General features: G+C 46.1%; 1 protein-coding gene across 2 annotated transcripts; it reads right to left on the bottom strand.

The window, feature by feature from the left end:
- Positions 1–20,405: 20,405 nt before the first annotated feature.
- Positions 20,406–101,109, bottom strand: LOC126522309 (uncharacterized). Of its 2 annotated transcripts, none has more exons than XM_050171037.3 (11): positions 100,636–101,109; positions 83,275–83,445; positions 78,443–78,644; positions 68,189–68,292; positions 49,551–49,753; positions 46,335–46,503; positions 35,843–35,980; positions 32,303–32,431; positions 28,677–28,821; positions 26,732–26,983; positions 20,406–20,828 (listed from the first exon to the last, which is right to left on the bottom strand). In XM_050171037.3, exons 1-11 carry the CDS (start codon positions 100,636–100,638, stop codon positions 20,695–20,697), a joined length of 1,650 nt encoding a protein of 549 aa, XP_050026994.1. In that variant the 5' UTR covers positions 100,639–101,109; the 3' UTR covers positions 20,406–20,694. The 2 variants fall into 2 exon arrangements, with proteins under 2 accessions (XP_050026994.1, XP_054922315.1); XM_055066340.2 differs by having other exon boundaries at positions 20,682–20,828; positions 26,732–26,903.
- Between the last annotated feature and the right edge of the window lie 28,315 nt (positions 101,110–129,424).

Raw genomic sequence — 129,424 nt, 5'->3', positions numbered from 1 at the left:
TATCGTGCTTTTGGCAAGTAAAATACCAGAATTTAATTAATTAAAATATTTTAATGTGAGGCGAGTCACACAAATAAGTGGTAAAATTGAATTTTTAAGGCAAAAGCCTTCAATGGCTCGTTGAAATGGCTCATACCCGGAAAAAGCGGCGTCTGGTCCAGTGAGACAACAAAAATAGACGAGTGGCACAAACAATATCATCATCAGCAATGGCTCACAGCCGAAGATAACATAAACTGGAACCATTAATACCCCATAAACAAGCAAAGATGCAATGGCTCAATATGGAAGAAAAAAAAAACGAAAGAAAGGAGAAAGGAAGGAAGAATGAAAGAAAGACAGAAAGAAAGAGAGAACGAAAGAAAAAATGAAAGGACCCTTGGATGGTGCATTATGCTTTCGCATGCGTCGTTGATGAGATCCCCCTACAATGCAATATGTTTACTTCACACTGCAGCTCGTTATATCTTGCAGGAAATGTGACCTCTCCGATCTAATAACTTAATGAAGTAACACGTGTGCAGCAGGCTGTCCCTTCACGCATTACAGGACTGTAACATGCTGCAAATTTGTCGCTGCTATTCTGTTCCGATAGCGGGAAAATGTGCAACCGTCACGAGTAGAAGCCAGGCTGATTCTTTATGTATTGCGAGAAACCAAAAGTGTTCTCAAGCACGGCCGTAATACTTGTTGCTATAACACATGGGCAGAAGCTCCGCCCCTGTAGCTTTCTCTTTAGTGGCACAGAAAGTTGTCCGTGAGTATAGCAAACCACAAAATCGCTGCCAGCAATTGAGGTTCATGCGAACGCTGCCCCATATGTCCCTTGGGCGTGGCCTCGGATAGCAGAAGGCCAAACAATCCGTCTCGAGTGTCTAATTCCGGCTGCTATGACAGATGCTCGTAAGCTACGGCAGTATGCATGCCACAAGACTGCAATTGAGATGGCAGCTGAAACTGTGGTCTATAACAACCTAGTAATACGCCCCCTTTGTGATACGCAAGTTTTTAGATGCTTTGGTGCGCATCTCCTTCGCGATTTCTCCTTCTTGTACCTTGTAGCAAATGCTTATAGTAAGAACAAAGACAGACGTAAAGTAATCAAGTTGTTCTTTTTATTTAGGTCGTCAATTTTGTCATAAAAATTGGCCAAAATAAAAAATTTTCAGAAAACGACGCTATCAAGTTTACAATTCTGTAACTCAACAATAAAAAAAGATACCATAATTCTGTGAATTGCATCTTATAGTACATCTAAAGCGGACAAAATTGATGTTACGCCTCAAATTGAAAAAAAATTTGTGATATGAAGATACCGCTATTGCAGAACCTCTGTACACAACGTAACAAATTTACATAAAATATAAGATTACATGTTGGGTTTGTCCGCTTTCAACGATCTAATGGGTGCCGTTTACTGAATCGCGATATCTGTTCTTCATGCAGAGCTATTAAATTGTAAACTTCATGCTTTCAATATTTTATCTTTCAGATTTAAAAAATATTAGCTTAGGAAAATTGAGCCAATAAATTGAAATTACGGCTTCCAGCCGTCACTAGAATCTAACTTTGTCTCTCAAATGCAACCAATTTCATTAATGTCGGTGCAGGGGTTACCTCAGAAAAACGTTTTTTGCGTCTTACCTGTATTTGAATAGGCCGCGTCGGAGTTGGGCCCGAGCTAAAAACTATCATCACGTTTGGCTCCGGTGTCGTCATCTTGCAGAGCTCCCGCAGTCGTCGTCGTCGTCATTAAATAATGAATTGAGAAACACAATGATGTAACCAATTTTACAGCTGCACTTTTAATGGCTAGTACCCCGAAGATCCTGTTCCTGTGTAGACACAAATCTTCCCATACGTTTGCCGATCCCGAATAGTTCAATGCCGGGCCAATTCACGGCGGAGGTGAAGCAGGCTTTAAGCACTATACTTATACGTGGGCCGATACCGAAGGTTGTGCAATACCGGGCCGACGCGCGGCGGAGGTGAAGCAGGCGTTAAGCACACCCCACACGTGGGCCGAACCCGAAGACAGTTCAATGCGGGCCAATTCACGGCGGAGGTGAAGCAGGCTTTAAGCACTGCTTATACGTGGGCCGACACCGAAGGTTGTGCAATACCGGGCCGACGCGCGGCGGAGGTGAAGCAGGCGTTAAGCACACCCCACACGTGGGCCGATCCCAGGGACAGTACAATGCCGGGCCGACGCACGGCGGAGCTCCAGTTCGCGATTAGAGGCCCACATACACAGCCTCGCTGGTCATCCTTTTACACAAAGTGGAAGGGTACTGATACCTCTGAAAAAAAAAAATTATCCGAGGTTTTTCATAATCACCATTATCATCATCAGCCTATTTATGTCCACTGCCGGAAAAAGGCCTCTCCCAGCGATCTCCAATTACCCGTGCCCAGTGCCAGCTGGCCCTATCTTATGCCTGCAAATTTCCTCTGAGGTGTATGGAACTTTAATGTACGGCATTGCGGGAGGGGGGGGGGGGGGAGGTGCTTTTGCTACTGCCAAGGATTTCGATGTTTTTGTGTGGCGCTCGTGAGTTCCAAGTACATTTACATTGCCTCTCCAGCGCTATGAACTAATGGATACGAAGAAAACAGTGTGCCTTTTACCGAAACATCTACGCACGCACGCACGCACGCACGGCCGCAACCACATGGATTGCACTGAAGTATCATTATCTTGACCATAATGAATGTTTAACAAATTGAAGAGAAGGCGAAGATCACTGCATATAAAATGGATGTATAGTGGCAAAAGGTAGCACAATTATTTTCTTAAGGACTAAACTTCCACAGGGATCATCAATAAAATATTTTACTTGATGTCAGCGGTGCCACGAAAGACTTACTATGAAACAAGGTAGGCACCGTCCAGCTTACTTCAAGAATGAAATAGCATCTTGCCAAGCAAACCTTCCTTGTGAAAATATTACACGCCATGAACTGCAGTCACACCATCCAATACTGGTAAAGAACTGTGGTTCCTTTCTCGAGAACTCGAGAGTGGTTGGTTGCCGACGATGCTCAGAGGTGCCGACTTTAATGGCGACAAATCGGCCTTCCGTTCTGTTGTCCGGTATTTCCGCAGCCACCCGACCAGCCACACCACATACGTTACAGAAAAAATCTATAATTGATCATTGTTACATTTCCTTCATTGCTGCTTAATGGTACCAACTAAGGTAACTGCGAGACTTACTGATACGTTAAAATGACCACAATAATGAAAAACAGCATGCGGAGAGAAAGGAAGATCATACTTGTGAAGGACATTTTTATATAAGAGCAACGTGGAAAACGTCTAAGCGCAGTTCACAGACGTCCCCTTATACAAATATTCAGGCTCTGGCAAGTGCCAAATATCCTAGATGAAGAGACGACTTGATTGTCTCCGTGTGGAATGTTTGCCATGAGAGAGGCAGTAGGTCGAGTGAGAAACTGCGACAACCTTCCTCAGGTATATATATTTTTTCGTGACTACTTACGGAGGCGAAAACGAAAATGAACAAATTATGATCCAGTGAAGTGTCCATTCGCCATTAACGTATGTTTCACCATGCTTAAGAGATATAAAATCAATTCCGCGAATTATGTAAACAGCGCATTTAATTCCCAACGTAATCACTGATTTGACAAACACCGCATATGTAAAACAAATAATTTCAGCAAACGCTTGCTTAGATTCACAACTTGATTTCCAGCAGGAGGGCTTCGCAAACAATGAATATGTTCACATGATCTGGTTTGTTCACAGTGCATGCTACCACGGAGAGCGCGAAATGGCACAGAAAAAATTCTGCAGATCCCACGCATTGTGGGAATCGACGTAAGCGAAGCTTTGCATGCTGTTTGCTTGGATTTATGATAATTATAGGGGTGATGTTGGCGGCGAATCCCTGATTTCTTGAGCATTTAGTCCAATACGAAGTGGCGAGTTGATGTTAAACGTTAACTTTCGTGCACCACTGTTTGCCTGCGTTGTCCTCAGAACACAGAGGGCGACGTGTTTGCTTGAAGGGTTGTTGTGCGTCTTGGTTCATAATCTCTGAGGGTGTTGAGCATCATCATTGCATCACATGACTCATTGCATCGTAGTAGAAGCGTTAAAGTTTATTTGAATAATGAGGCTGTACGTAATTTAGTTAACTATTCTAAGTGTATGTATGTATGCACTGCACACATACATTCGTGGTCTCCACCACGTTTCCCTGCGTAGCGAAGGCATTCCTGTTCCGTGCGACGCTTATTTCGGGCCTGGGTGCCCTCGACGCGGAGTGAACGCTTTGGAGCAATCTTGCTGGTGCATGCTTACGTGCTCGTTTGCATAAGTGGCCAGCATGCTCTTGAGACGCCAGATCTAAGCACTGTCTTCAGGCTGTGGATGATTGTAGTGTTTCCACTATCACAGCCAAGCCTGCGACCTCCACAGCCTACCACCAGCCTAGCACAAAGCACAGCACGCGCCGTACGTCCAAAACTAGAAAACGCTGTCGCTGCGGCACCGGCTGGGGTGGATGGATTGATGCTGCGAGCGTCCCCTTTGGAACGCGGTGAGGGGTTGCGCCACCAAGCTCATAAGGATGGATGAATGTATGGATGTTATGAGCGTCCCTTTTAGAACGGGGCGGTGGATTGCGCCTCCGAGCTCTTGCTGTTATACTGCGTAATGTCCTACCTAGGTAAAAAATAATAAAGAAAAAGAAAAAAAAAAAAAAAACAAGCACGATGAATTCCCACAACCAAATTTTCTGACCCCCTATTGTGAACTTTGTTGTTGTACGTCTCCGTTTTTTGTCGTTTCCCTACTTCCAGCAATCTTCCAATCACCTCTTACTAATCTCTATTGCGGACATGTTTACTTTTCTCCTGCCCTCGCTGAACGCAAGGGCTTCAAGGAGTCTAGTGGGGACTAAATCGACCGCTTGGCAGATTCTTCACATTCTAATAAAACATACTGTGAATTGCTTGATCCGCAAGATACACAAAGTCACTCTTGATGTTCCAATTAGACCATCCACACAGAGGGTGATGACAACAGCCACACCAAATACACTTCAAGAATTACCCAAAGCACATCTATCATCGCAATACCACAGACTCACCACCACTGAAGCTGGGCGTGAGATCCTGAGACAACTTCATCATGATCCACCATTCAACGATAGCAAGCGACATCAACTTCAACCGAACATACACGTCCTATACAGGGGCGTAGCCAGGGGGGGGGGGGCTTATGGGGCTTCAGCCCCCCCCCCCCCCGAAATTTTTTCGTGCTGTCATGCGCCGCCGACCAAAACAACTCCCGGCGCCAGAAATCATGCTCAATTTTGTCTAGAATGTCCTTAATTCACGCTCGAAAAGACATTTTAGCGTGAACATTGCTAAATCGGGCTGGATTTCGCGGGAACGCCCATGCATCGGGAGTCACATATCGTAACGCAAGGAGCCCCACCGAGCACAAAATTTCAAGGGCGTTTTGAAGGCGAGCGGGCTCGTCTCGGCATCTCGCGGAGGCCGCGGAATCTACGGAGCGCTTGGATTTCAGTTTTGAAACGTTGTGGGTATAAAGTTCTCATAACATTTTGATGCGAAAGGTCTATTGACATTTTCAAAGTCGTGCTTTAGATTTTCAATTCCGGAACTTTTTGGGTTTAATGCTGTTGTAAACATTTGACGCCAAAGGTGCATCGACTTTTCTAAAGTCGTACATCGGCCATACAACAAGACAAACCGAATCAACATACTATCAGACAAGTTGACAAAGCACGCAGCGAGGTGCGATGAGACAAAGCGTTGTGGTGGTTCATTTGTGCCGTCAGGTCACAGAAAAGAATATAAACATTTTTTTTTTCACCTGCGCCACAGCATCCATGTCAAGACACTAAAGCCACCATTGTAACTAAGTTCTTATTTATTTTTCTACCTAGACTTTTATTCGCGAGGATATATTGAGCCTCTTTGTCATTTCCTTTCTTTTTTTTTTTTGTTCTCGCAACCCGCGGGCTGCCGATCCAGCCAGAGCGCATGCGTTTTTCTCGTGCTGCATCGATAACCACGTGGCGCACTTGGATGCGCGTTTGTTTTTCTCTGGCCGACTGCATTTTCGCCTGGCAGAGTTCTGGACGCTTTCTGGCTAGCAGACGAGAAAAAGAAACAATGCATAGTCGCTCGCCGCCAGCACTGCGGGGATTCGATGGATTGCAGCGCGTTCGCTTGAGCGCAACCTCTCCGGAAAATTTTGTCTCGCCGGTGTAGGATGCCGAACAGTATGCGTATGGTTTCCTGTGGACCAAGCGTCACACGTTTTCTTCGATATTCCTTCGGTAGCCACACTAGGTGCTGTTACGTTTCGCCTACAACGCGCGGTAATGCCGGCGCGGATGCAACGGACGCAGGGGCTTTGTTCAAAGCGGCGGACATTTTGGCCCGTTCGACGCCGCCGCAACGCCTACCCGCCAAGCGTGTCCAGGCGTGTTTCAGTGCCACGTGTCTTCGTGTGTGCGTGTGTGTGTGTGTGCCCACGCTTGTCCAAGCGCGGCAGCCGGGGAGCGGAGTTCCCCGAATGAGGAGCCTGGAGGTCTCTCGGCTCAACCGTTCGCGCCGTCGTGTGGGCGGCTTGGCGATGCGTCACTACACTCGGTTCAGCAGGTCTCTCGGCTCGACCGTGCGCGCCGTCGTGGGCTCATGCTCCGCCGTCCCGTGACCTTCATCCCGTGACCTTCATCCCGTGACCTTCATCCCGTGACCTTCCCTTTTGGACCGCGACGCCGAGAGTATAAGAGCAGCTGCCCCCGGACGCCAGGAGAGAGGCTCCGATTTGTACTGTTGAGTTACGTGCTCTCCCGTCTCTCCACTTCGGTCGAACTGACCGGCCGCTCTTTTGCTATGTTAGAATAAACAAGTTGTTCTGTTACCAGTCTTCTCATGCTTTGCCGGGACCTTCGGATGCTTCCAGTGCCCCAGGCCGCCAGGCCAACGCTACCCTTGGGGCTTGCGACCCATTGGCAATAACGGGCGTCAGCACCGAGACCCCAACCACTCGTGCCAGCGGTGCGATTCCAACATTTGGTTGCCAGCGGTGAGATCGCGACAACGGAGGCCAGCAGCGAAGAGATGCGGTTGACTGTATGCTGAGCAGCACAACGACCATCCGGGAGCAGTGCAACGAGCCCTGTGTGATGACTGGTTGCCTGCAGCGGAACGACTGCGCTGAAGTCTTGGCTGCAAGGTTTGGTGAGTGCGGGACTTTCTTCTTCTGAGTTTTGCCAGGCTTTTGTTAGTGTTAGAAACAGAGCTGGTAATTGGGGTTGTCGTTGCTGCCGGGTTAGTTTGCGGCAAGACAATAGTAGGCAGTAGAGAAAGCAGCATTCAGAGCAGCCATGGATTTGAAGTCGTTGCGCAAACCGATATTGCTGGAGCTTGCAAGAGAGTTGGGTCTGGATGTCTCAGACAAACTCAGAAAACCAGAACTGCTAAGGGCTATTCTTGAGTTAGAAGCTGAGGATGACGAGCTGTCGGATTGCCTTGAGACCATTGAGGAGCGGGCAAAAAGACAGGAGCGCGAACTTAAAGAACAAAAAGAGAAAGAAAAAGAAGAGCGCGACCGTCAACACGCTTTGGAAATGAAGCGTCTCGAGTTAGAGATGGAACGCGCTCGTAATGGAAGTCAGGCACACGGTGCAGGAGAACGAGTATTGTTCAAAATGACTGACCTGATGCGGCCGTTTAAGCTTGGAGAGGACATTGGTTTGTTCCTGGTTAACTTTGAGCGAACGTGCGAGAAGCAGGGGTTCTCTCGGGAAACGTGGCCACAGCGCTTGCTCACTTTGCTACCCGGCGAGGCGGCCGACGTAGTCGCTCGCTTGGAGAGAGAGGAGGCAGAGGATTTCGACAAAGTGAAATCGAGTCTGCTAAAAAAGTACCGGCTGTCAGCGGAGGCGTTCCGTCGGAAGTTTCGGGAAAATGAGAAAGGCAAAAGTGAGTCATATACAGAGTTTGCCTACAGGCTTATGTCAAACATGCAGGAGTGGCTCAAAGAAGAGAAAGCGTTTGGTGACCACGAGAAAGTTCTGCAGTGTTTCGGGCTAGAACAGTTTTATAGTCGGTTACCTGAGAACGTGCGGTACTGGGTCTTGGATAGGCCAGACGTTAGTACGGTGGCTAGAGCCGCTGAGTTAGCCGAGGAGTTTGTGACGCGTCGGGCTCGCGGAGCTAAGGACGGTCAAAAGGGTGAATTTGGCTCCAAGTTTGAGAGGCCGAAGTTCACACCCATGAGAGCAAAGGGGGATACACGTAGTGCGGATGCGAGTGAAAGCAGTCCGACCGAACGTAAGGAGACGGCGGCAACCGAAGCCGAACGCAGAAAGCGGTTCGAGACGAGGCAAGCGCGCGTTTGTTATACGTGCCAGAAGCCGGGTCACTTTTCGGCGCAGTGTCCAGAAACAAAAACACAAGTCGTGTTTTTGTCTATATGCAGCACTGACGAGAACATGAAGCTTCTCGAGCCTTACATGCGAGACCTCCTCGTGAACGGGAAAGAGTGCCGAGTGCTTCGCGATTCCGCAGCTACAATGGATGTAGTTCACCCCTCTTACGTAGAACCCGATATGTTCACGGGCGAGTGCGCATGGATCAAGCAAGCAGTGGAAGCTCATAGCGTGTGTCTGCCGGTAGCAAAAGTGCTTATTGAAGGACCTTTCGGAGCACTTGAGACGGAGGCCGCAGTGTCATCTATGCTGCCCCCCCAGTACCCGTACCTATTTTCGAACAGGTCCGATCACCTCCTGCGCGAGAAGGGGCTTTTGTTTGGTGAAGCTAGCGTTCAGGCCTTAACCAGATCGAAGGTTCGGGAGCTCGCTGCAAAGGCGGTAGATGCGGGACCGACGTTGTTGAACGATGAAAAAGGGTCAGAGGCGCAGCAAGCTGGTATTCGGAGCACGCCCGAACGGGATAAAATTGAGCCTATAGCGTTAAAGGCACCAGATACTGGAGAGGAAATTCCCGATGCGGGAAAGTTAGAAGAGCTTCCGGTCGAGCTTCCGGGACTAGGCTCAGTGACGAACAGGAAAGACACCGATCAAGTCATTAGTGACTTAATAAGTAAAGCATCGCTGTCGCCTGAGCAGAAAACCGAACTACACCAGCTCTTGCAAGAGTTTCAAGGTCTGTTCTCTGAGAGGCCTGGTAGGACTTCTGTCCTTACTCATGACATAGAACTTACCTCCCCAGAGCCAGTACGATCCAAGGCGTACCGGGTGTCACCCCGCCAGAGCGATATTATGGAGGCTGAGGTAAAGAAAATGCTACAGCTCGGTGTTATTGAAGCGGGTGAGAGTGATTATACCTCCCCTTTGATTTTAGTTGAGGTACCGGGCAAGGAACCTCGTCCTTGCGTCGACTACCGCAGGCTTAATTCCATCACTAAGGATCAAATTTATCCGATCCCTAACATCGAGGAGCGCCTTGAGAGAGTGAGTAGCGCTCAGTTTATTTCCACCCTAGATCTTGTCAGGGGTTATTGGCAGGTTCCACTTACAGAAGAGGCTAGTAGGTATGCGGCGTTCATTTCACCAATGGGGACATTCCGTCCTAAAGTTTTGAGTTTTGGTTTGAAGAACGCGCCATACTGCTTTTCAAGCCTCATGGATAAAGTGTTGCGGGGACAGCAAGAATTCGCTTTACCGTATCTAGACGACGTAGCGATATTCTCCGCATCCTGGCCTGAGCATATGGCGCACTTGCGGGCTGTGCTAACCCGCCTGCGCGATGCGGGCTTGACAGTCAAGGCTCCCAAGTGCCAGTTAGCACAGGCCGAGGTTGTCTACCTCGGACACGTGATTGGTCGGGGTCGACGCCGCCCCTCTGAAATAAAGGTGGCCGCTGTGCGAGACTTCCCGCAACCGCGCACGAAGACCGATATTCGGTCGTTCTTAGGTGTCGCCGGCTACTATCAGAGGTACATCCCCAGGTGCTCTGATATCGCGGCTCCCTTGACGGATGCTCTAAGAAAGACAGAGCCGCAAACAGTCGTCTGGGATGAGACAAAGGAAAGAGCTTTTAGCGCCCTAAAGAGCGCCCTAACAAGCCAGCCTGTGCTACGATCGCCCGACTACACAAAAGGGTTCGTTGTTCAGTGTGATGCTAGTGAGCGAGGCATGGGCGTTGTACTGTGCCAACGGGAAAATGGAGAAGTAGAACACCCCGTCCTGTATGCTAGTCGTAAGCTGACGAGTCGTGAGCAGGCGTATAGCGCCACCGAGAAAGAGTGTGCGTGTATCGTGTGGGCCGTTCAGAAATTGTCATGTTACCTAGCCGGCTCGAGGTTTATCATTGAAACGGATCACTGCCCTCTCCAATGGCTGCAGACCATCTCTCCCAAAAATGGCCGCCTCCTGCGCTGGAGCCTCGCTTTGCAACAATATTCCTTTGAGGTGCGTTACAAAAAGGGGAGTCTCAACGGTAACGCCGATGGCTTAAGTCGAAGCCCCTAACGTGGGAATCAGCCTCAAAATTGCTTGTTACTGACGTTTTTCTTCCTGAGGCAGGATTTTTAACCTATTGCTTTTGTGTGGTGTTTCAAAGTGATGATGTGCTTTTTAGTGCAAATTTTCCGATTGGTGGACGCGTTCTGAGTGCTGCCAAACTACTGTAAGGAACTAGGCAGCAGCATAAAAGGGGAAAGAGCCTGGCAGGGCTTAGTGAGGGTTGTGCCGTGCTTGCTGACTGAGCGGTTGACTTTCGGCGTAGTTCTAACGCTTGCCGGAAACGAGAACAAAAATGTCAACTCTCCCGAAGTCACTTTGCAGTGTCCTGTGTGCACCTGAACGTGAGAACGAGGCCTTCTCTGTGCGCTGCGCTCAAGAAACGCCCAAGGACTCCCAACTTCGGTTATGAGCATCATCGAGCGACATCCCTCCGGACAGCGGATGCAGTCCCCTGACCATCGGGATCTCCTTCCCCCGGCGGGGCGGTCTGTTACGTTTCGCCTACAACGCGCGGTAATGCCGGCGCGGATGCAACGGACGCAGGGGCTTTGTTCAAAGCGGCGGACATTTTGGCCCGTTCGACGCCGCCGCAACGCCTACCCGCCAAGCGTGTCCAGGCGTGTTTCAGTGCCACGTGTCTTCGTGTGTGCGTGTGTGTGTGTGTGCCCACGCTTGTCAAAGCGCGGCAGCCGGGGAGCGGAGTTCCCCGAATGAGGAGCCTGGAGGTCTCTCGGCTCAACCGTTCGCGCCGTCGTGTGGGCGGCTTGGCGATGCGTCACTACACTCGGTTCAGCAGGTCTCTCGGCTCGACCGTGCGCGCCGTCGTGGGCTCATGCTCCGCCGTCCCGTGACCTTCATCCCGTGACCTTCATCCCGTGACCTTCATCCCGTGACCTTCCCTTTTGGACCGCGACGCCGAGAGTATAAGAGCAGCTGCCCCCGGACGCCAGGAGAGAGGCTCCGATTTGTACTGTTGAGTTACGTGCTCTCCCGTCTCTCCACTTCGGTCGAACTGACCGGCCGCTCTTTTGCTATGTTAGAATAAACAAGTTGTTCTGTTACCAGTCTTCTCATGCTTTGCCGGGACCTTCGGATGCTTCCAGTGCCCCAGGCCGCCAGGCCAACGCTACCCTTGGGGCTTGCGACCCATTGGCAATAACGGGCGTCAGCACCGAGACCCCAACCACTCGTGCCAGCGGTGCGATTCCAACAGTGCCCAAAGTAGGCATTCGATTGTAGCCCAACATGCTGTCCTTTGCGCTATTCTATTTCGCCGCCCCCCGCCCCACAAAAGAAAAAAAGAAGACATTGTTGCGGCGCAGCGAATTTTCGAATGGTGAAAGTTCGATTTTGTTACTTCTTTCGCGGAAAGTAATGGGCCACGGAACGCTTCAGTTGCCGGATACTATTGTATTATTGCGATAGCAGCTATATGAAGACTAGAGGCGTATTCCTGCCGTTGCCCTCATGTTCCGTATAAGTAAAGGCCAAGGGTGATAACATCGTGACCGCGCGCCGCATGCTCTATGTGCGAGTGAAAGGATCGGGGGGAAGGGGTGAGCCGACGGTGGTGGCTGAGTCTTGTGTGCGCAAGGGAGAAAAGCGGGGAGGAAGCGCGCCGCCTTCCGTCGCACGCAATACATTTTGGGAGTGGAGGGAGGGGGGCGGGGTGCTGTGATCTATGAATCTGTGGTTTCGCAACCTGTTTATTTGCCTTGTTTGACGCATAATATATAGTGACTTTTTCTTAGGCACGTAGATTTATTGGTGACTTATGCGTATATTTAAATATCTTGTTGCGAGGTTTTGTGGATATGCGCAGTGAACATTGTTTCCAGTGACAATTTTTTGCCCTGTATCAAGCTGTACCTTCACATTTGTATATTCCTTTGTATCTTCGCATTTCTAATGTACGAAGGCGAGTCAAGTGAGAGGGAGAAAACCCGCCCCGCGCAATAATGGTTGTGTTCATTATTTTCGAGGCATGTCCGTAGCACATACGCATCTCATTTACAATGGACATGCAGAGGTGAGGTTAAATGTTCTTAAATGCTCTCATACACTGGGTTGAACATGGGTGTGTGACATAATGGACACTCCGAAAGTTGAACAGCTTGGTGTCGTGAGGTTTTTGGCAAATGAAGGTGTTTCCCAAAAAGAAATTATTTGCCGTATGGCTGCCGTATGCGTTGAACATTGCGTTTCATTGGCCACTGTGAAGCGTTGTAGCAAACTGTTCAAAGAAGCACATGAAAGTTACAAAGACGATCCATGGCCGGGCCAAAGCCACCGTGCAATCACCCCGAACACAATTGAAAAGGCCGTCGTTCCTCAGTGGCTATGGTATGGGCTGCTGAGCACGAGGTCGCGGGATCGAATCCCGGTCACGGCGGCTGCATTTCGATGGAGGCGAAATGCGAAAACACCCGTGTACTTAGATTTAAGTGCACGTCAAAGAATCCCAGATGAGGGTGACGACATTTTGTCTGCAATTGTGACCGGGGATGACTCATGGTGCCGCTACTACTAGCCTAAAACACTACGGCAAAGCTTACAGTTGAAACATTTGAATTCACCACTCCCAAGGAAAACAAAGGCCGTCATTTATGCCGGAAAAGTGATGACTTCTTTTTAGATCGTTAGGGGCCACTATTGATCGAATTTTCTAAAGCTAGAGAGACTCTAAATCGTTTCAGATATTGTGAATGGTCGGATCGGCTGCGTGTCGCAATTAAGAACAAACGACGTGGAAAATTGAGCATTGGGAACATCTTGCTTCACGACATTACCCGTTCCCACGTCGCTGATGTGGTTAATACAAAACTGGCAAAGTTCAAGTGGGAAACGCTGCAAAATTCCTCATGCAGCCCAGACCTGTTGCCTTGCGTCTTCCACATTTGGTAAAATTTGAAGAAACTGCTCAAGGGAACCAGATTCGTGTCGGAAGATGACGTGCAGTCATTTACGGATTTTTGAGGCAGCAACCCAAGGAGTTTTATGAGACGGGAATTACACGACTCGTTAGTAGGACAAGTGTCTAAATACTCATGGTGACTACTTTTAAATAAAGTACCCCGTTTGTCATATATTCGCATTGGCTCACTTTCATTTGACTCGCCCTCGTATATGTTGCAGAACTCCTGCTTTTTATATGTGCTCTCTGTTGCGACTATAATTTCGGAGCAAATACTCGCAATACACAACCGCTGACAGCTGCTCCTGCGCAATAGATTCTAACAAAGGAAAGCGTCATTGAGATTTTCCCCTGGTCGTTGCATATGTACGAAAATGTAAACAAGGTTGTTGAACGACAGACACACACACACACACACACACACACACACACACACACACACACACACACACACACATATATATATATATATATATATATATATATATATATATATATATATATATATATATATATATATATATATATATATATATATATATATATATATATGTCTTAATCCCTCGGCTAATTCTGTAAGGAGGAGGCCGAGCTGCAAAGTGAGCCTCCCCCGAATGAAATTTCTGGCTACGCCACTGGTCCTATACCACATCCAGCTCCTACCCAGAAACATGCACCCCGAATTTAACGTCAAACGCCGCAAAACTTCGAGACAAGGCGCTACAACGCAGCTATGGACAGGCTGAAGGAGTCTACTATGTGGACGCTGCAGCCAACACCGCTAGACATCGTTACGCTCTAGCAGTCGTACACAACCAGGGCAACACTGTTCGTTCAGCATCAATCAAGACCACCTTGGCGGGCGACGCGGAAGAGGCCGCCATTGCACTCGCATCGGGCTACCCGATTGCGACGTCATCATTAGTGACTTTGAGACGGCTACCCGGAACTTCAGTAACGGCTACATTACCAACCTCGTGCACTCTCTACTTGTCGCTCACCCACCAGAAAAAAATGACATCGCTCTCGTCTGGATTCCAGCACATCAAGGAATCCAAGGAAACGAAATGGCTCATGCCGCTGCTCGAGGATTCACGCACCGAGTAGTCGCAAATTTGAACCTAACTCTGGAGCGCAATGAGTCCCAACAACACGCCAAGACACACACGTCCCATTCCATGAAATTTGCACACATTACAGACACCAACGCCTAATGTATCACTGTCAAAGCCCATTTACTTTTTTCCATATTCCTCAGTCGTTCTTCATAATCAATTTCATTATGAGCTTCTCTCACATCAAAACTTGTCCAGCCCATATCACGCTGCACACCTTCATTTGTAGTCTTCCCTTGAGCGCCCAGTGCAAGGCGTCCCATTGACCTTTGGCAGCCATCGAGTCCTGATTGTACCCATGATGTCAAACAAACAATTGCATTTCCAAACGTAAATCCTGTAACCATTAAATCTTTCCACATACCCCGGAGCTCCTCGTACCTATTGTATGCCCAGAGCGCTCTGTTCTTCATTATGGCTGCATTTCGCTTCTCCTTTACTCTTATTGTTTTTTCCTGTATTTCTAAATATCTATTGCCTTGGTCATCCATATAAGAAGATATTTATATTATTTTACCCGAGACATTTCCCGGTGCTGTATTTCCACTGTCTTTTCACTATTTTCATTGAATACCATAACACCTGATTTCCTAATGCTAAATTTCTAACCTAAATTGTCGCCTTCCTGTCCACAGATATTAGTCAGACGTTGCAAATCACTTTGCTTGTTAGCTAGCAGCAATATGTCGTCCGCATAAAATAAACCTGGAAGCTGCTGCTCTACTACTGCACCCGCCTGTTTGTATGAGAGATTAAACCCGATATTACTTCCTTCCAGCGCCTTCTCCATCCTCACCATATATGTGCATCATAAACAGCAGTGGGGATAAAAGGCACCCCTTCCTCAGTCCCTTGTTGATATCAACTTTCTCCTCACTCCTCATTCCTTCCCATTCAACGCAAACGGTATATTCTAATTAAGTATCTCTCAAAAGCTGTAGGCAATCATCGCCTAAGCCTTCGCCTTCCAGAATATCCCACAAAAAGTTGCGGTCTACGTTGTCATACGCTCCTGTAATGTCTAAAAGCCCACATATAACGGCCTGCTTTCTACTCTTGATATTTCAATAGACTGAGTAAGAAGAAATATGTTATCGCCCAAACGCCTACCTATTCGAAAGCCATTCAGAAGTTCTCCCAAAATGACTTTATTCTCCCCATGCTTGCAGCTTTAATTTGATTGCCTGCATTGCTAGCCTGTATATTACCGATGTAATGGTCAACGGTGTATACGAGTGAATTCTATCTTTCTCCGCCTTATCTTTATCAATAAATTCGTTCTACTTTGTCGCCAACTGTCTGGTATGTATCTATTTTTTGAAGTTTCTTCCACTGTTTTCAGCATAGCTTCCTTACTTTTAGGTCCTAGTTCATTAATCAGCCTAACGGGAACCTCTTCTAGCCCTGTGGCTGTGCACTTAGGAATTTTCTCTTCAGCTTTCTTCCAGTTGAAATTTATCAGCACCAGCTCCTTTTCCATCTGGTTCTCTTTCATGCTCTTTATTTTTTAATTACAACCTCGTCATTGACTTGGAAAGGTTCGGCTGGTATTTTTCTGATGTAATTTAATGCCAGTTCCCCTTCCAGTTCGTTTCCATCTTCGTCTAGGATATGTTGTTGTATCGCTGTTGACTTCCTGCCTAATAATTTGATGGGGTTCCAAAATATTCTAGCTGCGGCCTTCTCTTTCTCACGTATTTCTGACAACCAACGTTGACTGTCACCTTTTATCTTTGCTTACACCAGTATTTGAACCATCGACTTTTTCTCCCGGTGTATTTCCCATTTACTGACCACCTTATCCTGCGGCAACTGTGCCTTTATTACCTGCCAGTAGGAGTCTTCACATGACTCCACGCCACTCCGTTATGAAACGTATTCGCGGATCATCTCGCACACCGGGCGCTCGGCTCCGTCGGCAGTTGAAGAACTTCAAGAACGAAAATTCGATATTATACCGGTACGTGTTTCATCCCAAAGGACACCGTTGGGCTCCTGTCGTTCCCCAATCACTTCAGGCCCAGATATTGGAGGCCTTTCACGACGATCCCACTGCCGGTCACTTTAGTTTCCATAAAACCTATGAGCGAATTAGCAGCCACTTCTCTTGGCCTGGACTTGCAATCAGCGTAGCGAAATATGCCGCTTCCTGTTCGCTGTGCCAACACCGCAAACGACTGACCTCACCTCCGGCTGGACTGCTCCAACCTGTCCCGTGTCCTGAAGCTCCTTTCGTAGTCCTTGGTATCGACCTCTATGGACCGTTACCCTTAACCACTGGCGGTAAACGATGGATCGTCACAGCTGTAGACCACTTGACACGGCACGCTGAGACATCCGCACTATCTTCGGGATCCGCAAAGGAGGTTGCAGCCTTTTCCTTGGAAGCCATCTTTTTACGGCACGGAGCCCCACGTTATCTGTTGAGTGACCGCGGCAGGACCTTTCTCTCTAAACTTCTCGACGATGTTCTCCGTGCGTCCAATACCATTCATAAAACGACTTCCAGCTACCACCCTCAAACTAATGGTCCCACAGAGTGCTTTCATCGCACGCTGTCCGACATGCTACCTATGTACATCAACCCTGACCACACCAATTGGGATGTCATTCTACCGTTCGTCCCTTTCGCATACAACACGGCCGTCCAATGCACTACGGTGTACTCGCCTTTTTTCCTTGTGTATGGTCACCAACCGTTTACTTTATTTGACGCTTCTTTCTTCGGTGTCCAAGTACCTTCGTCCACATCAGTGTGTGAGCAGTGCGTTTCGCGCATTGCCCGGTGTCGCCTACGTGCCCGCCTCAACACCGACGCTAGTTAACAAGACCGCTAAATTCGCTACGATGCATCTCTCCGTGTCGTTTACTTCCACCGTGGAGACGAAGTGTTAGGATCCCAGTTCGCGCTCCTGGATTGTGCGAGACACTTCAGTCCCGTTTTATCGGGCCCTACATAGTTCAGGAACAGACTTCGCCAGTAAACTATTGTGTCACTACATTTGTTCCGCCTTTGGATGGCCGCTGCTGAGCCACAGAGATTGCGCATGTTTCGCGTTTAAAGCCTTGCATATGGCGTTTCCCGCCATAATCAGCGGCCAGGTTGGCCGCTTACACGAGCGGGGGAAATTGTGTGACCATTACATTATCCTTTCATCTTCTTCATCTGTATATATTCATCATCATGGCCAGCGTCATCGTCTTCACCGCACGTCCTGCGAAATAAACCGTTGAGGCTTAACAGCTGTCTCGCAGTATTTAGTTAAGATGGTCTCCCGCTGTTCTGACACCTAACACTATGTGCTTAAATCTTAATATGTGATAAAGAAAGTGAGTAAATTAAGTTGTTGTAATATTGTTTATTTGAGCACAGTCGTGATGTTGGTGATCTTTCAATCCATTGCCAATGTAGGTTCACAGCACTGTCGTCGACGTGAATGTAAGAGCGACATGAATTACTTTGACGTATTGCAAACCTCCTCAAATGTTCATCGTAAGTATTTATACATTTCCTACAGAAAGGAAACTTTTTGGTTATCACTTACATATGAGCTAACCAAGAGAAAGAATTACGTAAATATACCGAAGATGCAAACGCTCGCCCTCTCCAACGAATATAGCTCTTCGGTGTAAAGCACAATGCCGTCATGGTTGCACACGCTTTACCGTCAATGTGGCTTAGGGCAGTTTGATTCCCCACGCATGCGACGCCTACGGATGAGAAAACTTGAAGTGCGGTGATACAACCGACCACCAGAATTCTTCACGTATTACGAGATATTCCATGCTGACCGCTCGGTGGAGGACGTCCATGTTTTATACTTCGCCGAGTAGTCCCTCAGCATGGGACGCAAATATCTTTTTCAACATTCGAGGTCCAATACTCGGCAGCTGTGTGCAGGGTCAGGAATCTTTGTTGAAAGCTAGAGTTCAGAAACACTTGCAGCTGTTTGTCATATGAGACAGTGCCTGCAAGTAAATAACTATGACGTTTCGCGCACTATTATTGTGGATGGTCTTTATCAAGGCAGTTACACGTTCGGAGAGAAATGCGAGCGAGCTATTTCGCTCTCTAGCCCGACGAACGTCTCATTAGCAGAGGTGAAAACAAAATATAAACGAACTGTAGGCCAAGTAGAGGCTGGTAGAAGATCTTGAAAGAATGACGAGATAAAACCAAACTGATCGAACACCTCTGTGAATATTCAATTTTAAGGTTGATTACTTGTACGATTTCAGAACGCGATGCCTAAGAAAACCACCAGATATGTTTAACCAAAACAAATTAAGCGACGTAGAGGCAGCGGAACGCCTGTTAGATATGTATTTCTTCAATTTTCATCGATAATATGGTGATAGTGTTATGTTTTGAACCGAAATCAATAATTTATTTTCGCAATCACCCACGACAGCTCGTTGTGTGTTGAAGCTGCCGTTTAATATAAGCCATGACGCTGGATATGTACGTATTGAGAGCGGGAATGAGCGCCTGCAAGGCGCAGCGATGCATTTCAGCCGACGCTCACGTGTGCCCGCTGCACTTTGTGGCTGGGTGGCTCGGGCAGAGCAGAGACACCGTGGTGACCGTACACTGACATTTACGCCAAAGATCTGCAACTATCTGGCCGATATGTTTATACAGCTGGGGGTAGATTATCTGTGCACTGAGTTCATTGTTGATTGTAAGACGTAGAGCATTAGTTGCCTTATTGCGCTGCCATCACGTTTAGAGAGCTAAATCTTCCCCGTGATAACAAAATGTCCGTTGGCAACAGATGTCGAGAGATCTCACGTTTCCACAGTCTCTTCGGTTGGGACACCACAAGCTAGTGAGAACAAGCTCTCCATACTCCAAACATTAAAGTACCACTAGTATTACTATAGGTCAATCATTACATAACGGAGAAGACTCTCCGGGCTCTATTGCATCGACTCACCATGCCTTCATTCAGAGTGTTGTCACATCCACCATTGAAATGCTGCAGTAGAGTTTGGAAACAGTAGTTCCCCCTACATCAGTCTGGAGGAAAGCGCCACGTGGGGTAAACTCAATTATATGCGCGTTTTTTTTTCATACGTCTAACACGATTGCGCACAGATTAGCATTACCGGGTTTTCTTCGTTTCGAAGTACAAAAGGAGATCAATAGCAGCACGTCATAGAAAAAGAACACAAACTGCATTGCAAGAAGAGTATTCTAGCTTGAGTGAAATGAATTGTCCACTACGTAACACTATGGTTGTTCTGGGATCAGCATGTTGATTGATACGCGGGGTTTAATATCCTAAAGCTACTCTGCGGATACGACAGATGCCGTAATTGAGAGCTCCAGCATAATTTTCACCACGCCGGCTCCATTAACGTTCCCCCAATACATGGTACACGAGCCTTGCAAGCAGGTTGCTGTATGAGCTTACTCGTCCGAACAGGCTCTGTAGCGATAATTCTTCGCGAGATGTGAATTTTAGGCGAAATTGCCATGAAGCGTGGTTAGCTAACAGAAGAGGGTCACTTAATAATACATAGAATCAGTGCTTCTGCAACCTTTCCATGAGTACTCAATATTTGGAGAGTTTACTTTCTATGTGCGCGTGTGTCCAAATGAAGAATAATTTCTCAAAAAACCTCATTCCTTCGAAGTGTTAACAGCCCACAGCCGAATCATTTACGATAACATTGTGCCTCCAAAATTGTCCAAAGTCATGGGCTCGCAAATGTGGCGCAATGTGAAAAGTCATTTTCAGTCGACACTGACTAGCCAGACATCTGAAATTAAGCTTGCATATGAGCGCTATGCGCTTGGCCGCTGAGTGCTTTCCACACCAAAGAAAGTATCTTACGCATTCTTTCACACAAAAAATAAACCACACGGAATACCCAGGCACATTCTTTTATTGTACGTAATAGTGTAGCGATGCAACTGCCTCCTCTGCTTAGCGCTCATAATGTAAACGTGTTTATCAGCGGATACAGTGCTATAGCCACTTCGAACAAATTCCGTGGGCTCCGTGCTACAATGAAATGTTGGAAGCTGTGAGTTTACCACACGTTTTTTTATATTAAGTGTATTTGCTCGCTGCGTGTGTATTCCTTACTGTCGGTATAGGTAATTGGGTGTTATATACACGTAACGAATGTGCAACCAAAGACTACCTACGAAAGCCTACGTGGCTTTTCCAAGCGTCGCCAGATATTGCGATCGCAGCTGTCGTCGCATGTACTTTCCGGTGTCCGTCTTGGGAATGCTGTCAACGAAGACGACTCCTCCGTGCAAATGCTTGTGGAAGGCGGCTTGTTCTGCGCAGAAAAATAGAAGCCCATCTGAAGCCAATCTTCTCGCTTGTGCGGTGCACGTGAAAACAAATAAATACGTGTATTCATTGCTCCGAACGTGCAACGTGAAAATCGAGTTGCGTGTTCCTGTTACTACAGTGAAGCACGTTTATAGCTGGTGATCGAAACTGAGCGACCCGCTGCCATGGCCTGCGTTCGTCCGTCCAGTGCTGCGCTTCTGAACACCGAAGAACTTTTCCGAAAGGAGGCGCTCGGGCGGGTCAATTGCTTGCGTGTGCCTTGCAAGGCTACATATGCCAACTGTCTAGAACATCCTGCTCCTCAGTGGCGTAGGCGCTCCAATGCAGAAAACGCAACCACGGGATGAATTGCCTAGTACGGCAGCTGGATATCTGACGCAGCGATATTTAGGAATGCTCGTGTACCTAAATTTGGGCGCACATAAAAAAAAGCACAGTGCCGAAACTATTCCGCAGACTTCCACTACGGCGCCTTTCGTATTCATGTAGTTGCTTGGCGGGACATTAAATTTCACGAGTATATCAATCTGTCGATGCGCAGAAACCACAAATAAACAATTGAAATGTCCATGTGACTAGCTTTCCTGCGAGGGAAAAATAAAAGGACGACATATATAGTCCGCGAATTTGAGGCACCCTAAAGACAATTTATTTAATGGTAGGTGTGCCCTTATACTTGCGCCCCTATTACACGAGCGATTTACGCGTCGATCTACAACCGACTGCAGCAAAGAAAGCTCAAGTGTTTACGGTCTATCAAAAAAAGTGACCAGCTCTGTCTAGAACGATCATTTATGACTGAGTTCGACTCGTTATCGTGTACCGAAGCCCCATCATTCTAAATGTCCAACTTAAATAACGGATTAATAATAGTGAGAAGAATAAGCATGAGGGTTAAAAATTTTACTTCACATGAACTGCAACACAACGTTAAAAAAATACCATGCAGGTTACCCAGAAAGCTTCACAATAGGAAAAAACTCGTGCTGGTCTCGGGATCCAACCCACGGCCAACTCCTTTACAGGCTCGACGCTCTACCATCTGGACCAACTATGACGCTAGCACGCAGTAACACGGCTAGCGCGAGGTAACGCGATCAAGCGGGCGCCAGGTCTGGCTGAAGCGGAGGGCGAGCGTCCCTTCTAGTCCGGCCGGCTGTGGCTGGGCATGGATGTCAGCCCGGCAGAGCGCTTACGTCCGCCGCTGGCCCTATCTTGCAGGTAACTTGTGGCTGGTGCAAAGCCAACATGGCAATACGCAGTCTCGTGTGCGCAGTCTTGCTGGAGGTCACGTGATTGCCAATTTGGAAAACGCGTTCCTGTGAGAGGCAGGCAGATCGTACGCTCCCCTCTGACAGCGCCCTTCACGACTGCGTCGTCCCACTGCGGACGTCACTGTCAGCTAGCTCGCACCCAAACCCTTCTGAGTCACTGTCAACCGCTGCGGTTGACTGGACGTGAAAGTTTCACAGGCTTCACCTTGTACCGCCGGTGTGAAGATATCGTCGACACGGCATGAAACCATGGTCATCTTTGGTTGCCAACTCTCGAATGGAACTAAACAACTTTTTTGGCCATTGAAATTAGTTACGATTCCCCGATAATTCCGCCAATTCTACGTAACCTTCTGTGTGGAAAAGAAAATACGTCTGCGACTGTACTTATCGCATAAAAATCGAATTTCAATGAAACGAAGCAATGTGCTCATTTAAGGACATTGTTTTATTGATGTCTAGATGTGTGTGGTACTAAATATGGCCCAATTTTTGGTTAATACACCAAAATGAATAGACGACTGTGACACAAGGGGTGTGGAAGCTCACATATATTTAATATATGCGTCATAATTCTCTGTGCATAGACTCATCATCAACATCGTTGCATTCACAAACGTCATACATTGTCTCCGTCTTCGTAAAAAACACAGCTAACAGCTACAGGCAAGGAAACTTTGCTTGTGACAATTGCAACTGCGGCTGCGTTGTTAGTCTGCACAAGCATTGTGTCATCTATTTTCTAACATTGCTGTGGATGGGCATGTACTTTTTTGGCGCCGTTTATGTATATTGTTCTCCATGGTAGAACCAAGTAGCCCGAGTGGGTATCAAAGAAAGCATAACTTCATGCGCTGTTAATGGGCATGGAAATGTTCACAACGAAAGAATAATTCTAATATAAAGGTTAAAAAAGGCGGTAGACAGGGATATGTTTCAGACTTCTAAAATGTTAGCTATGAAATTGAACGGTATCAGGACCATCATCGGCGTTCACTACTATGTCTTTCTAGGAAAATCAGTCGCGGGTGCAATGAGCCTGCGATCAGTCTCTCTTGAGATTTGCGCCACAGAGTTTCGTAGTTTGTTGGAGGAGGAGCTCAAAGGACACTGTGGAAAGAAATGTCCATCGACTCGCGAACGGCATGCCAGGCTGGTTGAGGAATCCACGTTGTAATGCGAGTGTTGTCCGTAAAATAAAGTTCCCAATAAGTTTTCACAATGAAAAACATGTGTACTGACACTGAGTAATACATTTTTGTAATGCTCAGATATTCCCCTATATTTGGACGTAATCGTAGTTGAAATAAATGCGTTTTTGAATGCCGTGCACGATCTTCTTTCTGCCTGAATCATACAACTCTCCCGCCGCGCCGTGAAGGGAGTTTAAAACCTCTTCTTTCCGCTCCTCTCTGGTTTTGAAATGCGTTCCACCCAGGTGTTTGTTCAATTCGGGGATGAGATGGAAGTCACGTGGGGCTATCTCGGGGTTGCAGGGCAGGTGTGGGACAGTATCTCATCCAAATTTGTTGATGAGATCGTTTGTTACACGGGCGATTTGCGGACGAGCGTTGTCCTGATGGAAACGCACTCCCTTCGTGAGCATGCGTCTCCTCTTGTTTTCATTCGCGCGCCCAAGATTCTGCAAAGCCTCACAGCAGCGGTCCGCATTGATTGTTGTACCGGCAGGCATGAATTCTCACAACAATAACCCCTTCATGTCCAAAACGACCCTCGCCATTACTTTGCCGGCAAACAGGTGTCTGAACTTCCGTGGCTTCGGCAACTTTGGATGTTTCCACCGACGGGATTGTTCTTTCATCTCCGTTGTCCTGCAGTGGACCCAATTCTCGTCTCCTATGACAACAGAGGCCAAGAATTCCTCGTTATAGGTTTTGTAGGCCTAAAGAAATTTGCGGGCCGCATCAACACGGTACCAGTTGTAGTCCTCCGTAAGCATTCTCGGGACCCACCTTGCTCAAAGATTGACCTACCCTAGATGGCCTATCAAAATTTTGTCGATGCAGGTCTTGCTGATATCAGGGATCATCTCACAGAGCTCCTGAACCGTCACCCTTCGATCTTGCAGCGTCGTTTCTTCTACTTTCGCAATCGTTTTGTCCGAAACCGATGGCAGCCCAGAACGCTGTACGTCCGTCTTTGAATTCTCTGCACCGTTTGCGACCGAGTTGTACGCTCATACACTTTTCTCCGTAGGCTTCACACAGTTGGAAATGAGTGCCCACGGGCGCAATGTTTTTTGCACACAAAAACGAATCACAGAGTAATTTGCACATGGCGGGAGAAGCGAGTGGGAGCTCCATCTGTAACGGAAACCAAGCCAAGACTGAGCGTCGCAGGCAGCTCGCCGGGGCGGTGACTGGGATAGGGGAAACCAAGCTACGCGCCAGTGTAGCTTGGTTCTGGCTGAATTTGTATCGAATTCTTTGTGTCGAAGGCTGAATTTCGTAACGACGCACTCTCTGTTTCATACTTTGTTCCTTCATCATCAAGTCAGATGCTCTCTCAACACCGTTGTCGCCTTTGCTGGAGGCTAGACATAACGGATGCTCGTAAAACGAAGCTGCTATGCAAATGCGTTGCGTCACCCCTGATTCATTTCCATACGCCAGTGAGTCACGTCAGCTCGTGGCGACGTGATGCAACATGGAGCCACTTCGCGAATGGTGTGAAGCCTCATTTACTGAATCTCGTTGAAGGTAGGGCCAACACCAGGTACTCTGTCTAAATTTTTATGTTCTTTCATCATCGCTTGTTTTCTTGTTTGGCTGGCTGCTCAATTTCTCGGCGATAAAGAGCACGATAACAGCGAGCAGACAGTGAGTGGTTGCTGTATTAGCTGATCAACAGTTGGCATGCATCAGGTTAGGCGCTTATTCCTCTTCGCCTGGCGTCTTACTGCACATATTAACCTTTCATTTTGTTCAATTTATGGTTGCACTCTTCATTTTCTTCCGCCATAATTTACTAGTAGGTGCACCTACATATAGTTTAATAATTTGAAAACTTAGTTGGCTGTGACTTTAGCATTCCTGCAATTTGAATATTCTTTAATCTAGCCGTTTGAGCCACACTAACCTCCTAGCATAAGAGCTCTCGCAAACATTACGAAGGGTGCTGCACGTAACGGCACTCCCATGGAAACTGTTGAAGCTAAATAAAGTCCACTCTCATTTAACTGCATCATAATTTACGGTAGGCATGGTTAACTATAGAGGTACCACACGGATGTAGCCTCTGAACTGAATACCATCGCTATTCATATTAGCTACTCGTAATTCAGGTGAGTGAAAAACTGGTGCTGCTAAGCAACGAGGCAACATGAGGCAACAATAATACAGACATGTAGGCTTTTGGCGCTTCGAATGAGAATTAATTGCGATGAAGCCAAAGCACAAACACGCTACATAGGAGAGGGAATTAACTTTTACACCTGGTTAATATTCAGAAAGTGTCATAAATTCATGTCAGCGAGCACACTGGCTCGCCTTGCGACAAAATAACTTCTGAGCGCAACAGGTCACCTCTTCAGCACGCGCTCAATTTTCAACATGGACCGGAACCAACTTTCTAAGGTCTGCTCCTAAAGACACAATGGAAACCGTGGCGCCGGCACAATAGTTGAAGGAAACGCTTCTGTGTGTCTGCCTTGCTGCGCTAACGCGTTTTCTTAATTTTGTTCAGTCAAGCCATGACCGCAGCCGTCGCGTACTCCGTGGCTCTATGGATGATCTGTTAGGACTGATCTTTAGAAGTTATTTGTTTGGTTAGCACAATATTAAGTTAATATGAATCAGCGGGCTGGTTGGTTAACATTCATCACGATAACTTTATAGCGAAACGGAAGGACGAAATACCGCTGGATAAAGCCTTTACTTGCAACCGAAAAAAATAATATTCAAGTAGCTTTTTTTATTTATTTCCTTCTTTATTTTTTAATTATTTAATGCCTACTGCCTACACGCGGTGCACGCAGGAAGGGCAAAAATAAACAAAGAATGTAACGAACAAGAGGTGCGAGCCCGAAAAGTAGTAAAATGCGAATACAATTGTCACAAAGCAGCCTGCACAATCACTTGTACGTGTGTGTAAGTGAAGCTTCTTTAATTAAATTTTCAGGTGCAAGTTATTTCTCTTGTGTCTCCTGCGCCTTTTCGCTGTGCTAAAAGAGTTACCATAATGAACAACACTGAATTGGATTTAAGCAACATTGCGGGTTTATCTTTAATGTCATCAATCTTCATCGCACCTTTACCTCCTCCTGTGGGAATCCCTAGTATGCTTAGAGTGCAAGGTAAAACGTAGACATATACAAGAAACGGCGCGGAAAGCGTTGCGTAACTCCTTGTCTCTGTCTATGCTGGCGTCGCACTGTAACCATAACTAGAATGACCCACAAACTGGTCCAAACTGGTCCAAACTTTGCAAAGTACAAGCTAGAGCGCGTAAGCTAATGCCGACCTCACGCTTTCCTTCCTTCAATTACCCTAGCCTCGTCAATCTGCTGGGCTAAGGATTTAACCAAATGAATACTATCAACAAGTTGGAGTGGTAACCATATCTTCTCTGAGGACTGTCCCAAGGTGCTCACCGGACACGAGTTGCCTCAGCTCCTCTTCGATGCGTCCTTTTCCGGATGGTTCGGCCACCACGAAGGCGGTCGGCGCCTCCCCGAAATCGGGATGTTCGATGCCCACTACCGCCGAGTCCAGAACGAGTGGATGGCGAGACAATAGAGCCTCTATTTCCGCTGGCGCCACCTGCTGGTCGAGACACTTGATCATGTCTTTGACACGTTCCACCACATACAGGTTGCCATCGTTGTCATAGTAGCCAGCGTCACCTAGACCGTCACAATTAGAGAGAAAAAAATGGGAAATTCATGGGCTCAATACTTTCCATGATGAGCTGTCCCAGCGGACTGTAATGTGCGACGATTTTCGCTTAACACGCCCATGGCACGGAGTCTTATGCATTCGACAATCGGAGATAGTACGGTGTTTAGTTGTAATACAGAGCTTGGCCTCTTTAACGGCGGTGCTAAGATATCGTTCGAGTAGAACTGGTGGAATCACTGAAATTGAATGCTGTGGTTAACTTCCACTATGTACTCACTGTCACCACCTTTTCAGGAATTTGATGACGATGCGCGTTGGCGCTATAACGATCCTGTTAGAATATGAGCTACCTCAGCAGCTGTCAAAATGCCGGAATCATGCATGTTTACGAAAAGAATGGCAGTCGACATCGCAAAGCAACCCAGAAAATTGGGCTTCGTATCTTTTTCTTTACTTTTGATGCTTGCCTTTGTTTATTGCTCCTATTCGTTATTTGCGAAAGCTTTAAGAGTTGATTTCTCCTATTCAGCAAATTATAGTAGGCAAATATAGCCACGAACAGTTCGTTAATTACTAATCGTCATTTGATGCCTTCTACGATAGAGCAAGTAATATTCAGAACTCCGTTCTTGCCACACAAAAGGCTTCGGTAGTACATTTACACGAGGGTGACATGTAGTGGCGTGTACCGGTCATTATTAATATCTCCATCAATTCAACTATAAATGTTCTTGCTCTTTGAGAGACAAAAAATAGCACATATATTTAGACATTAAGTGCGGTTGTTTTGGTGTGGATGAAGGTGTCGCCTGACCGTGCTCGTAAATTTATGCGACGTATACGGTTACTTCACGCCACGGCGAGCAGAACGACCACCCCTATCTAACAACTCCGATTCCGTCTGGCATCCGTGTTCAGTGCGTGCTAGCTTGCTTTCAATAATAGCGGAAATAACAACACGGACAGGAGTGTGACAAGGCGCATGCGCTAACTTGTAATTACCCATGTATTTGCTTGCGCTATCCTTTTCCTTTTGCCGCACCTACAATACTTACACTCTACCGCTCTCACATGTTAAATATTTCGTGTTCTTTATATTATAGATGTGACTTTCTTCAACAACCAATTAGACTTAAACCTTAGACCTTAGAATAAGCAACCTCTAGGAGTAAGTAAATAAATATTCGGAATTTGCCCAGTGTGCACCTGATTCCACGTGCTAAATACTTTCTAGGGTTATCGGTGCTTGCTTCATTTTTCTTTTTAATTATTTTGCAGCTGTAAGCCAATGACTTAACAAATATGTTCAACGGTTTCCTTAGCAGGAGGTAGCATCACCAACTGTAATCTGTGTTTGAAAGTTCTTGTACACAAGTAATTAGGCCATGCATCGATTCTGCGGTTTTACGCGCAAGAAATACAATATGCTTATAAGGCACGCCGTAGGGGAGTGGAGGATTCAAGATTAATTTTGATCACCTGGAGTTAGTTAATCTTAACGCAATGCATAGCACGTGGGTATTCTTGCATTTCATACCTGGTCCTCAGACTTAGCAGGGCAGCGCCGTAGCCACTACCTCACCGCGGCAGTTGAGCAGGAAAGCGTTGCCGTTGCAGATTTGGTTTTCTTTTAATATGTACCGTCTAGTCGGGCCAACTTTTTAGAGTACTATCGGTGCGAGGATTTGTGGTGCTTACCACTTCGAAACCAGCGATGTTCATCAATCACCTCCGCAGTTGCATCGGGTCTGTTGTGATAACCTCGCATCAAATGCGGTGACCTAAAGACAATCTCTCCCGTTTCACCAGGTCCCAGTGGTTTTCCGGTGTAGCTGTCCACTACCTGCGTTATGCACTTGCAATTAAAAAAGTGTATAGTCGAGCGAGTTTCTGATATTGTGTTTTAAACGAGAATGCGAAGAGCACGGCAATGAAACAGCACAGAGAGCTGAATATTTCTTACACGGAATGGCGCAATTATGCGTGGGGTCAGCACCACGTAGGTACGCGGTCTGTCCTGGAAGAACCGGGTACTCAGGGTTTGTGCAAATATTACATATCAGCACACAAAAGTTTCGTTTCAAGTTCATCGCTTCTCGGTCTGTCTCACCTGTCGAGTCTAGCCGGCTGTATTTTGTGCAAGGGAGCTTTCAAGTAGTTTGAGATACCCACATTGTTATCTTAAATCGCCACTAAAGTACTTATAGCGTTCCTGCACAGTATAGGCCTCCACGGGACTGTGGATACCTTTATGCGTTGGCGCATTTTTGTGCGCGTATAGGTGTGTAGGTATTAGGACTTATTCGCACTGGCGATTGAGCAGCGAACGACTGACCCAAAACAGTCTCTTTTCGACAAAAGTGACCATTTGCGACCCTACCGGCTTAGTTCTGTCATTGAAAAGAAAAGTGAACAATCATTAGATTCTACCGGTGCTAACATACGAGGCCGAAACCTGGAGGTTAACAAAGAAGCTGGATAACAAGTTACGGATGACGCAGAGAGCGCTGGACCAAAAAATGATAGGCGTAACGTTAACAGACAGCTAGAGATCGGTGTGGATCCGAGCGCAAACCCGCATGGCCGATATTAACGCGAAAGCGTTAAGGGCCGCGTGTCCCAGAAAATTTGGCGCTAGATCCCGGCGTCCAGCATCGGACGTCCCTTGGGCAAATATAATTTCGAATCACGCAAACTGAAATTACAGTCCGGCGCTGTCATGTCTGTAGGTTGTGTGTAAGTGGTGCCTTACGATTGCTTTTCGGATTTCATCTTGGAAAATTCAGTTAATGCAGTAGCTTCCTTGCGCAACATGGAGGGCCTGGGTATGGGTGGTGCGAAGATCATTTTGCCGAAACGACGTCCGGCGGTGGACGCCGACGCTGGATTTTCTGTGACACGGGGCCTTAACGCTATCCCGTTACAAGAACCACAATGCTCGCCTTTGTGCACAGCGCCCGCCGCCAGCGCTTCCCGGTGAACATTACGGTTACACAAGCGGCAGTTGCCGGGAAGTCTGAGAAGCACTCGGGGGATCTTTGAATGTTATCGCGTTCCACACTTAAAGGCGAAGTTTCACCATCCTCCAAATCTTTGTAGTTGGCATGTATTAGGAAAAACAAAGCTGGGCAGGGCCACGTAACGCGTAGCGCAGATAACAGGTCCACGATTAAAGTTACAGAATGGCTGCGAAGGGAACAGAAGCGCAGTCGAGGACGGCAAGAAAGTTAGGTGTGCCAATGAAATTAGAAAACTCGCAGGCGGAAGTTGGAATTATCTAGCGCAAGATATCGATAATTGTAGATAGCTGGGAGAGGCCTCCGTCCCGGCAGGGTACACGAAAATACGGTGCTGCTGATGAAGATGCGACCAGTTTCTTTGCGGTGAACTCGGTCGTGCGACGTTTCTGAGTCGCTAGTCTAAATCAGCGCTTATTGTGTGTGGGTGGGCTTTGATTTTTTTATTTTTCACTGAATAGCTTTCTTTCGTCCCTTATCATCTGATATGCCAAGCCTGTCGCTGGGCAAACCTCTCCAGATATAATTAAACGTTCTCTCGGTCTCTACCTAAAATCACCTGAAAATCATAGGCTTGAGTGAGGGCGTCTAAAACAAAATAACAAAAGAATAAAAAAAATATTCCTGACACAAAACACGTAATGAAACGCAACCTTCGAAGGGAGCCTGGGATTTATTTTATATACATTACGGCATCGAAACAAGTTGGCTTTATGAAGTGCTTATTTGCCAGCGCTCATGGGTCCTGTTTTATTTAAATACTAGGGCCGGTCCTTGCTGCAGCGAAAAAAAAGTGAGACGAAAAATTTTGCAAATAAACGCAGACTTTAGAATATATCTGAAGCGAAACCTCCGTAAACTGGTTAATGAAATGCCACACGTTTCCCTGTTTCATCCCTGCGTCACTGGCGTGAAGGAAACTGGCGCATGCGGACATGTGCTCCCGCGCGCCCCTGCTACGCAATGTGACAACCTTTGTATGATCGCATATTTCTTAATTTCTTCTAACTTATTTTAAATATGCTTACCGCTTACTTCCCTTCTACCCACAACGGGGGAGGGCCGGTTCCCCGTTGTGGGTACTTGCCATAGTATGGAAATTATTATTGTCGTCAACACGTACCTGGCGATCACTTGAATGACGGAGTTTAAGTGGCACGATAAATTTGTGCGTGTCATTGTCGCCTAACGTTTAGAAAAGTAGGCGTAGAAATGCTAGAAAGGTTGGCTTTTTGAAAAGAATTGTTCTCGTCATAACGTATATTTTCTACAACAAGTATATTTAGGCATAGTGCATAGTAAACAAAGCCAGCAGCCTCGGCAATAAAAAGGGCGTAAAGATGGCAGCGCCGCACTGCATATGTGCAGTTCGGCAGGACAACAGCGGCCAACCAGCGGCCAGGACCAGCAAACTCCGAGAGGGTTGCCATTCTCGCAGCATGGAGTCTGTCGACGGCAGATTATTGTCGTCACAAAAGTTATCAAGTAATCACTTAACAAGTAAATCGAATGGTAATCCTATTTACACACTTCTTGGAAACGAATCTCTGCAACCACCGTTTGGTTCATGCTGAAGGTACAACAAAGGACAAGTACTTATTCTAGGAGTGAAAGTGTTTATACATTGTTCACATCATCCCAAGGCACATTATTTTATTGAACAAGGCGAGGTGTGCTTTTCTAGGTTCCTAGCTTTCCTGAGCTCACTAGTCTCGACAGGCACGTCTAATATTCACAGTTTGCATATACAGAAAGGAGACTGTGTAGTACCAAAATTTAATTTACCTATTCGCACTGATTCATCGCCTAATCGTATAATTTTTGATTTCTTTCCCAGTTTTTTAAGCTCCTAACAATAAAGCACAGCTGTGACCACTACCAGCCGGATCGTCCGAGAAATGTTCCGCGTGAACCTCCAGGAGAAGATCTCTTAGCCCATTCGTCAGAGTTCGGCAAGGGTTTGGAAATAGAACTACCGCCGGAATGCGACAGGAGAGAAATTTGCCCGCGGGAAGGAACGAAATACCCCTACACTATTAGGTAGGGCAATCATGTTAGGTGTAATTCCTATCCTATGTTAGCTGTAGCTTTCCTATTGTTCTCTAAATAATTGAAGTGCATGCGGTTAGGCCTCAGTACCAGCTTAGAATGTCAGCCAGATGGCGGCGCAGTTCTTTAGCAGTCACGAATTTGTTAGTTATGTCAACCATCTCCAAAGCAATGTTGAACTTATCACGAGTGTCATAAATTCGCGTCGCCAATCACAGGAAGGTAAAGTTCTCGTGCGATCATGCATAATTTTCGTACCTTGTATTCCACCATCGGCAGTGGGTGACCTACGCTGCTGTGACTATGGGTGTTCGGCGGAGTAATGCAGGCAAAGCCGATGATTTCAGACAAGCCGTAACCATTTCGCAAACTTGTCAGTTGGAATACCTGCAAGAAATTTGTGCAATGTTTGTCATAACCAATATATGCATATAAAAGTTTGGAAATGAACTCGATGAACTAATTTGCAGACAAGACAGTAGCTCAGTGCAAGAAATTGATTAAGTCAAAAAGTTAGACAGCCGCATAAGAAATACCATATTATCGAAACCGAAAAAGAAAAATTCAGCAAATGGCAAATATATCAGAAGTGTTCGAAAATACCACTATAATTACTTCTATGTGAAAGAACTAGACTGGCTTTGTGCTTGCTACATGTAGTGAACTAACATGATCATCTATTACTAAGGAGAAAAACATTTGCTATAATGAAAAATAAAAGATTATGGGTAAGCAGCATAATGCGAACCTCCCGGTTATAATGATGAGTTGCTGACTTAAATGTTTATTTTACTGTGACGGCAGTTAAGTGCTCGAACTTGTGTTTGCCTTGTCCGTACCGTTCTTCCGTTGTGCAGGCCTGACATTATGCATAACTGGTTGTTAAGCAAATGTTTACTGCAATATAGATGGCGCTTGCTACTACAAACCTCGCCAAATGCTTGGTTTTTGGAAAGTACAGTAAATGCACTTCGCTGTCCTTTACTACTTTTGTACGGAGTGAAATTTTAGCACGAAATAAGGCTAAGATAAAGGTGTCGGCAAATATTTAGTTGGGGTACTTCTCTATTCATCAAAGCGCATCTCCGCTGTTAATAATTTTATTAGCCCGTAAAGTTCCAAATTATCTGCACCAAGCGACCTCTACTCGTTTACTGAAGTAATTTTCTCGCACAGCCACTGCTTGCATAGCGGCATTTCCCCTTTACACTTTTTGAACAATATGGCGCAAGTGTCGACTTGACAGCCGATAGGCACCGTATTATGGAGCCCAGCAGTTGAACGATCGAGAGTATGGGCATGCTGGCAAGGCGCAACGCGTTGCAAGTGTTTACCTTAAGGTATCGCCCCGCGCGCGGACAGGATTATCTTAATCTTATAAGGCTGAGACAACCTGCAAGCAAAAGCAGTATTGCTTTTAGGTTGGACAGCAATTCCTTATTGACGCTTTGCACCCCATCTCTTTCCTAAGCAGCTGAGCATATGGCAAGGAATCATGCCAGAAGACAGTTTTGCCTTAAAGGCAAAGCATTGATAGCTACAACAGATTATCAAGAATAATGGTAATATTATACGCCATATAAATTGTAGTCAACGTTTGCCTAACAGGAGGCAAAGATGGAGAGATCACATTCGATGACCGCGAACACTTGATGTCACACATGTGGGGTCTTCGGGTCTCACAGGAGTACCGTCCACCATGGTTTCAAGCTTAGCGAGCCACAGGGTGGCGTCAGCCGTCAGCCTCTAGCGCCTCTGCGCGCGAGCACCGGCCACAAGGCGGTACCGAGGGACGCACGCAAGAACACAGTATTGCCCTAAGTTGACATAAACCGTTTATTGTATCCGGCGGCACCCGACACTGCACAAACGCCCACTCCCGGGCCGACGGGGAACCAAAAGTATCCCGCACCAAGCGCGGAAAATACAGTCAGGGGCGCCTGTAGCACGTCGCTGCGAGAGTACAGGCTCGAGCTGGGACCCGCCGCTAGGAGTATAGTCCCGGTGGCTATGCTACTTGTTCTCGCGGTAACCAACGGGCCAACTCGCGAGAGCTAGGGCAATCTCCTTCGGCTTGGGCGTCCGATAAGTGCGGCTCGGCGTGCTATGACCTCGCGCGAGAACTACGCACCCGTTCCGAGGAACTTATGTTCCTTAGAAGTTAATCAGATTCTATTGTGTACATGTTGTGTATTCTACATTTGTATAGTTTTATGTTTGACGCATGCGCAGCAGGAGTTTATTGACGATGACTCGCCTTCCCTTTCATCGTCTCTCTTTCAGCCCGTGCAATAGCATATATTCGTGCGAGCTTCAATAAAGTTACATGCTCACTGACGTGGGCAGGCAAAGTAGAAGGGTGGGTTTCAAAATTATTCTGCGAAAACTAAAGTAATGTTTAACAGTCTTGGAAGAGAACAGCAGTTTACGATAGGTAGCGAGGCACTACAAGTGGTAAGAGAATACATCTACTTAGGGCACGCAGTGGCCACGGATCCCGATCATGAGACTGAAATAATCAGAAGAATAAGAATGGGCTGGGGTGTGTTCAGTAGGCATTCTCAGATCATGAACAGCAGGTTGCCATTATCCCTGACGAGAAAAGTGTATAACAGCTGTGTCTTACCAGTACTCACTTAGGGGGCAGAAACCTGGAGGCTTACGAAAAGGGCTCTATTTAAATTGAATACGACGCAACGAGCTACGGAAAGAAGAATGATGGGTGTAAGAGCAGATTGGGTGAGGGAACTAACGGGAGTTAATGACATCTTAGTTGAAATCAATAAAAAAAAATGGGGCATGGGCCGGACATGTAATGAGGAGGGAAGATAACCGATGGTCATTAAGGGCTGCGGACTGGATTCCGAAAGAAGGGAAGCGCAGCAGGGGGCGGCAGAAAGTTAGGTGGGCGGATGAGATTATCAGAAGTTTGCAGGGACAACATGGCCACAATAAGCACATGACCGGCGTAGTTGGAGAAGCGCAATTCATGGCGTCATGACGTCATGGCGCAATTTTAGAAATATTTAAGGTTGGTATGCCACGCGGTCGCGAGAAAAGGAAACTGAACGAAATGTCCCTAATTATTGGGCATGATACAGCCCCGCAAAGAGTCTTATTACGCGCAAAAAACACATGCTCTCCGGCAGGTGTGAGTAGCCAGTGCCTGAGCGATCGGCGGCAGCCTTCTATTCCTTTCGGAACGGGACAACCTCCGGCTATTCAGAAAGAAATTCAGTTTTGTTCGGCACAATAATGCATTTTTAACGCGTACACGTCACTTTGACGTGCTGAGTTCTCGCGGTGTTGTGACGCCGCGTGATAGACTGGCGAAGTGGGCATAGTCCGAAAACTTCTTACCAAGAGCCGAGGGCTGTCTAATGACGAAAAGGCGTCAAATCAGGAATATTTTTTCTTTTGCTTGGTTTAATCATAATTGGTGTGAACACGTCATAACAGATGGGGATCTATCGCGGTTTTCGTGACGTCACGTGACAGACAAGCAAAGTGTGGGGGGCCCCATAAAAGATTTTGACCAATCGCTGAGGGCTGATTGCGGAATTGGGATAGAAAAGTTCGGAACAGCTCAAGGTTATAGGGCACTTGCTGTCAGTGGTAACTTGATGAAGAACGCCGATCTCGGGGAGGGAAAGCTTCGTGCGGCCGCTTGCTTTAAAGCGTCACTGGAACTCGAATATTTGATTCATATTCAAAATTTCAAATATTCGCACTTACCTACAAAAAAGTAAAGGAAAGAAAAAAAGTTGTGAGCTGAAGGTGGCGATGCGCCAGACGTACCTGCATTATTCTCCGATAGAGGTCCTCGTGGCAAACGGTGCCGCACATCAAGATTCGCTTCAGCGATGGCGCCGATCCCGGTTCCAAACTGAAGACCAGCTTACGAAACGCAGTGGGAAAGGCACACAGGGTCGTCACCTGGAAGTAAACGCGTGTTTACAGGATGAGTACTACATTTGACATGACTTTTCTTTTACGCACGAGAATTGAGGTTCTGGCTGCAGCGTTTCAATGTAATCTTGTCGAACATCTGTGGATTTTCTTAACTTAACTTTAGATCTTAACCTGTTCCAGGTCGTTAACAAACCAACCCGTGGTACTAACATTCTAGACCTTATACTCACCAACACTCCCGAAACGATTGAATCCGTAGTTCATCTAAATGGCTTTAGCGATCACGATCTACTTCAGGTAACAATTAGTGTTCCACTACCCTTTTCAGGGATCTCAAAGAAAATAATACGTGATTATAACAAAGCAAACTACTCTAAAATAAATGATGAACTCGAAGTATTTTTCAACCGGACGCTACTTCCTTCCTTTTATAATCGCTCGGTGGAAGATAACTGGGTATGTTTCAAGAATAAAATGTCTGCTCTAATTAACAAATATATCCCATTGATCTCGATAACAAATGACAAAACAAATCCTTGGTTTACTAATGCCCTACGTAAGCTCAGGAATAAAAAGAAACGTCTGTACAATACCGCTAAACGCGTCAATAATGCTCCTTCGTGGGAAAGGTACAGCCTTTGCTTAAAAACATACTGTTCTGCCTTAGCTGCCGCTAAAAATAAATATTTCTTCACCGATTTACCTTCTCTCTTAAATTCGAATCCGAAAAAGTTTTGGCGAGTTATATCACCTGACCGTGACTCTAACCGGATAGCCTTGCATAGCGATACAAATACTCCCCTCCCTGACAGTGAGTGCCCCTCTGCGTTTAATACCTTTTTTTCATCGATTTTCAGCCGCGAGGATCATACCAATGTACCTGATGTTGCTGATTATGACTGGCAATTCATGGAAAGTATTGAAATCTCGGTGGAGGGAATTGCATGTCTTATTAATAATTTGAAGGTTTCTACTTCATCTGGTATTGACAATATTAGTTCCAAGATATTAAAAAATACCATTTCTATATCCAGTAACATTCTTTACCATATATTCAAGCAGTCTCTGTCATCGGGACAACTGCCCAAGGACTGGAAAATGGCCAAAATCATACCCATATTTAAAACTGGGAATAAACACTCCCCGGAAAATTACCGTCCAATTTCATTGACCTGCATTTGCTGCAAGATGCTCGAACATATAATTGCTTCTCATATTTATAATCACCTAGAGTCCAATAATTTCTTTTTTCGCCATCAACATGGTTTCAGGAAAGGATTATCATGTGAGACACAGTTACTCGAATTCACGACTGACCTGCACCTTAACATGAACAATAACCAGCAGACCGATTGCATTTTTCTTGACTTTTCTAAAGCATTTGATCGTGTAGCTCATTGTCGCCTTATTGCTAAATTAACTGCACTTCGAATTGACTCCTTCACTCTAACATGGCTTCGTAATTTTCTTTCGAATCGTCAACAGTTCACGGTTGTTAATAATATTGCTTCGTCTCCTACTTACGTTACTTCTGGTGTGCCTCAGGGCAGCGTTTTGGGCCCTTTACTCTTTCTAATTTACATAAATGATTTGCCACTTAATGTTTCTTCTCGCTTACGTATTTTCGCTGACGACTGCATTATTTACAGATCAATTAACAGTACTGACGACCACCTAGCCCTTCAAAATGACCTTAGCCTAATTCATAATTGGTGTAACACCTGGTTAATGGCTTTAAATGTATCAAAATGTCAGGTTATTTCTTTTAGTCGTAAGCGTGACAACTCACATTTTTTATACAACGTAAATAATAAAGAATTGTTACATACAGTATCGTATAAATATTTGGGTGTTCACCTAACCGAAAACCTCTCCTGGACAGACCATATTGCAGCCGTTTGCGCAAAAGCTTCAAGGACACTAGGTTACCTACGTCGTAATCTGGGTAATTCACCTTCCAACATGCGCAAATTGGCCTATCATACATTTGTTCGTCCACAGCTCGAGTATGCATCATCCATTTGGTCCCCACATCCTACATACTTAATCGACATGCTTGAATCAGTCCAGAACCGAGCTGCCCGTTTCATTTCACGTAATTATAGCCATCACTCCAGCGTAACGCAAATGAAACTCGATCATTCCATACAGCCTTTAGTTCTTCGCCGTAATATCGCTCTGTTATCCTTGTTTCACAAATATGTTTATAATGCCACACAATCTACACTACATATCCAGACCGCCTCGAACACGTCTCGTCGATTAAATAACCCCTTAAGTTTTACGCGCATGTACGGTACGACACATGCTTTTAACTTTTCCGCACTCCCTACGGCCATTCGCTTGTGGAACAATCTGCCTGAGCACATTGCTTCTGAGTCAGATCAAGAAAAATTTCGTCATCTCCTACACGAGCATTTTTCATAATAGCACTTACAAATCACTTTATCTTTTTTCGTACACTTTGCAATCTGCTTCGAACATCGTGTGATATTTTTTTTTTTTTTTGCATTGCTATCTCGCTCTTGTGAATTGCTATTTTATGCTGCTTCGTGTGTTCACCTGTATGCCTTGTATATATTATTGCTTTTTTGAATACCACTTCAAGAATTGTACTCCCTGATATGTTCATCTTTTGTGTATTTTATTTTCTAGTATTAATGCCTTACGTTACGTTTTACTCATGTTATTTCCTTAAGTGTACCTTTGTGGCCTTTCATTGCTTCAGTTGTTCCTGTTTCATGTTTTAATCTTGGTAGTGTTGTTGATGAGGCCTGTATTGAGGTATATCTTTTGTGTACCACATTAGAAGGCTGCTTACTCTGTAACCCCCCTTACACAATGCCCCCATGGGGCCTGTAAGGTATTTTAAATAAATAAAAAATAAATAAAAGTGTGATTTCTCTATGAGCAAGCAAATAAATATCGTAAATTACTTAAGACACTAGCAGGCACACTCCAATGCTCAAATTTTTATATGCCCTCCGAGGCGCGATCTCTTCTATATTAGAAGCAACACACACAAAGAGTGAGCTTATACAGGAGGCAGGCGAAATAGTTTCAAGCTAATAAGCCTAAGTCAAACTTGCCCTTGTAGTCGAGCCTGTTTACGGAGTACTGGTCGCATTGTTTGGGTGTTTCTGCTTGTGTAGCTTGAATAGTGCTATACATGGGGGCGCCCTTAAGAGGCACCCGCAGGCAGTATACATACCGTGTGTCCTAGCTAACAGGGCGCCAAGTTAGTTATAAAAAAATGCTTAAGATATGGGACAATGAGACCGATGGTGTGTTGTCACCTCGCGTAAGCTCGTAAATTTTTCTGCTAGTATTGATTAGCTTAATTAATTAGAAAAATATAGTTACTTGCATATTTGCGTTTTCTCTATTGCAAAATTGTTCTTCACCTTCGAAATAATCATATACAAAACTTAGCAACTAGCAAATTTTCCAAAATACCATCTTTTCGAATGCGTTGCACATTTCGAAATGCGAATTTACACAATCCCGCTACTAATTATAAATATAGGTAATTATTTTCGCCCATTATCTCACCAATTATAACAGTAAAAAAAAGAAACTCTCCAGCGTGTGCAAGGCGACGGGTGGAAAGACACGTTGGTTCCATCATCATTTCTTGCAGCACTTTTATTTTAAAAAGCTAGGCCCGCGTTAGCTGGGACCAGGAAGACGTATTCAAGGAGAGGAATCTGCCAGGCCGCGACGCCGTGATAGCGGGCCCAGGCGGCGCGATCAAGTCACGGTCGGGCGAGGAGAAAGTGCAGTCTTCGCAGCAGCACAACAGATGATGCGTCCGGCGCATTGCCGTCGTTCACATATTCTTCTACGGACGCGATGTACAAAATCACGATATCGTCTAGTATGTTGCAAATTTTCCCACATTTCATTCTGTAACTTCAATAAATCGAAATAACGGACAAAATATTTTACCAACAGCTATTAACGAGCACTGTCCTTATTACATGTCGTACTGCGCTTTAAACGAGATACCAGCAGTAATTGCGGAGCAGACGACGTCTGCGACGCCGCCACAGTTCACTCGCTCGCATGTGGTGTGAGCGCATGAGTAGGTGACCTTGGGAGGAAAAGCTCCCAATTTTGGACATGCAAGCTAATACGTTGCTTCGCGACCTGCAGGCTTTTCGTCTCTATTAAAGCTCTCGCAGGCTTGCACATTGCGCGGGCAGCTAGCCCGCCACTGGCTTCTCGGATTTCGCGCACATTTTTCACGGGGAAACAAAGGCGGGAGCTTTCCATCCGTACTTTTTTTAAGAAGGGGCGGAAATGTGTTGTGCCAAACTGCAAGAGCGGCTACACATCCTGCAGAGAAAATATATTTACCTTCAAAGTTCCTGCTACCCTGTACGACCGGAATGGTGCGTTCGTGCAACTCTTAGCCCGCAACAAGGACTTCCGAATGAAAGCTGTATAGCAATTACCAAAGGGACCAGCAATAGGTTGGTGGAGGAATATTACACTTTGACCAGCAGGGTGGTAAGTGAGGAAACGGGAAGCTCCGGACAAACTCGCTGCCTTCTCGCAGTACACATAATTAGATAGCAGTAGCAAAGAAATCGAATCGTTATGTTTGAAAATTGACCCACAGGATGCAGAGGTAGGCGTAGTGCACTGCGCGCATTTTCTTTTGTACCAGCGTTCTACGGATGGCCAGACACCCGAAGCGATACTATCGCAGGAGTTGACGGTTCCCACCATCGTCATTAACGATGCTTTCAGTCATGTAATGGTGGGGAAGAAGTTAGAAGAACAATCTAAATATGAACTAATGGCACAGAGGGTAAGTACCGTCATTCGGTGGAACAAATATCATACTTAACTTATCCATTCCGCGTTTAAAAAAAAAAACCTACATTATAGTTTTGGCGTTGTAAGAAATACATCACGCATGTAATTGCTCTGAAAGCGACAATTTTTTTCGTAAATTTTTCGACACATTTGGAGCCGGCGAAGAGGCACAAGAAGCACAGTCATTCATGCGTGAAGCGGGAGTGGTGAAACGCCACCGAACGTCTTTGAACCGGCGAGCCTCTTTGGAGATCGCGCTGCGCCCGTTTTGCCTTCTCGACGAGGCGACTCACGACAGAGGGCACGTCAATGCGGTGCCCGATAGAGTCACTGGAAAAAATTTCAGAGTACCGCAAAGGTCGGGATTTGACTGGCAACACTGAGCGGCGACCGCCATATACCTTCCAAGCCGACTGCGTCGCGGGAAGGCCGCAGTGTTGGAAGAGCTTGATATTCGGTGACACATCGGGTTGAGCGTTTACTGAAGTACAAATACTTTGTGCCCGGAGATAATGGTTGCTAAGAGCGAAAATAAAATGTTATTTTGTGCGAAGTAATGCAGCCGGTGGTTGTTTTGCACGCCGATCGCGTTTACTGCTGAAACTGTGCTACGATTGTGGACAGCAGCTTAGCGCTGCTATCGGGAGCTTATGCACGCGTTTTTTTTTTCCACTTCTGCGGTGCGAGCTACGAAGAAAACATTTCGTCACTTCGAGCCGAAATGAGGCAAGCTTGTGCTTTTGGGCGTGAACCTCGGGGACTGCCGTCGGCTTCTATTAAATGTTTCCAAGCAGGACGAAACTAACACCTGACAGTGTCACAGGCACGTACGTTCATTGTATAATTTCACAAGCTAAATCGGATACATTTAATTTAGTTTGTTAACGGATACCGCGCGTTCTCGATGCTGCCGGGCGACTTCGTCCGGCGTATACGCACGAGACACTGCGAATGCCGTGTGCGCACTGGTGTTTGGGGGTGATCGTAAGACGATCTGTGCACAGCAGGCGTAAAAAACCAACTTCCATAACCATTTTGCGCACTATATCTTGTGGAAGGCCAATATACGCCATTTGCGTGATTACAGCATCGTATATGTACTTCTGTACATTGATAATGAGCGAGAGTTTGCTACATTGCAATTTATGAACGCGGCTGTCTAGCGCGTTTATGAGCGGCTACTCTTCTCAACTTATTATTTATGACTGTTTTCTTAGACTGCCAAGATTTGCTGCCTGTGTAAAAAAAAAAAAAGCAGGAACGCCCGCTGGTGACTCAGCACTTTTTTTTTCTAAGTTATACAGGCGATGTATAAAATTGTTGTGCTTTTAGAGCGGTTTATGTAACATGCATACTGACAGAGTGAAACTAATGCTACTGGGTGTTCTGTTGTTTTGTATTTCTTGTTATGCATCAAGCACAACATTTGGGTATGCACCGTAGCATTTCAACATAAAACATAATATGTATGGTGACTTCAGTTCATTGCATGTCCTCGGCTTACAAGCTCAAAATTTTAATCATGTGTTGTGAATATCACCTGGCCATTGGTTTCAAGCTCGAAATGCGTATGTATAAATGAGCAAAGGATAAGTGGAAAAAAGGAAGTATCATGGGCCTCGTATTGGCCATGTTTTTATTGACTGCAATCGTCACGATCTGCGAAAAACAAGTGCCACATGGGTCGAGTGACTCCAGGCGAGAGCGCGCTCACGTGCGCGGAGAAATCATGCGAGTACCTGGTGCACGTGAGGACGCTGAATTCTCGCGCGACAAGTGTGCCTTCGCGTGCCACGAGCATGGAATAACCGCGTGTGTTGAGCAACAAACGCGTACACGTGTACCCACGTGAAGCGTGCAAGACGCGAACGATCCCTGCAATGAACTCCTTCGCTTAAATATCTTCTAAAACAGTGCCGAAAAGCACAAGCAAGGTGTACTTATACCTCGCATGCGCTGGTGTTTTTTGTAGGCTTGAAGTTCTCCCGGCCGATTCTGTGCAACCACGCAGAACGACGCTCTAGGTCATTTTTCCCGGTCGGAATCTAGAAAAAAAGTCTTTCTAGACTCACTTCGGTTGCTGCATTCGAAGGCGCGGCAGCTAGGCATGATTTCCTTGCAATCAAACGCGAGCGCGACAATCAGAACACAAGAAACGTAGGGAACCTGCGCTGCCTGCGCTCTAACTCAGCCGGCCCGCCCGGCGCTTGGAAGGTATATGGCTCCCCCCAAGGTCACGTGGTACGGTTGGGCCAATAAACACGTCGGCGGCGCGGGGAAAACAAATGCGGTACTGTGAAATTTTTTCTAGTGACTCTAGTGCCCGACGCCGCAACTTTATTGGGACGCCCGAGCGAGCGCTGTTTCGCGTCCTCAAGAATTTTTGCTTCGTGGCTGGGACACGTGATAGAACGTGTTGCTTTTTATATCTCTAACCTATTTTCTACTGGCAGTCTCTTTGTGTAAGTGCCTCGCTTTATGTTCTGTTCTAACAGTATGGCCCCTCCCCTGTAATGCTTAAACACCATATGTATTAAACATAAAAGCTAATAGAGGTATTTATATTATTTCATTGAATTAATAATAACGAATAAAAATATTGCTACTCACATAGAGCAAAGCTAAATGCTGCACAGAGTTGTATCTATAGGCGCATAAGTAGTGCACTAACGTTACAAACCTACGCTGTAAAAATGTTCGCGCCCTTAATGGTGTTTTCTTGTCTCGCACTGGTAACGCACTCACCGTTAGGGTCTCACAAAAGCTTTTAGAGGACGACAACAGAGCTCTAACTAAACGTATGAGGACAGAAGACGTAGTTGAAAACTATGTAATTGTTGTATTATGTGATGTGTAATATGCATTGTGATATACCACAGCAGAGTTTCATATCTCTCCCTGTGAAATTTTCTTATCGGATATATCTGCGCACCCTAGGTTGTCAGAGCGATTAGTTTTCAAATACGTGTCTTGTCCTCGCACGTCTACTTATAGCTTCGTTGTCGTCCTCTATAAATTTTTGTGAGGCCCTAACGGTAAGGCTGTTACTAGCGCGATAACAACGCACAATTAAGAGTGTAAACATTTTTACATTGTACCTGGTTCTTAATGCAACATCTTTCAACAAAAGGGAAGGAGGAAAGAAAGAAAGGGAGAAGGCAGGGGATGTTGACGTGAAAACAACGCAAGAAGAACGGCACACGGCAAGCGGCAAACGAATGCAGAACACTGTGCGTGTCCGTCTGCCACTGTGGCGACAATCGGCCTAACGCCTACAGGAATAGGAACGCCACGACCCGCGCACCCGTCAAATGTGAAGTCGTCTGCGGGGTGACGCTTTTGGGTGAGAGAACTTGCATCGGTTGAACCGGTCGATGTCTCAACGATCGACTGAGCGCGCACGAAATGAATTTCAAGTCAAAATCAGGCACCCAAAAGTTTGGCCTTGCACTCTTTGACATGTGGTTGTACGCCGTTTCTTGACCATACGATCATAAGATGTTACCGCGATCAAAGCACCCGGAAATTTGTGTGTTGAACGTGGTGCTGATTGTTGTGTCACCCTTAAACCTGCTTCTATTTCCAGAAAACCGCTTGATTATTTTTAATATTGACTGGTAGAACGTCATTGCTTTCCCGATTCTGTTCTTTCGTTTCTTTTTTTCGTCTTTCTTCTTCTCATTTTTTTTTTACCTTATTCATCTAGTGGGACGTACGTAACTCCGAGAGACGCCAGCGACGGAATCTGCTGGGGTACAAGCGAGTTCCTGAGGTTCAACAAACTTACTCGTCTCCCCAATCGCTAGGTACACTGCCACGCACACGAAACCCACCAAGCTATTCTCCACAACACCCCACACACATTCTACGTTGAATAGTCCGCCCGCGCTCGTGTACCTCCTGATAGGGGGTTGGAGCGCGAGCCGTGCTTTGCTGCTAATTGAATTTTATTCGTAGTTTTTAGGCGCCCAAAACCAAGATGTTCTTGTCAGACATCATAGCGGGTGACTTCGGATTAATTTCAACCACCTGGGACATTTCAACGTGCACCAGCACAGGGTACACGGGCGTCTTTTTTTTTTTGCATTTGGCCATCATCGAAATGCGCCCGCCGCTGCCAGGATTTTATCCTACGCTCCCGGTATTCGCAGCGCCACGACAACGCCATTACGCCACCACGGCGGCTCGCTTTGCAGCTCCCGGTATGTAATAAGCTGAACTGAAGAGATAAATTAGCGGCTGTTACTTCGATTACGTGGCCACCTTGAAATACACGAATGTAACTTGATTGGTATTGAAATTTTTCTAAACTTTCCAACATATACTCGTCGCGTAAAGTTAGTAATTAAGAAAAACTTGGAGTAATTATTTTGCTACAGAACCAATTTCCTCTCTTTCCAATTATGCGCGTCTGGGCAAGTAATTCAACTGCATTTGCGTAATTGGAGCAGCATTCGTAAGCTATGTGATAAAAGGTTTTCAAATTTCAAGAACAAAGTGATGTGACGAAACACAGTCTGCATATTATGAAATCGCATTTTTGGCTGGTCAGTCTCACTCGAAAATGCTTATTTATGTTTTTCACAATGGGGACATCAGAAATGTCCCTGGAAATAAAACTTCCGCTGCGTCTGTTCGTTGTTCATGACACAAAAATGGATGAGCGGAAACATGCCAACCTTGGCATAATCGTGATCTAATTTAATATATGGAGTTTAACGTGCCAAAACCACTTTCTGATTATGAGGCACGCCGTAGTGGAGGACTCCGGAAATTTCGACCACCTGGGGTTCTTTAACGTGCACCTAAATCTAAGTACACGGGTGTTTCTGCATTTCGCCCCCATCGAAATGCGGCTGCCGCGGCCTGGAGCGGCCTGGATTCGATCCCGCGACCTCGTGCTCAGCAGCCCAAGGCATAATCGCGATGTTTCCCTGCTTCAAATAATGGCTTTAATAAACTCAATGATTTCGGAACGCGTAGTGCTGCAGATAATTCTTTTTTGAAATTCAGTACATGTGCAAACGTTAACGCACACCGAAGTTGGGTCTCTGTGCCGCGCTTTGTTGCTCTACCACTTAAAGCACTTAGCACTTAGCACCTTGGAAGCTTGCAAGCAGCCTTCACATTATTTGTGGTCAATGTCCCACCTAATTACTTGTGACTAGCATGCCACACTTATGACTGCCTATTTAGGAATTATACATGACAGAGGCGGTTTATAATATGAAGTTTATGATAGAAGGCTTCGATACAATACGCAAAATTATGCTCTGACTTTATTCTTTCTTTTGTTTCGCATTATGACTTCAGAAACGTACAATATAGCAACAAGAATCTAAGTTATTACCAGAAAAGGGTAAAAGCTTGATACAAACATAAAATGTCCAACTTTCGTCTCTAACACATGCAGCAGAGACTAGTAAATGTCTTGATTTTCACACTACTGCTGCCTCGTATTTTTTTCACATTGACTCGGTTACAGCATTACACAGCAATTTGAGCATTCGGAGAGATATCTTCCAATAGTTAAATGCGGAAGTGGATATTTTACCTGATGCTCGTGTACAACTTCGACGAACTCATTGGCGGAGAGTCCTCCCCGTGAGGGAACTACTTTAGCTCCACAGCAGAGGGCGATCATTGGCAGAATAAATCCTGAAGCATGTGACAGAGGATTCCATCCAAGAAACACTTCTTCCTCGTAGAACAACTCGGCCACCCTGTTCGTCCCCCCGAGGAAAAAAAGAATCCAAACGAACATAAAACGTAGAACACCCGGTCAAGAAAAGAAAACAAGCTGTTAAATTGTTTACACGATCGAAATTTATGCCACCTAGAGCACCCGCTATTGTGAAGGTCTCTATAAACTGTAACGCCATCGAAGCAGACGTTTATCGTATTACATGTTTATTGTATTACTTGTTCTAAACGTAAGCTATTGTATAGTTTTCTCCATGCGCTACGGCGAATCTAGTTATGGGCTCGTAGAGTAGTTTACATATATATAAGCTACAAGAAAATTCAACCATCTATCAGCTTCTGCAGTTCTTATAAGACTGCTAACTTCAAGAAAAAACATAACAAAGGGTATTGGGCGTTCTGTCAATTGTTTCATGTTTTCATTACATCGGTTTCAGCAAGCGATCCCCTTAAAGCTTTAAAGGCATTTAATGCCAAATAAACATTTAGAAACAAATACATAAATAAACAACAACACTGGAAGAGGTGCAGGTAAGAACCCGAAGACGACACACGTGCTGACTTGTCACTGTGAAGGTTTCATTCCGGAAATGTTAAATATAAGCAAAAAAGAAAGGCTGGGAACAACAGAGAAGGAATATCTAAATACTAGAGAACCATCCAGCAGATACATCTACCAAAGTTTTACGTGTTCTCCAAAGAAGTGCACTTGAAATTGTTCACCAACCATCACAATGCCCGAACATTTGCCAAGTACAAAATTATTATCGCAATTAACATTCTTTATTCTCCTTACCCACTTTTCTGAGCAGTGTTTGTAATAACCTTTTCAACGCACAATTTGGGCCATTGAGTATGTGCGACTAGATATGTGTAACTGGACATTGGCGCATTCTTGATCAATTTCCCAGAATGCGTATGTGCCGCACCGTTAAAAGAAAATCCTTCATAATTAATCCGGGGCTATACGGAATTAAGCCAACAAGCCCATCAGGCCGAAGCTGCAACCTGCTGTTCCACGAATGCGTTGGACAGCGAGGGAACAGTTCTCAGCGTCCGCAAGCACCGGCAGGCCTCCCTGCATGTTATGGTACGTCAGTTCTGCGGAAGCCTACAAGGTGAATGCTCATGAAAGGGAATCATTTTTATAGTCCCCAGTATAGCACGACACTACAAAAAAAAGTTATATAGCATACTCAGAAAGAAGGCTTCGCCGTTGAAGAAAAATTTGTTCTGTTCCGGGAGTCTAACCCGGGGCCAACGCCTCTCCGGCACGGTCTCTCACAATCCCAGCTATCCAGGTGGCTAGCATTCGGCAGTGCGAGGCCGAATTATTCGACACCTCATAGCCAAGGAATTGAATATGGCAAATGAATTCGGTGCGATTCCGCAAGCTGGAAGACGGTTCATGAAAGAAAAAATAGTCATCCACCTGAATGTAGCGCGACTGCACCACATTTTCCGTGCTCATTCTGAAGCTTAACTTACACTTGGCCACCAAACGTCGTCAATTGTCTGCTCTAAGTCGTATGCAGCGTTATTAAAAAGTGGACAATAACCTCTATAATGACACATCGGTCGAGTACTATGCACACATCATCGTTATTATTACCAGATCTTAAATCATCGTAATTACCTTATTTTGATGTACACTGCACGACGAAGGTCTCTTCCAAGTGATCTCCAATTACCACTGGCTTGAGCTAGCAGATTCCAACATGCATTTGCATACTTAAAAATTTCGTTACCACACGTAGTTTTCTGTCGTCTTCGACTGCAATTCCATTCCCTTCATACCCATTCTGCAACTATCACGGTTCACCGGTCATCTTCCCTATACGCATTACATGACCGGCCTAGCTCCACCTTTTTCTCCTAATGTCCACTAGAATATCAGTTCTCCTAGTTTGCTCACTGATCTACACCGCTGTCTTCCTGTGCCTTAAGCTTACGCCTAACAATTTTCGTTCAATCGCTCTTTGCGCGTTGCTTAAAAAGTTCTCGGGCTTCTTTGCCACCCTCCGAGTTGCTGCTCGATATGTTAGCACCAATAGAATGCAGTAATTGTACACCTTTCTTCTTAATGATAGTGGTAATCTCCTAGTCAGGATCTCGTAATGCCTGTCGTATGCACTTCAACGCATTTTTATCCTGCTGTACATTTTCTTTTCATGATAAGGGTCCCTTGTCTGTGATTGAGCTAGACAAACTTACTCCTGTACAGTATCTTGGAGGCTGTACAGTACAGGCTGTACAACGCTGAAGTATTGATCTCTTGCCAGGCTATTGAACATTACCTTTGTCTTCCGTATTGTAATCTTCAACTACACGCTTACATTTTTCCGGTTAATGTCTTCAATCATTTTTTGCTATTCATTCCAACTTTTACTGAACAGTAAAATGTCATCTGCAAACCAACGTTCGTTCAGACATTCTCCGTGTATCCTCACTCCTAAGCCCTTCCATTCAAATAGCTCGAATATTTTTTCTAAGCATGCAGTGAATAGCATTAGTGAAATAGTGACTCCTTGCGAGACCCCTTCCTTGATTGGTAAGTTTCTACTTTTCTTGCGGAGAAGCAAGGTAGTTGTGGCATCTTCGTAGATATGTCGGTAGTGCATGATCACGAAGCTCGTGTAAATATCTCCCTGCGAAATATTAGACGCTGGTGCCTACTACAGAAGATAAGAATAGAGCTGCCACTTCCCCTCTATTTAATTCGGAAATTCGCGGAGTGTGTACCGTAGCTTTGACGCTTATTTCACAGGACGCGGAGGCTCCAGCTTATGCCAACTGGAGTAGAAATATCTTACCAGTGTGACTTAGCTACTTCGAGGTAGACGTTTTCACTGTTCGCCCAACCGCATTGCGCATCACCTGTTCTGAATGATGTGCTACAGTTGTCATCCATCTTCGGCCAATTTTCTGTTTCATTTTCTTTCAGCGCGTAGAGTAAAAAGTATTCCTGCTTTCTGTTCTGTTCAAGATTCTTGCGACGGGCGCTACGCCTTCTTTAAGGACCAGGAGAATGATTTATGTGTGAATATAAGGCCCCAATGAATCTTACCTGCACAACTCCACGGACGCGATGAACGCGTACATGCTGATCTCCACTCCTTTCGGCAGGCCTGTGGTGCCTGACGTATAGGTGTAGACCATAATGTGGGCTCGGGCATCATCGACGAAAGGCTCCTCGAAAGCGCTGCCATCCTCTTTCTCGAAGTCTTGAACGCAGTGGAAACCGTCTACCCGCTCAATCGAAAACAGGCCCTGCAAAAAACAAAACAAAAATTCACCGACTATACGATACTCTCGAATGCGAAATTTGGGCGTAGCTCTATAGATGTTTACATTGCGCTATGTATTGGCTGGTGCGGGCAATCTGTCTGGTGCGATATATTGCAAACGGAGCGAAGTTTGGCGCGACTGCCTCGTTAATCGGGAGGTCGCGAGAGGCAGCGCGTGGGTGACGTGTGGGCGCGATTCACAGCAGCCGCCGCCGGCAGACCTCCGCTCATGTAGTGCTGTCTTTCCATACATGGTATCGGGGGACGCGCTCGCCGCATGCCATGGAAGAAGAGACGACGGCGCGCTACTTTGGCGCCATCTCATAGCAGTCGTCACCGCAGAGCCCGTCTTGCACGGCGCTACGCGTTTCTCCTCACGCTTTCCCCATACCCTCCTTCTCCGCTTTCGTCCTCGCGCTCTCTTCACTATCACAGTCTTTCATAGCCCCCTGCGCTCCGCGTTCACTCTTTAATCCTTCGTTCAGGTCGTTCGCTCGGTTGCGCCGAGGGACGACGCCTACGCGACGCAGCAACAGGTACTTAAGTGCTGCACTCTAAAAACAACAATATTAACACAATGCCCAGACAAATAGATTGTACAAATAAGGAAAGTTAAGTTGATCGATGAACGTCTATATTATATGGCAAAACTATTGTTCTTCGGAATGATAAATATCAAGTGGGCTTGTTCTCAGGAACACGTGTCTCATTTATACATTTTCAGTGACAACGTTTAGGTGGGATATACTGCAAGGCGGAATCATGCATGGCATGGCATGGCAAGAACTTTATTTTAGTCCAGAGAAACTAGGGACCGAGGGCACAAGCCCCCAGGCTAAGTCGGTGGCTCCGCCCACGTAGGCACCGGTAGGCCAAAGGCTTTCCCGATGTCGTGAGCTCTCCGGACGGCCAGGAGTTGATCTTGGAGGACTTCGCTGGATATGCGCCGACTCCAGTCCTCCTCACTGTTGAGATCCGAAGCCCTTTGGTTGGGGCACAGCCAGAACATGTGATCAAATAGACACGGAGTGTGTCCACAACTTTTACATCCCGCGGGAAAATCCCGGTCAATTTTGTTAAGCACAAAAGGTGTGGGATAAGATTTAGTTTGAATCATTCTTAATGTGACTGCCTGAGCTCGGTTGAGCTTCTGATGGGGGGGGGAGAGGAAAAAACCTCCTGCCTTCCCTATAGTGTGAGGTGATCTGGTGATAAGTAGTAAGTGGGTCTTTGTAGGAGCCGCAGTCATCCTGGAGCAGTTCCTGATCTGATGCGCGGCATGTGAGATCTCGCACAGCAGAGTGAGCTTGCTCGTTAGGACTGCAGCCACTGGGGCTGACCGAGTGGCCCTCATGAGCCGGAAACCAGACTAGGTGTGAGCTATCCAGTTGGTCGTAATTATGAGTATTAATACTGTGTATAAGTAACTTGTGTGCTTCCACTGAGATGAAGCCGGCTGAGTAATTCCTAATAGCTGTACGGGAATCAGAGAAAATCGTGGAGCCTCTCCTCATTGTAATTGCAAGTGCTATGCTTGCTTCTTCGGCGGCATGAATGGAGGTCGTTCTTAGTGACGCCGCGTTTATTAATTTACCGCTCTCATCGACCGCGGCAATAGCGTAGCGGTTGCCCGATCCATAACTAGTTGCATCGACAAAAAGAATCATGCATGTCCTTTTTTTTTACTACGATTTAATTTGTCTTCTAAACAAAGTTATTGGTACGACTAGAAGCTCTCAAGAACGTTATATGCCTGTTTTAACGGCATTCTAAGGAAAGCAAATTACTCGCTGAGTGGATATATTTAGGCAATCCCATAAATGTTGGGGGATAGATGCAGTAAAATTACAAAGCGCGTGTGTTAAATCAGAACTCAAGGGAATTAAACCTTCCTTTTTGGCCTGTTCAGAGGTGTTATACGGGGTAGCGACATTGAAGTTTTACGTAACTTTGAAGTATTGCCCGATGCAGATAACATAATTCTAGTCCTTGGTTTGCAATATTCACGAGGCGTTGATTAGTTGCAAGAGAAAGGAAACACCATTTCAACAGATTAAGAAACAGTAACTAATGAACTTAATAATTACGTTTATTAGGGCATATATTAGAATTTACTAATTGTAGCCGGTGAGTTTCCAAGGCGTATGCACTTGTACGGAATTCACAGGATAACACAAGTTTGGCTATATGCGCCCTCAACCTCACCTTAAAGATGCATTGTTGTTCGACTTACTTCTTTTTAAGGAAACGCTCTGTTAAGAATTGAAGCACAAGCGTAAGTGGAACGCTCAGGTATCTGTTCCCACACTTTAGGAAATAATACTTCGAAACTGGTTGCGTGTGGCTCCAGCCATTAATTCGTCTTTTTATCAAAAATGAAAGAACATCACCGATTTTATTTATATGGAAATTTAATTTATTTTGTGATTACGCGGACTCAGTAGAAAATTCACAAGGGATCATCCTGCCATATTTATCCTGTTTCAGTGGAGTCTCCAGGTATTCTGAGGGCCAAACTAGGCCCTAGGGGCCTACGGGAGTGTCCACGCATATCGCTTAGTGCATTTTTTCTGGGGCGTGGCTTGCCACATACGCATGCCGCGAGCAGTATTTCGGAACTTAGAACGGCATACTCACTTTCGAGTACGCTGACTCACACTCCTCACTTATTCACATTGGCGAGCGAGCTTTATTGGAATATATCAGAACGTCAAGTGTCCGCAATGAAACGCCATATTCAAACAAAAGTAGGTTACATTTCATCACCGAGGGCATAGCACAAGCAAACAACATGAAAACACGTTTGGAGCAGGTTGTGTCACTCATAGAGCCATTCCTTACCTGCTAGAGTGTGGTCAGTTGCACGCTAAGAAAAGTACTTTGGAGGTGAAAAAAAAAGAAGTGCTCATTTGTTCCTACTACTCCATTTCTGCTTTTATTAAGCGTTATTATTATTTATTATAAGGCGCAATAGAATGAGAGGAACTTGTGAAAGTTATAAATACTAAGGTGTGACCATAGTCTTATATTACAAAGTGTATAAAGCAACGTCGTACGCACGCGCGAACTATCGAGTTTGTCGCCTTAAGGATACGGCACTAAGGTTGATCCATAAACAGAACGCTCTTTCCGCGAAATATGCAGCACCTCCATCAACGATACAGTGCTAAAAATACGCACTGAGCTGCTTATCATGCCCGCATACCTGCCCGTCATCACAGGTGCAAGCTGTGAAACAGGAGGAAGTAGTGACGTTATAAATAATCTGAAAGTGTCGACATCAGCAGGCATTGACGACATAAACTCAAAAATACTAAAAAACACGATATCAGTCTCGAGTAAAATATTATCTCATATATTCCGACAATCGCTATCGACAGGAACGCTTCCCCAAGACAGGAAAATTGCGAAGGTCATTCCCATCTTTAAATCTGGCAATAGAAATTCACCACTAAACTACAGACCCATTTCACTTACTGCCATCTGCTGTAAGATGCTAGAGCATATAATCACCTCCCATATTTACAATCTTTTAGAGAATAGTAACTTTTTCTTCACAAACCAGCGTGGATTTAGGAAGGGTTTATCGTGCGACACACAACTATTTGAGTTCACGACTGAATTACAGTTTAATCTGGACAAAAACCTGCAAACTGACTGCATGTTTTTAGATGTTTCAAAAGCCTTTGATCGCGTAGCTCATTGCCGACTAATTTCTAAACTGTCTTCGTTGTCCTTAGATTCACTAACGCTATCTTGAATTCGGAACTTTCTTAGCAATCGGCAGCAGTTCACCGTGGTTAATAATTTTTCCTCCCCGCTCTCTTACGTGTCTTCTTGTGCGCCACAGAGCAGTGTCCTCGGTCCACTACTTTTCCTTATATATATTAACGACTTACCGAATAACATTTCTTCTCATGTGCGGATCTTTGCTGACGATTGTATAGTTTACCGATAAATTGCTCGGAGTGATGACCACGTAAAAATTCAAAATGATATTGACCTTATCAGCAGTTGGTGTAGGACCTGGCTAATGTCGCTTAATCCAGATAAATGTAAAGTAATGTCTTTCACTCGCAAACATTTCCTTTCCGACTTCTCATACTATATTAATAACAATCCTGTGTCTGTAGTTACTTCTTTCAAATACCTAGGCGTAACCCTGACAACAAACCTTTCCTGGACTACACATATAAACAATATCTGCGGAAATGCCTCCCGATCCTTGGGATATTTACGCCGGAACCTCCGTAAGACGCTGACAGATATCCGCAAATTAGCCTACCTTACATTTGTTCGCCCTAAACTTGAATTTGATTGCTCAATATGGTCCCCTCATTACATTTATTTAACCACTATGCTAGAATCAGTTCAGAATAGAGTCGCTCGATTTATTTCACAAAATTACAACTGGAACGAAAGTATAACGCGAATTAAAACAATCAATTCCTTCTTTGACCACTCGTCGTGATGTAGCACTTATATTGCTGTTTCACAAGTACGTTCACGGACCAAGGCCATCACCAATAGCTCTGCAAGTTTCTCCATTCACCTCACGAAGATTGCATAATCATCTTTCTTTCACGCGCATCTACGGCAAAACAGACGCTTTTAACTTGTGGAACGCTTGTGGATCCGCTTGTGGAACGACCTTCCCGATATCCTGGTAGCTCAAGCTAACAAAGAAAAATTCCGGCACGACATAAACATTCATTTCTTATTAAAAAAAAAAAAAACTTCTTGTCTGCGTTGCTTCTTGTATGCTTTTTTTTCTTTTTATCTTAGAATTTTTTACGTTATGTAAATTTGACTCTTCGTTGTGTTATCATTAACAAAGCATTGTATAATTGTATAATTTTGTATAATTTTTTGCTCTTTATACTGTGTCAATTTTTCCTCCTTACCCAGTGGCCTTTCTTCGGGCCTGTAAGGTATTTTGAATAAATAAATAAATGAATAAATAAATAAATAAATAAATAAATAAATAAATAAATAAATAAGTAAATAAATAAATAATGCACTTTAACGGGCAATCAGTACTAGCGCGGCGTAGAGCCCGCTATCCTAACAAGAGACATCATTTACAAGTTGCTCTGGGCTCTAAATACGGTATAGATAAAAAGATAGCTGATTGTATGTAAAGTGCACAAGAATGAGCCTTCAAAACATCGGATTCACAATAACGATGCGGCACAAGCCCGAACAACCTTTAGGCAATGTTTAACACAACTACAGAAGCTCAAGATTTTGCGGTGGCGCTGAGGTAACGTCTGCCGGAGAGGAAGTTTGTGACGGACGGAGGTCTTTTCGTAGGGCTGTGTTGTGGCGACGAAAACATATGCATTGTTTTGGTGGATGCTTTGAGCTCGCTTCTGTTTTTAGACTTGCTGTTTTCCTTTCTTTTTTTCATTTAAATTGTAGGTTGGAAGCGGCAAGGCTATCAGCTACTAGATATTTTTTTTTCGAGTGTGTGTGTGTGTTTTGGGTATATTTGGTTTTGGAGAACCACCAGCGTGTTCTGTCGTGCCACGTGTGTGAACACGTAGCACGAGAACTTGAGGGCGCATGGGCGCCCTCAAGCTCGGCGGGCTGCGTCGAAACAGACATGCCGCACCGAAACGCACACAGAATAAGTGCTGTCGTGAGGGTCACATGTATACAGCTGTTTTAAGTACTTAACGTCAAACATGGCAAAACCAACGAGAAATGCCCCAGGTACACCTACAAAAACAGTTCCGGACCGTCCAACGTACCTGTCAAGAAATGAAATGTTTTCAGCGCGAAGTATGCAAGGACATTTGTGACTTCAAGTGGTTAAACATTCAATTCAAAGTCAGCAATGGCTCTGTTTTCATGTGTCTCTATTTTGTCCTTGTCTATTTCAAGCTGAAAAAATTCGTTTACCATAAACCGAGAGTCCCATATTCTTCTGCAAAGAAAGTTTGATGGAGACGGCGGACGTAGTTTTAGCCACAGCTTTTATATTGATATCGCGCAGCCAGGAATGGCGCCAGCAAGAAGACGATTTGATGTGTAGATGTGTAATTGGTGTCGACAGCCATCTTACTTATACATTGTTGTCTCTTTTGTGAAATGTTTTAATTAAACCTTTATATGTTACTTGTGCTACGTAACAAATTGATGGAGGTGCTGGGTACCCACAAGAACAACAATGGAGCTCCGCAGTGGTTGTAACATCGGACTGAAGAGCATGGCGGCCCACATCAGCGCCTACAATCCCGACGGATGTGCTGGCTCAGCCGCGGGATCCAGGATCGTTCTGCCGCACCAACCACTTCGACGTGGAAGACTGGATCGCCACGTATGAACATGTCAGTGCCCACAACAAGGGACATCTAGCGATTATGCTGGCTAACTTAGGCTTCTGCCTACATGACACGGCGAATGTGTGGTATGACAATCACGAGGAAGACCTTAACGACTGGGACACGTGCAAACAGAAGCTGAGGGACTTATTTGTCCCTCCCGCCGAGCGCAAGAGCACCACTAAGAAAGAACTAGCGACCCGTGCCCAGACATCCACAGAATCATGCGTCTCTTACATCCAGGACGTGCTCACTTTGCGCCGCAAGGACGACAGCCATATGGCTTAGGCAGAAAACGTATGGCATGTACTGAAGGGGTAGCTGTGAATGCTTTCAACCTGTTCATGTGCGAAAATCGTGAAACAGTACAAGACATCATAAAAAAATGTCAGCGCTTTGAGCAGGCCTAGAGCCGCCGCATTGCCACACCGTTAGCGCGTCTGCCGAACACGCTGTGACATCTTGTGACGACAGGCTAGGAGTGCCGCGACCATCATAATCTGATGACCTGATTCGGATAGTGCGGCGAGAACCTGAAGCCATGCCTCCTGCAGCCCTTTTTCCCCATCGCAGTGAACCGAACAACTTGCCTACAGCATCATTTCTGCAGGTCAAAGTGCGCAAAGAACTCGCTAATCTTGGAGCTCATTCTGTATGTGCCGTTGCTGGTTCACAGCTGTATCATGCTCTAGGTCCATCGAGTGGCCCGCGGTATTCTGCTCGCTGCCGAAATACAGCCAAGTGGCGAACTGTAGAAGATCGACCAATGTGTTTTCCCTGCTGGCGTATTGGTCACGTTGCTCGCCATTGCAACAACAGTACTTTCTCGTCCTCTCTGTGACTGCCATTCACCAGTTAATATCGCCCTCAAAAGAACGAAAGTCGTTACCACCCTCCATTGGCACCGCAACTGCCAAAAATGACGCTCGTTCTCCTTGGAAGACTCGCTCGTCGTCATTCCGACGCCACCAGTCCCATTCGCTACCAGCTCGTCGACCATCGTCCCTATTGCCGCAGGCTCGTCGCCCACCATCCCCGATGCAGCCCCGACAACCGTCTTCAGAAAATTAAGCGATGCAGCTCCCGGAGGCTGAATTGAGGACTCGACCGCAGAACCCTCTGATTACTTTGTCGACCAAGCAGAACTTGGTGGACGTTTTAGTCGATGGCGTCAGTGTCGCAGCGCTCATCGACACTGGCGCACAGGCATGCGTGATGAGTGTCCAATTGGACCGAAGCCTGAACAACCTTCTCATACCAGCGGCATCACGCACCCTCCGCGTCGCCGACGGAGGAACGCTTACCGTGCTTGGTATGTTCACCGCTCGCATTGGCATCGTGGGGCGCCAGCGACTGTTTCGTTTGCCGTTTTGGAACAGTGCCCTTACGACATTATACTTGGCTTTGACTTTTTATTGTCCCATTCAGCCCTCTGACTGTTTGTCTAGTGTCATACAGCTTGAAATGCCCCACGGCTGCTATAGTCTACCAGCCACACAACCACAGTTATCTCCAAAAGACATCCGCCTTTCACCTCAAGCCACTACATACGTCCCTCTACTGTTGTTCCGATCTGTTCCTGATCTGTTCCGCTGACATACTGCTTGAGAGAAATTTGGCCGTACCCCGTACCGTGCTCACTGTTACAGGCAATGAGACTTCGCTCCCTCTCCTTAATTTTAATTGCTCGACTTAACTTCTCCCCAGTGGCATAGTGTCGCAGTAGCATCTCGCCTGTGAACGATTGCAAGACAACGGCTCTTGAGGCCGAAATTCCGTCGCCCTCTACAGCAACCTCTAATTCAGCGTCTCTCAGACGAACTTAACAAGACGATTGCAACTGATCTTTTTCCCACACAAGCTGCTGACCTCTGCCCTCTTTTGAAAATTTCGTGAGACATTTTTTTTACCTTTACCGCCACCCTTTAGCCCAGATATCGATGGTCCCCCACCATATTTACAGCGGAGACGCCACTCCGATACGCCGCCGGCCGTACCGTGTTTGGCATGCTGAATGACAAGCGATACAACGAGAAGTGGATAACATGTGGACTAAAGGCGCTATCGAGCTATCTTGCAGTCCATGGGCGTCCCCTGTTGTCCTAGTCAAGAAGAATGACAGCAGTTGGCGCTTTCGTGTGGACTACCCACACCTCAACAAAGTCACACGAAAGGGTGTCTACCCTGTGCCACGTGTTTATAACGCTTTGGACTGGTTGCACGGAGGCAAGTACTTTTCAGCGATAGACCCCCGATTAGGCCATTGGCAAATCTCGGTAGATAACATGGACCCTGCGAAAATTGCCTTCTTAACACCTGATGGCCGCTACCAATTCAAGGTGATACCGTTCGACATTTGTTGTGTCCCAGCAACCTTCGCAGAACGGCTATGAATGGTCCACATATCTCGGTTATCTAGACGATGTTACAGTCTTTTCAGCAACTAGCAACTTTCACGAGTCATCTAACGCGTCTATCGGCTATTCTTGCTCTCTTTTCGGCATAAAATTCAACTTGTCCAAGCGCCGCTTTAGACGTCATACCTGAGAAGATTCATGCTCTCCAGAACTTTCCTCTTCCCTCAGTCACCACAGACATAAGAAGCTTTGTTGGGCTATGCTCATATTTCCGTCGTTTTATCAAGAATTTTGCCGAAGCCGTTCGCCCACTCACCTACTTACTCATGAAGGACATTGCTTTCTCACAGGGCCTTGCTCAAACCAGAGCCTACTCCGCCCTCGTACGCTTGCTCACGGCACCCCTTTCCCGGCTCATTATGATCCATCTGCCGCCACTGAACTTCACCAGGATGCCAGTGGCCATGGAATTGGGGCTATATTTGTTCAATGGCAGCGTAACCCAGACTGTATAATTGCATACGCGAGCTACCTCCTCGCATCCGCAGAGAGGAATGTTTCAAGTACTGAAGGGGAGTGCCTGGCGTTATTTTGGGCACTTGCCACATTCCACTCCTACATGTACGGCAGCACATTTTACGTGGTTACCGATTACCACGTCTTGTGCTTGCTCTCTTCGCTTAAAGACCTCGCTGGATGATTGGCTTGATGGGCGCTATGGCTCCAAGAATATTCATTTGCTGTTTTATATAAGTCAGGCCGCTTGCACAAGGACACCGATTGCCTCTCCCGTCATCCTGTCGACTGCCCTGAATATGATGCGCATGACACCGACTCTTGCGTCCTGACCATTTCTGATCTGCACGACATCCGCGCTGAACTGTTTACGTGTTCTAATTGATCGTCTCATTTCTGGGCATTCAGAGGACACACTGCGCATGTTCGTTTCCGCGATGACGTTCTCTACCATCGCCGCTTACGCCCTGAAGGACCGGAATTTTTAGTCGTTGTACCACGCCATCTCCGGACATCAGTTCTTGAGCGGTTGCATGACGCCCTCGGCGTTTCGCGTGCTTACGAACTCGTTCGGCGCCCTTTCTACTGGCCAAACCTCTACCGCTCTGTGAACCGCTATGTTGTAGCCTGTGCACTCTGTCAGCATCGCAAAAAACCTGCTGTGCTGCCCGCTGGACGTCTTCACCCCCTCTATGTGCCCTCAGAACCATTCTTTCGCGTCGGTCTCGATCTTCTCGCCTCTTTTCCGACGTCGAAATCTGACAATAAGTAAGTCGTTGTCGCGACTAATCACGCAACCCGGTACGCAATCACGTCAGCTTTGCGCACAAGCTGTTTAACTGAGCTGGCAGATTTTCTTTTACATAACGTCCTCCTACTTCTCGGCGCAACTCGATAGCTCGTCACAGATCGCGGCTACACCTTGTGCTGAGTACCTGAAGACAAACTGCGCTGCTGTTCTGTCGAGCACAAGCTTTCCACCGGCTACAACCTGCAGACAAACGGACTGACAGAGCGGCTTAATCGCATGTTGACAGAAATGCTGTTTATGTACGTATCACGACCAAAGTTATTGGAATTGCACGTTATCCTACGCTACCTTCACCTGTAATTGGTCCCTCCAATAGACCACTAGCTTTTCACCCTTTTACCATCTGTTCGGCCACCATCCTTCTCTGCCCTTTGACACACTCCTCCTCACTCGACGAACATCCCCACTAATTACGCTCGAGACGTCTTCGCCCGGGCTCGCACGGCGCACGAGATTGCCGGCTCCTGGCTCACTGAGTCTCAGGCCGCGCTGAAGGTCCGGTACGACAGCCGACATCTAGACGTTCGATTTTCTCCTTGATTCGTTGTCCTCCTACGGACGCCATGTCGCCATGTCGACTTGTCTGAAGAGCTGCTGCAGCGCTACACAGGGCCCTACACGATATTGCGACAGCTTGGCGATGTCAACTACGAGTTCGCTCCGCTGAACTCGCGTGTCCTACCGGACGTTGTGTATGTGTCCCAGCTGAAGCCTTACTTTGCCGCGAATTCACTTCTCGTATAGTTAGCGCCCAGGCGGTGCTTCTACAGACGGAGGCCATGTTACTTCGACACCAGGAGTGGCGCCAATCAGAAGCCTATTTGACGTGCAAATGTAGAATCCGTCTCCACAGCCATCTTGTTTATGCATCGTTATCTCTCTTGCAAATATTGTAAATACATCTTTATATGTGACTTTTGCAACATAATATTACTTGTGCTAATGGCACTTTCTTATGGTGAAGCTATTCGAAAAGTATACCATATTCGATTTGATTTACTTCTGGAACATTCGATTTGTGTTCGATTTGGTCTAAAAAATTAATATATACACATTCCATGCCAAAAGTGCTGAGTGGGGGTCCCGACGTAGATTTCAGAGGTCTCTGGGCACCCCTTGGCCATTCACATTTGGCTTTTTGGTAAAGCATCAGCAACGCATGTGCGAGGCAGACCGAAGCTACCACCAGGTACCTATCGGTAAAATGAGTATAAGAGCGTTCCCAGCCGGTCGCTCTGCCAGACCTCAAGCCTCGAAAAACGATCCTACCCGAAGGTACCCCTCCCTTGGTGACTCCCTCGATGCCCCATGCCAAAATCGTTGCTAGGCACGTTACTGACACATGTGTGTCACTTTCTCTTTATTTCCTCTACAGCAAGCATATCGGTCTCTCCGCGCCTCTCCCCAGCAACGCACCTCTCGAAATTCAAACACTTGACGACGATCTTCTTGTATCTGCCTTATATGTCTTGCCAAATGTTAAGAGCACAATAAGGGACGAAAGTTTGAAAAACCACAGGACGAGTGTGAAACGGAAACTCGCCCAACTTGCTGTATGATTGTCCTACATGTATCGGTGGGTGCCCGGTAGTGGAGAGTGAACCACGCCTGCCGCACTGCTGTGTTTTGTGCCCTTGCACTGGGCTACGGCTGTCAACTCAAACTCTGCGTCCTCGATGATATACTCGTACATTGTAACAGTATTGTTGCATGCATATGAGTAAAACCGAGTTCCACATAATGTTTGGCGCCACACCGGTATGTAAAAAGTATTGTGCAACAGGCAGTTCTATAACGCGTATTGGTGATATCTCGGGAGCACCGCGGCTCCGTATGTCAATTTTGACCTTGTAATTTTGACGGTTGTAATGTCGCTGCATGAACATTCATTGCTATGCGAAATCAGTTGCCGCGATCGCGACGGCTGCTTTACCAGTGCACTTGCCGTGACCACGTGCGCCCTGGCTATTTGTCTTCCAGCGACCATCTTTAGCGCGACGATGACATTCATCAACCAGCGAACTGATGTGACGAAGAAAATGGGCAGAGAGCGTGCTACAAGCTTTAATGGTTAGGACACAATAAATAAGGACTGCCACTCAATGCGTCTGAATGCCATCGATTTATCCACGCCCTTCTTCGACATGCAGAAAATAGTCTCGCTGATATGAGCTGCGCGATACATCGCCCCATTCCTTCCTAGGTAGCGAAGTCACCTTTGTTTATAAAGACGTTTTCACCATCGACGCAGCGGCTGGTTTTCATGGATGGGACGCATAGACGGGACAGGCGCTGCCTTGTCTTTATGTGTTAAATAGATGACATTGAACAAATGAGACAAGAGTCTGAAGAGAAGCCCTCTAATGGTGTTCAATACAATGAAACTTGCTGCCCACACGTGCAAATTGCTTATTTTCTGGCGCTTAAAGAAACTGCAATCATCTATGATTCTTTCTCGTGGGCACACGTAGCGCAACGGCTGCCGCCCTCCATTGCTTTGACACTTCCTTGTAGTTTATACACAACAACCAGATGCCATTACGCAAACATGTTTTAGTTTTTTATTTGACCGCTTATTGCTTGGATTGGCCAGCAAATCTTGTGTGTTTGTTTTGTCACGAATAAACTGCATGGAATTTCTCGTGCGTTGATTCCTAGCCACAGCGCGTGTGTCTTGAGCGCTGACGCGGAAATAAAAAGCACAGTGTTTAGCGTACGTGAATTCACTGCTTGAATAAGAATTCGCAAAACACAAGACACAGAAACAGAACGATCATCATCATCATCATCGTGGCAGTCAATCATGGCCACATATTGTAAAACTACGCAAGACAATAGCCGCTGACGATTGCGAACAAAATTCTACACCCCCTGATTTCGTTTTTGTCAATTTATCGCTTTATGCCATACTAGAATTTGTTTCTTCTGGTCTGTCTCTTTGCGTTAGTGCATAAATGTTCTTAATTGGCGATAATTTGAACTTATCCACACGACATCTTACCTGTGCAGAACCGTAAAGGCTACCAATATGCGCAGTCTACAAAGTGTGGAGCCTTGCTTAAAAAAATAGGACTATAGTAAGAGTTCTCATTAGAATATGATGAAATGATGGACGTCAATAGCAACTATATGGGACCCAAAATATGGTCCCTGTGCTAAAAATCGTAGGTCGCGAAGAAAGGTGATCCCTTGTCTACCAGAAAACAGCGTAACGGAGTGTCTACTCGAGCCTCCCCTTCGCCCTTGGCCCACACGTATGCCTGAGATATTCAAATGCGCCTTGACTCTTTTGTCCATTCGGAAACCTACCCAATGCACCGTGAGTACAGTATGCCACAAATAACGGGTGTTGGTCCCATCAATAACAATTGGTAGAAAAAAAAGCGACTGAGTAGGCTGCTGACCAACACTTTCATGGAATGTTTGGAATCGCACCGCTGGCACGAGTTGTTGCAAACTCAGCGCTGACACCCGTTGTTGCAATCGGGTCGCAAGCCCCAAGGGTAGCGTTGGCCTGGCGGCCTGGGGCACTGGAAGCATCCGAAGGTCTCGGCAAAGCATGAGTCGACTGGTAACAGAACAACTGGTTTATTCTAACATCGCAAAAGAGCGCGCGGTCAGGTCGACCGAAGTGGAGAGACGGGAGAGCACGTAACTCAACGGATGAAATCGGAGCCTCCCTCTTAGCGTCCGGGGGCAGCTGCTCTTATAGTCTCGGCGTCGCGGGCAAGAAGGAAGGTCACGGGATGAGACCACGTGACGGCGAGGCACGGAGGAGCTGAGATACATGTTGAGACGAGTGTAGTGACTCAACCGCCGGCCGGGCGCCGGACAGACCTCCTCGCTTCACACTTGGGGAGCTCCTCTCCCCGGCTGCCGCGCTTTGACAAGCGTGGGCACACACACACACACGCACACACGAAGACACGTGGCACTGAAACACGCCTGGACGCGCTTGGCGGGGAGACTGCGGGAGCTCCGAACGGGCCAAAATGTCCGCCGCTTTGAACGAAGCTCCGGCGTCCGTTGCATCCGCGCCGGCTATACCGCGCGTTGTAGGCGAAACGTAACAGACCGCCCCGCCGGGGGAAGGAGATCCCGATGGTCAGGGGACTGCATCCGCTGTCCGGAGGGATGTCGCTCGATGATGCACATAACCGAAGTCGGGCGTCCGTCGGCGTTTCTTGAGCGCAGCGCACGGAGAAGGCCTCGTTCTCTCGTTCAGGTTCACACAGGACACTGCAATGTGACTTAGGGAGAGTTGACATTTTTGTTCTCGTTCCCGGCAAGCGTTAGAACTACGCCGAAAGTCAACCGCTCAGTCAGCAAGCACGGCACAACCCTCACTAAGCCCTGCCAGGCTCTTTCCCCTTTTATACTACTGCCTAGTTCCTTACAGTAGTTTAGCAGCACTCAGAACGCGTCCATAAATCGGAAAATTACACTAGAAAGCACATCATCACTTTGAAACACTACACAAAAGCAATATGTTAAAAATCCTGCCTCAGGAAGAAAAACATCAGTAACAAACAATTTTGAGGCTGATTCCCACGTTAGGGGCTTCGACTTAAGCCATCGGCGTTACCGTTGAGACTCCCCTTTTTGTAACGCACCTCAAAGGAATACTGTTGCAAAGCGAGGCTCCAGCGCAGGAGGCGGCCATTTGTGGAAGAGATAGTCTGCAGCCATTGGAGAGGGCAGTGATCCGTCTCGAAGCATGCGAAGCGGAGATCGCAGCGAGCGACCGTACACTAGCTCAGCTGGCGAAAACCCCGTAGCCGCATGCGGCGCGGTCCTCAGTGCAAACATCACCCCAGGCAGACACAGCTCCCAGTCAGTTTGTTGTGCAAACCACAATGCTCTCCACACGCGCTTCATGACGGAGTGGAGCTTCTCAACGGAATTCGACTGTGGGTGGTACACTGAGCTGTCTAACAGCTTTACCCCACACCTTTCGAGAAAGGCTGTCGTCAAAGGGCTAGCGAACACTGTGTCCTGATCTGTTTGGATTTCCGCAGGAAAACCAACTCGCGCAAATATGGACAGTAGTGCATTGACTATCTCAACTGAGCTGAGTTCTTTAAGCGGCACTGCTTCAGGGAACTTTGTCGCTGGGCAGATCACAGTCAAAATGTGTCTGTACCCTGTGGTTGTTACCGGCAGAGGTCCCACTGTATCAATAACGAGCCGTCTAAAAGGCTCCGTAATGATAGGTACCAACTTCAACGGCGCCCTCGATTTGTCCCCTGGTTTGCCCACCCGCTGACAGGTGTCGCATGTCTTCACAAAGTGGTCTGCGTCCCGAAAACACCCTGGCCAATAGTACTCTTGCAAGAGACGGTCCTTAGTTTTCTTAACTCCTAGGTGTCCGGACCACGAACCCCCATGCGACAAGCGCAACAGATCCTGACGATAGCATTGAGGCACGATCAGCTGATCGAACTCCACTCCTCTGCGGTCTAGATACTTCCGGTACAGGACCCCACCTCTTTCCACAAAGCGAGCATTTTTCTTGGCGATACCTTCCTTGACATTGCAGCGTATGTTTTCTAGGCTGCCATCCTTTTTTTGCTCGGCTATCAAAGCCGACCGGCTGACTTTTAGCAACCTATTAAGTCCATCTGACGTAGGCGCGATGAGCAAATCTGCAGATAGCTCTTCTAACTTTCCCGTGTCGGGCATTTCCTCTCCAGTATCTGCTGCCTTTAACGCTACAGGCGCAATTTTATTCAGTTCGGGCGTGCTCTGAATATCAGCTTGCTGCACCTCTGACCCTTTCTCATTGTTTGACAACGTCGGTCCCGCAACTACCGCCTTTGCAGCGAGCTCCCGAACCTTCGATCTGGTTAAGGCCTGAACGCTAGCCTCACCAAACAAAAGCCCCTTCTCGCGCAGGAGGTGATCGGACCTGTTCGAAAATAGGTACGGGTACTGGGGGGGCAGCATAGATGACACTGCGGCCTCCGTCTCAAGCGCTCCGAAAGGTCCTTCAATAAGCACTTTTGCTACGGGCAGACACACGCTATGAGCTTCCACGGCTTGCTTGATCCATGCACACTCGCCCGTGAACATATCGGGTTCTACGTAGGAGGGGTGAACTACATCCATCGTAGCTGCGGAATCGCGAAGCACTCGGCACTCTTTCCCGTTCACGAGGAGGTCTCGCATGTAAGGCTCGAGAAGCTTCATGTCCTCGTCAGTGCTGCATAATGACAAAAACACGACTTTTGTTTTTGTTTCTGGACACTGCGCCGAAAAGTGACCCGGCTTCTGACACGTATAACACACGCGCACTTGCCTCGTCTCGAACCGCTTTCTGCGTTCGGCTTCGGCTGCCGCCGTCTCCTTACGTTCGGTCGGACTGCTTTGACTCGCATCCGCACTACGTGTGTCCCCCTTTGCTCTCATGGGCGTGAACTTCGGCCTCTCAAACTTGGAGCCAAATTCACCCTTTTGACCGTCCTTAGCTCCGCGAGCCCGACGCGTCACAAACTCTTCGGCTAGCTCAGCGGCTCTAGCCACCGTACTAACGTCTGGCCTATCCAAGACCCAGTACCGCACGTTCTCAGGTAACCGACTATAAAACTGTTCCAGCCCGAAACACTGCAGAACTTTCTCGTGGTCACCAAACGCTTCCGCTTCTTTGAGCCACTCCTGCATGTTTGACATAAGCCTGTAGGCAAACTCTGTATATGACTCACTTTTACCTTTCTCATTTTCCCGAAACTTCCGACGGAACGCCTCCGCGGACAGCCTGTACTTTTTTAGCAGACTCGATTTCACTTGGTCGAAATCCTCTGCCTCCTCTCTCTTCAAGCGAGCGACTACGTCGGCCGCCTCGCCGGGTAACAAAGTGAGCAAGCGCTGTGGCCACGTTTCCCGAGAGAACCCCTGCTTCTCACACGTTCGCTCAAAGTTAACCAGGAACAAACCAATGTCCTCTCCAAGCTTAAACGGCCGCATCAGGTCAGTCATTTTGAACGATACTCGTTCTCCTGCACCGTGTGCCTGACTTCCATTACGAGCGCGTTCCATCTCTACCTCGAGACGCTTCATTTCCAAAGCGTGTTGACGGTCGCGCTCTTCTTTTTCTTTCTCTTTTTGTTCTTTTCGTTCGCGCTCATCTTTTTCTTTCTGTTCTTTAAGTTCGCGCTCCTGTCTCTCTTTTTGTTCTTTTCGTTCGCGCTCATCTTTCTCTTTCTGTTCTGTACGTTCGCGCTCCTGTCTTTTTGCCGTCTCCCTCTCCTCAATGGTCTCAAGGCATTCCGACAGCTCGTCATCCTCAGCCTCTAACTCAAGAATAGCCCTTAGCAGTTCTGGTTTTCTGAGTTTGTCTGAGATTTCGAGACCCAACTCTCTTGCAAGCTCCAGCAATTTCGGTTTGCGCAACGACTTCAAATCCATGGCTGCTATGAATGCTGCTTTCTCTACTGCCTTCTATTGTCTTGCCGCAAACTAACCCGGCAGCAACGACAACCACAATTACCAGCTCTGTTTCTGACACTAACAAAAGCCTGGCAAAACTCAGAAGAAGAAAGTCCCGCACTCACCAAACCTCGCAGCCAAGAATTCAGCGCAGTCGTTCCGCTGCAGGCAACCAGTCATCACACAGGGCTCGTTGCACTGCTCCCGGATGGTCGTTGTGCTGCTCAGCATACAGTCAACCGCATCTCTTCGCTGCTGGCCTCCGTTGTCGCGATCTCACCGCTACCAGCCAGTTGTTTGAAATCGCACCGCTGGCACGAGTTGTTGCAAACTCAGCGCTGACACCCGTTGTTGCAATCGGGTCGCAAGCCCCAAGGGTAGCGTTGGCCTGGCGGCCTGGGGCACTGGAAGCATCCGAAGGTCTCGGCAAAGCATGAGTCGACTGGTAACAGAACAACTGGTTTATTCTAACATCGCAAAAGAGCGCGCGGTCAGGTCGACCGAAGTGGAGAGACGGGAGAGCACGTAACTCAACGGATGAAATCGGAGCCTCTCTCTTAGCGTCCGGGGGCAGCTGCTCTTATAGTCTCGGCGTCGCGGGCAAGAAGGAAGGTCACGGGATGAGACCACGTGACGGCGAGGCACGGAGGAGCTGAGATACATGTTGAGACGAGTGTAGTGACTCAACCGCCGGCCGGGCGCCGGACAGACCTCCTCGCTTCACACTTGGGGAGCTCCTCTCCCCGGCTGCCGCGCTTTGACAAGCGTGGGCACACACACACACACGCACACACGAAGACACGTGGCACTGAAACACGCCTGGACGCGCTTGGCGGGGAGACTGCGGGAGCTCCGAACGGGCCAAAATGTCCGCCGCTTTGAACGAAGCTCCGGCGTCCGTTGCATCCGCGCCGGCTATACCGCGCGTTGTAGGCGAAACGTAACAGGAACGAAAAAATCCTTTAGGATATTGGGGCGCTCACCTTAAAAGGAAAAGTCTGGTGAATGTTCAAAATCTTGTCAACGTTGTGTTTCTCTGTCAGGATGAATGTGGCTCCACTATCTTGAACTTGGTACAAAATTTCACCTGCACATAGATAAAGAAAGACGCCGTTTCGCCTGAGAACGAAGCATAGATTACGACAACAATGGATTAGACATCAACGTTAAGCAAAGCTCATAGTTTCATTGGTCGTATAAATTGCAGTTAACATTCGCTTGATAATTAGGTTACCAAGCAGGGTGCCATGTGTGCGCAGGTGAACAAGAGCAGGCGGCACTTGATGACCGGCAGCACTCGTTATGACTACACTAGCGCAACGAGGTGCGGCAGCTGCGGAGAGGAAATTGACTTTCCGGCTGCCTCCTGCTTGAACTCGAAGTCTGCGCAGGAGAGCACAACGCATAGGAAAGCATCAGCCCATGGCGATCATTAATTACCTTTGTACCCACCGCAGATTACCACCGAGATAAGGCGCGCGCAGACGTGCTCAGCTGCGCTATTCGCAGCTGCACACGCACTAGAGAAAAAGCAGCTACAACTACCCCTCCCCCCGCCTTCCTACCGTGCGCTCACCTCCTCGCTCCCCCTCTTCCGCACACGGGGAGACAGCGCGCATCTGCCGGCGAATACACGCAAACATGCCGTGTGACTGGCCGTTCGAGGCACTTTACGTGTATTCGCGGGCTTCTCTTACGCTTGGAGGAACACTGTTATGTAGCACGTATTGAGCAACAGAAAACTGTATCGGGAGCTTCTCATGTTGCTCTACAATTTTCTCATTGACACTTTTCATCTAACTACAGTTCTTGAGAAGCTGATTAATTAATTAAGACTAATTATTCAATTAGGACAAAATAAAGAAGAACAGTGACTATATCCAAGCGACGGCAAACAACGTTATCTTGGTTTTGTCGAGCTATGCGAAAATTTCACATTTTTAATGTTTGGCTAAACGACAAGGCACCAATGCGAATGCAGAGAAAGTGAGCCAGTAGAGATGACGATGACATTAGGATGGAGAGCAGCTTACTAAGAACGGCAACTAAGTAAATCTTGATGGTCAGTCAACCTCCTCATCTCGCTTCAATTGGTGGCAGCGGTGTGATCCTCCCGACGACGACTTCGACAGCTGCATACCAGGAAAGTTCATCACACCAGCCACGTTCGGCTGCAAGGCATACGATTCCGCACTCCAGAGCTACAGTGACGCGCCACGTCGGCTCCTGTACCCACAACATGAAATTAGTTTTATGGGTGAGGGACTTTTTCGCAACTTCTCTGAAGCACACGCATCCTCTCATGAGGTTCCTGCTGGTTTCAACGCAGAGCCCTGTGTGGCCTCTTGGTTGCACCTTATACGAGAGGCCAATGCTACATCAGTCTTCTCCCCGAAGCCTTAATGCGTGGTTACGAAACTACTGCTTGAAACTTTCAAAGTACCACTAGTAATCTGGATCATTTGTCAGCAAAGTTGTCCACGCTTCTGTTGAATGTGTCGGCGTACGTTTCTAATTTTTTGCACCGAATTACTCTTTGGCGCCGCCTTACAATAATCCTGCATATGCAGAGGCGGAGTCAACGTTTCATGCTCAACAATCATACCGCCTCTTAGCGTAGCCAAGGTTCCCGCTGCCTTAAAAATTCCACACAAGGGCACCACCTTCTCTGAAGGAGGAGGAGGAGGAGACAAAGGGGAGGAAAGGCAGGGAGGTTAGCCAATGTGCGTACCGGCTGGCTACTCTGTGCTGGGGAAAGGGGTAAAGGGAATAAAAGGAGAAAGAAGAAGAAGATGGACTGCAGGCCGCCTGTACACGTGAAACTTTCACTGCGGCGTCTGCTTTTTCTGTCGACAGGAAAACTCAAGATTTCGTGCCGAACATCAATACCATTCATGTCTCTCTGTACAGCTGCGAACATTTGGGCACAGCTTTGTCCCTTTAGGCAGCTGCAACGCTCTTCTCTTGTTCCTCCGAACAGGTTGCACGAACTGCACGGCATTCGGTCACTCGTGGAAGGCCGTCCTTGGGAGACCGCCAAAATTGAAGAACAGCTAGCTTTCTGTCGGAGAGTTAAAATCTGTGAAAGCGCCGCTTCATGAATGCTGTCATTGCACTGCCACATGCAATGGAAAACTGACGCACACAGTTAATCGTGCATCAGATCGGCACAGAAGCGCGGCGACCCATCCGCCACCAGGCACGTCGAGTGTCGCCTGCTGAGCGCCGGCTTATTAGTAGAACACGTCGCGGACAGGCTCCACCATGGCACATTTCCATGTTGCAGTCCGTGGTCGGGCCCAGTGCCATTCCGCGGCGACATTGCAGTTGCTATGGACAAGGTCTGAGGCTATCTCAAGTGGACTATGGCACTTCTCCATCTTGTCTAGATAATTGTGTGTGCGGAAACTTGTGACAAGTACCAGTATCGTTTGAAGTTAGCATTGGAAGCACTGTAAATCTGATGGCCTAAGTGAAGTGGCTTCCGTAAAGTTACGTACTCTGGACATGCTTCGTTCAGCTATAATGCCCCTTCTACTGTGAAAGAACTTAGTTTTCTTGTGTTCACCTGCTACTATCGCCAATTTATTAGAAAATTTTCTGGCCGGGCAACGCTTCTCACATCCTTGTTGAAGAAAAATGCTGAGTGGTTCAGAGCGTCTGACTAGCAACCTGCCTTTGAAAACATCAAGCAAACTTTGCTTGAACCACTGACACTGGCTAATTTCGATGAATCAGAATGGGCCACTTTACAAACAGAGGTCAGGAAGGAGTGACAGGGCGTAGTGCTCAGAGACACTTCCGGACAACAGCGTGCCTTTTCATACGCCGGCCAGCAGTTCTCGTACGTGGAGCGGCGCCACGATTCCTCGGAGCTGGAATGTCTTGCAGCAGTGTGGGTCATCGAGAAGTCTCCCTGGAACCTTTACGGCCACCACTTCGCTGTTTTTACGAGCTGTACCTTTGCCTAGCTGCAATCAGCCAAGCATTTAACGTCCTAACTTGAATGGTGGTCTCTGCAGCTGCCAGAATATAGTTATACGGTCGTGTATCGTGGAGCTGCAAACCACCAAGATGCTTACTTCTTGTTCCGCCTTACCGTTAGTGTGGCGTCCGTCGAGGATTTCAGGATTGCTCAAAATAGGGACCCGAAGCTTTCCCCCATCCTTGAACTACCGAGTGCAGATGAACACAATGACTGTTCGTGCTACCGCTACCATAAATTGTGAAACTTCTACAAGGTGAACAATAAATTACTGGTGCACATAAAGCAGATCCGCCGTAAACCACCTACGTGGCTGTAAGTTCTTCCGCACTCTATACGAGTTCCCGTGCTGAAAATACTGCATGGCACACCCTCTTTCGGGACAATTCTGCAGCGCGAAAACTTACGCAATAAATTTCCGAGCGATTCTGGAGCCGAAACATGCCCCATGACGTGAAGCGCGACGCAGCCTCCTCACGACTTGCCAAATCCGCAAGGTGTCTGTCCTCTACCAATGCAAAACCATCGATGCAGAGCATACACATCAAATGACTGCTAAAACATCGTTGACATGCTGTTGATAGATTGATGATTGAATAAATATCATGTTTCAAAAGTCATTGAACTCACCCAACCATATTTTCTTGTCGACCATTTCACATGACTAATGTCGTGAACAAGATCGGATCGAAATATTAATGGGTTATTATTGAGTATGACAAAGCCATTAAAGTAGTTCATGCGTCATTATGCATTGAACTCTCACTTGAGTGAACTTCAAAGGACCGAAGGAAATAGTTCACTTAACTGAAAGTTCAGTGAACTGAATATTCACTAGACCAACATAAGACATGGCATCCATAGTGTTAGAAACGTGTGAAATGGAATTTGTACATATCAACAAGTACAAGGTTCAAAACAGTTATAATGCTGCCTTTCTCACTTAGAAAAAAAATCTGTAATCCTCTTCTGCACTTGTACTGTTAAAGCACAGGAAGTAACAAAACTGTACAAAGAGTCAATGTTTTTGTACACTTCTTCTGGCATAGCTTGCTGTTGAGACACAAAGCCTCTCAACTTTCCAATGTAGACTACAACGTCAGCTAGAGTTTTAGGGCTTGAAACTGGCTCGGCAGTTGCCTCTTCTTCGTCTTTTCTTCTTCTTCGCCTCTTCTTCGAAACAAAGAGACGATGACCATGCCACGACTAGCCGCTCGGAAAAAAACACACAACACGTGATTTGTGGTGTGACAGATCGCCGCTTTGCTCTGGCGGCGTTGTAAGCGCCAGTGGTGTTACTTTGTTCATGGCCTCCGAGATTACATGCTTGCTCGTTTTATGCGGTCGATCTTGGAGGCCATGCCTCGTTGCCGTTCGCTTTCCGCGCCGCCGCTTTGCCCCAGGGGCACTGTAGCGCCAGCGACGTTACATTGCTGCTGGAGCGGCGGTTTGATGAGGGCGGGCATTGGTTCTGCTCGCAAAAATGAGCCTTGGCCCTCTGAGCGAGTTCGTTAAACTGAAATATTGGCTGTTCCGAAATTCGTTTAGGTGAAACATTTTTGCATAGAATCTATAAGGAAACTGCCAGGGATTTTTAAAAAGTTCGTTATTCTGAAATATTCGATAAACCGACGTTCGTACAACTGAGAGTTTACTGTATACCGTTAATTAACAGTAATGTGACAGGCAGTTTCAACAAGGTAGATCACCCAATATATGTCCACATATATGTGTGTCAAAGACATTGAACTTACTCCACAATAGTTCAAAATTATTCCTGTTGAGCAGTTTCAGTGGAAATATCATTGACACGATTGTGTTCAGATTCAGTAACAGCGTTTTGGACGTGTTCGTGTGACATGCTAAGGCTTATAGCGCATGAAATGACGAGGACACAGAAAGACGTGGTACACACAGGCGGTGACTTACAACAGTGTTTATCTTGAGAACAGTCCTATCTGCGTTAATATGGGTGAGCCTGGAAAACTGCGCACCTGTGACGATTCCTGATGTTGCCTGTATATGTGGCTCTCTTACTCGCAATAAACACTGCTGCAAGTCAGCGCCTGTGTGTACCACATGTTTCTGTGTCCTCGTCCTTTCATGCACTTTAAGCCTCATCATATGTTGAAATATTCTTAAAGAATTATTTAATGCCAATGCAGATACACCACATATACTTCATTATATTGGAAAATAATTTTATATAATTTAAAACCGATGTGAAGACTTTGCCCTTGGCACCCTTTGCCCCTTCAACGCGCGCTCGCCGTATGGTAAGGTGGATGTAGGAGTCCGACAGCTCATTGACATAAATGGTTTACTTATGTTTATTTAGTAGATCTCTTGCAAGCATTATAGCAGACGGGTGCCGTGTGATGTCGTATCTGAGAGCATTACTTCTTCATGGTCAATACGCCTCGCTTGGACGTGTCTTATCTTATCTCCTGAGGCTAATCTGTCGGCAGCCCACTATGGTGTTCACTACAGCCGCGCGAAGACAGCTTCCGTGCAGGCGCAGGTCATCGCAGTGAGTTGCTCTTCGCCACCACAACAGAGAATAATGTCGACAGCGCTTCTAGCGTTGATTTACGCGTCCTATTTCAAAATGAAAGCGAAACGGGTCATTGTTTCTCTATGAATATCTCAACAACAGATGTTGCATTTTTAAAACCGCGCAGGTTGCTCTTGTCACCCGATAATCCCTCTTACAATGCTGCATTGCAACATGGACATTAAAACAACTAAAGAAGGTAATCAAATAACTTTAGTTAATTAGTGGGTGAATTACGAAGGATTCTAGACCACCATGCTCAGTGCGCTGAGGCGCGAATAGTGGAAAAAGTCATCGACGATTACGATGCTTCTTAATGCGAAATTTGAGTGCAGCGGTTTACGTGTTTTCTTTTCGCGATATATTGGTTGTTGCGGACAATCTGTCTCTTGCGGCAATTTGCAAACGGTGCGAAATGTGGCGCCACTAAACGAGCAGTTTTCGCTCGTTTACACTCGATCACCATTGATGCTCTTCGACTAGCAGTTTGGCACACCGTGGAAAAACCTCGTTGACTCCCCACAAGCGAATACTAACCACCGCTTACAAGTCAGGCAACACAGAATAATTGACGCCGGCGCTCGTGTTCAAACGCCCTTGAATGTATACGCGAGTTGTACGTTCGAGTAGCTTATTGATAGCGCAAGACGCAGGCTTTGATTAACATATTCCACAAGCGCTCATGTCCGCGGTTTGTTTTATAAGCCTGTAGTAAACCAATTGAATAAACATGATGGTCATCATGGTATGGACTGGTTATGCGAAATTTTGCGATGCCGAGCCTTCATGTAAGACTGTTATGATGTCGCGGAGAGGGAGGCAATACCAGCATTATATTCTTCTTGCGTAGCGCGGATTGTCTACTCGCGACCTGGTACCAACTGAATGATGAAAGCACGCATGCAGGACCGCACAAACACATGCGGTGCCCATGCTGGCAACTTCCACAGGCGCCTACATGTGATCGGCCTAGAGGGTAAATTGCGTTTGCGATAAATATTACGCGGAGCAAAGCGTCCTTGCTACTGACTAGGAACATATTTTCTAGGCGTGTGAGAATATCCAAAGCTTTTGATAACGATTTCGATATTGCCCTATAGGGTTCAGTCCTCGAATCGAATAGCCACTATATTAAGGTACAAATATTTTTTGAACAGTGCCCGAATATTTTACGTCGTCGACTATCCGCAATAATATATAAAATTGAATCAAAATAAATCAAAAGCACTTAGGTATCCCAACGTGAATGAATGCGAAACCACTGTATTTAAACCACTCGTGTTAGGAAACATAATGGTATTGTTTTCACGTTGCCTTCTATTATTTATGGCATCCCGTGCTTCGGCTTCATTCACGTACTTGTGTGTGCGTTCAAAGGAGCCGGGCGTAGCTACTGACTGAGAAGTCGAATTCGCTGGTTCGTCCATCGGAGTGTACGACAGAACTCGCCGAAATCACCGCACCGAATGACAGTAGCCAGAGAGAGCAGCGGTTCTTTATGAAGAAGGGAAAGGTCAGCAGTGCTTTCTGCAGCCTGAGCAGAAGCAGGGCTCAGGTCAGTGCCGACAGCGCCTTCGCAGAAGAAGGCGCAGTATGGGAACACTGATATGATGAGCCGCATCGTCGCCAGCTGTAGAAGATGACGACTACGAACGCATGAGCAGTGCCACTAGCGCGTCTCTGCGACCACGTGACTTCTTTTATGATTTCCGGCCACGCCGCCGGATTTTCCGCTTCATGAGCCATACAATTCTTTCGCCTTAAAATGCGACACTTTTCGTCCCATCTACAGGGAACACGATGTACTACAGCATCCAGCATCAGTCAGACCCACTTTTCCGCCTAAACACCATCGCCCGAAATAAAATCTTGTTTAGACGCAACCTTCGGCGATCGGTATTGCTTGGTACAGTTTATAAATGCCCACCTTCGTCCAATTATTGGATTAAATCAGAAAAACTTTCAATGCAGCATACCTTACACGTTTCTGGCACGGTCTGCCACAAAAATTCGAACTTGGAAAATGTGCTTTTTTTTCTACTGTGGTCTTGTTGCAGCCGACGGTCATGTGTGGGCGATGCGGTATACTCAGAATTATGTGGTCCGAAAGGTTACCTTTGTAAACCGATATTCTATATGACCGCTTATTCGCTTATGAAACCTAAGTTTGTTACCAAACTGCTTTAGTGTTCCTAGTTCTACCCGAGCGCATGCACCCTTTAATCTCGTACCAAGACATCACACAACACTACAGGCTAACCGGCAGAACATATGCACCCCCAGACAAGTCACTACCTAGAGAGCAGGAGCAATTCCTCCGAGCTCTACAGGTTAATACATTCCCCCACCCAACCAGAAATCGCCTCATAGCCCCTACACAATTCTCTCCGCAATGCCGCTTCTGCGCAGAGCCCGGGTCCCTCAGGCACATAGTAGGGGGCTGCAGAACGGCACCATTAAATCAGCCGAACCCTTACCCCACTAACGAGCTTTGGGAGAGAGCCTTGGGCTGCTCCGACCTCGAGGATCAGCAACGACTGATTGCGAGGGCCCAGGACGCGGCCCGAGCTCAAGGCATTCTGGAATGAGGACGCCTCTCCAAAGCTGCATTCACCAAAAAAAATTTTTATTCTCTCTCTCTCTCTATTTGTGTTTATAATAAAGCATGTTTATAATAAACAGTGCAATTATGGAACTCTCTATTCTTGTAATAACCACGATGGTAAAATTGTTTGATAATAATGCCGACAATGCAGTGCATTATTCGTCAACTTTTCGAAAAAACGAGTTTTCGCTTAGTGCTTTGGGCTATTTGATTCACAGTCGATTCGTTTACGGCACAATTTGATTCGGTCTAAAAACATGCTGCGCGCCAAACCACTAAACTATTTAGTCCACGACCGATTTTTCGAACAATCCGCCGTGGTTGCTCAGTGGATATATGGTGTTCCGCTACTGAGCACGAGGTTGCGGGATCGAATCCCAACCACGGCGGCCACATTTCTATGGAGGTGAAATGCAAAACACCCGTGTACTTTTTTTTCGATTTAGGTGCACGTTAAAGAACCCCAGGTGGTCCAAATATCCGAGTCCCCCACTACGACGTGCCTCATAATCAGAAAGTGGTTTTGACGTGTAAAACCCCATAATTCAATGTTAATTTTTCGAAAAAGGAGAATGCTGCAATAAAAGTCCGAGAATTAAGGCGGCCAAGAAATTGGAATCCCGATGGAGAAATAGATTTCGTTGTTTTTTTTTTTTTTTTTTTTGGGGGGGGGGGGCGAGTGCAGAATAAAATTTGTTTACACACTTTGGCGCAGTGTTGTTCTCTCGTCATCGTCACCCATCATGCGCCTCTCTCTTTCCCTTTTCCCCAACGCAGAGTAGCTGGCTAGAGGAATATACCTCAGGCCGACCTCTCTGCATTTTGTACCATTAAACTTCTCTCTCTCGCGTTCCAGTCAACTAAACTTTACATGAAACTACGAGATTACCGATGCCATGGGTGCGTTCTGCGTTCAGCCATCGCCCAGTACAATGTGCCTGGCGGGCTGTCACAAGATGTAGACATCACACACGAGACCTTGACTCCCGCCACTGTCACTTTAGCCTGCGCTGAGCGAAATTAGTTTTTAACTTTATTCACATGCGAGCCTGCGCAGTTTCTTCGACTAATCACACGCAGCGAATTTGGCAGGCGTTCGCGGTAATTGCCGGCAGATCGCCCGTGGACCCAAGTCCGCTTCACTAGCGGGATCGTCCGTCGAACCCCTGCACTTGATATCACGCCCGATTGCCGATCCGGTACATCCTGTAGGGGCTTGCATGCCGCCCGCCGCACCCTCTGGCCATGCCTAACTAGAGCCGCCGCGCCGCAGTCGGTGACCACAGTCGCCAAAATTGCAGTTTCATTCTGGTGCTGAGCGTCGGGAGGTACGATAATGATAAGGCCATTGTCGGCAGGACCACTAGTGCTATCTAGTAGCTGCTTGCAGAAATGCAATAGCGCGCGGGTTTGCACCTGACACTCAGCGAGACATTTTTTTTTAAGGACAAGGTCTTATTTAGCAACTTGCTATATATATTGGTTTCGTGCGATGAGGGTATCTAGCTGCCAGTTCCTGTAAATTTTCATTAAAATAAGACTATTTCAGGCATTGTGGTGCACGTAGAACGAAGAGAAAAGGTGTCGAAATGAAGCCTGGAACGAAAAATACGCACAGAGCTAGCGTAGAGCTTTGTACGGAGCCCTAATAACGGTTAATTAACGCAAACAGGTCCATATTAAACAAGATGTGCACATTAAACCGCGCGCATCTTAAACCTTAAACGGAACTGTTCAACAAAGCATATTAGCCGATTCCGGAGATAGGGCAGTCCACAAATAGGCCCTGCAAACTTTTGCTTTTGGACTTGTTCCCCCGATTGTACTAAATATGTGGGCCGATCCTCAAAGCCATGAAGTCTAAACAACGAACAACATGATACACTAAACTTTGTTTTGTTCTTTTTGTTGAGCTGAGTTATTGTAGCCTTATCCGTAGCCTCCGTCTCGAACTTTTTGCCTTCACATTTCATTTTTAAACATCTTAGCAAAACCAGAAAAAGCCAAAGAAACAAGCAAGCAATGCAACATTCGTAGCATGTGGTATTGCTTGCTTCGTCGAATTGCTTGTATTGCAGCAGTGGCCTGCTCACGTTCTGTCAGCGACGGTTTGGCCAGCACGACGGCCGCTCCTGTGCAGCAGAGGGCGTAGGATGCGAGAAGCGATGCTGCCGAGTTGGACACGTTGACGCAAACACGGCATCCTGCTGAGACACCCAGCCTCTGGAAGCCACTGGCATAGCCTTCCATGAGGGATAGAACTTTGGCGAAGCTGAGCCATTTTCCATCTCGTTCCTGCGTGAAAGTCACTTAACTGCAGTGACCAAACGTGCTTTTGATGTCACAATTATCTTATTGCATGTCGGCCTCCTGTGCTTGTGGTTTGCATCAGAAGGGATTGCCGTGCTAAGAAGGACTTGAAGAATGGTGTCAATATTCAATTGTATCTCAAAAATTTTGATGGCCTGCAATTAAGGTAAAGCATGGTGTATTTTATTATAAATTGTCCTTTGTAGATGAGAAGCCGCAAGGCAATTTAGCCTTAGGCGTGACTGAGTTAACTGAAGCAAAACTGTGGCTGGCGTTTCAACGGCTGCTTTAAGAGGCTATTGCAAATACTGGGCAATTGTTTGTCCCGTTTGAAGCAAAGCTTTCTTTGCCTACTTTCCCGGGTTTCGCATGGCTTCCTGGCTGCTCAGTCGGTCGCTGTGTTGCCTGATATATTTGTGGATGGGTATACGAAGGTAATATGAAGCTGGCTTTTACAATCCTTGTATGCTGGCCAAGCATGCAGATATCAGTTAATTTTTTAAAATATATTACCTTGCTGTATAAAACATCAACATATAATGTCTGTTCACAGGCACGTCTACAGCACACTAACATAAGTTAGTAGCACGGTGATTTCTATTTTTTTAGCATTTTCCTCTCTCATCTTTCTAACTCCTATTTCCCGTCCCTAGTGTTGGGTAGAAAACCGGAGACTGATATCTGGTTAACCTCCCTGCCTTTCCTCTTTATACATACATACATATATATACATACATTATATATATATATATATATATATATATATATATATATATATATATATATATATATATATATATATTATATATATAGTTCACGTATTTTTTAATTTCCGGCCTTTTCATCGATTTTTGGCGAATCCTCCAGAATGAGCGTGTTCCACTACAATTCTAACCAAAACCTGGGCATTTAATTTTGGCTCATGGATATCTCTAAACAGTGATTGGCGCCTTAAATTTCGAAGAAAGTTTGATTTACTTTATTTATTTAGCCATTCGGTATGTGCCACTGAAGGTGGGCCAGTTTTGGGCCCATTCTCCACAATAGAGATGCCTCCACTGCCACGCAAGAGAATCGCTAAATGTTGCTCGATACGTGTCGTACTTTTGTGTGCATACACATGTCATCACAGTTCTTCCCGCAACAAGCTTAGTACATTGCATTCGTCCTTGGAATATCTCTAAGCATGCGTACGTCTCACACTGTGCATCTGCCAGAATTAGATTTAGCGTTTCGGCATAGCCTGTGATCGATGCTGTGCGCAAACATAAAAACAGCACGACAATTTACAAAATTGTGACCTTTTTTGTGAATAAACGTATACCTTCCATGAGATAACTCATTCCTTAAGATCACAATATTCAAAACTATGTCCATCATCGTTGGCTGTAAAAGCATTTAATTAAAGGGTCTACTAAAGCATTGCTTCACACAGATTCTAATGTGTGCGCGGGATCTGCGTGCCCTTTGTCTATTTTTTTTTTCAGTTACTCGCTGCGGTAGCTTAGTACACATGCTATTCGCCTTCCGAAAGAGAGATCGCACGACAGACTGGAGCAGGAAATTCCGCAACAAATAGGGTATCACGTGACATGTGTGTCATCACAAGAATCTGCCCTCGCCCAGTCCGACCAGCTCCACACGTCTGCCAGATGGAAAGGTCGAGCGGCATTTCCTTCTCCTTGGCAAAGTCATCTGCGATGTGTTAAGCTTAATCAGCGATAAGTGTGACAGCATGGGCTGAATTGGTCTGACTTACTGGACCAGCTATCTGGTGTGGAATCGCGTTTGCGATCACAAAGGCGTGTATTTGTTTTGTTCGTTTGTTCACGATGAACACACGTGTCATAGTTAGATTGCACGGTCCACATGAACTGGCACAATGAGCAATGTGTAGAGAAGAACGCTGTCACCGCACGTGTCAGGTGCAATAAGAGTTAAAGACTAAACATAAGGATTCCGCTAGCACACTCTAGCTTACTGTCCCTGTATATATATCACACACCGCCCCATTGGCCGCTGGCGTCTGCGTAACTCCTTCACGTGAGCGCTTGGCCCGACAACCAGGCCAGACATTGACCCTGCATGTGCATTCCGCTTGATCTCAAGGTTCCGGCTTCGATTCCGTGCGCAGCGATCGCATTACAATGCTGGCGTAATGCCAAAACTGTCGTGTATACTTAGCTTAAATGCACGTTAAAGAGGCTCAGGTCCCCACATAATATCGGAGACCCTACTACAGCACGCCACATGATGAGGTTGTTGTTTCGGCTCGCAGAACTCAAACATCTAACTTTAATGCAATTAGCACTTTGCGGAAACATCGCCGTGTGTGTGTGTGTGCGTGTGCGTGTGCGTGTACGGCCGCGACTAACCTATTTGACGCCATATTGAATCACTGGGTAGTGCGTGATCAAATTAGTAGAGCATTGGGCTGCTGTATTCTGGGGACCGAGTTCAAAGCCTACCATCGGACCGATTTGGGTCACTTGGTACGTAATTTTTCGACAATATTGTTTCAACCAGATACTTCACGCAGTGCAAATAAAGGCCAAGTTTTCTTTTAGTACACATAGCCCTGCTTGCCATTAACTCCGATAGTACTATTCATTATAAAAAAATCAGGATAGTTGAGGTGTACGTATAGACACCTCAAAACAGCCCGGTCGTCCTGGCGTAGCTAAATTGGGTTAATAACTCGTACTGAGAGATATTTTCGATGCTTTCTTTGACCCCCAACATTAGAGTAAAATGTTTAGCAATATCATGTAATACTTTTGAAGCATAGTGGTCGCGCCCGGCGTTGCAACACAGTTAACGAAAAGCAGCTCGGTCGTGTAACGCAGTTAGTTTCGCGTGTACTGAATCTTACGGGGACATGTCTTGCCGCTTTCTCTGATCCCGAACATTATTGGAATTAATTTCATTACTTTTTAGGGTACTTTCCAAGCACTGCGGTGGTGTCGGGCGTTGTGACGCAGTTAGATAGAACGAGGTCGGCCGTGTGGCGCAGTTAGTCTCACGTGTACTGAGACTTAGTGGGAGAAGTTTTAGCGTTTTCTCTGACCCCAACATTAATGTAATTAATTTCGTTACGTCATGGGGTACTTTGGAGGCACGCTCAACGTGGTTGGAATTGTGACGCAGTTAGCGAAATGTGGCTAGGCCACGGTGACAGTTGGGAGTGTACTCAACCTTAGTGAGACAAGTTTGCGTCGCTTTCTATGGCGGCGCAACATACTCTATTCAGTACTCACGCTTGTCGAAAACGCGACGAGCGATTGCCAGAAGTGATAACACAGGAGTGTGTTGCTTGTGCCGGCAGAACGCGCGAAAGATAACACCGAGGAGCTCAAAAACCAAGAACTCAAAAATTCAGTCTTCTGAAAGACTGAAAACAAGCTTAGCACCCACGCATTTGTCTTGAGTGAGAGTAGAAGACATTCTGTGAGCGTCTAGCATGGGCTGGCTAAGTGCCTGTGTTGTGGTAACTTCTGTGTATGTAACGTACCATCCTATCGGCTGCGACCAAGTCGTTTTGTAAATGCGCACTCGCCTGTGTATTTGCGATGTTAAAGTGTAGGAAATAATGTCCGCGAATGGGGGAATGCTTGGAAATAAAACGTTTTGTTCATATTTTTTGGTATTGTTTTGGATGAGTACGGTGTTTTCTGCGCCATGTATGTAAAAGCGAACTGCTTTTGTTTGTAATGCCACCGATTCACCACTTTCGCACGTTTCGCCTCTACACGCGTACTTCTAAAGGTCTGAATACAAGATGACACATGCTTGCAATTTACTTTTTTCAGCTGATGACGTCCGGTGGAGCATCGTACAGGAGCTACAGCTGCTTACCTGGTGCGACAACGTTGGATGAATGCACAAGGATCCCGGAACGAGCATTTATATAGAGGGAAATAAAAAATTCCTGATTTCACAAGGCGTCTTGCGTCTGCTTTATGAAATTGCACCTGGTACGTACAGATTCGATGGAAGCTTGTAAAGGTCGTTCGAAATAATTTTTACTAAATAATAAAACCATTCTTCACCAAGACCGCGCGTGGTCAAGCAGAAGAAGCAAGAACAAATGCCGCGCCGATCAGCGCAGCCGGCGTAACGCATGACAGCTAGCGTTCAAAGCCGAAATCGGAGGTGGGGTTCAGGTGTTAATCCCATCCGCTCGCGCGCTACAGTCAATTCGGCCATCGGGCTCTATGGGAGTATCCGCTCTTGATGCATGTCTTTCTCTGTGGTATAAGGTTGTCCTGCTGTTTGCTTCCCCAAGTTTGCGAGGGGCGCTTTTGCGTGGGCGATACATAGGAGGAGTGTGCGTGCGTCGCGGGTCATTGGTCCGCAGCGGCATATTCGCGGCCACTGTTGGCACTTAACACGGAGTTTGTAACCAAGTGCGCGTTAGGGTAGCTGAGTCCACGGTCGATAATTTTGCAGTGCGGTTCTGTGTGCTCACAGCGTCCGTTAAGATTATTTGGCACCAATGTATACACATAAAGTACCACGTTAAAGGGTATGAACGAGAAATAGAAATTGCATTGTCCCTTGATCATCGAAATGCAAAGCGGCAAACGGGGCAACCGGCGGCGAGAAAATCACGTACCAGTGCTGGCTTATCCGGGCGTTCCAAGAAGCGCCTCTGGACGTGCTTGTAGAAGGACTCGTCTGGAAGCAGCTCTAGGGCCGGGTAAGGTGAAGACACTACGTATTCCTTGATGGGCGCCCTTGTCTCGGCGGTGTTTCTTCTTTCGGCCAAAGTGAGGCATACGCTGCCCTGCAGGTTGTAACGCCAAGTATCAACGCCATTTTCACCAAATTTTTCCTTTGGGCACCGACACGCCACATTAGAAACGTCGCTCATTATAGATATTATGAACGAATGTTTTGCTGCTGCCAAAAGAGGGGGTGCCGTCTCAGCGCGACAGCGTGGCACAATTTGCCCGCTATTGCACTTGCAAATCTGGCGCGGGATGCTGTTCTTGGACAAAGAAGACCTAGATATCGCTAGTCTTTACTGAGAACGACAGTGAATTCGCCCCAGATATTGTTATCTTGAGTAGGAGTCAAAGTCAAGGGGCATTGAAGCTGGCGCTTCGTTTAATCTGGAGTATTTCGTCAGGTAACCTTGGACTGTTTATCTGTCCACCATAAAAGACCAAGACGTATGCTTATGCAGGCCATCCACTTTCTTTGCAAACACCGGTGCTTTTCGCTTTTCATGCACTTAGACAAACACGATAACGTGATTGCTTGCTTCGTCATAGAGGCAGTCATAATGCAGCTTGTGTGAAGCTTGCCAGGCGATTATGGCTCGCTGCGAGCACGTGCCGAAAACTTGATGTAACAGAATGAAATGAAGTCCTATGTTTAGTTTGCTTATTTACAATTGGTAATAACACACACTTCACAAATGCAAACATCAAATAAATTCTTCACGTTCAGGAGCGACGACCACGTGCCGCTTCACGAATTGCCATGTAGAGGTGGGCTGCATCGTTAGGTTTACGACTGCAAGCTCTAAATACAACGCTACATTGAGGGAATATTTACTTATTGTTTCTTCCTTAGGATCTATGCGCATATCAAGCCGCCATTTTTTTCGTAGTTGTGCCCATCCGCGGCAAATAGTTTGTGTGGAAATTGATTCCTTGGTGCTTTCAGAATATTTTTTTTCGAGACCCTCTTTTAGACAACTCAACGTGATGAAGGCGAAAAACCTAAAATAACCTATTGAAGCCATCGTAGCGCAAAGTAACATGGATAATGAAGAGGACAGGACATCACGGGCGCTATTTCCGAGCGATCGAGGACTTCCCCGCTCCAACGTCCTTCCGAAGGATGCGCTACAATGGCTTCAATACACACTAACCAACTCGCCAAGGCAAGGTTTATTGCGTTATATAAAGACCTACACGGAAAAGATTCCACTTTTTTGTAGCAACGCTGCCAACAATATGAGAGGCCCTGATGCGAATGTCCCGTAATGTAAGTTAGGCAAATTGGCGATTTTGTGGAGTCCGTGTTTATTCGTGGCATGGCGAAAACCCTTATCATTCTCAGGGATATCTGAGGGTCCATTTGTATGGCTTTATAGAGAACAGTCCAGTAAAATTAAATAACATCTAAGCAATGCGTAGAAACTACAACGCTCGTACTTAAAAAAGGTCGCTGAATTATATGGCGTTAATGTGCGCTTACAAAGTTTGAAACATTAGGAAAAAGCCACTGAAATTCATCTACTCTTAACGCGCTAACTTGTAAAAAGGCGCAAATCCTCACTCGGCAATATAACCGGCACTCTGTTAGGTTGAATAAATGTACTAAGCGCGGTGCTTCGACGCTTTTGTATATATGCGGTCAGGCATAATTCGATTATGTGTTACCTCATGCGCGAACAGCGGTGTGCAGCTTTTAAACACACAACTGTGTCACTGTAAATAGGCGAAAATACGCGCCTGTACCTGCGTTTTGGCCTCTGTCCCGTTAGCGCAGTGGGCTTTCGCTAGTTTATTACAATGAAAGGCTGCGAAAGAAAGTGTACACTAATTGCAGCCTTGATTATGTCACTAAAACACATATCAAAAGCTTGGAACACTAGTGTACCGCAAACAAGACAAGGACACCAGACGAGCGGATGAGCACACAGACACGGCCATAACTTCAAAAAATATCTTTATATCCAGGAAGCATGCCGTAGACATACATTCTGCCTCGGGCGTCACAGGTCACGTGCATACACGTAAAGAATTATAAAACGGCCACAAAAAATTGGAGGACGCTTAAGCTTCGCCTTCAAGAGTGGAACGCGATAGCGTTATCGCACCCCGTTCGCACCGCCTACTCAAACGCGCTACGCCAGCGAAACGTCGTGATCAGCACAGATAGCCGGTCCCCGACGCGCCATGAAGGCGGACGCGTTCATGGGGCGAGTGGCGCGCCACGTGTCGGGGCAGCGCCGTACATTGCGAGGAGGGGGTCTTCTGTGTTTGCCGCAAGATGGCTCTGCGTGTGCGCATAGCGCAGAAGAAATGTAGCGGAAACGTACTTCGCTACTCGTGAAACTGCGACTTCTGTAAGTTACATGGTAATCATTACCGATATACACCGCAGTATAACTTTCTACGGCACGTTTCTAAGGCAACACCGCATTCACTAGAGGCGATTTTGTCCCGTTTTGAAGGAACGAACCTTGGTCTGTGAATTGCTTTATATGCAAAAAACCGGAGACGATTGATCATATCTTTTTGGACTGTCATGACGCAGTGTTTTTGTGGGATATTCTAAAGCGTAGCCTTAAAAAGGAATTGCCGTTAAGTGCTTTCGGGATACGCTTCCTGCCATGCGCGGAACCAGAGGGAGTGCCTGTCGATCTGTTCATTCTTCTGTGCATGCACAGTGTGTGGCGAACGCGTATGGATATTAGACATGAGCGTATTGTTCAGGCCCCAGCACATGAATACTTCATTGAAAGTGTGGTATATATACGCGAATTTTTCTGTGCACAGAGTGATCCTCCTGATTGGCTAAGTCCTTTGGATAAAGTGACTAGCCTGAATCGTTCTTATCACACCACACTGATCCGGCATTGACTAGTTGTTTTTATGGCCATGTAATACTCACATCATATTTTCTTTTGCCAAGCGGGTAATAAAAACAAAAAGAACTCGTGGCTGAGTGGTAGCGTCTCCGTCTCACACTCCGAAGACCCTGGTTCGATTCCCACCAGCCCATCATGCAAGATGTTTTTTTATTTATGAAGTGCCTTCTGGGATTTATCGCTCATGGCCAACGCCGCTTACGCCGACACCGACGCCAACGACACCGGCTTTTCTACGACACGAGCTCCTTAACGCTGTCGCATTAAAATAAAGAAATAAACATGCTGACACATTTAGTTTAACCTCAGCACACGGGAAGGAATTAGAGTTTGTTATTCCAAAAGGAAATGGTACCTATACTGAGCTATGCATCTCCAACCCTGTGGATCGATTCCGCTTTTATAATCAGCTGAATATATAGCTCAGTGCAACGTTAAATAGCACGAATCAACGGATTGAAAAGTGTGTTCATAATTCAGGTCATTCATAATAGACGGCTGATTTTTAATATAACATAATTGCACCATTATTTCCCAAAACATAAATCTGCTTATGTGCGACTTCAGCACACATGAACCGCTTTGTCTGTAATGCCCCTCTCCGCCTGCTTTGGCTAAGGTATTTGGGTGTCGCGTGCCAAGACAAAGAAATAAAAAAAAACATTTAAAGCACCGCAGTGCTGTATCTAATCTCGTAGCAGGCGACGGCAGTTTATCAGCCCGCCAGAGAGTGATGGCTGTCACGATACGTTTTAGTTACTACATTTAGAGGTACCTTATATGTTGGAGACCTTACATAGGCCATGCAGGTGCCTTCTACGATTTTCCTATCCTATATAAATAATTCTAAAGTGCAGCTCTAAGGCGCCCGTAGCTCCGTTGAGCAAGGGCGTGCATCGGCATCATACCTCGGCGTAACCGAGTAAACGAGCACAGCGAAAGACGAAAGCGAACGCAGAATGAAAGGAGAGCGTGCGATGAGAAAAGTGTAGAAGATTGCAGTGAAAGCATGAGGCGGAAAGCGGAGGACAACCGCACGGGAGACGGCCTGCGCATGCGCTGAGTTGCAGGCGCCCACGGTCGACGTTACTAGGCTAGGTTCAGTTGTCTGACGTTCCGTAGGCGTCGTAAATGGCGGGCACCACCGTGCCTTGGCTTGCCACCAGAGGGCGGGAGCACCACAGGTAGCTCTACGGGGGTGCAGCTCTGCGTTGACGAAGGTGCTCGGGTCGTCCGACTTCGCAACTTACGAACAAAGCAAGTGTCTTTCCAGATGCGTTCTTTAATGTTTGTGTATTGTCGCGTTTAGCACGTTGAAAAACTTTACTGAGCTGTGAAAATGCTGCTGCGCTCCACCAGAGTGCGCTGATTGACTCCTCAGTCCAGGGCCCCGGCAGCCCTGGTCTAGTAATCAGCTATTACTGATAACGACTGAGAAATAATCATGCGAACGCAGTATATGGCCAATGGGGTGTAAAAACCGGTGTAGGCGTGACCACACGATGGTCAGAAAAGTCAAGGGGGCCGAAGTGAGCCAATCGAGGCAGGTGACGACGTCAATTAGGGCCAGGTTAATTCAGGAGAAGTTAATTGACGCAGTGTGGATCAAGGCGAACGTAGTTAAAGCACAGTTAATTAGGTAGGAGTTAATTAAGGCACTCGACCCCACCCTCATTTGTGGAAGTTGAACCCAGGACCGTTGGTGTTAATCAGGCCGAAGTTAATTAAGGCCCAATATTAACGATATCGTTAATTGAGGCACTCTGACCCACAACCTTTGCTAGAAGTCGAACCCAGGGCCTTTGGTGTTAATGAAGGTGAAGTTATTAAGGTACAAATAATAAAAGTAGAATAAATTAAGGAACAGATTTAATTACGATAGAGTTTAGTACGGCAGTCGAATCCTCCACCATTGGTAGAAGTGGAACCCACTACCTTTGGTGTTAATGAAGTCGAAATTAATTAATAAAGTCCCAGTTGTCCCTAGCTGTCGCCTAAGAGACGCGAAGGCAGAAGTCTTGTAAAGCCTACTGTAATTCACCTTAATCATTCTTAACCCATCTTAATGCATATTAGTCCCCCTTAATCCACCTTAATCCTCCTTCATCCACCTTTATTTGGTCTCAGTTCATCTCAATCCACTCTATTCAACCTTAATCACTCAAATACACCCCAATACACTTTAATCCATCCTAATGCACGGTAATCCACCTTAATCGACCTCAATCCTGTCACCAATAAATAATTAACTTTGCTAATTGATAATCATATCTTATACACGACTGCACTTGTTTGGGTTTGCTTCTGGCCTTCCCTAGGTCACGTGTGATAATTTCTCTACTTATCGATGCGACCTTGAAACAGGTCTAAGGCTTTCGCCATAATATAGCTAATTAATGCACTCGAACCCATGATTCTTCCTGGGAGTCAAACCCGCGACCTTCGGTGGCGGCAATGCTTATGCGTTATCCACGTAAGGATAAGCAAGTGAGCACTGAAAGTTAAGTAAATTTTCAGGTAAATAAATAATGCGTTAATTAGTACAAATAGCTGCTACTAATCAGCAGTTCTGGCTGTCAGCAGGCCAATCGATTAATTAAATATTTAAGTAGTACTAATAGGTGCTACTCATCGGCGGTTGTAGAGGTCAGCAAGCCGATCTCTGCAGTTTTAAAATAGTAGGAATAAATCCAAGGCACCTTTTCTCGATGTATACACACTCTCAACACTGTTTTGGGATGAAAATAAAATGAAGCTAGTACTATTTTCTTTCATCAGAGCACCACATTCATAAGTGCAATGTTAAACTCAATGTGAGCTTTGCTTGCTTGCGAGCAGCATTTACTTGCCCAGCCAAGGCAGGTTCTCGCTACAGGAACGGCGTCTAAAAATGCATTCATGTCATAAAAAAAAATTTCAAGGACAGGGGCAGTAAACTCCTCAAAATGCACACGGCATTCAACACGTACAAGAGTGTCGCAAGAAGCACAGAGACTGCAGCAAAACACGCATGCATAAACACCGCCAAAACAGGTGAACAGCCGCAGACAGTGCTTCGCCGCTCTGTCCTAGCTATGCTGACCGAGCGAAGCGCGACAGCAGCGCCACGGGATGCGAGGATCGATAGGGGGTCCACGCAGTCACAGAAGTATGAAAACTGAACCTAGTCTAGTAACATTGCCCGCGGTATCCGCTGCCGCGTGAGCGATCTTGCGAGCTTGCGAGGGAGGGCAGAGTGGCGTCAGGTGATGAGGGCTAAGATCGTCCGCAGTGTCCTGCTGAGGTCTCGCGCTGCCAGCGTGTGTGACCGGGATAACTCCTCTTGCAAGGGGCGGGGGCGAGCGGCTACGAGTAAGGCTCGATGCGACGCCCCCTTGGGTCTTGTCGCCGCTGACGCGGGTGGCACGATTTCCTCGCGACAAAGGGGGCTCTCATCTTTAGTAGAACGAAAGCGTGAAAACAAATGTGCGATGCCGCGCAAGACGGGCTGTGCTTTGACGATGGCTACGATTTGGCGCTAGAGTGGCGCCGGCGTCTTTATGGAAACAAAGCGCGCAAGCCACAGCGTTCTCCTCCTAATTTAAACCATGTACCTATATTATCATAATACAAAATATTGACACGCGAAATGATAACACGTGCTCAAATTACGCATTAGGAAGTATGGTATTCGTCGGTGAATTTTTACGCCTTTCACGGTCGTCCATCAGGTATGCCGCTAAGGAAGGAGCTTAGGATTTATACTAAGAAAAGCGTATGAAATGCGCACACCACGTCAGTACAACGCCTAACAAGCCCTTACCAACGCACAAATATGTTATTTTTCCCGTTCTTTGCACAAAGCTTTCATTCTCTCCTACTCTGTCACTACCCAGCTTTTTTTGCATGTTGACTTTATTTGTGTTCGTTGGCGCATATGGAAAGACGGCTGGATATTATTGGAGTTGCCACGACAATAACGAACCACCGGTCCCGTTCGAAGAAACAAAGCATTGCGGCTGTTCCGTTTGAGGACAGTGGCTTGTGGTGAATTTCCTAATTTGCATGACATCGGCTGTTCATTCTTCCAAAATAAAGCACTCGAAGGTGTATGTCGCTCTACCATACCGATATATTCCCTTGTAAGTAAATTTTATGTGCACTTACATGAAAATAAATGAAAATTACATATCTCTAGCGCACGAAAGCAGGCAAACTGTAGTGTCATATTCCTTCCGAAGTGTGCGTTTTTTCCCGCTTGTTAAACATTTTAAATATGCACATTGAACATACCTTAAACAATAACTTCAAAAACGAGCACTGCATTTATTGAAAGTCACATGTGCTTTTAGTTTGCTTGCAGTCCTGGAGCATAGCTTTTCTTCTTGAAATCTCGGCAATATAAGCAATACAAATACACAGTTCGTATGATATCAGGTTATGCGCACCATACGATTACCAAAAAATAATGAAGGTCACAATATTTAATTAAATAAATTTCCAGCCTTCATATGGTATAGCAGTCTATGATTATTAGGCATGCCGCAAGGGGGGACTCCGAATTAATTTTGACAACCTGTGGTTCTTCAAGCTAATTCAAATGAGTATGTATAGAAGCGAAGCGCGCCTCTAGAATTGACGCCTTCTTCCTGCCCTCCAGGGTAGGACTAACGCCTCCGCTGATTTCCCCGTGGTCCTCGACTGCTCGCTTAGTTCTTATACTGAGTGCCTGAACAGTGACTGTACTGTGACGAAATAAACAAAATATATTGAAAATTGTGACTCACATCGCAGAATAAAGTGCGATATTGTTGCCCTAGAGCTGTGCTTTATTTGATAACGTCTGGGAGGTACACTCAAAGGCAGGTGTACTTGAACAATCCTCACACACTGCACGAGCTGCTGACAGCCCTTTCCCAGAACATTTCGCAGATTATTCCTACGAGTGTTTAACGATTTGCATCGTCGTGTGTAGACATGTCTTGAAACCGGTTGTGGACATTTTCAGCATCTTCTCTAGTGATTACGACATTGACGTACATGAAGCGTGAAATTTTATGACGACCATCCTAACTACGCAGTTACTTTTGGGACCCCCAACTATGTTCAGCATAAACAGCACTTCAACTTTTGGCGCCAATGTGCGTTAGCACCCCCAAGTCCCAACGAACGTATTCCATAAGATATCGAGTATGGTTTCCCACCAAATAAAGCAAAGCTGCATGAAGAGTGAACTCTCACGCGGGATATTTAGAAGCATGATTTTTGCGCACACTTCGCACTAAATGAATGCGCACTAAACAGAGATTGGTGCGCATTCCTCTGTACTATCGGTGGTGCTTTGAATTGGTCTCACATTCAGATTCTGGATTTAGAGGACTAGGAAGGAGGCGAGATAACGCATCCAAGATTGTGCAATGGGAGAAGTAAATTAAGGAATTGTGCCTAACTTTGAGTAGGGCAATATTTAGGAACACCACGCGAAAAAGTAGGAGGTGGCATACACGTGCATTGCTTAACATGCTTCTAGGCAGTGCTATGCTCCGAAAGCCTCAATTTTATGATCCATCGCGGCGCATGCAACTGAGTGACTCCTTTTGGCAGTTATGTCGTTGTAACCGCTTGAAGGAGACCCCTTTCCGAGACCTGGGCCTTATCTCGAAAATCATCACGATATACACGGACAACTATAAGGTAGCAACATGCAACTAATTGGATTTGTGAGGCTTCCTAAAACACTTGGCACTCTAAAACGGTTACACAAGGCGGGACACCGGAAGTAGAAAGATACAGATACCGGCGTCTGTGTCTTTTTTCGTCTGGTTTGTCCTGTCTTGTTTAAATCTTCAAGAATCTCAAGTATGTCATACCTAAAGTCCCTTTATGAGCTTTAAAAACTAAGTACCGAAAACGTCTGCGGCACCGCCGACGCACTTTAATGGGCAGCGTCCACTTCAGGCTGGGAGCTGCTTCCGTCCACCATACACTTCTTGGGGCCAGTCCAGAGTTCGACGGCACTAGCACGCTTGTTTTCTTGCTTGTGCAGTTGTGTCGGTTACAGATTTTCACCAAAGGTGACTTCTGTATAGCTGTCGCTATTTGCTGGAAGTCAGCGTACCTTTCCGGACGCTTCTTGCTGCCTGCTGCTGCAGCAGCAGCCGCAGTAGCCGCCGCCGCCGCCGTCTAAATGCGCGTTAAGAAGAAAAAGCACGGGGAAAAATGGGGTAGGAAGAAAAAGCGCGTTAGGAAGAACATGGCGGCCGACGCGAGCTGCAAGGAAAAGTGTGGTAGGAGAAAAATAACTTATCGCTACTTGGCAAAAGCCGACCTAGGGACTTAAGTCCTACCAACTCTACTAATCTTCCACTTTAGCAACATTCTTAAAATAGCTCAAGCAAAATTTTACAACAAAATATTGGCAGCAGCGCCAATAGGTCGATGATGAAGCACCGGTATGCAACGTTTTGAGGCATGAACTCGGCGTCTGCGCTGGGCCTTATCTCTATTCAACGAGATCAGCGTCTGCTCGAACTATGTGTGGGCGGGCGCCAAGTGCTGCGCATACTGGGTGGCGCATTCTAAATTTGAGAGGACGTTTTGAATGATATTGAGTAGGAATAACTAGAAATGCAAGCGTTGACCCTGCAGGAAGCGCGTTGTTGATGCGGTGGTGTCGCTCGGTGGCCTATGGCACGATGACTGTCTGAGTGGCCCGATGACAACTGGTGGTGGTCGGCAGCACCAACGTCGGAATTCTGCCTCAAAAGCTTCGGTTTATCCGAAACAAGAATTACTACAACTTCTGATAAGTACACAGCATGCTTTCAACTTGCTTCGTGTAGGATACGAGCAGGCTGTCGCGACGGCTCGATGCCGGCCATCGTGTTTCCCGTGGTGTTCCCTAAGGGGTGCTACAGCAGATGCGAAAGCCGGATCCACTAACTCCAGTGGTGTTGGGGCCGGGTTGTTGTGCAGTAAAATTATTTTTTGGGCTAAATTCTTAATGGACCAGATGGAAGTAGCAAAGAAAGATTTGAAAAAAGAAAGTTGGGAGTATGCCACGCATTTTCTAAATGAATGTTATGCTAAGCATTTTGTGGGTAGATGGCGATCTAGCACCGATTAATGTTCCGCAACGTGCCTTCAGATGATGGAACAGAGTCCCGTAAAGGGAGCAATGTTGTATGTGAGTTTTTAAGGTGCTGCTATGGGCAAGGTGAAATTGCAAATCCATTGTAGCTTTCCGCAATGCGTGCAGAACAAACACGGGAGTGAAATATAGACAGACCGCTCTCTTCGAACGGATTTTCAATTCCGCTCATGCCGCGTATACGTCTCAACTAGACAAGATTGTCTCATCTAGACAACGGACATCAAGTGAACCAAATAATAAAACGAAATTGTGTATTACGCTAGCGTGTGTGTCACATCAACGGCAAGGCGGCGGTGTGACGACAATCGCAGCTTCACGGTGACGACGACTGCGGCGATGAAAGCGTGACGAAGGATCTGTCATATAGTACGCTCGGGTAGTCATGTTGCAAGCCTTTTTACTGCGACATGGGTTGATAATTCTGAAAGCGTTGCAACGTAACATATGATCTGGAAGTACTATAGCCACCCCGGGAAAGGACTGAGAAAAGTGGATTGGCTCTGAAGTTGCTGCGGTGTCACATAGCGTCTCGAAGTGGTAGCTGCCAAATTAGAAGAAGGATCGCGGAAACTGGCGCACTCTCGCATCGATAAACAGTTTGCTGCTATGCGGCGTGCCGCACGTGAAGGTCGATAGTAACGTTGGCTGTTATTCACACCTCCCATATCTGTCTCTGTGGCCCAATGAAAGGGGCTTGCACGCAGTTGCTCTGCCTTTTCTGAGCGAATTATTGCGGCACCACACTTGACGCACGTGCCACTCGCCTAAAAAGACTAATTGGCGCGACAGGTATGCATGCGTTTATGGCCTAATAAGTAGTGATTCGGGACATTTTGCGATGATAGCATCCCGCTTAAATGGGGTCCCGCCAGGATGGGATAATGTCACCCACTCCCTTCTGCAATGGCTCGGTGATTGAGTTTATGAAAAATAAGTAAATAGATAAATAAATAAATAAATAACATTATTTAAGAGGCGCCAAAGGAGGCTTGACAGATATCAAGCACATGGTGTCGTAGATAAACAGGAATGCGTCGCATTAAACAGAGGCGATGCGACTGCGCGGTACATTCTCTATTGCGAACAAAGAAAATAAACTTTATTTAAAACGAATGGTCAAGCAGTTTTTGTTGTGGTGGCCTCAAGTGGCGGCTCCAAGTCCTTGGAATCTGGCGGCATCTTTGGCTTGCCAGACGGCCCATAGTTGGTCTTCCAACTCCGAACTTTTGAGAGCCGCCTCCCAGCAGCGGCGACGCCGACGGAGAAGGTCCCCGTCGGCCCCCGCAGCTTTCCCTTTCATGAAGTTTTATCCGCCTTGCGGGATTCCGCATAAATGGTTTGCCATTCTCAACTGAACGTCTTTTATTTAGTGACACGTACACTTATATTGGTGGCACGCACACTGGCTTATTCGGATACAGCATCGAGAGGTAACGTGTAAATTATGAGATCATAACCGCCTATTCATTTTGCTGCATTGCTACACACCTAGAGATGAGCCTATGTGCACCGTGTATTTGATGTAAAATGCTCTGAATAATTACCACGAACTTTCACTTCGGCTCCTATTTGTGACGTTCACTTCTAAGAGAATCTCCCACGTGCACGCCCTGCAGTTACAGCACAAATGAGTGCCAGTTTTATAAAAGAACAACCGTTCGGGTGCTCCTAATCTGTCGTCATTAATCCAATCAATCAGTGGACTTGTCTTATTCAAGGCGACATATACAAGTAAGCAGTATTGTATGTCAGAAAGAAAAACTGCGTGATATAGTAACATCCTAATGCTCATAGGTTCACAACCAGTCGTTGTGGTGTGAACTCTCCTCTTGTCCTTTCGGTTTTTTGACTGCTTTTTTCCTTCATCCATTCTGTAACTTTGATGATCCACCGCTTATCCATCCTAGGCATTACATGGCTCGCCCTGTTCCATTTCTTTTTCTTAATGTCAGAATATCGGCTATCCCCATTTGCACTCTGATCCACACCGATGTCTGCCGCTCGTAACGTTACGCCTAACGTTTTTCATTCCATCTCTCTTTGCGCGCTCCCTAACTTGTTCTCGTGCTTCTTTGTGAACCTCAAAGTTTCTAACCTTTATGTAAGTGCCGGTAGAATGCAGTGATTGTGCACCTTTCTTCTTAATGATAGTAGTAAGCTCCCAGTAAGGATCTAGGAATGCCTGCCATGTGGGTATTTCATGTGCAGTACATCTCTATTGCGAAAAAGTGAACCTGGTATTCGTTACAGCCCTGTTATTGTATGGTCCATCGGCGTATCCGAGGAGGGGGGGAGGTGGCGGTTGGGCGATCACCCCCTCCACAAAGCCACTAACTAATCGACCCCCGCCCCCCTTCCACCTCTCTCGCCAACAATTTCTAGGCACCTGGAATTTTTCAGGCCGCTGCGGTGACCATGTTTGTACCCGGCGAGCAAAGCACCTCTCACTTCCACCTTTCTGTTCACGCGAAACTGGCTAACGCAACCGCCACCTTTGTGGAAGAGAGCTAATCGCTCCCTTTTCAAGTCGAATTTTGCCCCTTTAGAGAATGGGAGATTGTTTCAATAAGAGAGGCCATCAGCGCGGCAGTAAGGAGGGAGCCTTCCCTTCCCTCTCATTTACTCAGAGACGCGTGTTCCTTTACTCGGCACTGCTATGTTAGGAGTCCGTACTGGTACGATTCTCAGTATCAATAGATGTGGGAACCGTTCAGTGTCATTCAAATTCGCGCCTTTCGTCGCGCAGAGTGTGCTTCACTCATCCTCCAAAAGAGGGCAGCACGAGTCACCTTCAGCGGCTGATATAAAACAAATTGGCAGCCACCAACTCGTGCAGCGCCCGACGTCCAAGGCGTAAGTTATTCATATTTTTGCAATTAATATTTCTTGTATCTGGAATACAGCGCGCAAAATTTATGGCACTGTCCTTTGTGAATCACCCAACAAAGTTTCAATGCACTGAAAGAGAAAATTCGCATTTACAGGATGTGTTGAAAGCGCGTCCACCGTTGTGGACAGAAGTTGTGGTGTGGAGATTAGGAGTGTCTTTTTCCGCGTTTCGCAGCACGTTATCTCACGTATTTTGTTTCAACCTCCCCGGATGGGGTAGAGCTTGATTTTTTTTTATTCGCTGGCAAAGGTACAGTCCTCTCTCATGACAAGCCAGTGGCGCGGGCGAATAAGTGTGAATGCAGCTTGTGGAGACAACTGTGCACCAGTAATATACCTTCAGGAATCGATATTTTACAGCACTGAATATTTTGTATTGCTTGCTTCAGGTGAAACATTTTATGCCTGGAAGAGTAGATCCAACCGCACTGAGGGCGCAGCTGTACACCTTCTCAAGGACAGCGAAGTAAGCCGTAGAGAATCGACCCCCTTCGTGTGTGAGAAAAGAACCGCGTGTCTGGTCAAATCGCAAGATAACTAATGCGCAAATTTCCTGTGAACGGCTGTCGGAATAGACCCTATGTCTTCATGCAAGTGCTGATCGAAGGATGAAACGAAAAAAAAATTATTACCACACCTTAAGGTTTATCGGAATATAACCAATTGACAATGGCCGTTGACTTCATCGAAAAGTATATTTTATACGCTAGCACGAAAGCGAAATCTGGGAAATGGGCCGTTAGGCTGCTCACGGATTTTCTCAGCATTGCTCTCTGCAATGCGTCGGTCAAATACCGTCGCGATGCAACACCTCTATACCTACAACAAAAACACGTGTTTTCTTTCCTAGCTTTCAAGCAGGACAAAACATGAACCGGATTTAACCCAAGTCAATATGGTAGCAGGGAATAAAGGTACGAAAGTAGACCACCAGCTCCAGAGACAAGCCTAGCTACCTAATGGCAACACGAGAAAATGGTTTTGAGCACTTCCGAGAATTTTGTAAAATTTAAAATACAATGTTATCCAAGAACATAGATTGCAAAGCAAAGTTCGGAGTTTGGTGGATGAAACGCGTTTTCTTCTGCCTCCAAGAGTAAAATTGTGTTTTTTTTTATTTTTATCGTGCTCCCAACTAATGTCCATATTTATTGACAGTCACATCTACTGTAGAAAAATGAAAAATTTTTCACGATTTTCTTTCTCTGCACTTCTGAAACCATTTCAAATGAGATGTTGAAAATGTTTATCGTGACTACATTCTTTCGGTAGTGAAAAGGTGTATTGCGATTTGTACATCGCCTTTCTGTCACCTTAATTTTTTTGCTTTTAGTGATATTAGAAGATTTGACAATGCCCAGCATTGTCAATAAATTGTTTCCAACTGGTAACATGGTTGTGTGCAAGGCAATGATGAAGAATGCACTAAGGGATGCAACTAATAACAAATCATGACCATTTGGTTACAAACGTGCGGTTAGTAGCGCAATCCCCTGCACCACATTCAGGAACACCCCCCCCCCCCATGCCCCCGCAATGTAGGCCCCTGGATCTGGCCCTGGTATAATTGGTAGTTATACAGGCTTTTGTAATAAATAAAATTAGCGTTGCAAACAGGTCCTAGTTCTCCTGGAGAGAACGACATTCACGAGCATGAAGGTAGTTATGAGGAAAAAGTGAAAGTTCACTATTCATCCATTCAATGTCTGCCTTGTTGTAGTCCAATATAACCTTTAATTTTTTTCGTAGCTGGGATGTAATGAAGCATAGGTCAAATTTTAGTAAAAATTGATCGCTGAGTCAAGGCATGAAAGTTATCGTGCCTACCATATAAGGGTGAGTGGTCGAAATTGGGTCACGGTCACGGAGGTTAGCAGAACTGCCGAGAACGCGTGTAGGTCCACGAACAATATGAGTAAAATTGAAAAGAGAGCAAGTATCAAGGAACGCTTTGAGGGGTGGGGGCAATGCAAAGAATATGACGTGAAACATGGTAGCGCCGATGTCCAGTTTATTGTAGGGTAGTTAAAGCCGCCAAGACAAGTTACTGAAGTTACGAACGAAATGTGTGCTGGAGGTTGACGGTAACACACCCCAGTAAAGTGTGTTTCATTGTTCGAAATGACACCACACGAGACAGATTCGATATCACATGCGATATTAATGCGAAACGATGTCAGACTGGCAGAAACAGTGAGCAATGTCCCTCCCCCTTGTCTTCCATGCCTATCACAACGACACACTGAAAAGGTTGTTATGAGTAAAAATTTCACCGTCACCCACACGAACATTTTTAACCATATCTCTGTAAGTGCTACTAGGTCAGCATCGCACCTGTTATAGCTGCGCTGCCATCGTCTATTTTACTTAAAACACTCGGCACATTAGTGTAGATGACAGATACAGGGAGTCGATAACCACTGCCCATCCCTGAGTGTTAAGAAGCCTGACGCGCATGATTATAAACCAAACCGTTGTCCACCGCGCATGAGGCGCACTATCGGGAAGGGAACGATGGTGCGGCCGGGGAAGCTCGCGAACAACATCTGTGTTGGGGTAATAAACATATTGCTTTTGAGTGACAGCAAGTTTATTGTACCGCAGCTTAAAAGTTGGTGATCCAGCCAAAGATTTCGCGAATGCAATTAGCCTTTTGCAAGCGAACCTGGTGGCGGCGCTGTAGTCATCAGAAACTGAACTTTTGCCCCTTTTGAACCTCGCAAGATGTGCCATCAAACTACCTTTCGCTTTGAAATTCAAGAATTTCATTATTATAGATCGGCACTTATCTTGAATGAAGGGGCAATCAAGACAGTGCGCTCGTTCTATCGTGTCAAGTCTAAATTCGGTACCAATATTTATGGCCAGCAAATTAACCACTTTTTTGTTTCTTGCCAGGATTCATGACCAGCGGGGGCGCCATAAATTAAATTTCTTCTGCGTGACCTATCCTCTAGATTGTTGCATCGGGAAAGAAGAGCACTGTTTTGTTGGGTCCAGTCATTAATGGTTTTGTTCGTTAGCTGCAGTTCATGTTCTAGACCACCAACAGCGCTGACTTTAGTTTCAACGGGATCAAGTCGTACATCAATATTGGTCAGCCTCCTCGCTAAGAACTCTTGATTGGCTTCCATGCCATCAACAGCCAAAATATCAGCCTGTGTGATTACCACTAACTTTTCCTCACGTAAATAGTTGTGGATACATTTATGTATCGGGCTTCCTCTGAGTAACAATATTAGGCTTATTGGAGTTACGTAATCAAAAATTAACAAAAAGCTTCTCAGTAACCTTCTAAAAAGGTAAGGTCATCAGGTAGTTCACAGTTTAGTGTCTCATTTATCAAAATTGATGTCCTGTCACCATTTCGACAAGGGCGATTTATGGAAAACACGTTGTAGAGCCGAATTCTTAAATGACATGCTTCTGCTGGCATTAGTACTCGCTCTTGAAGAAACAAACAAATGTAAACGATCATTGCATTGAAGAGAATCACAACAGGTTACTCTTTACCGCTTCTTGAAGAACTGAATTGGTAAATATGATAGAATGATGAACAGATAGGCATGCGTAACAATGACCATGCCCACAACTGCCCACTGCAGTAGTTTGCCACCAGCAGAAAACAAGCCACACACGAATATATAGTAATCTTTGTCACTGAATGTAATCGCTTGCCACCTCGGTCTGCGTTCGCGGATGTTTCTGAGGTGAATAGGTGGAAAACGTGCAAGCATGTCAAGGACTGCCGCATTATACAAGGCCTCTTCGCTTTCAAGCGGTGCACTTGTGCAAAGATTCGTATAGCGCCTATTTTAACTTCATAGCAGCGGTCAGTAGTGAGACCTTGATTTTCCCATAATTCGGGCAAGCTACCGAGCCGACACATGCCGAAGAGCACAAACAATGCCTGTGACTTTGCTTAGACGTCCATCACAATGAGAAAAGTAATTGTCTTGATGAAATATACAGGCATCAGAACATGTGCTAGAGTACCGTCGAGCCCGCGGTTTTCGATGCTGAGCGGTCTTCTGATAAGCTCCGAAGCTATATTCAATAAATACGCATACGCTACAATGGACATGTGCTGACAACATGCGGGATCAGGTGACTAGAGCTTGATATATCTCTGCATTGAGATACGTTACACCTCTAAGGCCTCGAAGCCAGCACGCTGTGACATAGTTGCACAGTATACTTTTAAATTCACAGCTTCTGCTTTAACTTCCTCAACGAATCACTAAACGATGACATGTTCACTGTTCACGGCACAAAGCACTGCAGTTACCCAGGAAACCACACGCTAAGCGAAAAGAACGGGTCCACCCATAGCAAACGACACTTACCATGCTACACTGTCACAAGCACTACCCGATCGATGCCAAACAGCCCTACGCTTGTCTCTCGGGGATCCTCGGTTGTCACGGCCCCCGCTAGCCAGCTACTTGCGGCTGGCGGCAGCAACACGTCACTTGAAGTCTGGGGCTCGGCACAGAAAGGACGTCCCGCTTCCACCTATTTAGCGTGCTCCGACAGGGTCCTGTGACTAGCGTAGAAATTGTTTCCGTTCGGCCCGGTAATCCATGGCGCCCCTAGCACGCTACTACGGGAGAGCAAGATATGATCAGTCATTACGAGCGACCATTCTGGCTCCGGCCGCCGGAGCATTGCGCAGCCGCGAGAACAGTGGCCTTGCCAATCAATGCACGCGTGGTCAGACAACTTCAGAGGTAGTATCGAGCGTCAAGTGCGGGCATAATTCCAAACAGCTGCGCAAAGGCCCGGCGCCCGCGAATTGAATGACCTACATGGTCGGCGCGCCGACGTCCAACTGATATCCGAGAGAGCTTCCGAGTGCGATGAGAGAGCAAAACAGGTTTCGCGTAAATCTGCCTTTGGTGTCTATGTAAACTAGGCCTCGAAGAAAACAATACAAGAAGTACTGAACGACATTTTCTTTGTTTGAGAAACACGGCACGTCAACAGCAATATGCAAAGCCCTGCATTTACAGCATGCACTGCCTAATCGTGCAACTCTAAGGTTAATAAACCACACCGCTCCCGTCAACCCTACATAACAATATTCAAGAAGGGAGAAAAATTTCGAAAACAAATACGATTGAACAGCAGCACTTTTAAGAAACGTGATGATTTGGTTCAACATATTCTCAAACTTATGAGGAACCGCCAGGAGTGTTTTTGCTAACATTCCATTTGCATTTCAGTGGTCTACTTTCTACTCCTTCAAACACCACATAAAAGTGGGGAGACCTCGAGCAGATCTACGTATTCGTTTGGCATATGCGGTAATATTCAGCAATGCAGATCTGCCAAAGGCCAATTTTCTTGCAGAAGACCCATAGAATAGGATATCCTAAATTACGAAGAAATATAAATCACATTATAGCAGCATAGCAAACTAGAAATCAATTAACGAAGTTTTTTTTAACAGAGCAACAGAAAGCAAGGAAGGGCGGTGAGGAGCTCAAATATCTCAGACAAAGGGTATCCAGATGTAAAGTGCCATTAGATATCTTGACAGTGCCAAGTTTGGTGCGTCCAAATGATAAAACCTTCCGTTCAAAGCGATTATAGCACTGTGCCTTAACATGTCTGTAAAAGTTATACCTTCCCTAAAGCTGCACAGAATTGTTCTGATGAATTTCATAGAGCGAAGTAAAAAGAACACACAAAGCATGCAGAAGAGCATTCCGCAATCCTAATGGCAGTACTCGTGCCACTCTGTTATTATCCCCGGCACAGGTCTCGGGTGATTAAGCGAAGAACGATAAAGAAAGCACAAGAGTGATGCTTCTTTTCAAGGGCGTAGCAGTTGCGCAAAGAATGCGCGGTTAATTTAATGGGACAGCCCCGTACAAAGATGGAAGTCCCCGTCGGAGCAGGCTTCCTTTCGGACAATTCTTAACAGCGTGATAAAACCTGAAGCACTGTTCTGTTCCTCAGAAACACCGCGAAAGACATTCTTCAATCATTATTAGCTCTATTTGATAGTATCAGCACAGAATGCAGCAGAAATGTATTGCCGACTACTGGAAACATTTGTAAATTCGAGCGGCGGGACAAGGACAGCAGGTCATATCACGACTGTTTAGGAGCAAAGCAAACTTTATCACATTAGGCCAGGTGATGCCACCATTAGAGATTGGGATGCCGAATAAAGGGTAGCTGTTATGGGCTATTAGTATACGACACATTACACATGGTACAGTAAGGTGATCTACAAGTGTTCCCGGCGGCCCCGGTGTATGTTTTCTAGGTCTATACACACATGCTGCCACGTCGGCGGGGCCGTGCCTACCAGCAGCTTTTGTTTGTGCACCCTAGCTCATGGAAACTATCATAATTTGCACGTGTACTTGCTTATCTTTTTCGGGTGACCGCTTTTCGCCGTCTAACAAGTGTTATCGCTCACCGCGGGACACGCTCGCGCATATTGGAGGTTACTCGAATATTATCGATTTTTTTTACCTTTTTTATATTGTCAGCGAAGCTTCTGCAATCTGATTGCATGTGCGATGCGAATAGTCTAGATTTTTCTGGAAGACGCGCGGGCACCAGCGATTATCTGGAGCCTTAGATGACCCTTAGATGACCCACTGATCAGATTTTCGAAGATCGCCGACTGTGCTCGCCGTTGTTGTTGTTCTTTGAGTGTAGCCTGTTTTTGAGGGCACAGATTCGCCCAATAAAAGGATTGTTTCGTCATTCCCAGTTTTGCTGGTTTCTTCACCGTCACTACTACGTTACAATAGGACTACAATACGCGCCAACCTATTGAGGCCGTCGGTGCATTCGGATGACCGAAAATGACACGCACGTGATAAGCCACCTCGAATCCACATTGAGGGCTTGGTTGGACCTAAAGGACTTTCCGTGCTCTTAGTTAACTGTAGAATCATCAAAAATTGGACGGACGATCTTGCCTCTATGGTTGAAACTGTGAAGCAGCACGTTGTACTAGGCAGCGACTCCAGTTTAGATAAGAGTATCACGAACAGCGAAGTATTCCCCACCAGGGTTTACAGTCCAACGTAAAAGATAGACACCGGCAAGGTGGAGGCGGTTTTTAATGGCAAACGACTTCCCTAGTGAAGTAGCTTCATTTTGATAATGATGCGGAAGAGGTATGGTGCCGCGTGTCCCTCTCAAAGGGGTATGAAATAGTATTTGGATCTATCGCACACCCGATTGTAATGAAATTCCAATTGACAACTGCTGACATTTTATCACGGCTCTAATACTGTCTTAATGGGCCGCGGATTTTATGGAGATCGATACCCAGCACCTCCACCTGGTGGAGGTGCTGTGTACCGGTCCCAGAATCTCTCCCAGATGTCAGGTTGTAGTGACGATGAAGAAAACAGTTGTAAAATTGTGAACGACCAAACTAACTTTTTGTTGGGCCTACCTGCGCCCACAAAAGAGAGTAGAGAGTTGCACTTTAAGCACGACGAGAGCGGCGAGCGCCGTCGGCGGCCGTCGAAAAACATCTGCGGGGCAAGCGCACCGGCTTCTATGCATGAGTCACCGAAGACTCCAGAATTATCGCTGGTGCCCGCGTGGCGCATACAGATTGCACAAGGTTCTGTGACAACATACAACGGATAGAACCATGGATAACACTAGGTAAACTTAAGATGTATGCAGACGCGTCCTGCGCTGAGCGATAACGTTTAACCTTCGTGTGCCGGTGAAAAAGCGGTCACCCTCGATAGATAAACAAGTACATGAGTCACGTGTGCGCTCAACGTTGCAGCGCGTGATGGACACGGTGTTGACAGGCTTGAAGTGGCAGACCTGTCTCGTCTACTTACCCCCGCATTCTTAAACACGCTTGCATTCAACGCTTCTCCTCGACTCAGCCAAGTCGAGGCGACGGGCCTTCCTTCACTCAAGGCGCTGTTGCGTTCAGTGAACACTACTCCCCGTTTCGTCTGCCGAGATACGCCTTGAAATTGGGCCCTCGACTCGAGTGAAGTGCACCGAGCGTGAAAAACGCCTGATATCGAGGCTATTCCTAAATGTGCTTAGCAAAAGACAAATTATTTAAGACATATGTGTTTCCTTTAGTTATTCTCCCTAATGAAACGACTACACGGCGCAATGCGCAACTTCAGCCCGGCAAAGCAGCCACTGTGAGCATTCGACTGATAGATCAAGCGGGAGCTGTGTTTGAGGTCTGGCAACAATTGCACCCCAACAGCTGAGAGCATGGCCCACGCCTAAGAAAGAAAAAAAAATGTGCCTGCATTTGTCTGCTGTTCTTCGTTTCCACTTGCTTCATTGATGGTTCATGTTGTGGTTGTTAAACGCGGTTATTGTGGGTGATTTTGTCCGTGCGTGTATGTTGACCGAGCCGAATTCACTTTGAAGGAGGCCACAGATAGAAGCGGCCGATGGGCAGCTGTGTTTACCTTCAAAACCGAGTTCTCCTGAAAGTTTGCTGAAAGCAACAACTGAACACAACATATGGGTGAGTGAGCCATTTTTGCATAGAATCGAATTATGTTCGTGCTGTTTTCATAAAATTGGCGCTGTGCTGTCAATAAAAGTTTTCCGATGTGTCCAAGTAATACTGGCTCCAGTTGCTGATTCTGTCAGTACTAGCACCTGAAGCATGCTATTCGGGGAAGCGTAAGCTTGCGCAAAACATTTCTTTTTCTAATTAGGGCTTGTGGGAGATTCGGCACAATCTGTTATTGGTTCCGCTTTTTAAAACAACAATACAGAAGGTACTGGCCTGCGCCTGTGTTCAACGATCTTTGCAGTATCGCGTATGAAATCTTTCAATAGAGGAGAAGCAGTATAGTATACATGTGACATAATGTATATGCTTGAGTGCATAGCTCCGGCAGGTTGAAGAAAACAATCGTTTTCGAGTTCTGTACTTTGTTTTAACAGCCGCACTGGTTAGTCGATTTCTTGATATTGTAACACATATGATGAATGAACCAGCCCTGGTGCCTGCATTTTCTGTGCTTTCTCACTTCACCTATACGCTACGCAAAGTTTTATTCTTCCGAAAATTCACTTGTCAATGGTTCATTACCTGCATTAGTGTTTTTTCGCCTTAGCTTTTTCAATAGGTTATGTGGTAGCATCTGATGCACGTTCCACAGACTGTGCTTTCGAGTTCATGCAATGGCCACAGTCTTTCAGTTGTGCTATGTCTTTTCATTTCCATTGCGTAGGTGCACTGAATATATTTGGCGCGAGCGAACGTCCTGTGTAAATAAAATTTTTGGCATTCTGGTACAGATGTGGGACTTGGAAGGACCAACTGATGAAGAAAATCGTCTGCTCTGCGCAGTAAAGCTTGTGGTAGACCTGAAAGCATCGATAGAAACGGTGCCTTGCGCTAGCCCGCTTCCCTGAAAAAACAAAAACCTAGGTGCTGAAGAAGTGCTTGCCTAACCTACCCGGTAATTAGTCTGCGCTTATTTTACAGCAAAGCTGTTAAGCGGTACTTTGCCCACTATCGTGTCCACGTGTAGCAATAAATACCGCAGATAGTGCAATACCAGGCTGACCCACGGCAGAGGTGAAGTAGGCGGTAAGCCCTCCCCTTACGTGGCCCAATCCCGAAGGCAGTGCAATGCCGGGTCGACCTGCGGCAAAGGTGAAGCCCGCATTAAGCACTCTCCATACATTTTCCCATCCCGAAGATAGCGCAATACCGGGCTGACCCATGGCGGAGGTGCAGTTCACCATTAAGGGGCCCGCACACCAGCTTCGCTGGTCATCCTTTACAGATTGGAAGGGCACTCAGTATGACATAAACTGTGCATTAATATGGATGTTACGTCTCACCACATTGACAAAATGGCGAAAGGGACACCATGCTATTTAGAACCACGAACATAAAACACGTATGCCATGATGAAATGAAATTCACAGTTTATTCCTTTTCAAATGCCATATAAGCTTGTTTTGAACAGCATATGTATATTGATGCTTGTTTGGTGCGAAGTCATCAGTTACCCATGATGTGTCGTGGTCGCCACGTGAGGTTTTTACTGTGCAGTCCACAATTTGTGATGCATCAATTAATTTCGTGGAATTTATGGCGAGTACTTTACTATTTAGTAGTATGCTAAACCTACGTTAGCATGAACAACTGGACATTAACAAATATGCCATAATTTTGATGGTTGATCTCAGCTTTTCTGAAGTAACCGTAGTGACGCACTCTATACTGTATTTTTCAGCATCGTCGCTGTGACAGCCTGCATCACCATTTGGCCTAAATTGGTATCCCACAAGGCACGCTACAACCCTGGGTTTTGTTCCTCGGTCAATTACTGAATTTCCGCAAGCCCCCATGGATGTCAGCTGTCAACCCTATCCAATAGAGAAAATTCATTGTTCCGGCGCTCACAATTCATCTTAAGCTGAAGCTATAACCAGAGCAGAAACAGCATATATTCTGCAAGGATTTACCATTACATACCCTCGGGTGCCTACAGACGACAGGCTACTGTCTAGAATACAGATGGTGTCTTGTTCTAGAATATATTCGTCAGCAGTACTACTGCTTCTGTTTGTAGGATCAGAGTTCACGCTGTATTTGCAACTCTAAAAAGTGGAAAAAGGCGAGCAAAATATTAGTTTATTGGTTTCGAATAAAATTGGCACTTAGATTGACCAGTAATGAATAACGGGTACATGCTGCCCTAATAAATATGACTGAATAAAAGAAACCTTTATGAAAAATATGATCACCTCAGCTAGAATGTGTCTACGAAAGCAAATGCATGCAGTCAAACTGCTTTCACTGGTGATGTTTGAACTGGTGAGATGTTAGAAAGGAGATCTTGTCTTAGCCAGAATAGTGCGACAACTATTGCAATGCAGCAGGACACATTAACTTGAGCCATTAACTTCTCTCACGAAATCAGACGTCGGTTTCTAGTGGCAAGCTCAGCAAGCTTAAGCTTTCCAAGAGTTTATACAGCAATCACAGTCACAATCAGTGCTCGCCCACTTCAACGAAGGCGCCGGCAACGAAATCTACATTGACACAAGTTGCCTAGGCCTCGGTGCCGTCCCAGTCCAAAGGAAAGACCGATTTCGAGGGGTCATTACTTACGCTAGTCGGTCGCTGTCTAAAGCGGCAGGCAATTATTCCTCAAATGAAAAAGAATGTCTTGTCATCATTTGGCCTACCACAAAATTTCGTCTTTACCTTTATGGCAGGCCCTTCAAAGTCGTAAGCGACCACCACGCCTTGTGTTGGCTGACACATTTAGAGCACCCTTCAGGATGCCTAACACGATGCCGTCTGTGGCTCCAGAAATATGAGATAACCGTTGTGTACAAATCCAGACAGAAGCACTGAGATGCCAATTACCTATCAAGCACGCCCATTGACCCAGCGCCGCAAGACGACGAGGATGACGACGCCTTCCTTGGAAGACGATGAGCGGAAGACTTCGCTGAACGGCAGCGAGCAAACCGGTAGCTAAAAAGCCTCGTCGAGTATTTGGAAGGTAACACCGACATTGTTCCAAGTGCATGTAGGCGAGGAGTATCTTCGTTTTCCCTGCAAGACGACGTCCTCGTAAAGAGCTTCTCACCAATCCGTGCCAACTACCTTTTTGTTGTTCCCTCAGCAATGCGCCCAGAAATACTGCATACCTTACATGACGTTCCTACCGCTGGGCAGCTCAGTCTCTCCTGGACGCTATCGCGGACTCGGGAAAGGTACTACTGGCCAAGCCTGACCGCCGACTTCGTGCGTTACGTCAAGACATGCCGAGACTTTCAGCGAAACAAGACACCGGCGACAAGGCAAGCGAGTATTACTACAGCCGATTGAGCATCCTTCTCGACTGCTCCCACAAATCGGGATAGACTTATTGGGGCAATTTCCGGCGCCAACATCCGGAAATAAGTGTATCGTTGCGGCCACGAACGACCTTGCCCACTACGCCGAAACGAAAGCCCTGCCTAAAAGTAGTGTGACGGAAGGGGTGAAATTCTTCGTCGAGAGCATTCTGCTGCGACACGCTGCCCCAGAAGCCCTCATCACCCGTCCGAGGAACGACTCTTACATCGGCGCTCACGCAAGTCATTCTGTAATACAGCCAGACAAGCCACAGGAACACAACTGCCTCCCACACGCAGACGAATGGTCTTACCGAGAGGCTAAACAAGACCCTCGCCGACATGGTGGCAACGTACGTCGACGTCGAACACAAGACGTTGGATGCCGTCGTTACGCACGTAACCTTCGCCTATACCACGGCCTTACAAGAAAGAACGCAGATCATACCATTCAAGCTGGTTAACGGAAGGAACCCGACGACGACTCTCGACTTCGCCGCTTATTTCCAGCACGACGAAGTTCCCGACAAGTCCAGCGCCTTCGCATCAAGAATGAGCAGAGGACCGACAGCCGGCACTACGGTCTCCGACGACGATAGGTGCATTACCAGTACGACGACTGTGTTTAGGTTTAGACCCCAATACTCCCACGAGGTCTTATCGAGAAACTTCTGGGACGCTACTTCGGACACTACAAAGTCATCGGACGAATTGGCGCACTGGACTATGAGGTTGTGTGCATTTCATGAGGGCATTTCACTATCCTCCCGGCGCCGCTCACGGCCTGAAAAAAGTCCATGTTGTGCGGCTTAAGCCGTTCTACCAGCGCTGACAAACTTTGGGGCTCCTTTTCTGCCTTGCTTTTTCTTTGCTAAGCGTGCTTTTGCTTTTTGATCTCCTGTTATGTTAGTAGCATTGGAATGATGCGTTTTAAGAGGGGGGCAACGACACGATCTTTCTCGCTGTCGACGGAACGGCGCTCCCTTTAGTCATCCACCACAGATTTCTTGGTGTGATAATAGACTGCAATCTTTCTTGAACTAAACATGTCACTAAGTTAGGGCTAAACTGAGAAACTTCATACACATTCTTCCTGTTATATTTGACTGAGATTGGGCGCCTCTGAACAAATTTTGTTTCAAGTGTACCAGGCACGTTTTACGGGCTACATACGCTACAGCATGCCTGTGCTAACTAACGTGGAATCATCTGTATGCAGACGCTGGAGAGCTTTCAAGCACAAGCACTGCGTATATGCCTAGGCTTGCCACGCTGTACGCCAACTTAGGGCAGAATAGCAGAAGCACGAGCTTGTCCAATCGACACATACAAGTCTTGTGAACCTGTGCAGACCTATCTTCGGCTGCTGACCAGACACTCACACCATCCTCTGTGAATGCTTCCATGAAACAACCTTGACTGTGCTTTTTCTAAAGCAATTGCATGTCACGGAAGCATTATACTTTCAAGGTTCCAGGCCACCAACATCCCCGAGACGCCCTATGGACATGACCGAGAGCACTAGAGAGGCTTTAAATACGCGAAATTACGAAAGAATGCCACGTTCGTTCCATTGGCTTGAAACAGCTCACCCTGTCCCAAACATTTTCATTACCTAGTGGGACTGTACATGTATATGCCGATGGTTCGGTCATACCATCTGCCACAATGGCAGCATTTGTTCTCCCAAAACTTGGAAATATTCGGCAATTTCAATTACACCACAAATCGAAATCTACGGCCGTGGAACTTGTGGCAATACGGGAGGCGCTCTGTTTTATGAGAACACTGACTTCTCATAAAAAGACGGTGTTCTGCGAAGTCAAATCAGCGCTACAGGCTCTGAAATGCTTTTTTAATGAAAGGACCGTATTACCTGCGTGAGCTGGAAATCGATAAATTCCATCACAGTGCCAGGTTAGGTGGCCACGCGATCACTTTTATTTGGGCGCCTAGTCATTGTGGTGTCATTGGCAATGAACTCGCTGACGATGAGGCAAGGTCGGCATTCTCTTCCTCTATATGTAGTACAGATCGCCTACTCGTGACTTGTCACCAACTCTATGATCAAGGTACTCATGCAGGAGCTTTCAAAGGCTTACAGAACCCAAGATGACAACCTCCACAGACTCCTACATATGATTGACCAAGACGGTAAATTCTGTTTGCCCCCGTAGGTTACGCGAAGAAAACGTCATTGCTACACAGGATTCGGCTGAGCGTTGCTTTGATGCGTCGCTACGCACACCTAATCGGCCAGTCGGACAGCCCTGATTGTGAACACTGCCAGACGCCTGAAATGTTGGAACACATATTGTGCGACTGCCTGGAATATATGCTGGAGTGAAGGACGTTGGAAAGTTCCCTAGCCAGCGTTGGCAGGTAACCACTGTCAGAGGACGCTATCCTCGGCCCATGGCCTGACACTGCAACTTCAATGCGGGCAACTAATGCGCTGTTGCAGTTTTTGCAGGACACCAAGCTAGACGAGCAGGTCTAGTATGGCCACTGTCTAATATACATAAGCGTTCATCACTTCTCTTATCATCATTGCCCATCCCAGTATTTTCACTCTCCTTCCCTCTTCCCCAGTACAGAGTAGCAGACTATAGTGCACTAGGTCAGGTCGGTCTCACTGTCTTTCTTGTCATTACATTCTACCTATTCTACTCTAACGAAGGTTAAATTATATAGAAATAAGTTCAAGGAAAAGGGACACACTACGAAAATTCGCAACAGGAAATACGTCACGCTAGTATTAATGTCGACCGTTTGCTGCCGCGAGCATCGGCAAAAATAAGGAATGTGAAATGAGGTTAACATACACTGTTTTATTTTTGTCATTCTTTCCCGGCTGAAACTAAAAAATATCTGCGTGTAAATTAAGCTATACTTTGCGACTTACTCTTCTCGCGTTACTTAGCGACAGGACAATGAAGCGCCGGATCCGTGAGTGATGCGTCAGACACACCGAAGCGAGAGAGGCCGGATGCGCATGTGAGCGTTGGCCTATTCGGCTACCCACTTGCCTGTTTTTCTTTTTTTCTACTTAGCCTGGTTTGTTGGGCTCCCGGCGTATTCTTTCGCTTCTTCTGCACTTCGACACGGCACCAGTTCACTATTGGACTAAGGCAAGGTAATAAATTTTGTTTGATAGTCTGCGACGCACTTCAAGGTATTAGGCTTACGGCACGGAACCTAGACATGTGATGCCGTTAGCGAAAAATAGCTTAACCGTCCTGGCGCAGTTTAGTTGATGACTCGTACTGCGAGGTGCTTGCGATGCTTTCCGTGAATCCCGCATAATATAACTAATTTTGGCAGTTTTAGGGCGCGCTCGCTGCGCCTGATGTTGTGACCCAGTTAGCAAAAAGCAGCTTTGCCGTCTGACGCAGTGTTTTCGCGGGAACTGAACCTCACTGGGACAAGTTAGTGACACTTTCTCTGACCCCGAGCATTATTGTAACTAATTCTGCTACATTTTCGAATAATCTTGAGGCACACTCGCTGCGCCTCTCGTGATGTAGCGAAAAGCCGCTGGTCCATGGTGACCAACCTAGTTTGGCGTGTACTGAAACTCACCCCGTATTCACCTACGCTCCTCGACTCGACCCTCCACTCGAAATGCTCCTTGAGTGCGGTTGTTCGTTTCACAAATCGCCCTCCACTTGAAACGCACTTTGAGTGAAGGAAAGCTGGAGGATTTTACTCAAGAACCTCCAGGTAGCCCCGCAGCTGCCTTGAATCGCTACTCGAGTAAAGTTGGTGGCTAAACATGGCGGCCTTCTTATCTGTCGATCGTCTCGTCAGCTTTTTTCGATAGACACCAGTTGCCTCCATAGCTATGCTTTAGTTAAGGGCAACTCCGGCGATTGTTTTATGTCCACTGATCTTCGTAGAATTTTGAATATATGTTCTCTTTTGCACTCTGATTATCAGTGCTACACTATATGGCTCCAAGTCATTTAGTTTTCCTGAAAATGAATTTTAAAGATTGGTTGCGTTCCCGACTCATTACTTTCTACTGGTCACCCTGTGTTTGGGACGTCACAGATTACACCGCGACTGCCACTGAACTCGTCACTTAGATCGCCCCTGTCCAGTTTGGAAATTTCGAAAGAGCTCCCTGTGTCGTCAAGAGACATCATCAGCTTCGCTTCTTCGGAGTTAGCGCCAAGTGTACTGCGTGTCTAGCACGCGTTGTGCGTGTTTACATTATGGTAGTGTAGGATCTGACGTCATCGACTCATTGTGCCGTCACACAAATCAGCTACCCGCTTCGGTTTCTGTATCTCGTTGATTGGTTATTTAAAATTATTCATGAATTTCCAATCAAATTCAATCACCTGGCGGTGACAGGACTGTCAATGCTATTTGAATATGACAATATCCTAATAGTGTAAAAAACAGCTCAATGGCCCCTTAACGATGCTGCGAATTTTCAAGGACTTCGTTTTAGGGACCGGTGTAGTCTTCTGGAACGCTTCGGCAACAGATTTATTCCACTGCGGCGCCGAGAAAGATCGGCCGTCCTGTCAAGAAGACTGCTACCTAGTGCAGTGACTGTCGTCTCAGTCCGTGCATGAGCCAGATATTGAACCGCATGCGCGGATTCTTCGTGCGAGTGCTCCAAAACTACTATCGGCGCCAGTTCATTTCACGTGTTTCTCGCGGCTGATCGTACAAAGCCGCATTAGTTCAAGCACGGCGCGATATATAACTGCGACGGACTCCAAGCCTACGAAAACAACTACGAAGATTCCTGCCATTAGTGTGTGTATTGCTTGTGCAAGCGCCGGCAGTAACCCCCGTTCGCGCGGTTTGCACTAGGGTAAATCGTCACTGACTACTCTACCCCAAGGACGGCGAAGCACACCGAAGCAAGGCGGTCATCTCTATAAACGAGCAGGTGCGCTCACTTTAATATTTTTAAGTTTTGTTTAATTTCAATGAGCTATTTGCGCAAGAGAAAAATTTACAGTCATTTTGCATTGACCGTGTGCAGTTGGTGGAATTTAACGCTGTCCCCAATAATTACGTGAGCCTTGCTTGAAAATTGTCGGTTTAATTTGCTTATCATGCCTATGAACATCCGAGCTCAACTACTAAACGGCATTCGGAATTATACCTCCATGAATACACCAGCGAATGGAATGTTTCATTTGAATACAAAGCGCAGAATAACAATACAACAGAGTATGGTTCTTGTACATAACATTATTTTTGTTGTCATAAAAAGCTATAGCAGTGCAGTGACAGCTCCTAATACATATATTGCTAGCAAGCAGTAGCAGATATATCTCATATTTTTGTCGCCAACATTCCAGCTCTCTATAGGGTTCATTATGTAAGTGTTAGATCGTTGTATGTCGGTCTGGCTGCTCAAGCGCCAGAACAGCTGAGAAATGTTTCTTCGGAAACTTAAACAAAAACAGTCTGAGCTCGATAATGTAAAATAATTGTGTTCTGGAACACAAAAATCTTGAACGAATGTAATTAGCGTCAAAAGATAACTAAAGAAAACGAATACAGCATCAAGGCTAGTTTTCATGGGCCTTAACATCATTGTATGTTTATAACCAAACCCTTATCTTTTGCAGGAACGAGGCTGCTAACACAAGCATGCAGAGCATCTCCCTTTTCAATGTGCTGTGGGTGCTGTGATTGCATTGGTGTGGACGTGGTTAAGAGCTCAAGTTAACGTGTCCTGCTGCATTACAATGGTTGTCGCGTTATTCTGGCTAAGACATCTACCTCCTTTCTGACATCTCACCAGTTCAAACATCAGCAGTGGAAGCAGTATGACTGCATGCATTTGCCTTCGTAGACGCATTGTAGCTGAAGTCATTGTATTTATCATCAAGGTTTCTTTTATTCAGTCATATTTATTAAGACAGTATCTACCCCTTATTCATTACTGGTCAATCTAAGTGGCAATTTTATTCGAAACCAATAAACTAATATTATGCTCGCATTTTCCCACTTTTTTAGGTTTGCAAATACAGCGTGAACTCTGATCCTACAAACAGAAGCCGTAGTATTGCTGACAAATACATTCTAGAATAAAACACCATCTGTATTCTAGACAGTAGCCTGTCGCGTGAAGGTACCCGAGGGTATGTAATGGTAAATCCTTGCAGAATATACTCTGCTTTTCGTCTGGTTATAGCTTCAGCTTAAGACGAAATATGAGGGCCTGAACAATGACTTTCTTCCATTGGATAGGGATGACAGCTGGCATCCATAGGGCTTGCAGAAGTTCAATAATTGACCGAGGAACAAAACCCAGGGTAGCAGCGTTGCTTGTGGAATCCCAAATTAGGCCAATCGGTGATGCAGGCTGTCACTGTGACGATGCTGAAAAATACAGTATAGAGTGTATCACTACCCTTACTTCAGACAAGCTGAGAGCAATCATAAAATTATGGCATATTTGTTAATGTACACTTCCTCGTGCTAAAATAGCTTCAGCATACTACCAAACAGTAAAGTGCTTGCTGGAAATGCTACCAAACTGCTGCATCACAAATTGTGGGCTGTAAAAAGCTTACGTCGCAATCGCAACATATAATGGTCAGCTGATGAATTCGCACATCAGAATCATGAATATGTGCTTCCCACAACAAGTTTATATGACAGTTCTAGAGGAATAAAATATGAATTTGATTTCATTATAGCGGTTTAGTATAGCTGTTTGTACAGCTCAGCAGTTTCATGTTTGTCGTTCGAAATAACACGGTGTGCATTTCGTCATTTTGTCAATATGGGGAGACGTAACATCAGTATTATTGCAATGTTTAGGAAGATAAGCGAAGACTAATTACCAGGTAGGTTAGTTAATTTCTTCTTGAGCACCCTAAGTTTTTTCATGGAAGCGAGCCGGTACAATTACAACAGGCAGGCAACGTGTCTGTCGATGCTTTCAGGTGAGCCACAAGCCTTAGTGTGCAGCACAGAAGTTCATTTTTTCATCAACTGGTTCTTCCAAGGCTCACATCCTACGCCAGAATTTCAAAACAATTATGTTCGAAGGGCGTTCGCGCGCCAAGTAAATTCAGTGTACCTAAGCATTGAAAATGAAGAGACATGGCACTACAAAAAATGTGGCCATAGCATGAACTCGAAAGCACAGTTTGTGGAACGGTGCATCACATGCTACCACTGTAAGAGTTGAGGAGGACTTTGGGATGAAAACTGGAGGTTTATTTACATCATTTACAGTGAGACGACCAAGAAATTAGCAGTCATTGAGTCATTACAGGCCGGCAGCAACTCGGACGCTGCGGTCCGTGGCAAGAAGCTTGAAAGAGATGAATCAAGGAATGCTCTCTTGCTGCTCCCGGTCTGTGTCTTTTAAGCCCTTAGGTGTCTCGAAGACACGTCACGTTCGGCCAATCGGCGAGCCCGCTCAGGTGTCGTCATTTTCGGCCAATGGTAGGCCCCCGTACGACTGTGTCACACGCGGCGGAGAGGGTCGCTCCTTGGTCCCCAATTGTCCGAGTGCTTACTTCTCTCTGCGGTATTGCCTTGCTGACTTGCAAGCGCCGTCAGAAATTGGCGGAAGGGGGCGATGCTGCCAGGGTTTCACGGTGCATTACAGCTGTCTTGCTTCGGGACCCACTTTACCTGAAACAGTGCCAGGCTCTCGCTACACTTTCGGGAAGAGTCAAGCACTGAATAGCTCTAGATGCGGCATACGAGGTGGGGGACGCCAACTCGTTTGCACGTGCCGCGCCTCAGGAATGTGGTATATGCGCTCCTGCGCTCCTTAATTAGCTGTGGCGCGATTCGATGTGGTCTGGTGAAGTCGAAGTAGGCTCAGGAAACGGTCCTGTGTCTAACAGCTCGTCCTCGCCCCGGAAGTTTGGAATGGCCGGTGAAATCAATTCGCTGGCCATGAGGAACGCTGAAAGAACCTGCAGGGTACTGGTGTCGAGCCTCGTTTGACGAACTTCGGGATCCTGGGCCCTGGAGAACGTACGTCAAACAAACAAAACAACACAGCGCTGCACCATGTGTAAGCGCAGGCTCTTCACCTCGGACTCGCCAGGCTATTACTGAGTTAAAATGAACCCTGATCTTTTATTTCATCAATTTTGACAAAGCAGTTGCAACCACCTTTCCAAACCGCTATCCATTTCTCCCCGAATGCCGACAAGACCAGAGTGTTATTGTTGTAGCAAAACAAAAGGTCGTTGTCGTTGCAAACAAATAATGAATACAGCCGAACATAACTTAAGTGGCCTAACTACACGAACAGCATGTTTCCAACCTATCGCAGTGGCGTATTTATCGCACGTATTGGGGCCACTGAACAGTCCGTTCAACTCTACAAGTACATAATAACAAGCGCACTAGCTTTGTGGTCCCTATTCCGAACGCGTACTTGCGTCGTAGGCAAACATTTCCTTATGCTTACTTACGTTTCTTCCTTTAGTCCCTACAGGACACGTAACCTAAACGAACAATTACACTTGCGGGACCTACGCACTCCGCAGAACCCTTAAAATAATGCGTCTTCTAATAACTAGTTCCAGGCACGCTAACTAGAGAAGTCAGAATACGGCTGCCCTCAACACACACGAGCAACCCAGTCATAAATCTGTTTCCTTCCGTCCACACAGGACACGCGCTAATGGAACTAAGAACGCTTCTCAGTGCAAGTGATGCACTTCCTGAAAACCTACGCGGTTAACCTTAGAAAATAAAAAAATGCATAAGAAATGAAGGTTAGCTAATACACATGCGCGTTACCATAGGCCTCTCAGCGATAACTTTGACACTCAGGTTACTCACACACAAAAAAGAGCCTATCTACTCATTAATGAACATCTCGCGAAACTACATGCTTACATAAAACTCATCTTTCCAATCTCGGAGCTTCTCGAACAAAAACACAAACAAAGCTCATACTTTTACATATTGAAAGAAACTTAAATCGCGAAAATTATCCGATGCTCAAAAAATAAAACAAAACAGAACGTTGCTTTTCTACGTAAGCTCTGTTTGCCTCCCGTTCCGAACGTTTTCGACTGACTCACTTTTGAGCCGTACTCGAGGTGGTCGCGGTCCGAAAGCTACTCTGGCTACCGAAGAACAACAAACGTGCTGACTCACTGTCAGCTCCCCCAAGACGTTACAGTCTCCTGCCAATTTGCGTCCTGGCGCCCCGTTTTCATCACGACCTCGATTGACCGCGTCGCTACTCCCCATCTGGTCTCGTCTTGCCACCTTTCGCTTCTTTTTACTACACGCTGAGCTTCGAAAAGAACGACGGAACGACGAGGAATTTAACTGCCCCGTGCCCTTTGTCCGCGTCCGTGCAGAACATGTTTCTCGGTCTCCTTTTGACCTATGGCTCGAACGTTTAGGATGCATCAACATCGTCAGTGACGACCGCACCTTTCATTTCCTCGCGCCCGTCGCCGTTCTTGGCTTCGCTACATTAGCCACCGCATTCCGATCTTTAGGGCGCTTCTTTCTGCGGCGCTTTCTCTTGGAATTCCCTTTTATGCCGTCCTCTGGCGCCTCGTGCTGGCCGGTACACATCTTGTCGGCCCGGATCAGTCTCTTACCCGCACAGTCTGAGTGATTTTCATTTAAATCGACTCTCTCTTGGCTACCTAGACTGGCGGAGAGCTGCACCGATCCCTGAACAATGCAGTTGTCTTCCCTTGAGCTACGTAGCTCGCAATCCTGAGAGCTGCCCTCAACTGCATCGTCCAGCTGGCACTGCACTTCGGCACGCAGATCCGACTCGACAGTTATCTCGACATGGGTGCTCGCGTATGTCGGGTCAGCGATACTCTGTACTTCGTTAACTAACTCGTTAACATTACCCGCGACGCACACGCGTGGTGACTGTGCCAATTGATTCACAGCTGGCCTAGCTGTCTCTACAGTGCTCTGTTGACACAGCACCTCGTCGCTCTCACTGCGGCCTTTAACGGCCTCTGTTGCCACTAAGGCATCGTTAGCAGCTAGCCTTTTCCCTTCACCTATGAATGTGCAGCCAATCTCACAGGCACTACTCTTCTCGTCGGCTTCTGGCGAAAATCCGCTAGATACTTCCTCATTCTTGTGCTCTGTACTGCCTACAGAATTTTCAGACAGCCGTTGCCTCTGTGCCTTTAACTGCTCAAAATATTGTATCTCTTGTATCAATGCTGCCTTCTCTCTCTCGTACTTTTGCTCACGCTCACGCTTACGTTCTTGATACTCACGTTCGCGTTCATTCTCATGTTCTTGATGCTCACACCTAAGAGTAAGTTCTTGAAGCTTACGCTTCCGTTCATTCTTGCGTTCTTGACGCTTACGCTCCCTCTTACGTTCACGGCACTCACGCTCCCGTGGTTCTTGTATCACCTCCCAAGCAAGCTCAATGCTTTCATCATCATTGCCACTATCTTGAATCGCCTTTATGATAGTTGGCTTTTTCATCTGTTCGTCCGCCTCAACTCCCAAGTTTTTCGCACACCAACAACAAGTCTAACCTCGTCAACCTTCTAAGATCCATGGCAGTTGCCCCGACTGGTGGTTAGAACTGTCTTCCTTAATGAATTTGTGCAAACACACAATGCAACAAATTCCCGATTCCTAGAACTATCAAAATATACACAAAACATTTGAAGTCTGGCGAATCAAAAGGAAAAAAAACCACGCGCTCACCTACGGTTGCAGCACCCTGCCATCTGGTTCATTGGTCTGCTGTTCCCGGTTCCTCAGGACTCTCTGGGTTGAAGGCTCGCTCTTCTTCGCTGTTCCCAGTTTCTTAGGACCTCTTTCGACGAAGGCTCTCTCTTCTTTGCTCTTCCCGGTTCCTCGCGCCTCCTTTGGACGAAGGCTCTTTTTCGCTGTTTCGGGTTCCTCAGGGCTTCTCTCGACGAAGGTTCATCCGTAGCGCCACCAGTTGTTGCATTGACTTCACCAGTTGTTGCATTTGGAGGCAGTCCCACTGCTGGCAACCAGGTACAAGAGTTGAGGAGGACTTTGGGATGAAAACTGGAGGTTTATTTAAACTATTTACACTGAGACGACCAAGAAATTAACAGTCATAGAGTCATTACGTGCCGGCCGCAACTCGGACGCTGCGGCCCGTGGCAAGAAGCTCGAAAGAGATGAATCAAGGAATGCTCTTTTGCTGCTCCCGGTCTGTGTCTTTTAAGCCCTTCGGTGTCTCGAAGACACGTCACGTTCGGCCAATCGGCGAGCCCGCTCAGGTGTTGTCATTTTCGGCCAATGGTAGGCGCCCGTGCGATTGTGTCACACCCGGCGGAGAGGGTCGTTCCTTGGTCCCCAATTGTCCGAGTGCTTACTAAATATGTACACGTAAATCATTATTCTTCATACACCTCGCACCATTCCTTCCTCAACAAACGTCACTGTGTGCATCTACATTAACTGCTGTTTGCATTTTGGTACAGTTTGTGAACAGTCTAGTGCATAAACATTACATGACATTAAGGTTGTCACTTATGCGGTGCATAAATAAACCCTGCGAAAGATGACATGTTTGATTGTTGAAAATAAGACCAATTGTATATACCGCTGTTACTTTAACAGCATTTAATTGACCAGTTGATAAAACTTCTCTTCGCATAGATCCCAGCACGTGCACTAAATCTGGAGTTTTTTTTTTGCTTATTAATGTGGTCGTTACTGCATGGCCACATCTTGTAGATTTGAAAACAAAGTTAAATAAATTAGTTTGTTGCAACATATTTTTAAAAATGCGTACATTACTGCGATTGCAACACCAGAACTTGATACTAACACGCACACTATAGGATGCGGACAAATACTCAGGACAAACTCCCGAATGTTTGCATTCCAATACATTTGAAAGTGAACAGTTTCATTCCATGGCTGTTATTGAGAGGGATAAAGAAAACTTGTGTTCAAGGAGCAAAGCTGCATTGATAAGCTTAAAGACATAGTCGTTGCTTAACACTTTCGAAATAAATAATGATAGTTTGCTATCGACATTGAAGCAACCTTTCGACAGAAAGAAAAGGAATCAGTTTTTACAGCTTTGAGCATTGAATCACAGACAATGTAAGCGGGTATAAAATTCTGCATATATAATCTGTTTGGGAATGCCAGATAGGAATATACATTGGGGCTTTCATTTGTAGGCTCTCTGGCTGAGCAATATAGTTTTAAATGACTCCCATAAGCAAGTCGTAACAATGAAGATCTAGTACAGGTTAAATGCATGACTAGCTTAAAAAATCTGGATGATTTTTTACAGTGATAAATTACAGTGGAGGAACTATAATATGTAATAACATTAACCATATAATAATAATATTTATTTCCGAAAAGAAAGGGTAACAGTGAGCGGCGTGCGAGGCTGAGCAGAAAGTTGAAAAGCCCTACGGCAAGTGCGCCTGCCGTGGGCCTACCTTCCTGCATTATGGATGGCGTTTATTAATATGGTCTTCTTGTTAGAAACTCAGAGTACACTACCAGCGCGAGACACAGGACAACAAAGTCTACGAGAAGCGTGTAATGCAACGATACAACGTACAGGTTTCTACAAAAGTGATGGTAACTGCTAAAAAAATTGATATATATATATATATATATATATATATATATATATATATACACCACATATATATAACCAGGCTAGCACTAAGGTTAAATTTCAGAACACAATTTCCACTCCACGTTCAGTAATCACACAGAGATCGCTTGCGGCTTCGATCAGGGACAAACGCAGGCTTTCGGGTTGGTGCTTGCTGTTGCGTTTGGTGCAAAAATGTGGCTAGGAGTACGCAGCGCTTATGCGCAATCACGAGCAATATACACGCATCATTTCTCCAGAAGCTGATGCTGAGCATGGGTAGCGCGAGGATCTTGTTGGGCTGACACGACGACTTCGTGGTAGCCGAATTCCGAATACTGCATATGCGGTGAGGGTAGCTATGTGAACTTGTCGATAGGTCATCTTGTAGATTGTTTTAGCGCAAGCAGAACGAAGCGGTCGTAGGAGGCAGATGAGACAACAAACAGCGCTGAACCAGCTGCGAACAGCTGTTCCGTGCGCTGTGTCTCATCTCACTGAACTTCAGAAACCACCGTTGCGCACTTCAAAACAAATCTTAACCTCAACAAGCTTTTATGTTACAAAACACGCATATTATTTGCTCCTAATAAAAAAAAAAACTCAACAATAATATAATGTAAACCTTTTATTCACTATGGCAAAAGAATTATGCAGCGTGTGCCACGAAACCTGACAGTAAGCAACCCAGGGCGTCGCACCAGTTGCATTGTTGAGACCGCAGTCATGTGAAATGGGCCTCTAAAAATCGCATTTGCGACGCGGGCGACTGCATGCAGCGATTGTCGTCGTTCCACTTCCAGCCTGTGAAACAGCCTTAACGCGTTCCAGCTAGTGTTCAAAAAGCGCGCGCCCAAAACCGAAACCGGAAGTGTGGTTCAGGCATCAATGTCGGCGGCTTGGAGCGCTACAGTGAATCCGGCCGCTTGGCTGTGTGGAAGTGTGCGCGCTTGTTGAATTTCTTTCACTATGGTTAAACGTTATCGCTCAGCGCGGGACGCGCCTCCTTGCATCGGAAGTTTCTGGAACGTTATCGATGGTTCTATTCGTTATCTGTTGCCACAGAACCTTGTATAATCTGACTGTATGCGCGACGCGAATTGTGCATTACTTTATGAAAGACACGCGGGCACCAGCGATTTTTCTGGAACCTTCGATGATTCATGTAGAAAAGTCGACGTGCTTGCCCCGCAGATCAATTTTTCGACCATTGCGACTGTGTTCGCCGCTGTCGTTGTGCTTTAAGCGTAACTTGTTTTTGTGGGCACAGGTTCCCCCAATAAAACGTTAGTCTCGTCGTTCACAGTTTACGGTTGTTTTCTTCATCCTCGCTACAACGTGACACTATTCAGCTCCTGACGTAAGTACTGCGACGTTTGATGTTGTCCTGGTGTCAATCGAAGCAATTATAATTTCGCAAACTACTACAAAGTGGTCAATATTGAAGATATTATTGTACTCCAAATTTCATGCTTTATTATTACTATTTGCAAAAATTCCTTTTATGATTCTCAAACATGTCACTGCTAGCTTGAATTTATCTTTTTAATTCAATGCAGCAGCTATACTTCATTGAGAACTGATGTGGCAACGTTCTAGATCTCCGTCTTACGAACCTTGATACGTTTCCGTAATAGCTAGGAACGTTCATCTGCTTGCGCCAGAGAAGCTCAACTCTTCTTTAATTTTTATTTGACTCTGGCAGCACATGAACGTAGCTTCCGTTTCGATAACAAGACAAAGCAAAGCTTCAACTTTTCCCTTGGAGAACACGTTGGCTTATATCATTATCTTGATAACGCTGACTCGTCGTTCATAGATGGGATAGCTGATGTTGATTAAAAGATGATTTTGTTTAAGAAAGTCATTCAAAATGGCATCCACATATTCACAACTACAAACACGCTAGAGATCTAAAAGCGGCACTAAAACTGACAGGCCATGCACGCAGAAAAATGTGCAAACAGACCTAGTACGTGGAAAGTTTAATGAAGTAGGTATCGTTCTTTTTGCAAATTTATTACAGCAAAAATCATTTCGACCACGCTCTAACTCTTCTAAAGCAAGTGCCGAAGATATAGGTCTTGTTGATAAAAATGGCGTTGTTGTCTATATTACTTCCCATATTGAAGAACATTTTTCTTCTGCATTAGGTGCAAAAGATGCTTCTACCTCAAGTAACGTTCCTTCTCGGTCTGGTACGGCGTGTTGCTATACCAGTCAATGAAGGCCTTGTTCTCAAGTTTACTAAGCGCCTCAGACGTTCCCTTTCTTGTAGCGCTGATGGTATCCCTCCCGCACAGCTTAGGACGTACAGAAGCATACTTGTCCCTCTTCTCACAAGCATCTTTAACAGATATAGTGCGCTTCCTAGCTCATTCAGGTAGCGTGGATAGCGCCTGTACAAAAATCGGGTACAAGAAGTTCAGTTCCAAACTGCCGGCCTATATGTCCTCTACTCTGAGTCAGAGTGGTTTGAATCTATATTGCATTATCTGTTTCTTTTTAGTGCTAAGAACAATTCAATAGATCAACAGCATGGCTTTGTATCAGGGGGCTCCAGAACATCGAGCTTGGTAACATTTATGACCCATGCTTCCTGTGTAGTACATACTAGGGCCAATTAAACGCTCCTTATTCTGACCCAAATATGCCATTTGATGTAGTTTGCCATTTGCTTCACGTTACAAAGTTCAAGCAAATGGACATGTCTTCTTCCATCACTGCCTTGCTATAAAATCACGCACCTATGCAATTGATCGGGATGCGTTGGCTTTAATGGACAGAGTTTTGTTAGGTATGAGGTCACTAGCGGGGTTCTTCAAGGATCTGTTCGTGACCTTCTTCATTTTCTAATGTTCATCAAAGGCATTTTGTCGGTACTTCAACACCCTTCATTTCTTCTGTATGGTGACGACGTAAAGGTATTTAATACTGTGAATATAGCGTTCACTGCTGCACTGACCTCCAAAACAATATTTTTTTCACTCTCAAACTGGTGAAGCAAGAAGAACTACTCTGAAACGCTTCTAAAACTACGGTATTAAGTTATACGCGGAAAATACAGCATATCCAATTCATAGACGTCTTTCGCGATGCTCAACTCCCCAGGGTCGATAAAATTAAAGCTATTGGTGCGTGCTTCGCCATAACGCTAAGCTTTTCTTCACAAGCGAAATATGTGAAACAACGTGCCCTTCGTGCGCTTGGTATTGTTTATTCTAAATCGGATCACTTCGACTCCCCTGTTTCCTTCATGAAATTGCATTCTGCGGCAGACCTTCAACTACTAGAGTATGCCTTTGTAATTTGGGACGCAATGCGCACATGTAATTTTGACCTCATCGAAAGCGTCTAGAATAAACTGGGGCCGTATTCTGTAGTGGTTCCTTTGGGAACCGGTTCCCTTTGGCTGTTACGTCTGGATTACGTCACTCGGAGAAAGAGTGGAACGGGGCGGCGTGAGGGGAACCAATCAACGAGCGGCGGTCTGCCGGAAGATCACGTCATCATTTTTGTTTGTACTTAGGGGACGGTATAGCAATTGAAGGATGTTGCTGGTTTGATAAAAAAAACATTGGTTTGTATAGAACACTTGCAAATATATTTTCAGTAATAAATGTGAGCTTGCGGCGCAGACCGCTACTGGGAGTTGTAATTTTATTTGTGTCGTTTTCTTATTTAGTCGCTAGGTGGTGTGCCATACGTTATGCAAACAAGTTGCCTCGCTTTGTTTACGTTTTGGACTTGCCAGTTTGCGCGCCGAATCCGAAACTGGGTCCTCATGTTTGAGCGAGGCCGCGCGATATACTCGTGTCATTTGTTGAAGAGCACCCCTACCTTGCGAAGGCGTCGTGTGTGCTGGGTCAACAGCTGACGGCGGCGCGCAAGGAGGAGCTCTGGCAGCCAGTGACTGCCTTGCTGAATGCTGAGGGCCTGGCAGTGAAAACTGCAGCCCAATGGCGCGGCGTGTGGAAGAAAGATGTGTATAACGCCCGCCGTGATGCAGTCGCCTTGCACGCCGAAAGCAGGTAAGCACACTCGTTGACGGAGCTTTTGCGCACCATATTCTAACAAACGTGTTAATCACAGAGGAACCGGAGGAGGCAGCCTGCCCGGACCGCGAGGGCGCGTCCTCTCCCTAGTTGGAAGGGCGAGCGCCATCGGAGTCTGCCCGCCGTTCTTCGAGCCCGACGAAGAGGTGAACATCAGCGCATGGGTTTCAATAGGTCAACGCCAAGTCGACGCGCTGTCGCGATTTATCGCAACACACACGCTTTTAATTTTTCAACTTTGCCCCGTGCGGTCCGTTTATGGAACGCACTACCAGATACCATTGCATGCCAATATAAACACACTGCATTTCGCAATCTGCTAAACGATCAATATGCCCTTTCAACCGTCTAAACACGTCATGTCTTTTGTAATTTTTTTGCATTTTTTCTACAAGTTAAAGAATTTCAGTGGTCCCAATTTCTTTACAATACTTACTACTGTATAACATGCAAAAACGTTTACAATGTTATTATGCTATTATGTTGTTGTTTACCATTTATTGTTATTGCTCTACATATTGTATTTGCTAATGTAATAATTTTCCATGTTCTGTGCGTACTCCTTTCATTATGCTGATGTTTATTTCTTTCCCGATTCCATACTAATATGTTACCGTATTTCCCCATTTACACTATACCTTCTCGAAGGCCTGTAAGGTACATGTAAATAAATAAATAAATATTTACAATGTTTGCAGATGACTGTATAGTATATAGGGTCATCAACAGCGAATCTGACCAACAAGCACTACAACACGATTTGGATTTGATTGCCATATGGTGTGAAAAATGGAAAATGTCACTGAATGAGAAAAAGAGTGTCCACGTCACCTTTACCGGGAAGAGCTCATACGACAGCAATCGTAACACTATAAATAATGCTACTCTTGAACAAGTGTCAGAATATAAATACTTAGATGTATTTTTTTCTGCTGATCTAAGGTGGAACAGACACGTTACTCATGTTAGGAACAAGGCTGTCGGAGCATTAGATTTTTTGAAACGTAATTTTAGTAGCTTGCCACAGAAACTTAGGGAGCAACTGTATTTCACACATGTGCGCAGTACACTGGAGTATGCGTGTGTTTGCTGGGATCCATATGCTACAGAACTTGTAGATAAACTAGAAAAAGTGCAGAACAGGGCAGTTCGGTTTGTCCTTGGCAATTATGACAGGATGCTTAGCATGACAGAAAGCAAAAAAGCATTGAATTGGCATCTTCTTGAACACCGTCGCCGAAATCTCAGATTAAAATTTCTTCATAACATATACCACTCTAATACGGGGATAGCCCGGTAATTGTATTTTCAGCCGCCCACATATGTTTCTAAAAGGCGAGATCACAAATTAAAAATATGTGAGATTCCTTTTGACCCCCTATTGCATGAATTATGAAAGTCATTTTTTCAGCTTTCATTATTGATTGAATGAACAAACATGACTGTAATAATAAAGATAAAGCTTTGTGCCAAATATGGCACACCATGAAGATGGCTGAGCGCTCTTGCTGCCATGGGCGGAAAACAAAGCTTCACGGACGGTGGCCTTTTAATGTGATGTGGGGAATGAAATGAAACAGTTGTTTGCTGCGTTCAGGCACAGATGAATGTTTCACTTCCTCTATCTTACCAACGACTTGTTTGTGCAAGGTGGCCGCTTACATCTTTGTTTCTTCTCGTCAAATTCTGGCCAGTGGCTGACTTGGTCAGATCGGTCGTCTTTGGGTGGCATTGCGGCCGCTGGTCCCTGTGCTTTTTTGACTTGAACATGGAATTCGATGTCCTGACTAGAAGTCCTTCCTGGTCGCTAGTTGGGTAGGCACTTGTTATGCGAGGTAAGGCATTCTGCAATTTCTGCTTTTAATTGAGCCAGCGGTAGTACTTGTCTCCTCCTAAGCTGCTCCTGCACCCTCCTGTACAATACCCATGCTGTTAGTACCGATAAGTCTAGCATAGGCGTAAAAATTCGAAAGTGCCATTTCTTCGACATCTGATATGTATGCAGTAAAGTCCAAACAGAGAGTCCAGCAGGTCGACACCACCCATGTGCCTGTTATGGACCTTTACTACGCTGGGCAATCAATTTCGCGAAACACCTTGGCGGAGGTAAACCAGCGCTGAGTCTTTTGGACTGGATCTCTCCCAACAAAGCTCGACAGAAATGTCACGGCGCGGTTGTCGTATCAACGCACACACGATAACTCTACGTCATCTATCGCGCTTGTGAGTGCCTCTGAAGCACCACTTCCTTTACATTTCAGTTCCTTTTCACTTTTCAGGCGGCTGTTTGGTAGACAATTCGCCCTCACCGTACCGATCGTCAAAATTACATCTTGTGATAGAGTGACCTGCAGCTTCAGGCTATTGAACAGATGGCAGCACGTTACCATATTTTGTATTTCAAGTTCATACTGTGCCAAATATGGCACACACCGATTTCGGTTTCTCTGCTGTAGTTGCAGGCAAAATTGAGAAAACTAGTAACTGCCTTGAATTGGCGAGGCCAAAAAATATGCCAAAATAATTTTTCTACGTTTCTGCGGTCGAAGTTTTCAGAGAAAAAAAAATACAATTGCTCGTGTTTGCCCCCTCCGAGTTTCACGTCGCATCCCAAAATCTACTTCACCTCTGTTTTGCGTATCACTCAAGAGATGGCAGCACTTGCCCATAATAAGTGCGCATAACTACGAGATTTACTCTGACGGTCTCACATTCTCAACTGGGAATCTCACACACGCGAAAAAGAATGGTAACCGGTATGTGCCAAATATGGGACGCCATGCAATAGAGCGTTAAAAGCGACGCTTTCCGCTACTCTTTCTATGTTCGTACTATAAGAGACTGGAATACTCTACCACCTGACACTGTCTGTATTTGTTCAAATGATGATTTCTTCCATGCTTTATGAGTGTAATTCTGAGTGTTCATTTATATGAGTTGTACCCTCCCTGCTGTAATGCCTGAATGGCGAAGCAGGTACCCAATGAATAAAATGAATAAATAAAGAAATGTTTCATTGTCATGATTTTGTTTATATTGCTGCACCTTGTTAAGCAGCAATTACGAGCATTATGTGAAATCATGTGTGCAAGAAATGCAATGTTGAAGCAACTCTTGAGTTTAAACAAAGCAGTAGTAAGCATGAGTGTCTGCTATTTAAAGAAATCCTGCTCCAATAAGTGCTTGACATGTCTCGTTTGTTGCTATACGTTTCAATATGTGCTATACAGATTGCTGACGACATTTCAGTTGCTGTGTAACTCATGCTGCTCTTGCGTGTCACACATGAACAGACATCTTCAGCTTTGGAACAATGCATACTGCACAGTAAAATAGGCATTGCAAAGCAATATTCAACAATGCAAGATTGGTTGCCATTCACCTTGGAAATAACCTTTATTTAAAGAAAATTCCCTGGCGAGACAATATTCAAAAGCACAGTGAACAAAGCAAAGGAGTAACATAATGGCACATGGTTATTTGTCACTGCATGTGTATCTGTCATGATCAACATAGACAAATCATGTGCTTTTCACTACTGCAGTATGCAGCATACTATGATTAGCCACATGTGAGCACACGCAATGTGTTATGTTGAAGTGCACGGCCTATTTACTTTCATGAAAATAAAAATAAAACATGTTGCACCAGCACATGTCTCCGCCTCATTTGCCAGCGAATGCGCCGGCGCACACTTTGCAGGTAGGCAATGCGCAAATTTCTGGGCAGCCGAAACACACCAACTATGGATTCACGCACCGCACGGCCTCTTTGAAACAAAGCTCGAGAGGCTGTACAGGGTGCGCCTGCGGTGGCACCTGTACTTGAAGCGGCACTTGTGCCTGGGCTGGCTCCTGTGTGCTGTCGTCATGTGCACCGTCGTCATCTGGGTCGTCTGGCAGAGGCACGCCTGCTGCAAGGCAGAGGTTATGCAGCGCTGCACAAGCTCATACCCAGGAATTCTGGACATGCGTTTAGTTTCTTTTTTCGCCACCACGTGGCGTATCAACCTTAAAGATTTGAAATTCGCGCCGTGACGTATGCCATGACGCACAACTAAAGAAAACGCAATAAAAAGAAGCACACCCTGAGACTGTTGCTTCCCCTCGGCACTTGGAAACGAGCGCGCTTATGTATCAGCGTTATCTTGAAGACAACCTGCTACTTGCTCGACTTGCAATGAATCGACAATTTTGCTAGATATCTTGCCAGACAGCTCGTCGGCATTCCGGGTGAGATGTCTGGCCGAGATAACAGCTCCCGCAAAGCTTGCGTTGGGTTCCCTTTCTTCGTTGTTTTTTTCTATTTGTGAACAACTGCAGCCGCGGGATTCGGTATAGTCAGCGTTATTTTCTTGTGTTTTCTAAGAACCAGTGTGATTCAATAAGAGGAAGCTTTAGCTCAGGCCCGTCTTCGATGCCGGCTGCCCAAATACATGTGAAACGCATGAATGATTTTATGAGAAGATCGCTCAACTGATATGAATGAGAATTGTTGCATTCAAGAGAGAACGTTAGACACAGTGATCGCTGCAATAATAATTTTGATCTATGTCATGGAATTATTGACAAGAATTATCGGAAATCGGCAAATTTCAAAAAGAAGTACGAAGTTTACAAATCCGTTAGTCCGGATAAAAACTGATATCGCATCCCTCTATAAACT

This window comes from Dermacentor andersoni, chromosome 6 (assembly GCF_023375885.2).
Source record: "Dermacentor andersoni chromosome 6, qqDerAnde1_hic_scaffold, whole genome shotgun sequence".
NCBI classification, from domain to species: domain Eukaryota; kingdom Metazoa; phylum Arthropoda; class Arachnida; order Ixodida; family Ixodidae; genus Dermacentor; species Dermacentor andersoni.
Note: the sequence above shows the minus strand (reverse complement) of the source record. Positions and strands in the feature narration are given on the sequence as shown.

Bases quoted from the DNA above. Each gene is read 5' to 3' on its own strand.
- LOC126522309 (XM_050171037.3), bottom strand. The intron at 28,822-32,302 runs GTACGAAAATTA...TGCATAACGCAG, and splicing joins TGCCGATGGTGGAATACAAG to GTAGTGGACAGCTACACCGG. The intron at 20,829-26,731 runs GTGAGCACCTTG...TTTTCTGCGCAG, and splicing joins GCTGAGGCAACTCGTGTCCG to AACAAGCCGCCTTCCACAAG.